Source organism: Takifugu rubripes, chromosome 22, assembly GCF_901000725.2.
Source record: "Takifugu rubripes chromosome 22, fTakRub1.2, whole genome shotgun sequence".
Lineage (NCBI taxonomy): Eukaryota > Metazoa > Chordata > Actinopteri > Tetraodontiformes > Tetraodontidae > Takifugu > Takifugu rubripes.
The window spans coordinates 6,493,897-6,632,781 of record NC_042306.1 but is presented as its reverse complement, the minus strand read 5'-3'; the positions used below and the strand labels follow the sequence as shown (position 1 = coordinate 6,632,781).

The 138,885-nt window shown below is 42.1% G+C and overlaps 5 protein-coding genes across 8 annotated transcripts; 3 read left to right on the top strand and 2 right to left on the bottom strand.

Annotated features, from left to right (window-relative positions):
* The first annotated feature begins 8,423 nt into the window (after positions 1-8,423).
* lrrc53 (leucine rich repeat containing 53) lies at positions 8,424-11,321 on the top strand. Its single transcript, XM_029831703.1, has 2 exons — positions 8,424-8,583; positions 8,896-11,321. The coding sequence occupies exons 1-2, from the start codon at positions 8,499-8,501 to the stop codon at positions 10,908-10,910; spliced, it is 2,100 nt and encodes a 699-aa protein (XP_029687563.1). The 5' UTR covers positions 8,424-8,498; the 3' UTR covers positions 10,911-11,321.
* Positions 11,322-22,507: 11,186 nt separating this feature from the next.
* dusp12 (dual specificity phosphatase 12) lies at positions 22,508-31,418 on the top strand. Its single transcript, XM_011616309.2, has 8 exons — positions 22,508-23,054; positions 23,388-23,652; positions 24,629-24,742; positions 25,105-25,226; positions 26,955-27,042; positions 27,149-27,240; positions 30,624-30,703; positions 30,833-31,418. Exons 2-8 carry the CDS (start codon positions 23,390-23,392, stop codon positions 30,974-30,976), a joined length of 903 nt encoding a protein of 300 aa, XP_011614611.1. The 5' UTR covers positions 22,508-23,054; positions 23,388-23,389; the 3' UTR covers positions 30,977-31,418.
* A 1,945-nt stretch (positions 31,419-33,363) lies between these two features.
* odr4 (odr-4 GPCR localization factor homolog) lies at positions 33,364-48,399 on the bottom strand. 4 transcript variants are annotated; one of them, XM_011616313.2, is made up of 14 exons: positions 48,295-48,399; positions 47,742-47,841; positions 47,398-47,505; positions 47,177-47,269; positions 45,902-46,008; positions 45,781-45,817; positions 45,521-45,664; positions 45,327-45,422; positions 44,337-44,384; positions 43,155-43,274; positions 35,195-35,303; positions 33,957-34,160; positions 33,582-33,641; positions 33,364-33,485 (listed from the first exon to the last, which is right to left on the bottom strand). In XM_011616313.2, the coding sequence occupies exons 2-14, from the start codon at positions 47,838-47,840 to the stop codon at positions 33,415-33,417; spliced, it is 1,296 nt and encodes a 431-aa protein (XP_011614615.1). In that variant the 5' UTR covers position 47,841; positions 48,295-48,399; the 3' UTR covers positions 33,364-33,414. The 4 variants fall into 4 exon arrangements, with proteins under 4 accessions (XP_011614615.1, XP_011614614.1, XP_029686293.1 ...); XM_011616312.2 differs by having other exon boundaries at positions 48,239-48,395; XM_029830433.1 differs by lacking the exon at positions 33,957-34,160 and having other exon boundaries at positions 48,239-48,395.
* Positions 48,400-48,605: 206 nt separating this feature from the next.
* LOC115248064 (uncharacterized) lies at positions 48,606-52,221 on the bottom strand. Its single transcript, XM_029831706.1, is given in 1 exon segment — positions 48,606-52,221. A coding segment is annotated over 1 exon segment (3,342 nt). The 5' UTR covers positions 52,126-52,221; the 3' UTR covers positions 48,606-48,783.
* A 2,658-nt stretch (positions 52,222-54,879) lies between these two features.
* tpra (translocated promoter region a, nuclear basket protein) lies at positions 54,880-113,282 on the top strand. Its single transcript, XM_029831116.1, has 55 exons — positions 54,880-55,135; positions 58,201-58,305; positions 58,859-58,917; positions 59,141-59,222; positions 67,338-67,441; positions 71,525-71,689; positions 71,857-71,949; positions 72,095-72,175; positions 72,297-72,384; positions 72,517-72,654; positions 73,230-73,324; positions 74,746-74,943; positions 75,036-75,143; positions 75,443-75,663; positions 75,868-76,031; positions 76,177-76,301; positions 76,399-76,547; positions 76,933-77,095; positions 81,016-81,150; positions 81,567-81,707; positions 82,794-82,965; positions 83,100-83,275; positions 87,000-87,140; positions 87,579-87,695; positions 87,775-87,978; positions 88,480-88,661; positions 88,739-88,886; positions 88,996-89,133; positions 89,676-89,807; positions 89,936-90,066; positions 94,554-94,764; positions 94,841-94,957; positions 95,539-95,652; positions 95,726-95,830; positions 96,005-96,196; positions 97,579-97,617; positions 97,865-98,038; positions 98,267-98,378; positions 98,503-98,699; positions 100,453-100,523; positions 100,597-100,793; positions 100,877-101,044; positions 102,371-102,480; positions 105,946-106,032; positions 106,199-106,405; positions 106,482-106,679; positions 106,747-106,944; positions 107,275-107,346; positions 108,279-108,370; positions 108,490-108,602; positions 108,893-108,991; positions 109,076-109,211; positions 112,059-112,138; positions 112,532-112,636; positions 113,000-113,282. Exons 1-55 carry the CDS (start codon positions 54,985-54,987, stop codon positions 113,053-113,055), a joined length of 7,356 nt encoding a protein of 2,451 aa, XP_029686976.1. The 5' UTR covers positions 54,880-54,984; the 3' UTR covers positions 113,056-113,282.
* The last annotated feature ends 25,603 nt before the right edge of the window (positions 113,283-138,885 follow it).

The following is a 138,885-nucleotide window of genomic DNA, read 5'->3' as shown; positions in this document are numbered from 1 at the left end:
GGTGAAGGGAATGTCGCCGTTCCAGTGTGTTTTTGGATATCAACCCCTTCTGTTCCCGGCACAAGCAGGCGAAGTGTCTTGTCCCTCTGCAGCAGCTTATGCCCGCCGCTGCAGGCGGACGTGGGCCCAGGCTCGGGCCAATCTTCTGAGGGCGGGCGCCCGGTACGAGGCGGCAGCCAACCGGCACCGGACCCCAGCCCCCAGATACAGAGTAGGACGCGTGTGGCTATCTACGGGGGACCTGCCTCTTTGGGGTGAATCCAGGAAAATGGCCCCGCGGTTCGTGGGACCATTTCCCATCGTCAGAGTCATCAGCCCGGTGGCAGTCAGCCCGGCTTCCCCGGTCAATGCGCGTGCACCCTACCTTCCACGTTTCTCGGATTAAGCCTGCCCACGAGAGCCCCTTGGTCCCAGATCGCCCGGCCCCACCTCCCCCGTTGCTAGTGGATGAGGGTCCGGCGTACACCATCAGTCGGCTCCTGCGCTCCAGACCCCGCGGCAGGGGTCTCCAGTACCTGGTCGACTGGGAGGGTTATGGACCTGAGGAGAGGTCCTGGGTATCGGCAGTCACATCCTGGACAAGGAGCTAATTCGTGACTTCCACGCCAGACACCCGGATCACCCTTCACAACCCAGGAGAGTGGGTCATGCCAGACGTGGAGGCGGAGGACGAGGACCGTGGGTTGGAGTCGCCAGGCTCGCAGGAATTCTGACCCCCACCGTTCCCAGGAGGGCGACCCTGGACTTTCTTTGGGGACGTCGGGAGACGCCCCTGAGGGCGGGGGCTCTGTCACAGCTGCGGGCAATCATGCCTGTGAGCCGCTTTGCCCTGCACATCTGTTGTACATCAGGACTCTAATGAGAGCTCATCTTAAACCCTGGAGACACACCTGCTCTCTGCCAGAATGCTATTCATTCCCGATGACTTTCCAGCGTTTTCCTGTTTGCCCGGTTCCGACCTTGACTGTTTCTGACCATTCTGTTTAGCCTGCTCCCCTGTAAACTCTGTCTGCCTTCTGCCCGATCTCGACCTTGCCTGTCCCCGACTATTCTGTTCTGCTCGCTACCCGGTGAATCCTGTCTGTTGTCTGTGTCCGACAATAAAGCGGTGTTCAGCCAAACTCGTGTGTCGCATTTGGGTTCTTATCTGGTCCCTGACACAAAAAGTGTTATTACATTTTTTGATTAATTCGACACATGGTTTCCCCAAACAAATGAGGTCTGATAATGATACTCATTTTAAAAATAAAGATTTACAGGAAGTAGAAAAGGCATTAGGCCTTAAACATGCATTTGGCACCGTCTATCATCCACAATCACAAGGGAAGGTAGAAAGAATGAACCAAACAGTGAAGAGCAAAATTGGCAAGATATGTGCTCACAGTGGAATGAAATGTACACAGGCGCTTCCAATAGCCTTGATGTCAGTAAGAAGCTCTGTTAGCTCCCGGACAGGATTCACCCTCTTTGAGCTCGAGAGAGGTGTCCCCTTTCCAGGACCAGGAGCAGAAAATCCAGAGACCAGCCCAGCACTTTTATGAAATATAAATCTTATTTTGTTCAACTAAAAACGACTCTCTCAGTTTTCTCCCAACAGGCGACCTTTGTAACCACAGTCAGTGAGGATCCAGGAATTCCACACACAGCTGAGTGGGTCCTTCATCAAGCAAAAGTGGTCAGAGCCCAGGTGGACTGGTCCCTTTGAAGTTGCAGAGCGGACCTTACATGCTAACCATAACCCTAACATCTTAACATACTAACACCCTAACACCTTAACCCTAACTCTGGTATCACTGGAATCAATGTACCCCAGCAGATAATCCACAGAGAACGCTTGGACAGATCCAGGAACGTCTAAAGAAGACGGCACCATGATTAAACTTCTATTATTTTTGATTACATCAAAGGGAGCGGTCAATGAATTGTTTGTATTGGCCTAGCTTAGGCTGGGCCAAAAGGGGGATTGAAGAGAATTGTCTTTATCTTGTTATTATGTGTTCTACCATATGTTCCTGTCTTCTCTTAGAAGTACTTTAGAAGTTAGGTATGGCAGAATTTTTAGCAAGTGTAATAAAGATCAGAGACATTCCTTTGACAGGATTGTTGTTTAGACCATTGTGATCTCAGGAGCCAGTCAGGCTGGAGGTGTTAAACACCCATTGTAAAACGGGACAGCATTGTGGTGTTGATAAGCTTATTTGCATGAAGAATGTGAACTTTGATCTGGCCACCTAGGAAGACAATGGAGAAGAAGGACTGTACCAACATCAAATGGGACTGAAAGAGGAGGACGAGGTCATCCAAGCAGAAGGACTGGATTGGACTGTATGAGCATTGATGATTTGAATCTGTGTTTCTATAAAAGACTGGGCCAAGGGATAGTTAAGTTGTCAGACTTCATGCCCTGGCAATGGACTCTGTTATTGTAGGGTTATGAACTGGCCCGGAGCTCTGTAATATTTGTATCTTGAACTGGTTCTGTTGCTAAATACATTTTGAAATTGGCATTTTTCTTCTTGAAGTCTTCATTCAAAGAACACGCGGATTAGCAGCTACACACGAGAGGTATTGCGATCCAAAAGTTTCCATATTCATGGTTTTACAAATGGTATGACACATAATTTGGTAAGCAATTGTGGGCGTCTACGCTTGATAATAAATTATTACGGTACATTTATATGCTCAATACGATTTTTTTATTTAAAAATAGTTTTAAATATGTGCTCTTTTTATTTTATTTGTATGAGAAGGCAAAAGGTACACTCTACCTGGTGGCCTGGAGTGTATCAGTCCTGCGCACCCACAACTGTCTCTCCAGCAGAATACATTTGGTGGATCTGTCAGTTAAGATTGTAATTCAGATTCCAGAACATGTCGGACAGTAGGTTGATGCGAGCCATCCGTGTCAGTGAGTTTGGAGCCCCTTCATTGGTCCAAGTCTATTATGAAGTGGGGATCCCTCAGTCCGGACACAGACAAGTGACTCACGCTGACTACATTGGTCCGAACTCTTTCATATTTCTTTCATACATACAAGAGATTTACTTTACTAAAATGTCTCTTTATGCAAATACTCGCATAAAGCTTATATTAAAATATTCTGGGGCAGTGTTAAAGAGTTTACACTTTAGAGTCTGTTTATCTAAGATTGCATAAATGTGGCGATTTGACCAGTTTTACCCAGTCGTGCACGAAAGGAGTAAAACAATAAAAACACAAGTTCAAAATGTAGTTTTCATTTTAACTTTGGACTGTGTTTTTTTCCCCAGCAGCAGCTAGTGGGCGCATGCACGCCCCTCTCTGTGAGGATTATTGTCCGTACCACCTTGGACCTTTTCGCTACGATTAGCTACGATAAGCCTCTAAGGATAAATGTTGGATCGCAATATTCTCGAGTGTGTCACTTCCAATGCGCGTGTTTTCTGAATGAAGACTAAGGAGAAAAATGCCAATTTCAAAATGTATTTAGCAAATAGAATCAGTTCAAGATACAAATGTTACAGAGCTCCGGGCCAGTTCAAAAACCTACAACAACAAAGTCATTTTTCAGGGCACGAAGTCTGACAGCCTAACTATCCCTAGACCCAGTCTTTTATAGAAGCAAATCGGCAAATCTTTGATGCTAATCCAGTCCGATGTTGTCTTCTGATTGGATGACCTCGTCTTCTTCTTCCAGTCCCATTGGATGCTGGCACAGTCCTTGTTCTCCATTGTTTTTTAATTTCAACCCAACAAGAAGGTACTTTTTTAAGAAAAGAGCCAAATGTTTCCCATATAGCCAGGTCAAAGTTCACATTCTTCTTGCAGAAGAACTATCAACACCACTAAACTATTCTGCCCAGTTTTACAATGGGTCGTTTAACACTTTAAAGCTGACCGTTTCCACTGATTACAGTTATCTAAACAACAGTCATGTCAAGAAAGGGTCAACTGACTGCTTATCTTTATTACACTTGTTCATGATTATATTATCCTTAACATCTTATCTAATTCTAATATAAAACAGAAACATATACAAAAAAAACCCCAGACAATTCTCTTAATATATTACACTTGTATAAAAAAAAAAAATCGTATCCAGACTATAGAAAATCAGGTGTTATAATAAAAGTGTCTGCCAACATCACGGGTTTACCTCAAGGTTGTTTGCCACCTCTGGTTCATCATGTTCACGCATTACTCAGCATAAAAAATTGATTCCCAGTGAAATGTTCCTGATGATTCCATTCTTTCATTGGCTCTACAAAGTTCAAAGCCTGATCCTGGTCCTGTTTTGATAGAATTGATGTGATGGCCTTGACCTTAATATCTGTTGAGGAAAATTTCTTTACTTGCATGTTCTTCAAGCTGTTTATTTTCTGAAGAAATAGAGAAACAATCAATTTTGAACTAAAAAAAATGTGTCATTTTTATTTATAATAGAATATTGCAATTACAGAAGCTTCAAGGGTCTCGCCACAGGTCACTGAGCACTGCATCTCAGTTTATGAGGAAGAGCCCCGATCATCATAGACCCATCATATTTGTACTACTACCTGGGGGTCAGGTCCTTCAATTGATACTATTCTTTGTGTACACCTCTTTTCCATATTTGGTCTTCCCCTCTTCCCCTCAGATGTGCTTCAAAGACTTACAATCTCACATGACTCTTGAAGCCAAAAACCTTTTAAGCAATGTGATAAACAAAGTACACATGATTCTGATTACAACAGTCCTCTCAAAACTAGTACATGGAAATATGAAATTTAAAATGATTAGCATGATTGATTTAACATCTCAACATATCTCAAAAAACTCAGAATTGATCATTTATTTGATCATTTATTTCAGGCAGAACCACGAACACGAGAGCCATTTCATTCACACTGGAAATGTTTAGACTTTTTAAGCTAGATTTTTGCTCTACTGGCTGTTACAGGTGCTGATCCGTGTTCACGCTTGTGGAGTAAATCCTGTGGAAACCTACATCCGGGCAGGTTGGTACTCCCGTAAACCCACCCCACCCTATACTCCGGGTACAGATGCAGCTGGAGCAGTTGAAAGTATTGGAGAAGGAGTCACTGCAGTGAAGGTCTGAAATATTTTGTGGCATTTATTATCATGTTTCTATCACCAACACAAAATATATGGGCTACTGTTGGCATGTCATGTCATCTGACTTTGGAAGGCTTTAATTATGCATTACAGGCAGATGGACCAAAGCAGCATGAGGTCCTGGTTTTGACCACACACTGTCATCACGGCCATCGATTAGATCTTTAGCAAGCTGGAGTCTTACTGTCATGAAAAACAGTTAACTCTGCTAACTGCTGGGGCTGTTTTTTCTTTCAGCCTAAATCAGAAACTTACTGTAGTTCAAAGGGAGGAAATTCTGAACAATTTCACCAATCATTAGCTAAAAACAGAATTTTTTTTTTCACCATTCAGCACAAGAACGACCCATAACAAACATCCAAATCGACAAAAGGTCCACCAACATAAGATTGTAGTTGAACATCTCTTGAATGATCTGATCAGGGCTGTGCACACAAATTCCTCAAAATCATTTGGAGCAGTTATGTAGGCAAATACTGATCAATCAAGATGCACCATGCTGCTTATATAGCTCCCCAAACAGAATGAGCGCTCAGAATGCTTCAACAAAGTAGTAGTTTAGAGTTGTGTATGTATGCAACCATGTTATTTAGGTAGTTCTCTCAGGCTTTTCCCCTGAGAAATTTTAATTTCTTATTTACTTGAATTGTTCACCTCCTTAGCCTCTTTTTTAATATCACAAATATCTGCCATTTTAACAGAGGTGTGTCAACATTTTAAACCTACAGTGGTAGCCATTCAAAAGCTTTCCTTCCAGGCTCCTTGTATAGTTTCAGCTGACTGTCAGACAGTCCTAACCCATCCTGCCCCATTTTAATTCAGAACTCTCTCATTCATTCAGTTCCATGGTATGACATGAGATGCCACTACTGTCAGAATAAAAACATGTCTGCTGTCATTCAGTTTAGAAAGGAAACTGTTGGGAACATTGCTGTGTAAGGTGACCCAACTTGTTGGACTTGATATAATTTAAAACAGTGTAAATAAACATACATTAAGTACACATTTTCTGAAATCCGGTTGAATTAAATGTATAAATAAATTAAATTTAGAATGTTTCTAAGGGACAATCAACTAGACCAAGGGGGGAAAGAGCTTTTTTAACTAGCAGTGTCAAGTGAGACATCTGTGCTTCTCATGTGACAGTCAGCTTTACTGAGCATGCTCCGTATGGTAACAGAAAACTGTTAGAACAGTTGGGGCATAATGGTTCACCATTCCACAAAGCTACAGTTGATTCTTGTTGATTGACGTTAGTGGGATAACTAAGTGGACATTGTTGAGGTTTGAGTTTCTTTTTAACAGGTCAGTTGTAATTTTTGTAAAGCTACACTTTTGTTTGCTGTGACAAACTGCATATTGTGTTACAGGTCAATTGCTATATGTCCCTCTTCACACATTTGCTGGTTAAGATGAAGCTGGACAGAGTGTAATAGGACATCTCTGCACATTCTGAGTGAATCCTTAAAAGGAATCATTTTAGGTTGTAAGTTTTCAATTATTTTCTAACCACTCAAACCTTAACCCTAGAATTATACCACCTGGTATGTGGAAATAATGTGGGTATTTATTCTTTTGATGATCATATATGGTGTGGACATTATCATAAGCCTGACTTATGGCGGGGTGCAATTGGGTTTACATGATTTAAATTTAAACATTATTGTTATAATATATATTGGCTTTGCACTGAATATTTCTTCCTCCACCAGTTGGTAGTGACACGGCTTCTACTGTACAGTCGGACAAGCCTGGCTTTTGTGTCTGTTTAGCTATTAGCTGTTTCTTGACTGTTGGCTGTGTCACTGTGTCTGGCACAACATGGTAGAACCAACTGCATACAGATGAAGTTGTCAAACCCATGAAAAAATACACTCCTTGTAAAGATATTGTGAAAGGATTAAGTGCTAAAAGATTCTCAATTAAAAGTGAATTTTCACCAAAAATGAAAAGGAGGGAGAATTGACTTATTTTGATATGAAACAGATTATAAACAGAAGGCATAAATGATTGCTTAAACATGCCTAATTTAAATGAATGACATTAATAGTGGTTCAACTACATTAAGTTAGATGGGGTGATAGTTGTTAGGCACTGCAAACATGAAACAAGACCCCCAAATGCAGACACACGACTGGGTGAGGTTGGAATTAAGATTTACTGAAAGTTGGTTCAGGGCAAAACCAAGTGGTGCTGGAAGTAGACAAACACGATCAAACTGGAGCAGGCTGGGCAGTGCAAACAGGTGAAAAGGCAATCTGTGGGACAGACTAACAATCAGTTCAGAACTGGAAATAGGAAGAATGAAACAAACTAGCAATCAGCGTTTCAGGAGCCAGACTGTACCACGGGAGGTAAACAACAAATTGGCAATGATTGGAAAGTGGACCAGGCTTTTAAAGCAGGAGGCAGGTGTGGGTGATTAGCTGGAGATGGGTTCCAGGTGTGTAGATCGCCAGACAGGAGAGAACATGGAAGCAGTCCTGCCCAGTCTGGAAGTAAACAGACAGGGAAAACACAGACAAGAAACAGAAGGGGAGGGGGAGAGGGAAACACTCGGGAACTCCTAACAATAGTAATATAAAAACATCTTTGTTTGAAAGTTTACTTATTGGCATTTATTCTAATATCACAATAAGTTACATAGCCACAATCCTCTGTGGGTTTTCTGATAGAATATAGCATTTTAAAATAGGCCACTTTTAAGTGAAAGTGACGGGTTTTGGACTAGTATTGTGGCTTGAATAGGAGGGTGGATCTTGCAGTAGAAGATGTTTAATTAATAGATGGTGGATACGACTATATGTTCAAGACATCTTTTTTCTAATTGCGCCAGTGGATTAACCTTTTCATTTAGGCCAATATTGTTGGTGGTTCCCAGTTTAGCTTTTCAGCAGCATCTGCACAAATATGACCTTTGTTGAAGAGTCATCAGACCCCCCATCTTGAGAAGCTGGATTTATTTTGAAAATAAATTATTCTACAGTGATGCTCAGCTTCCAAACTGTTTAATCAGGTGGTGCATTTTCCTCCTAGCTTTCACAGGTTGGTGAGCTTGCAGGCTCTCTTAAGGAATGTTGACACTCTGCTTCTGATGAAACTTTGTCTTCCTTACCTGGTTGCTAAACACAGACCTTCTAAAAATGTTAAAATGGTTTGCCTTCCTGTCCTCACTGCTACTCCAATTTTGATGACTTTTAAGAGTCTGGTGAATGGTTCTTGGTTACAAAAGTGACAAATGTAAATAATTCTAACTCATCTGTTCTCCGCCCCGCACCCCCCTACCCCACCCCCCTGTCTTTTTTAAACACAGCATGATCATTGGATGATTCTGTATGTTTGAGTGCTACTAAACTAGCTTTGACAACGCTGGAGCTGACTATGTGACATCCAGCCTGAATATCATGGAGGTCTTAGAGAAAAAGAACAGTGTGACACATCAACTGTATGCTCAAGATTTAGTCATCACTGCAGTTATCTGCTTTATCGGTGAGAAATTACAGAATACTAACAAATAAACTATTACTAGAGAAAATTAGGTTTTCAGTAACGTGCTCTTGAAGCAACATGCCAGTATAACATTGTAGCTAACACGGAGTTATCCTGAGTGATCTATATAAACTTCATAAAAAAAGGAAATATTTGGATGGTCTGGACACAGGACGTATACTTGCTGTCACAATAAGCAATATTCCATTTAAATTCATATTTAAAAGATACTATTGTACACAGTACCTTTATGAAGATTATGAAGTGTGATGATATCACTGTACACATCTGACTTATTCTGTTGTTCTTTAGGTGGCATTGGCTTTACCCTACTGATAGGTCTGATCTACTATAAAGTATCTCTGAGGAAGAACCTGACAGAAGGTACAATGGAGAAGGCTGGAGAAGAAAACAGCACAATGGCAAATCTGCCAGATATAAGTGAATGGAGGAACCACACCCACATGGACAACAGCCTGGTCTTTGACCAGGAGGTCATGACATTGGATCCCAGGACATATGACCCTGTTTATCAGCTTGATTCAAGTGATAAAAATAATCAGTTCTGGTACTCGAACTGTTGCAGTAAAGACCACAGAGGGATCAGACAGAATCTTATGAGGTGGGACAATAGGACAATTACACAATTAAAGACAGATGAGGAAACACAGAGGAGGAGGGTGAGGGTGATAACAGAGCATGATTTAAGGATGCTTGCAACTCAACAGGGGATTCTAGAATTTACAAACAAACTTTCTCATGGCAGAACCTCTTCTCATCCAAGAAAAGAAGCTGTTGGTAGAAGAGTTGAGGTTTTGGTTAATAGTCAAGAGGAGGGACATTGTTACAAGGCTGAAGGAGGAGAGTGCAGCAAAATAAACAAGTCTTTGTACTCTAACAGCTGTCACAGGCTATACAGACCATCAGAGCCAAACTTGAGGAAAGGAAGGGTCGATGCCAAAATAGAAAACTCTGGTCTTTTTAGTGATTTTCCTTGTCAGCACAGAGAGATTGACATAGATTTAAATATTGGCGACAAATCTGACACGAGTAAAGATATACATATTAGAAGAAAGGCAAGAAATGTAACATTTAACCTGGAAAGGTTGAGAAACTCTTCACAACAAAGTGAGGATGAAAGAAAATTCAGGGATGAGGAGAGAGAAGGAAACAATCCCAAAGTCCAGCTGAGACGATTGAAGGGGAAAGTAAATCTAAACCAGAAAAGTAAAGTCCATCCTAAGAGGAAAAGTGAGCAGGGCCATTTGTGTAGAAGCAGGTCAAAGAAGAGTAAAGGCAAAAGGGTGACTCGAGAAGACAGAGGGAAAACAAAGGAGAGCCATCAGAAAAGGAAGAAATCTGCCAAATTAAAAGGATTAGCTGAAGATGGTAATGAACAGAATGAACGAATGGGAGAGAAAACTGAAAAGACTTCCATGATGGGACCTAGTGTACCTGAGAGTACAGCTACTGATCAGTGTGCTAAAGAGACAGCACAATCTGTAGATAATACCAATTCTGTTGACCAGTTACCCTCAGATTATCAACATCTGCAGAATGGATGCATTCAGAATTACAGTGCCCCACCAAACCTGCCAACTTCAGCTGATAACGGTCTCTCTCTCCAGAGGGGCAGCTTTTTACATAATATTGTGACCACAGAATCAAGTTCATTGTTTGCTGGATCGACAAATACAATACTTCCTAGTAAAGCGATCAATGTATCCAGCATAACTCCAATTGGTGCTCCTGGCACCTTTAATGGGCAAGAACACGTCTTGCCTTCTACTGGTTTTCTTCCAGCTAGCATTCTGCAACAATATTCAGTATATACCTGTCCTCTTCTTGATACTCAAGAAAAAGATTTTATGATACCAACCGTGGATTCAAATGCATTTCAGCAGTCCCTCCCACCACCACCCGCAGGCAGCTCTCCCATTGTGGAAAAATTACAGTCTGATTCAACTACAGTGCCTGGACCTCAGCCTCAGAGTGGGAAATGGGAAGCTTTATGCAGGGCTCCTGCTATAAGACAAAGTGTGGAGTCAGAGAATGGAGATAGACCTGACCTAACTGAAAGCCTTCCACTCCGAGGTTCAGGAGGCATTATGCAGCAAGGAGAAGGAAAGAGTGATTCATCAAACACTATGTCCATGCATACTGTCCTCAGTGAAGACACAGATGATGAAGCTGCTAAAGTGCTGTTGCAGCAGCAGGTGTGCCTGTCAGAAGAAGGGAGCTCTACCCTCAAGCGGAAACTGAGGCTGGTGCTTCCAGAGAAGACATCCAGCCGACCATTCACTGCATTGGAGAAGAAAATACGCTAGTTCTTTGCATTTCAGGTTGGATGTGCTTTATCCAAATATAAAATAAGTCTTTTAATCAAGTTTTACATGAAATTGAGAATTTCTTAAAATTAAATCACAATATCCCTTGTCAAAATGACAAATTTAATTGAAAACATGAGCAAACAAGCAACACTTGAATCTTACTGGTGGTACTGTGGTGGATACATACCGCTATTGTCCCTCCATAAACAATTTTAGTCATTATTTTAGTATTTCATTTTTTTAGTTACCTTTTATATTTGTTGTTTTGTAGTGTATTTATTATTACTGCCATTATTATTGTTTTTTAGAAATGTATTTATCTTAATAGCTTTCCTTTTCCATCATTTTATAGTGTATTTAAATGCTAACATTTGTTGCCCAGTCTTAAATTACAATTTATGTGGGAAGTTAATCTGCTTCAGGTGGAAAAGAGGGCAGTGGTATGAGAACGACATCTTGTAAATACTATCGTCCTGCTGATGAATAAAGAAATGATGTGCAAAAAAACCCACATGACAGAGGAATTTAAAATACTGAAATTCAAAAGAGGACAAGATATATCTTTAGTAAGTCCAATTGCACTGACAAATGGTTTGAGTAAAGCTCGTGGAGACGAGGAAGTAGATAAAGCGCTGAGAGGCATTTAGAAATGGTAGAAAAGTAGACAGCATGATAGAATTTCGTCGCCGATGATAGAATTTAAAAATCAGATGCTCCCTGATGAGATCATAAGATACATGAGTTTTAGGGTAAAAGCACACATTCAACCTACTATTAGGTGTTCCAAATGCCAAAGGAATGGCCATATCCCTGAAGTGTGTATGGGGAAGCAATAGCATGGCAGATGTGTATGTGTGGGGGGGTGCATCTGTATGGAGACTGTGGCCCAGTTAAATGTTGAGGAAACCATACAGTAGACTATGGGTTAGTGTTAGGCCATGGTTCTCAACTGGAAAAGGGTGATTTGCCCTCTCCAGGTTGGTGGAGAGGTCCTGCCTCTGGAGGAGTTGAAGTATCCTGGGGTCTTGTTCACGAGTGAGGGAAAGATGGAGCGTGAGATTGACAGGCAGATGGTGCAGCCTCTGCAGTTATGTGGTCAGTGTACTGGACCGTTATGGTGAAGAGAGGATACAAGCACCTGAAATGAGTTTCGTCCACAGTGTGAGTGGGTGCTTCTTTTAAGAGAGGGCAATAAGCTCAATCACACAAGAGTCGCATTGTCCCACTGGGAGGAGGTCCCAAGGGAGACCCACGACACGCTTGAGAGACTATATCTCTTGGCTGGCTGGGAGCACCTTGGAATACTCCGGGAAGAGCTGGAGGAAGAGTCTGTGGTGAGAGAAGCCTGGACATCATTGCTTAAGCAGCTGCCTCCGCGACCCGATTACAGATAAACGGAAGAAGACAAGTCTAGGCTAAATGTACTATTTGTTGTAGGAAAGTTGCAGGAGGCTATTGGAAACCTAGAAGTTAGGGCACTGAAATGGGACTTTAGGTTTACAGTTGGAAAAACAAAACTGGTTGTCATAACAAACAATGAAAAACTAAATTAAATCCACCTTAGGTTTTATGAGAAAAAATTACAAATTGTGGACTGGTTTGAGTATTTAGGGATTTGTTTTCACAAAAGGATTCTTTGGAAAGTATATATTTAGAATGTAGTGGTGAAATGTAAGAGTCTGAATAATATTCAAAATCTTTTATAATTAGGTGTTTAAAAGGTAGACATTGGGGAGCACAGAGAGCATTATTAAGATACGTATAGACTTAATTTGGTCTATTAGATTACAGTTGTAAGATATATGAATTTGCATCAAAGACAATGTAAAAAAAAAAATCTGGACCTCAAACAATATCATATACTAAGAGTGCGCTGTGGTGCAAAGAAAACCACACCAGTGTCAGCTTTACAAGTGGAGATGGGTGAAATGCCCCTGGAAATAAGATGAGAGCAAACATCAGTGGCACATGGAGAAAAACCTTCCAGTGTAGATTATTTTAAAATCATGCAAAAAGAAAAGAAAGGCACACAGTTTTGGATGGACAATTGAAAGCTGGTTTAAAGATAATTGGATTGGAAACATACATGCAAGTGTAAGTAAGACAGCCCCTCTTGGATGCCATCCCACCTTGGATACTGGAAGAGCCAAGTATTGATTTAAGTTTATTGGAAAAAGATAAAGGGAATTTGAATTAAGTTAACAATTATACAAGTTAAATTACAGCCAGTTTAATAAAGTATATACACATGCATCCAAATCTTATACAGGTGTGATAGGATCCACACAGCAGTTCGGTACAGTTTAAGCAAAAGCTTTATTGAAAACTTGCAGGGGCTAGCACAGAAGGAATCACAAATCTCTGTGGCATGCAAAAAACATCACAAGACCATAAGAGGGCAAAGTCCAAATAAACACAATTCAAAAACTCTTAAACAGGAACATACAAACAATCTTTATTTATATAGCGTTTCTAAGCACTTTACAGAATTCCAGGGGCCTGACCCCCAACAAGCAACAGTGGCAAGGAAAAACTCCCCTTTAATGGGAAGAAATCTTGAGCGGGACCAGGCTTGTGGAGAGGGACCCTCCTGCTGATTGCCAGCTAGGTATAGAGGGAGGAGAAGGGGGAGGACAGGTAGAGGAGAGAATAGACAGAGATCAGGAAAACACAATAATTAGAACAAAGTGCTGGTGTAGGAGTTGAGTCAGCAGGTCAGCATACAGTTATAATGGCGGCGATACCTGTAGATGGATACAGAGAGAAACTACACAAGAAATAACATCATCACTGATCGAGTCGAGGAGTGGAGAGGAGAGGCAGCCATGACCCAGTGGGGTGTGTGATGGATGTATAAAAACTGTTTATAATATTCCCCATTTGTTGTACGGGTGGGGTTCATGAGGGAGAAGTTCCCGCGAACTGCAGGTGCCCAGCTGGGACGGGAGGTTGTTTTTTTCAACTATATGGCCGATTGGCAGCAACCTGATGGACACCTTTCCGCCCAGATTGGATTATTATTCAACGTTTTAATCGTAGACGCCGTCCTCGGATTATACTTTTTTTTCCTTTTGAACTTTTCACTCGTGGGCCTCTGGACACACCACTGCGCTTTCGGTTGACATTTATGAACCGCAAACATTACAACGGTGGGAAACCTACGAATGGTATGCGCTCACACAGCACGGAGGCATCAAGGAACTGTGGTACAGACCTATAATTGAGTGGAGTGTTTTACGGGGGGGGAGGAATATGGTGTTGTAATCTGGGTGAAGAATTAATACATTATAACTTTTCACGAATCGAATGGTTGTGTTGGGCGTTTTTAATATATGACATAACAGGTGACAGAGACCTGTCAGGTGATCATCAGGTTGTCAGGTTTACCAGGGCAGCAACAGAGAAGTAAGTGCTAGAGAGTCTGACATGAAGTAAGAACAATCAGGCAAGGCATTAATGCAGTAATGGCTTGAATAGGCCAAAGAGGGAGCAACAGGTGATAATGATGAAGATTGATCAGATAGGTGTGGAGGAGGGGCGTGGCAGAGTGAGTGGAATTTTCCACCTCAGCACAGAGCAGAAGAGTAGGCAGTGACAAAATGATAGCAAAACAGAGTAGGCATTTGTAGCATTTATAGTTAGAGTTTGTAGCTCCAGAGTTTCAAATCGTGTTAAATAAAAGAATCAATAATAATTAAGCGGTAAATACATGTGTGCTGTTGGTCATTTATATGGCATTGAACTGGCTACAAGACATCAGAGCACGTAAAGAACTCATATCATCAGATGCGAGTAGTGCATTGGTCAGAATTTAACATAAGCAGTCAGAATCAAGACAAGATATAATATAAGAGATAGCACATATGCTTCAAGGAATAAAGAGAACAGGAATAGAGGCCAAGTTCATTTGGGTCCCAGCATATAGAGAAAATGTAAGCAATGAAATAGCGGATCAATCTGCCATGAGTGCGATTGGGAAAACACAAATATCAATGACTGTAACATACAGTAAGGCAGATTAAAAGTATAGTTATGTCAGAGATGAGGAGTGTGAGGGTGATGTTTTGGTCACCCGCGCTGTTCGTTCACCAGACTCAGATCAACCACGCAAACAACAGGAGTTCCTTGCAAGGGAGAGCTGAGCAGCAGTTCAAGCTTCCTCTCTCAACTCCGTTCGTCTGCTGCTCGCTCACCTCTTTTATTTGGTGCACACAAGATTCATGTCAATCTGACCTCACGATTCCTTCTCTTCCTATTTTTACGACTTCCTCGTGTCCTTGAACACGGTACCTCTCAGTGCTGGGTACCTAACAGCTTCAATACTTGATCCAAACACTCATACATTCCTTTTCTTAAACATTCCTTAAACACTCTAAATCTACTCACTATAGCATTTAAACCAGGGGTGGGGAACCCCCGGCCTCCGGGCCGTATACGGCCTACGAGACCATTTCTACCGGCCCGCAACGCAATAAGATTTTTATATTTTATATGTGCACTTATACAGTGGGACCGTTCGCTAAACTCCGCGAGCTGCGAGTAGCAGCGGTAGCGTATTTTAGCCTTTCGTATCCTGAAATTTCTTTCGTAACAAGAGGAAATATTTTCCCGTTTTCTGAGATAAAACGGACGGTTATGTTACGTCCGAGTCAATGTCAGGGTCAGTGAACACAGCATGTGATGTACGTAGTGGGCTGGACTGATTGACACGGACGAAAAATGCATAGCGAAACACGCTAAACTCGACGAGTTGAAAGGACAGATGAGTTTGGATAAAATGAACGCTCTTCGTCGGAGTTTGGAGGCTCAACAAGCAGCTTTCACACGACCATGTACCGACAGAGAGAATATTACGCGTGCAAGGTTTGTGGTGAGTGAATTAATAGCCACGAAGCTGAAACTTCACGCCGAAGGAGAGTTCGTGAACGTGCCTCGTAGCCCCGGCTGAGGCATCCCTAGGTTTTTTTTTGCATCCCTAGGTATGTGTTCATAATAGTATGGCCCTCGGAGGACTTTATAAAAATTGAAATGGCCCTTGATATGAAAAAGGTTACCCACCCCTGATTTAAACGATAACAATAATTCTTCTCACAGGAGGAAATGGCAGGAGTATTGGGACAGAGAGTGTAAAGGTCAACAGTTTTATAACATACAAAAGAATGTAGGAGAAATGAAGAAAATCCATAGAAGCCATAAGGAAGAACACATAATTTCACAAATGAGATTTGAGCATATGGGATTAATTGACACTTGGACCAATCCTTTTCACTTTGTATATGCTTCCCTTAGGAAAGATTATTTGGCAGCATGGAATAAATTTTCATTGTTATGCTGACAACACTCAGCTATATCTATCCATGAATCCAGAGGAGACAGAGCAATTAGTGAAGCTTCAGACCTGTCTTAAAGACATAAAGTCTTGGATGTCCTCTAATTTCCTTCTCCTTAATTCAGGAAAAACTGAGGTCATGGTGTCTGGTTCTGAACCTCGAAGGGATAGATTAGATCACATTATCACTCTGGAGGGTATCTCCTTAGCCTCTAGTCTCTCTGTGAGGGATCTTGGAGTAACTTTTGAACAAAATCTGTCCTTTAACTAACACATCAAAATAGTCTCTAGAAGTGCCTTTCTTCACCTGATAAACATCGCAAAGATCAGGAAACTACTGAAGTGGCATGATGCTGAAAAGTTAGTCCATGCATTTGTTACTTCCAGGCTGGACAATTGTAATTCTTTATTATTTATTAACTCTTTAAGAAGCCTCCAGGTGATCCAAAATGCTGCAGCTAGAGTTCTGACAGGTATTGACAAAAGAGATCACATAACTCCTGTACTGGCGTCTCTTCATTGGCTGCCCATTAAATTTAGAATAATTTTTTAAAATTCTTCTTCTGACCTATAAGGTCCTCAGAGGCCTAGCTCCATCCTACCTGGAGGAGCTAGTGACACCTTATCATCAAAATAGATTGCTCCGCTCTCAGAATGCTGGTCTACTTGTGGTTCTCATAGTCTCTAGGGGTAGAAAGGGGGGCCGAGCATTTAGCTACCAGGCCCCCCTGCTGTGGAACCAGCTCCCTCTCCTGGTACAGGAGGCTGACTCCATCTCTACTTTAGATTAGACTTAAAACCTACCTCTTTTAAAAAGCTTATTGTCACTAATTCTGTAGTTCCAGTTACTATGATAGACAGAAAAATTATCATACTTAGGGGGTCGTCTAATCGTTAGGTCACATCTTAGTTATGCTGCTATAGGCTGAGGCTGCCGGGGTCCAGAACCATGATCACCTGACAGGCCTCTGTCACCCCACTGGGTCATGGTCTCCTCTCCTCCTCACCAAGTAGATTAGTGATGTTGTTTCTTGTCTAGTTTTTCTGCCCCCCCCCCCCCCCCCGTAATCATCTACAGGTATCGCTGCCTTCATAAGCCGTTTACTGACCTACTGACCTCCGACCCCGCTGACCCACCCACCCTGACTCTACTGGCAGCTTATTTGCTCAAGGTTTCTTCCTGTTAAAGCGGAGTTTTTCCTTGCCACTGTTGCTTGTTTAGGGTCAGGCCCTGGGATTCTGTAAAGCACCTAAAAACAATTTTGATTGTAACAGACACTATATAAATAAAGACTGATTGATTGATTGTTTGATTGATTCAATCGATTGACACAGATTGATTCAATCGATTGACACAGTTTTTATGATACAGGAAACATGACATGGGAAATTGTGAACAGTGCGAGGTGTGGGAAATTGGGGAACATGTCTAGTGTGCTTACATTTGCTCAAAAAGCAACAAGTTGGAAGGAGAGCACAGGGGTGGCCATTTAGGATTATTAGTGAACAGAAATGGGGAAAATTAATGGAGAAGATGATATCGATAGGTTACTGTGCAGGTATGCTAGAGTGCAGGTATGCTAGGAGTGTCTGTGCCGGTATGCTAGAAGCTCCAAGGAAAGCTATTAAGGAAAAGGAGTTTTGCAAATCAATAGGAAGGGAGACAGAAATCTCAAGAGTCTGGGGAATGATAAGAAGAATGAATGGAGTTTGAAAGGATTTTTTTTTATCGTGTTAAAAGATGGGTAAGTAACAGCAATAAAGGATAGAAAGAATAGGAAATAAAATTTCTTGGAGTGTAACAATTGAGAATGGAACACCACGGGGTAGTATTGTGAGCCCATTTTTATTTTCTGTAATGATAAATGATGTGTTTGCAGAGATGGGGATGGGGTGCTCTTTATTTGTGGATGATGGAACACGCTGGTAGAGGGGTGGAATTTGCAGTTCATTTTAGATAAAATGCAAGAGGCTATTCTAAAAATAGAGAAGTGGGCAAACAATGGGGTTTTGGGTTTTCAGCCCATAAGACAAAAACAATGCTTTCTTTGCGAATGAAAGCTAGTAGGGAAATTAAGTTAAAATGATATCATCTTGAACTAGAAAAGGTTAAGCATTTTAAGAATTTAGGGGTATGGTTCGATGAAAAGGGCAGTTCATATTCAGAAAATTGTTGATAAGTATAAAAAACAGTTTCGGATGGACAGTGACAGAAAAGGCAAAACAACTACAAATATGTCAACTACACATAAGTACAACAGTGCCATTGCCAGTTATTCAACCCTGGCTACTTCCTCTTGCTACAATAGACCAGCACATCAAAGAACTCACAAAATAAGACGGGGTTAGGTGTATTTGTACCAGAGTTTGGTGGTTTAATGGGCAAGAGAACTGATGTCAATTTGTCAGTTTTCACAGGAGAAATGAAAAAACAAAAAAACAGTAAGATCTAAGACCGATGAGGGTGGTTATGTTCAGATTCAAGCTCAGCTCTTGCAAATTTACCTAACAATCGTTCAGATATAGACCAGATATTCTATTAGAAATACAGCTGACACTTTACAGAATTCAGATGTTTTATATCATTTTTGATTGGGTACCAGCTGCACATTAGGGTGACAGAAAATGAAATGGCAGACAAAATAGCTAGAAAAAAATGGTAATATAGATTTAAAAGTTAGTAGTCGTAGGAAAGAAGTCATAAGTACAAATTAATGGAGAAGTGGCAACAATAGTGGGAGGAAGAAAGGAAAGGAAGGTGGTATTATGGAATCTAGAGAAAGGTGGGGTAATGAGGTGTACAGGGAGAGACAGGAGGGAGGAGGTGGCCATCACGGGACTAAGATTTGGGCACTGTGGAAATTTACTGTGAAATCTACTGTGAAACTTACTATGTAGCACAAGCTTATCACGTAACCTTGAATCACTAGAACTGACTTTTGCATGTGCTGAAGAATGTGCGGGCATTTAATCACACTTCCTGGTGCCACCTTGTGACTGGCTCATGAGGTACCGGAACTTATGTAGAACATAATCATATAAGGTAATATGATGTAAATCACATGATAATCTGACCACTGTTGCTAACTTTAATGCTGGATATAAACCAATGCCCAAAAAGGTCCAGCGCGCTTTTACCTGTTGGTAGATTGAGAATGTTTCTCTCGTATTGTGAAAAGGCCCACAATTGTGTTAGTTAGTTGTGTTAATAAAATTTTAGAAGATCACCGACTCTGGTCGTTTCACAGTCCGAACCTACCAAGCAGATTTGCAAAAGAAAATTGGGACTACAAAGGGACTGCTCCTTTTACGAGTAGTCCGTGGACCTAGACCATTATTGGGATGAACGAGACTTGTCTTCACCACAACTCCTAGTTTCAGCGCCTGAACATCATAGAGAAAGGTAAGCACTGCCTGTTTTATCAAAACGCGGCTTTGTAGTGAAGTCAGGTTTTGTGCTAAATATTGTGACCAACAGAGAGTTACTGACCTGTCAGAAATTTTGTGTGCCTTCAGGCGTTCTAGGCGCTTCCTAGGAAAAAAGTGTGTTTTGTGTGCCCTCTGGTGTTCTGGGTGTTCCTGGAACTTAAGTGTGTGCTTTTGGGCGTTTTAGGTGTTCCTAGAATAAGAGTGTGTGCCTTCGGGTGTTTTGGGTGTTCTTCAAAACAAGGGAAAGTTGTGGGGGGGTGTTTCGAGTGTCTCTTAAACAGTTGTAAAAGTTTTTAAAAGTTGGACAATGAGTGGAGAAAAGGGTGCGCCCGGTGGAGAAAAATCGAACTACACCCTAGGCTCCTCAACCACATTCCAATTCGACTTATGCAGCATCATACATTGCGGCGCAGATCCTTGGAAGTGGAGGGGCTATGACGTATATCTCTGTCCCTTTGTGTGGGGAGGCCCATCCGCAGCAAAATGGTGCCCCAAATGCAGCGATGCATGGTTATCCACAGATCCTCGTGGAGCTACCTGGTTGACTAAGCAATACAATGAACCTTGGTGTTCAACCCAAAGTGGCATGTCCCTAGCAAGAGGGCTAGTGAATACTGGAGGTCAGAAGAACCCGGTCCTATTATCACTTACTGCTATTTCAAGAAACCTATGGAGTACTAAGGCCATAGCCAGGTCCTATTGTGGGCCTGACAACACCTCTATGTATTTCATCATAGGCGTAGACGTATCTGGAAATGATCCCATGGGCTTGCTTAGAATTAGTTTACGTTCACATAAAAAAGCTAAAGCTAAATACTGATGCCACACCTGCGCCACTCCCAACACATGCCTCTCGCTAAAATGGGGACAGTCCTTTTGTAATCACGACTGACTACACACAAATCACTCCAGTCGAGTTGTTGTCTTTAAACACAGGTTATACTGATTTCAATCTGTGGCTAGATTGGCTGATGAACGAAGCAAGAACCCACATGAATGGTAGTTGCATCACCTGTGCATCAGCCAGACCACACCTATTCACTGAACCAGCACCCTTACACCTGGACGACAGCTGGAGCTACAACTGTATGCTAGCCCTAACGAGAGAAGTCACGCCTACAACCTGTGTTACCCATGCCTCAGTATTCCTACCAATTACCAATAAGACTACAACGGGGCCATTCCGGTCCTACAGGGGGCCTCCAAATAGCTACATATATTTTAATTTTACAGGATCCATGGTGGCATTTCCCCAAATTGGTACAATATGTCTCAACCCGGTGACGCCTCACTAATCAGCCCCTTACCACACGCAGGTCTATTTTGGTATTGCGGCAATCATTTACGCACATTCATTCCCACTGGAAGTACAGGCAACTGCGCTATGGTTCGAATGGCAGCCCCATTAACACTCTTAGGCAATAAAACTGTCCACAGGGTCAGCACAACTTCTAGCGCTCTCACTGCAAGACACCGGTGATACATTCTTACTAGGCGAACAGCTGAGGAACAGGGCTACTCCTCTCATTTTGATCTTTCTCTAAATTCCCCCACCTATATTGAAGCAATAGGGGTAGCATGTGGTATTCCAGATGAATACAAATTGGCTGATCAAGTGGCAGCAGGCTTCGAAAACATCCCTCTTGTCTCCGCAATATTTCCTGTTACACCAAACAAAAATGTAGACAGAATCAATTATGCGCATTACAATGTTCAAAGATTGGCAAATCTGACCAGAGACGCCGTAGAAAGACTCTCTGAACAATTGGCAGCCATCTCCCTCATGGCAGTTCAAAACCGTATGGCCCTCGACGTGCTCCTGGCTGAAAAAGGCGGAGTATGCTCAATGTTTGGAAACATGTGTTGTACTTTTATTCCAAATAACACAGCTCTGTAACCATAGCGTTGGAAGGCTTGTGTACCCTGTCTAATGAAATGGCAGAACATTCTGGCATAGAGAATCCTCTGGATAAGTGGTTCACTGGGATTTTTGGTAAGTGGAAAAATCTTATTTTAGCCTTGTGTACTTCGTTAGCTACATTTTGGCTGTTATTTTGGCATATGGCTGTTACTGTGTACCATGTATTCGCATGCTTTGTGTTCGTTTCATTTCAGCTACTCTAGAAAAGGGCAGTGGACCCCCCACTGCCGATGCACTAATGCCCCTGCTATCCGCAGACCCTGGAGGTCATCAGTCAGAGGGCGTTGAAGAAGCGGCTGTTACCTTAATGTATATGTCCTCTTTCAGAGGCCAACAGGGGGAAATGTGAAAATTTACTGTGAAATTTGCTGTGAAACTTACTATGTAGCTTATTGTGTAACCTTGAATCACTAGAACTGACTTATGCATGTGCTTAAGAATGTGCGTATGTGCCGGCATTTAATCACACTTCCTGGTGCCACCTTGTGACTGGCTCATGAGGTACCGGAACTTACGTAGAACATAATCATATAAGGTGATAAAATGGCGTCGTCCGTAAATCACATGATCATCCGACCACTGTTGCTAACTTTTCTGCTGGATATAAACCAGCGCCCCAAAAGGTCCAGCGCGCTCTTTACCTGTTGGTAGATGGAGAATGTTTCTCTCTCCTAACCCTAACCCACAATTGTGTTTAGTAAAAAAAGAAAAAGTTTATTAAAGATCACCAACTCTCATTTCACGGTCCGAAACTACGAAACAGATTTGCAACAGCACACAGGATTAAATAACACATTGTATAAAATACGAAAACACAGCACGAGTGGATGTCACTACTGTGTTGAGGAAAAGTCATCAGAGCATATCTTAGTACGCTGTAGAAAATACAAATTGCATAAAAAGCGAATGATCCAGGAATTTAATAAACAGTACAGTTGAATGTAAGGGATATTTCTGATGGAGCAGTTCAGAGAGTAAGGGCGTTAGAATTGTGCTAAGGTTTTTGAGAGGGACTAAGTTGAAAGTGAGAATATAGGGTTTGTGGGTTTTATTTTGTGGGTCTCATTTATTTTTTTAACCGGTATCATGTATTATTTAACCAGTCGGTGCCGGTAATGCACTCGAACATTGCCAACCGCCATGTCCAAACCAAACACTGGTCCCCTATTCACTACTAACTAGCTGCACTAGTGCACTATTTGTATACATTGAAATTATTGTCGTATAACAAGAGCAACAATTAGTGGAACTAAATAGTGATTCCGCCTGTTTCTGCCCGGACGATAATAAAGGCGTTCCATGTGTACTGAACCGTTTCACGTGTATTTTTTATACCCATCGCTTTAGTTTTGAAACAATATTCTCTGTTAATCTATGATACTGTTATTCGGTAGCGACTACATCCCTTCACGTGAATCACCAGGTTTTTGTTTTTTTTGAAGCAACAACATCTCACAAGAAGGTGAGGGTCTATGTTTTTGTTTTGGTCTCTCATTAATGCGATTTAAAAAACAAAACAACAATCAACTATTGGGGATTACATGTTTATCCTTGTGGTTGCTTGAAGACGTTAAACGCTAAATCCAAGAGCCTCTCGGAACAAGAGGATTCTTCAAGAAACCAAAAGGAAGTCTGGCTGAGTTATGTAAAAAATCCACAAGTATTGGTGTGAGAATAATCGATTATTTACTAAATCCCCTTAAAACCTGTCACCAACAAGTAGCACAAAAACATAACACAGCCAGGCATCTTAACCATTCAACAAAATTTAGTATTGCATTATCTCTCTTTGCAGTCATGCTACTGGTGGACCAGGGTCTGTATATCGGTACTGTGGCTGACCTCAATGACAGTCAGGCGTTGACTGATGCAGCTGTAACTCATGTCCTTTCTGTGGACTCCGTTGACCCTACCCCTCTGCTTCCTCCCAGTGCAAAAATCTGTAATAAATGGATTAATGTTTTAGATGTAGAAACATCTGACCTCCTTAGTTACATGGACATCTGCTTCCTCTTCCTTCGGGAGGCTGTGGACATGGGTGGGGCTGCACTTGTTCATTGGTAAGTTAGACATAAATGAAAATGTTTCCATTACTGTAAGGAAATAATCATTATTAACATATCTGTGATACAACCTTCAATAACTACAGTAGTAGTTATGTTTCAGTGGTAGGTCAGTTTGTAGGGAACTGGGCTGAGAAGTGAAGGGTTCTTGTTTGAAGCCCCGATGTAGACACAACATGAAGATTGTCCTGGTAATAGGGGGAGGTACCTTCAGAACCCTGCCAAGGTAACCTTGAGCAAGGTACTGAACCCCGAAATGCTCACATAGGGCCCTGCCATCGCCCTTATGCAGCGTGACCCTGAATAGGATATACAGTAGACAAGAGTAGCATTTAACAAATAAAGCGCAGAAAATATACCTTTGCAATGAGTATTTCAATAAACAAAGTAAAACAAATACACTACATTCACCTATATAATGTATAGTTGATGTATACTGACTGCCTGTTAAAGTCACAGTGCGGGTACAAATTACATCCAAGCCTTTGTCAGATCTTGGCTGCAAAAAGAAAATGAATGAAACTGAATAGGATTCAAAAATTAATGATTAAAGAATAATAATTCAAAGCAAGCTTGAATATTTTATATATTTTGGTCTAGGTAATTTATACTACTAAATATTATGAACTTGTTTTACTATTAGCATTTATTAGTTAAATTCAAACTATTTTCTTCAATTAAACAGGCATGTCAACACATGTTTTACCATTTATCCCTTCATTTAACATCCCTTGATTTATTATAAACTGGCAAGTTGAATATGTCCAAATTTCAGTATGTTGTGACTACATTTATAAAAAATGCTCTCACCAAGAAATGAGGAAGTCACACCTTTTTCCCCCTCTTACGAAGATTAAAAACTGTCCCTGGTGTACTGCATCTCTACGTGACCATTTGTGTAGCTTGTGTTGCAGTGTGCTTTTTCCGTTCCAATTTATAACCCCTGCGCTTTGCTTTACTTTGTGTGTCCCAGCCAAGCTGGTCGTAGCCGCAGTGCAACCATCGTTACTGCTTATCTAATGAAGAAATACCAGCTAAGCTTCCCCGAGGCCTACCACAGACTTATGGTGGTGAAAAAAGATGTTGCGTAAGTGGTTTGTGAATGTTAGATGAACAAATTCAACAAATTGCACTCAATACACTGTCTCTCTGGATGGATGGATGGATGGATGGATGGATGGATGGATGGATGGATGGATGGATGGATGGATGGATGGATGGATGGATGGATGGATGGATGGATGGATGGATGGATGGATGGATGGATGGATGGATGGATGGATGGATGGATGGATGGATGGATGGATGCTTTCCTAAGTTGCGAGGCTAGCAAAAGTTGCTGGACAGTATATTATGAAAGTTATATACAAGTGTATTTTTAAAAACCATTAATTATTTTTCTTACATTCTTATAAAATACTTACAACAAGGAGGGGAAATATGTTTCAGGGTCAACAGGGGGTTTGAGGAGCAGTTGTGCCTGTATGAAGCAATGCAGTGTCAAGTGGACACCTGCGATCCTCTATACAAACAGTATAGGCTGACCAAGATTGCAGAGAAGTACCCTAATGGTACACACACTCACACACACAAAAATTTATGTTTATATATGTTATAAAATACAAATACCTGTCATAAATATATATGACATAAAACTGTCAACATTGAAACTGTACATTAAATATGTACAAGCAGCGTAGTAAGAACTATTGGATTTTTATGAGTTTTCCTTAATGTTGTATGTTTTCTATCTGGGGAACCTAATGTGGCCAAAACTGCATTAGGTTAAAGATCTATATTAAATGCTTTTGACAGCATTTTTAAGTTGGTAGAGGAATAGTTTGCCAGGGCTGGATATGACCAAAACAAACATCATAAAACAGCTGGAGTCTTTTGACACCTGCTGCAGCTTGCATGCTTTGTTTGGCTATACCGTATTTTCACGACTATAAGGCGCACCTAAAACACTGAGATTTTCTCCAAAATTTGCTGTGTGCCTTTGGTGGGTGCACTACGGTAAACGCTCCGCCAATCGATTAGCGGCACACCTACGCGTAAGGATCCCCTAAAATGGCGCCGGTCAAGCGAGACGCGTCTGAATGAGGCTTACTTTAAACTGCAGGCCATCGAATATGCGGCTGAAAATGGCAATCGAGCAATCTTAGTGTTTTCGCTTTATGAGGAGGCGGCATCTCTCCATACGCGCAAGGACAACTGTTGCGCATATGAGTCTGATTCAGATGATTAAGAAGAGGAATTCGGGATGTTGGACATTGAAATAGTGCAGCTGTTTAATTCAGATACAGAAGATGAAAACGTTGATGGTTTTGTGGTGGAAGAATGAGTATTTTGTTCAATAAATGTGTCGAAACTCACTGTTTTACTTCTGTTGTCATTTTTTTACTGTATGTTTCAGCATGCGCCTAATAATACGGTGCGCCTTATGTATGTTTTAAATACAAAAATAGCACCCATAACTGAGACTGCGCCTTTTAATACAGTGCGCCTTATGGTCGTGAAAATACGGTATTTTAGTCAGTCTTGATTTGGAGTAGTGAATGTGATGTAGGATACTGAATTGTATATTGTCTCATTTTGCACAGTAAGCACTGTCATTCACTCTTAACAGAGCACTCTATCAGATGTCCTCTTCCAAGTCCTTGCCTGATTCCTCCACCCAGACCATATTCTGAAAAGAGATTATACAATCACTAATTCTCGAGATAAGTCTTAGAGTTGAAAGGAGATTTTAACAGTTCATCTAAACCAGAAGGTGATGTGTACTAAAAGTTGGAGTCATAATGTTTAAGAAAGTGGCAGACTTCGAGATATCACAATAAGCTAGATAAGGGGTCGGCAACCCAAAATGTTGGAAGAGCCATATTGGACCAAAAAAACAAGAAACAAATCTGTCTGGAGCCGCAAAAAATTAAAAGCCTTATATAGGGCTTATAATAAAGGCAACACATGCTGTAAGTGTCTATATTAGCTGTATTAGCCTACTTTCCAAATAATAAGTAGGCTACAAATACATTATGAGCATTCATGATGAAATGTTTATTTTCCCTGTTTGTCACGTTTTCCTCTTACAGAAATTATATTAAAACAATTTCCATTTTCATATTTTTGAAAAAGCTCCAGGGAGCCACTAGAACGGCACCAAAGAGCCGCATGCGGCTCCAGAGCCGCGGGTTGCCGACCCTTGAGCTAGATCAAGGGAGGCCAGTTTTTTGTGATAAATCATTAATGCTAGGAAATCTAGACTTTATGTTGGTCTTCTGTTTTTTGTGGGAGAGCAGATCTGCACTGTGTACTCAGTGACATTTTTGCTGTTGACCCTGCCCAGTCAAACTCTTCTGATGTGTCCTATCGTTGCAGGAAATGCAGGTAATATTATTATAATATTCATTTAATAATAATATTAAAACTCTTCAGTACTTATTTTGTTATTCATCTGTTGTTTTGACACAATTTCTGGATTTTTCTTCTGTAGAACAACTCTCTTCTGTAGTTCTAATATTCTTAGTCACCTGGTGGGAAATGGATCTTTGTCTTTTGGCCATAAGAAGTCCAGTAATCTGACTGGTAAGAACTAAAACTTGCTTTGTGTCAGTTTGTGTAAGTAAAATTAAGTACGGTAACTCTTTGTTTCCTGGCAAAGTTCCTCCGTACCATTGCAATTCTCCTCTGCCTATTTCTGTTCCATTCTACTGCAATGTTGCTCCCAATCTGTGTATGGTCACCTGTTGGAATACCATGTAATCAGACTTTATCTTTTATCTTTTATATTTAAAAAAAAAATCTTGATCAACTCTAAGATGTTTCTACACCTTGATTGGAATCTAGCTATAGTAAGTTCAAACACCTGTCTATACAGTAAAAGATATTTCAGCTGACATTGTATATTGTCCAACCAAGCCATGAGGTCAAAAGAACTGCCCCTCAACAGACAGGATTGCAAAAAATAATTGCATTGAAGGTTCTTGAGAGCACAGTAACTTCCATTCTTCTGAAACTGAAGATATTTGGAAAAACAAGGACTCTTCTTGCTGGTCAATCAGACAGTGCTCCATATATCCTGTGTGCAGAAGGCAGGAAGTCCCAGAAGGTCAACTGTCACTGCACTCCACCAATTTTGGCTGTATGGCCCACATGAAAGTCCACCTGATGTTTGTAAAATCATCACCCAAAGGACTCTGACAGGGAGAAAGACAATGCTTTGGTTTGATGAAACTAAGAGTGAACTGACTTGATACCAGTCAAACCTCTGGTGACAGACTCCCATCCAGTCTAATGGAGTTTGAGAGGACCTGTAAAGAGCAAAAGCAGAATTCTGAATTATATTTTGTTCTCTTTCCTGACTTATAATTTTATATATGAAGAACCTGATTATTACCGGTATTAAGATAAATGACTTTAGCAGAAGCAACATGGAAAATTTAACATTAATGATCCAGAATTGAACTATTCACTGGCTCTTCGCAAGGCTGGAATATAAGACAAATAGCCCTAGTTTGTAGTTGGAATATACAGTTATCAAATTAGTATAAATATCCCATTGAGTCCCAGACAATTAAAAACATAATGTTTCAAAGCTGTTTTTCATCTGGCAAAATTAAAGGCAGATTACAGGGTCCCTGAGTAGTTGTTGGTTACTATCTGCAATTGTTAAGAAGTTGCAGTGATCACCAGCAGATCATTTTCCTTTTGTAAATATGATTTTTTTGCACTTGGACTTGAAATGAAAATGGGTGATATCTTGAAATTTGTATGACTTTAAATTATATTAACTACTTTGCATATACGTAACACCTGATTAAAAGCCTGCATAATCTAATTTAGAAAGAAATTAATTTTGTACCTATACAAGCCGCACCTGTCTCGCATTGAAACATAGGTCGCGGAAGGACTCAGACGCAGTCTTCTGACAGCTTATTCTGCAGTTTGACTGCAGAAAGAGCAACTTTATTAAACACTGAACAGAAGATACATCAACGAAGGGAGGGCTTCAATCACACACATAACCTGGCTTATGGTGTGCAGGTGCAAACAGTAATTAAAACAGTAATTAAATACATCAACAACCAGAACTCAATAAACAGAACAACATTGAAAGTTGCGAAAGATAACATTTACAACGAACAAAAACAGGGTTAACACCAACCTGAACCCACAGACACACTGCCACAAAGCATGCTTTGCTTTTCTTTTCAAACAGTGCCTGTGACGCGGCAGTAACACAGCAGCAATACAGCAGTAACACAGCACTAACAGGGCTGGTTAAAAAAACATACCGGTAAAAGTCACTCAGATGCGGCAGTAACATAACATAACAGCAACACGGTAGCACAGCACCAACAGGGCTGGTTAAAAAAACATACCGGTAAAAGTCACCAAGAGCTGTCTTCATCTTCCTCCTGTGTACTGAAACCATGGAAGTCTTCCTCCTCAGTGTCAGTTTGGAATAGCGTCAGACATTCTTCGCCACACACTCTCTCAGTCTCTCTTTCGTTGTCGCTATCAGTGTCACTCTCATCCTGAGGTAAATTCACTCCTGAGCTTGTGCTGTCCTCTCCGTCACGCAGCAGAACGGCTTTTCGAAACCCGTTGGTGATGGTGGATTTTTTCACACCACTCCACGCTGTCAGGATCCACTGGCAGACTTGTGCAAAAGTTGCTCTTCGCATGCGGCCAGTTTTGGTAAACGATTTCTCGCCGCTGGTCATCCAAGCCTCCCATTCAACTTGGAGGGTCACTTTGACACTAATGTCAAGTGGCTGCAAATACTTTGTTGTACCCCCAGGAATCACAGCTGGAATGGAGTTTGTCCCCTTGATGGCTGCTTTCACAGAATCTGTAATATGGGCCCTCATGCTGTCCAAAACGACTAACACTTTTTTTGTATGAAAAAATCCTCCCGGTCGCTTGCCATAACACTCGGTCAACCATTCTTTCATTAGGCTCTCTACCATCCACCCTTTCGTGTTAACTTTCACGACATTGTCTTTCGGGAGTTTTTCTTTTGGCAGTAATCCACTTAAAAATTACCATTGGTGGAAGCTTCATTCCGGATGCAGTGCAGCCCAAAACACAGGTGAAATGCGTCCTCTCATGGCCGCTTGTTTTCAGTGTGACAGATGCTTCACCTTTCTTGTTGACGGTCCTGGTGAGGGGCAGGTCAAACGTCAGAGGTACCTCATCCATATTTATGTTGTCGTCTGGTCCGATGGAATTCTCTGCTCTCTTTGTTTGAATGAATTTCTGAAAATTTGCGACTTGTTCCTTGTATTCGGGATGGAGTTGCTGACACAGAGTTGTCCGTGTCCTGATGGACAGACCTTTTCGTTTCATAAATCTTAGACACCACGATGGTCCTCCTTTGAAATCCTGAATTTTCTTTTCGGTGGCGATTGTTTTTGCTTTCAGTCTTATCTGCACAGTAGAAACACCTCGGCCATCTGCTCTTTGTGTGCTCACCCAGTCCTCAGGAATGTTTTCCAGTTCGGGCCACCTGCTTTTATTACCTCTGAAAGCTTTTTTCATCTTTTTACATTGCTCCGGTTCTTCCCGCTGCCGTTTCCAGCGTCTCACCATCGATTCATTTACATTAAGTTTACGTGCAGCAGCTCTGTTGCCTTCTTTATCGGCCAGTTTGATTGCTTTTAACTTGAAAGCTGCGTCATATGCATTTCTTCTTGCATTTTCCATAATGAGGGTCTGTTTATGCTAATTTTATTCATACACAAAGCGCGAAGTTACATTAAACTTGCGTCTTCCTCGACACATATATTCCACCTGTCTCAGTCTTACCTTTTCTGCTTGAGCGCCCCTAGCGGCCGATAGAAAAAATACATAAATAAGCCACACCGTAGAATAAGCCGCAGTGTTTAAAGTGTAGGAAAAAAGTAGCGGCTTATAGTCCGGAAATTACAGTACCTAACTTATTTATTTAAACTGTTGTGACCTAGGAGATGCTGTGTGTACATCTTACTTTATTGAACCGGTTCAGTGGATGGAACAAGCAATGCTAGGAGTGATGGATGGTCAGGTAACACAATCTCCTGTTTTTCTAAAATACAACTGTAGTCAGAAAGTTTTCAGACAGAACAGATTCTTCAGAGGTACATTACTTCATAAGCATAATTAAGTGTTACTCTCTTGTGTGTACTTCTTTTAGCTGTTGTGTCCCAAGTGTAGGTCAAAGCTGGGCTCTTTCCGCTGGTATGGTGATCAGTGTTCCTGTGGTCGTTGGGTTACTCCTGCTTTCCAGTTGCATCGCAACAGAGTGGATGAGATCCGACAACTAAAGATCCAAAAATAGCACACTTGTGCATGTGCACGCACACAACACACACAGTGGTCTATGAATAAAATCTTATTACAATGAGTATGAGAATAAGTCATTGAGGGCATACCCCATTGGAGACATGTTGTTGCATAGTTCTGTGTGCTTCCTACCTGCACAGGTTACAATACGAGAAACTTGGCCACAATAACTCAAACTACTTGAACGCCATAAAGCATGGTGTGTGGTTTCAACACCGTGACTCTCCAACAATCATGGAAAAACTAAGTCTCCATTCTCGCTCCAACAAAAGTGGATTTCAGTGGCTTTAATTAGTGATTCCCTCCATGTGTCCATAATTCCCAGTTCCTGCATCATTGTTATAATTCTGTAACTATTGTTCTTTGCATAGGGTTTTGCATTTTAAGTACTTTACCTGTAATTATAAAAATAAATCTACCTTTCTTTTGCTCTGAAATATGTTCATAATTTAAAGCACTGAATATCAAAATTGCAATTTCTCTCCTCCCAGACCCCTAAAGAAATGAAAACATGTTTCCTGCAACAATGCTACCGTATTTTCACAATCATAAGGCGCACTGTATTATAGGGCGCACCTTCAATTAACGACATATTTTAGAACTATTTTCATACACAGGGCGCACCGTGTTATAAGGCGCATAGCATAGAAACTGCGTAGTGCCTGTGGTTTCATGACGCATTAACTAGCTCGAGCTGCGCTAAAAGGAATGTCAATAAAACAGTCAGATAAGTCAGTCAAACTTTATTAATAGAATACAAACCGGCGTTCTCACAACTCCATTCACTCCCAAAATGAATAAACAGAATGAATAAATATTATTTTTCCCGAGTGACGTAGTGTTTTCGCGTAACACAGTTCGTTTAATAACAGCGAGTTATAACAGGCAGTGCAACATTTTTACCACAAGTGGATAGTCTAGTTTGATAAATCTTCGATTTAGTGCAACACTTTTATCACGTAGTACCGTTGCGGTAAATTAAACGTTAGTGCAAACACAATATACGGTAACTCGACCTCTCGAAGTAGTGCAAAGCAATAGCAATATAACAATAGCAATATAACAACGTTGTTCAAACGGTTATGTCCATATTCACAGTATGACCAGCCTTGTTAAGTTGTAAACACACAAAAACACGTAAAGCTCACTTTATCAGTTCATTCCTCATCCAGGAATCCCTCGAATTCCTCTTCTTCGGTGTCCGAATTGAACAGTTGTGCGAATACGGCGTCCAACATGGCCAGCTCCGTCTCGTCAAAGTCGTCATCAGGGTCAGTGTTGCTGGTGTTGTCTGGCATTTCAGTGACAATCCCTGCCTTCCTGAAAGCTCGGACCACGGTCGAGACTGATATATCAGCCCAGGCGTTTACGATCCACTGGCAGATAGTGACGTATGTCGCTCGGCGCTGTCTTCCCGTCTTGGTGAACGTGTGTTCGCCTTCCGTCATCCACCGCTCCCACGCAGTTCGCAGTCTAGCTTCGAATGCCCTGTTGACACCAATATCTAGCGGCTGGAGTTCCTTTGTTAATCCACTTCTTGCTTTGTTTCCTCGGAAGCTCCGTTGAGTCTTCTTTACCTGGCGCAGGTCGTCTTGTTGCTTCCTCCACTTCCGCACCATTGATTCGTTCACGTTAAATTCTCTTGCCGCTGCTCTATTTCCGTGTTCAACTGCGTGACTGATAGCCTTCAGTTTGAACTCTGCGTCATAAGCGTGTTTCTTGCAAGGAGCCATTTTGGGGTCTTTACAGACAGAAATGGTTTGGGACTGAATTCCTATTTATCGCTCTTACTGCTGTTACTTCGGCCACGCCCACTGACTACGGTAGCAGCGATTAACCAATATTACCGTAATCCATACAAAAGGCGCACCGGGTTAAAAGGCGCACCGTCGATTTTTTTAGAAAATTCTAGGCTTTTAGGTGCGCCTTATAGTCGTGAAAATATGGTATTTGGATTTTCTTTTTCAATTTTGACAAGATCATCTGCCTCTTGATTGGATTGAGTGCTCCATTTACATGATGCAAATCCAATTTAACAGCTCTGTTTTACATCTAAGTCATGTAAAACCTACCTGAAAGGGAAGAGAGCAAAATCCTATATTCTAATATTATTATTATTATTTCCACCTGTGGAAATGAGAGCATTCCCATTTTGGCGATGCTGCTTTAGATCTGAACTTTGTAGGGTCAAATTACAGATATGCTTTTCCCGTTATATGATGCATCTTTGTCATTGCTTCTCTATCCTGTCCCGACTTGTTGCATAAAATGGCCTGTTCAGGTCTCTGCAACGTGCCAGGAGACAAATGAACTACAAAAGATGTTATTTGAATAAAAATGAAATGAATGATATATTCACTCAAATGAAACTCCAGATTTGTATGCATTTTCACCTGAAAACACTTTATTGAGCAGATTTATGTGATATTACATTTATATGTCACTAAGATAAACCATTGAGACAGCAGTGGCAAGAAGGACAACAGTAGTAGCCATGGCAAAACCTAAAAAGAGATATTAGAAGAGTGCTCAGACAAACGGGCACTAGTTGTGACTTTTTTTTTTTAATAGAATCAATACATTTTATAATACATATTTACCAATATAGGTACTGATCTGGCTTCCTGGTTCTTCAACATTTTCCACTGGAGGCTCTAAAACTATAATTTCATAAATTAGTACTCAGTGTCAGTTGCACAACTATAACACAGGTCATGACACTAATCAGCACAATGATTTAAGGTTCAGCGTCTTCAATGACAATTCAATAGGTAGGACAAAAGACCCAAGATAAAAACATGTATCTTTCAAGTGACTTATCACTTTATAGTAATATGTCAGTAAAACAAATACCAAATATTATTTAATATATTTAAGACACTGGAAATACTATGAAACACAATATGGCTGCATTAATTTGTAAATCATAAATGCAATAATTTGAGTACACCAAAGTAATACTTTATAAATCCTACCTGTCGGAACACTTTTTTCTCCATTTTCAGCTAGAAGTTCCTGTTTAGTGTCTAATTTATCGATGGTAGCATCAATATCCAGCATCTCCTTTAGCCTCTCAATTAGATCAGCCAGCTCTTCATCAATAAACTGGTACTCACATACCATTGCTGGCCATGTCACTTTCATTGGACAGAAGATACGACGAGGGAGACTGAAATTCTCTTGAAGAATGACATAAGTGTAAGTAAACTTTCTAATTAAAGAGTTTGAAACAACATCATTGCAATAAGTCTCTCTCTCTCTCTCTGAGCATGAGGGTGGTGAGTGTGTCGGCTCCGGGAGTGAGAGACAGATTTCAGCGGTTTTTCCAAACTTTTCCTATATTTGAATCTTTATTGTTACACTGGGTGGTGTTTAATCACATCGGGGAGCACTATTCTGAAATTTCGACCGTTTATTCGCTGCTTTTGGTGAAATTAAGAATGATAGAGACCGTCCTGGACAATGAGGATGTTGGAGTGGAGGAGAGCAGCCTCAGTGTGGCCACGAAAAGGAAGAGCACGGATACAAAGGTCAACAACGACAAAGTAAAGAAACTGTCCACAACAGAACCTCACGCACATAGCTTACAGGACGCACGCAGCTTACAAGACGCACACAGCTCACCACACACACGTACCCCACAGGACACACACAGCTCACAGGACACACATAGCTCACACGACAGACCACAGGACACACACAGCTCACAGGAGATGCACGGCACCCCAATGGACACACAAAGTACACAAAGCTCTTTGGTGGGCATACAGGAGGCATCAGCTCATGATGATGACGTAAAGGTGGAGGTACACCCTGGTTACCACTTGGAGAAGATCAAGTGGTTCCTCAGGGTCACGAAGGGGCAGAGGTCTGTACAAGTGGAGGACCTATTTCCAGACCTCCAGCTCTTCCAGGATCATGTTAAGATGTACATGAAGATGGAGGGGTACGGCGAGCCCTGTTTCACCAACCGGGAGACGTACCGCCTAAAAAAAATGCGTTCCCTCTGTCTCTCCGATTGATTTCTTGCCGAACAATATTGAAGGTTTCAAGAGTACATGGTGCCTGAATGACGAACTATGTTTGGTGGAACTATGTTTGTGTTAGATCATGGTTGTTATAATGACAAATAAAATTGAGTTTTGAAAAATCAAATCTCTCTCTCTCTCTCACTCACTCTCTCACTCACACACACGGTAGCATGTATGTGTACCTTTTTTGTCTTTTCCGGTCCCCTTGCAATCCACATCTGATGTCAGCAGCTCATCCAGTATTATTGAAACTCTAGTGGCCAACGTAGAAACTACATCCCTCTTCAGCAACTGTTCAGAGAATGATATATATAAAAAAAATTCTCTTCCTTGCCCTCCTGGGTGGTGCCTCCTTCCTTCAGACTCGGGTCCTCTACCAGAGGCCTTGGAGTCTGAGGGTTCTGCGCAGGATCTTAGCTGTTCCTAGGACTGCGCTCTTTTGGACAGAGATCTCTGATGTGGTTCCTGGTATCTGTTGGAGCCATCTACTCAGCTTGGGTGTTACTACGCCTAGTGTCCCAATCATGACTGGGACCACCGTTGCCTTCATGCCCCACATTCTCTCCATCTCCTCCTTCAGCCCTTGGTACTTCTCCAGCTTCTCGTGTTCCTTCTTCCTGATGTTGCTATCACTTGGGATTGCTACATCTATCACCACCACTGTCTTCCGGTGTTTATCCACCACCACTATGTCAGGCTGGTTGGCCACCACCATCTTGTCAGTCTGGATCTGGAAGTCCCACAGGATCTTGGCCTGCTTGTTCTCCAGCACTTTCGGGGGTGTCTCCCACCTGGACCCTGGGACCTCCAGTCCATACTTAGTGCACTATGCCAGCCACCTGGTTATGCCGCTCCATGTATGCCTTGCCTGCTAGCATCTTGCACCCTGCTGTGATGCGTAAACATGCTTGTAGCTGCTCTGCCATTGGCTATTGCCTAGCATCTTCCTGTCATCCCATTGGCTAGGAGGGACGTCAATATGTACAGGTATGTGTGTATCCCAGCGTCGTCTTCGTTTAACTTTTATTCGCTATGGACCCCAGGAAAGTGATGGACCGGGATTTATTGTGGGTGTTCGGAAGTTTGTCCATTAGATGGCGGTGTTACCACAAGTGTTAACGTTCGTTGCTAGTAATGACGGCTAATGTAAGATAAGCCTGTACTAAGTTCATTTTGTTCCTGGAGAAGCCTTGCACTGAATTCCTATATTTATTGTGCATTAATCTAATTGTAACATGTTTTGATGCATTTTTCTGATTTATATAAAAAAAAAAAATGTCCGAATTTTTGGGGGCATGGAACGGATTAGGGTATTTACATGGAAAAAGCGTCTCTACTTACGTAATTTTCAGGTTATGAAAGAACTTCCGGAACCAATTAATTTCGTAAGTAGAGGTCCCACGGTATATATATACCCCATCGCAACTGATGGGGTTGAACTACATGAAGGAAACATCACAGATGTGCAGGACAGCTACAAATACCTGGGAATCCCACAGGCAATGGTAACCATGAAGAGGCAGCTAGGAGGTCAACCACAGCTAAATACCTCCAGATGTTAAGGCAGATCCTGAAAAGTCAGCTAAATGGTAAGCATAAGATCCAACTGTGATGGATGTATAAAAACTGTTTATAATATTCCCCATTTGTTGTACGGGTGGGGTTCATGAGGGAGGAGTTCCCGCGAACTGCAGGTGCCCAGCTGATGTTAATTGGCAATCAACATGGAGAACTCCCGCGGAGACATAAGGAGCGACACACAGCGGGACGGGAGGTTGTTTTTTTCAACTATATGGCCGATTGGCAGCAACCTGATGGACACCTTTCCGCCCAGATTGGATTATTATTCAACGTTTTAATCGTGGACGCCGTCCTCGGATTATACTTTTTTTTCCCTTTTGAACTTTTCACTCGTGGAGGCCTCTGGACACACCACTGCGCTTTCGGTTGACATTTATGAACCGCAAACATTCCAACGGTGGGAAACCTACGAATGGCATGCGCTCACACAGCACGGAGGCATCAAGGAACTGTGGTACAGACCTATAATTGAGTGGAGTGTTTTACGGGGGGGGGAATGTGGTGTTGTAATCTGGGTGAAGAATTAATACATTATAACTTTTCACGAATCGAATGGTTGTGTTGGGCGTTTTTAATATATGACATAACATAATGGGGGCTCGTCCGGGATCTAAGCCGCAGAAAATGAGTCATTTGTAGCCTGTTAATATTGTAAAAAGACAACGTTATTGTGTAAGCTGTATTTTGTTTCTCCATCATGACGAAAGTGATTGATTTTCTCGAAAGCCCAACTGTTGCCGGTTTGAGGGACTTGAAAAAGGCTGAGTTGTTAGAGGTCGTCAAGTCTCTAAATCTAGCTGACGTGACTCCTACCTTGACTAAAGCTAAGATAGCTCTTGCTGTTGCTCGGCATTATTGTGATGAAGACATTTTTACACGAGCTGATTTAGCTCAGTTTGCCGAACCTGAAGTTTCCGTGAAACCTGACGGTAGCTCCGCCTCCGACATGGAGAGTAAAATCGCGCTCCTCCAGCTAGAGTTTGAACGAGAGAAAGAGCGTGCAAAAGAACAAGAAAAAGAGAGACAGTTTGAGCTGAAAAAATTAAGATTGGAAAGTGAAGAAGAGAAAGAGAGAGAGAGGCAGGAGAGGATGGAGAGAGAACGATTGCAAATGGAAAGAGAAAAATTAGAGAAGCAAATTGAATTGGCAAAGCTGGGAAAACCAGATAAGGAAAATACAGGTCACTTTATTGCAAGCAGAGAAGTAAGATTGGTCCCACCATTTGCTGAGCTGGAGGTAGATAAATACTTTCAGCATTTTGAAAAGGTGGCTGAGAGTTTGAAATGGCCCAAAGATTTATTGGCCTTTGATGCTACAGAGTGTTTTACGGGGGAAGGCACAGCAAGCATATTCCGCTTTGTCTATTGATGACGCTGCAAAATATGATGTGGTCAAGAAAGCCATATTGACTGCCTATGAATTAGTGCCAGAGGCATACAGGCAGAAATTTAGAGGCCTAAGAAGAAATGATAATCAAACTCATGTTGAATTTGCACATGATAAGGAAGTGTACTTTGAACGTTGGTGCACATCTCGGTCTGTTGGTGATGACTTCAAACTCTTGAAAGACTTGATGCTGGTCAAAGAATTTAAACGGTGTGTTAAGGATGACATTAAGTCATATCTTGATGGAAAAGATGTCAAGACACTCCATGAAGCAGCAAAGCTAGCTGATGAGTATTCACTAACGCATAAGTCAAAGTATGGGGCCCAGGATAGGCAGTCCACTTCCAAGAAGAATGGTGGTAACCCTGTTGCAGCACACACCACAGATGTAAAAGTCAAAACGACTGAGAACAAAACAAAGCGAGATGATGCTAAGAAAGAAGCGTTTTCAACTCTTACATGTTACTATTGCAAGAAACCAGGCCATGTCTTGTCCGAGTGCCTACACCTTAAGAAGAAGAGGGAAAGAGAGGCGTCTGCTAGTGGCAATGCTCTAGTGGCGTCTTTGAGGGAAAAGCCTGTTAATGTTGGTTCAATGGAGCCATCTTGTCCTTTTGATATTATAAACTGTGAGTCGTCTGATCTTCTCAGGAAAGATTTCCTTCCTTTTGTGTCAGAGGGATTTGTTTCTCTAAGTGAAAATTCCACTCCTCAGCCCATTCGAATTCTTCGTGATACTGGGGCTTCCCAGTCACTTTTGTTGAGATGTGCATTGTCCTCCTGTAATGGTGATGACACCGCTACGGGTGACTTCACTCTTGTTCAGGGTATTGAGGGTAGAATTGTGACCGTACCTCTGCATTCTGTGTTCTTGAAGTCAGACTTGGTTACAGGACGAGTGAAGGTGGGCCTCATGGCCAATCTTCCTATTAAAGGTATCTGCTTATTGCTAGGCAATGACTTGGCTGGTGGAAAAGTGGTCCCCTCCATGTGTTTGACTGCTAAGCCGAGTATGGAAGAAGAGTCTAATGTAGATTCTAATGTGTTTCCCTCGTGTGCAGTTACTCGAGCTATGGCCAGAAAGGCTGAAGAAAAGGAGGGCCAGGTGCAATCTAGCACTGTGCTAAATCAGGACGTTGAAAAGTTGGGTCGTCAAATAGACACTGATGAGAATGACTGTCCTGATGAAGTGTCAGACACTTTGCTTGAAACGTTGTTTGAACAGGATCGTGACAGTTCACCAGTCAAAGTAACTGAAGATCCCCATGTGTCTGATGCACTTTCTTTGTCAAGACAACTAATTATGGAGCAAAGCAATGATGCAGAAATTGCTAAATTGAGAGAGGACGCTCTCTCTGAGGATGAAATTGCCAGGGTGCCCGTTGGTTATTACCTGAAAGACAAGGTGTTGATGAGAAAATGGCACCCTCCTGATATTCCTGCTAGTGAGGACTGGGCAGTTGTCCATCAAGTTATTGTTCCCAAAGCCTACAGGAATGACATTCTCAGTATGGGCCATTGCTTACCACTAGGTGGTCATCTTGGTGTTAACAAGACTGTAAATAAAATTATAAAGCAGTTTTTCTGGTCAGGATTACGTAAGGATGTGGCTAACTTTTGCAGGACATGTCATAGTTGTCAAATGGTTGGCAAGCACCAGTCAGATCCTCCTGTGGCTCCTCTGAAACCTATCCCAAGCTTTGGGGAGCCGTTCTCTAAAGTGATCGTGGATTGTGTGGGACCCTTGCCGAGAACTCGGTCTGGAAATGAGTATATGCTAACTATCATGTGTGCCGCTACAAGGTTCCCTGAAGCAATTCCACTTCGTAATATCAAGGCGGCTACTGTGTCGAAGGCCTTAATAAAATGTTTTACTGTGTTTGGTCTGCCAAAAGAGATCCAGTCAGATCAAGGTAGCAATTTTACCTCTGGGCTCTTCCAGCAAGTTGTGTATGAGCTGGGGATCAAACAGATCACTTCAAGTGCCTACCACCCTGAAAGTCAGGGATCTCTTGAAAGATTTCACTCTACTCTAAAAACCATGATTCGAGCATACTGCTTTGAGAATGAGAAGGACTGGGATGAAGGAGTTCATTTGTTGCTTTTTGCTGCAAGAGAGTCAGTCCAAGAGTCCCTTGGGATTAGCCCATTTGAATTGGTGTTCGGGCATCAAGTGAGAGGACCGTTAGCCCTATTGTGTGAGCAGTGGACATACAAAGACAAGCATGTGAATCTGTTAGATTACGTTTTGAACTTCAAAGAGAGACTTTACGGGGCCTGCGCCTTAGCTCGGGAGAAGCTCAAGTCAACCCAAAGAAAAATGAAAACTTGGTATGATCGAAAGGCCAGAGAAAGGACATTCAGTCCTGGGGACAAAGTTCTTGTGGTGTTCCCGATGCAGTCAAATCCCTTGCAAGCTCGATTTCATGGTCCATATGTTATCCATTCAAAGGTCAGTGACCTCAACTACCTCGTGTCCACTCTAGACAGAAGGAAGACTAGGCAACTATGCCATATCAATATGTTAAAGCCTTACCATAATAGGCCTATGAAGGTTGTGTCAGTGGTCCATCAGCCAATTGTTGAGAGCTCCGGGGAGGATAAGGATTGGCAAGATGAGGAACCCCGTTAAACCTGACATTATTCCTTGTAAACTGTCTAATTCGGACATACTGCAGAGCCTTTACTTTAAACTGTCTGACTTAGAACCTGCTCAACGAGACCAAATGACTGAATTGATACTCAAGTATAAAAATCTATTTCCAGATGTTCCAAAGAGAACTCACATGGCCACTCATGATGTTGATGTAGGCGATGCTCCACCCATCAAGCAGCACCCATATAGAATGAGTCCTGAGAAATGCAAACTTGCTGAAAATGAAGTACGGTACATGTTGGAGCATAACATTATTAGACCATCTCATTCTGATTGGAGCTCACCGTGTGTACTAGTGCCCAAGCCTGATGGTAGCACACGATTTTGTACTGACTATAGGAAAGTAAATGCTGTCAGTAAAACAGATGCTTTTCCCATTCCAAGAGTAGACGATTGTGTAGATAAAGTTGGCCAAGCAAAGTCTCTCACTAAAGTTGACCTATTGAAAGGATATTGGTGTGTCCCACTGACGGATAGAGGAAGAGAAATCTCTGCATTTGTCACACCATCTGGGTTGTATGAATACAATGTTCTTCCTTTTGGAATGAAAAATTCCCCCGCCACATTTCAAAGAATGATCCATTCTGTGGTTCAGGGCTTACCCAACACTAGTGCCTACATTGATGATTTGGTTACGGGCAGCAACACATGGGAATCTCACATCGCTGATGTGGAAAAACTATTCCAGAAACTATCAGAAGCCAATCTTACAGTTAATTTAGCGAAAAGTGAATTTGGCTGTGCTAGTGTCACTTATCTGGGGCATGTGATTGGCCAAGGGAAGGTGGCTCCTGTTGATGCTAAGATCCAGATTATAGCCTCCTATCCTGTTCCCACAACAAAGAGAGCCTTACGCCGATTCTTAGGTATGGTAGGATATTATCGTAAGTTCTGCAAGAACTTTGCCGAGGTAGCCCTGCCTCTGACAAATTTGCTGAAGAAATGTGAGAAATTTGACTGGAATGATGCCCGTCGGAAGGCCTTTGAGGAATTGAAGTTCTTATTATGTCATTAACCTGTTCTCAGTTCCCCTGATTTTGGCAAACCATTTGCCTTAGCTGTAGATGCAAGTGATGATGCAGTAGGTGCCGTGCTATTTCAAAACAACGAAAGTAATGGTATTGACCATCCGGTAGCCTATTTCTCCAGAAAGTTGAACCGGTACCAGAAAAATTATTTGACTATTGAAAAAGAACTCTTAGCCCTGATTCTGGCCCTTCAACATTTTGATGTCTATGTTTGTACGTGCCAGAAACCTTTTGATTGTATATACAGATCATAATCCTTTAGTGTTCTTGAGTAAAATGAAAAACAAGAATAGAAGGTTGTTAAGCTGGAGTTTAATTCTTCAAGAGTATGACATGGTAATCAAGCACATCAAGGGTAGAGATAATGTTATTGCTGATTGTCTATCCCGCTGTTGAAAAGTATGAAAATGGGGTGAATGGATGTACTGGAAATTTTGAGTATTAAAATCAAAATTTCCCCTTTAAGGGGGAAGGTGTGATGGATGTATTACGAATCGCATGCGCTCACACAGCACGGAGGCATCAAGGAACTGTGGTACAGACCTATAATTGAGTGGAGTGTTTTACGGGGGGGGGGAAATATGGTGTTGTAATCTGGGTGAAGAATTAATACATTATAACTTTTCACGTATCGAATGGTTGTGTTGGGCGTTTTTAATATATGACATAACACAACCCATAGACACCTACGCCCTGCCAGTACTCAGATACCCTGCTGGCATAATACCCTGGCCACTGGAGATAAAAGCCACTGACATCAAGACAAGGAAGCTCCTCACCATGCATGGAGTGTTTCACCCTAAGTCCAGTGTCCTGGGACTGTACATGAAGCCAAAGGAAGGGGGCTGAGGAAGTGTCTGAACTGTCCAGGAGGAACCAACAAGCCTCTGAGAGTACAGCCCCCACTGACCGGCTGCTGAGTGAATGCCTCAGGCAACAAAAGCCCACCAAGGAGGAGCAGCCCGAGGGGCTATCATGGAAGGATAAGCCCCTGCAAGGTATGTATCACCGACAAATTAAGCAAGTGGCTAATATCGAGAAAACCTACCAGTGCCTGGAAAAGGCCGGACTGAAAGACAGCAGAGTCAATACTCATGGCCAGGGTCTACCATACCAGACAAGACCCCAGGTGTAGGCTGTGCGGAGACCACCCTGAGACAGTCCAGCATATCACAGCAGGGAGCAAGATGTTGGCAGGCAAGGCATATATGGAGCGGCATAACCAGGTGAAGGCAAAAGTGGTCCCAGCATTGCTTGGGACACTAGGGGCAGTAACACCAAAGCTGAGTAGATGGCGCCAGCAGATACCAGGAACCACATCAAACATCCCTGTCCAGAAGACCGCAGTCCTAGGAACAGCTAAGAACCTGTGCAGAACCATCAGACTCCCAGGCCTCTGGTAGAGGACCCGAGTCTGAAGGAGGCACTGCCCAGGAGGGCGAGGAAAAAAAACAGACAAACATATATATAGATAGATTTAAAAATGTTACCTTTTCAGCAAACTTGGACTTCGTTTTGCTGCCAAGTAAAAAGACTCTGCTGTGTATGGCTCCTCTGATTGACATGCTGCCTCCACACTGCTGCACCAGATTGGTCAATCTTTGGTTTTCCTTTCAAAAAATAAAGGCTTACGTTTACTCTTGCAACAAAGTGGATACACACTGGACACAACAAAGGTGAAAAGATACATTTACAATCAACAAATAAAAATATGTAATAAAAAAAAACTTTGCAAGTGAGCGCCACATAAGAATCCATTCTTAATCATTTTCAAAGACATACAAACTATATGGAGGGATGCAAGATAAAGATGGTGTTTTCCAGTGCAAAACTTAAAAGTATCCTCTCAGTTGTGCAATAATAAGAGGAGAACAGACTCACACAGGGTTCAGACTGAAGAGTACAGCAAGGACTGTCAAGGACTGGAAGCATCAGAGTAGTGCTCCATCTGAGAGCAAACGACTTCAATCTCTTCGTAAAAAGGCTGTTAATAACCCAACCACTTAAGAATGTCAACATATAGTGATCTGGACAACTCCAGACCCTGACATATTCCAGAGAGCTGAAGAAAATAGGAGAACTCCAAGAGTATAATGAAAGGATAGGCCACAGTATGGCTGATACCGCTGATATGAATAAAAGAAGGGGCTGTCAACAAGAACATTTACAAGTGGTTGGGAAAAAGTGGATGTTAGCACTGACAGCATATCGGGAAAAATAACATCCGTGCTAAGTGTTAGCTGTACTTTACTTGATCAACCTCATCTTAGGCTTATTACCAAACATAGGTCCCATGGAATCTAGACTGGTAGAATGGTTGTGAACATCCATATCCAACATTGTGATGATAGATGTAGCAATTCCAAATAATATCAAAATTGGTAAGAACAAAAATATTTAAAAAATTGAAAGGAAGGTGACTTCAGTAAGACTAGAGACTGCACAGAACCCCTAAGGTTACAGGCCTCTGATTGAGAACCTGGATAGATGGACTGATGAGTGGACAAAAAGACAGAGCAGACAGAGTGACATTGAACACTAGTATTTTAAAATGTACATATTGCAATATGAACATTTAAATATACTAGGGTTCAATGTCACTCTGTCATTGAACACTAGTATATTTAAATGTACATATTGCAATATGAACACATTGTTATGGCATAGCTTACCAGTGGAATAAGGAGCTGAGCGTTGACTGTTTGTCTTTCATTCCTTTTCTGAAATATCAAACATATATTTTTATCAACTCATTTTTTAATAAAAAGAAAACAGTATTTTTCCAGCCATGTGCAAAATAATTTCAATGACATTTTGTGTTATCTCATATATTAAGGATCAATTTGCTGAAAATTAAAATAAAACCACCAAACTGTCAATCTGGATTAGACGTTATAAAATGTAAATCCCTGTCTAGAGACTGCCCCCAAAACGGGTTATATTATAAGTTGTATCGTGGCGTATTAAAACACAATGGATGGAGCTTAGGTAGCACTAGAGGAATTTATTAGAGAACATTGGTGAAGAAAAATTCTCTTTACACAATCAAATGTAGACTAAGCTAGTGGTGGAGCTTGCACATATACAGTTATCCATCCAACTTTGATAATTTGGGAGCACAATCATTACCTCCATCAAAAGAGGTTATGTGATAAGAGTGTTTTTGGTTTCTCTTTCATTTAACAAAATAACAAATAAGTTATAAATGGATTGTAATGACATTTTAAGGAAATGTTGATAATGAGTGAAGGAAGGGCTCATTAAATTTTGGCCAAAGCCAAAGGACTTTGATAATAAAGCAAGTTTGTGAGAGGTCTTTGAGTGCTTTTTTCTGGTTGGACATCCCAACTTAGACTAAAACTTAGTCAACGAATCAGTGTTAATCTTTTATTAATCAATAAAAAAACAAAATTATGCTCATATTTCTTGCTGAGATTGAATTAAATGCAAATTGCAATTGTTATGTAACAAGTCCCTGAGGCTTTTTCCTAAGCAGAAGAGCGTCAGTCACCATAACTGTTTGAATGTGAATGGTTAATTTTAACTTTCCCTGTATATGCTAATGGTAAAAAGCTCTCTATGAACATCCAAAACACCCACAAAGCTGCACAAGCAGTTAATAATGCAAACTAGTTTTTCTGTGTGGTAAAGATTAAAACCACCTGTCCGCTTGTCAGTTCCATGTCCTCCGGTATCCTTTTACAATCGAACAAACAAAATCCTTCCTGAATCTGGTGTGCCCACACTTTCAGTCCCTCCTGAATAAGAAGAACAAATACGCAAAAGCACACTTTCCTAAGAACACTTTCAATGACATTCTTTACAAAATTTTACATGTGAGTGTTGGTGCAACTACCTTAAGGCATGGATCCATGTTTTCAATGCCTGCTCTACTTCCCGACAACGGGAGCAATATGTCCACATTTAGACAACATGTAATCATACTCCAGGCTGAACACACACTTGATTGGTACTTCCAGTCTGCAGACTTCAATGGGCTCTATAATTTAAACTGATATTAAAATGACTGACAGAATGATGCTGATTTTTTCTGTTAAAAGATCTTGTTAAATTTGTGTACACAAAGCCACAACAAAATGATTGCCAATAACTCACCTTGGGATCTTTGATATTGAAAGTTCTGCAGGTTGTTCTGGTGATGTGGAATTCAAGAATAGCTACACATAATATTTGATAGTTCTATGTTCTAAATGAGAAGAATTGCACAAAAGGATACGTTGTGTCCTTGGGGTTGACATGCAGTATGACGTACTCTATGACATCATCATCCGTGGGGACCCAGAGATACTCAGAGGAGATAGTTTTATCCAATTCACAAACTGTCTGCACAGTTCAGATTATGATAATTAGAAAACAACATTCACTGTCTCCTGAATATTAGTAAACTATATTGTTCACTATGCAGATTATTCTCTTATTATTCAATTTTACCTCTCATCTGGAATTTATAATGAATTAGTACACTAAATAAACACATCAAGTGTTTCAATTTCGTCAGACTTACTTTCTCAAAAATAGACAAATGGTGTCAAACATCATAATGTGTGAAAATAACACCATAACAAAACAAGACAAATGAAACTACAGACAAGTTGTCAGCCAAAAAGACGTTGATCCAGTTTGATTTAACACTCTCATGGGCTTCTCCAGCCGAAATGCAAATATTTCATACTGCCCTGCTACTTCGCATAACGACTGAATTACACATAACAAAAAGCTCAGAAACAGCTAGGAAGTGACACTGGCTATAGATATACTTTAGATGACTGTTGTTATTATTGTAACAAATACATTTTTTTTTTTTTACCATATGTTGAATTCACAATGTAGCATTAGTGAGCAATATTAACGAGATTAGTATAGTTTAATATTTATATACTATTTGAAAAAACATTCAATGTAAATTTTGGATTGGATAAAAGTGCCATTCTCAACATCATTGAGAGTTGGAGGCCTGAAAAGCCAGATGCATTTCTTAACGTAGGTTCTCAACCATCAAGGTATAACTGAGTCAACCAGACTAATGAAAGCTCTTTCACCTCTTGTCCGAGATGGTTGTTCAGTTCTGACTAGTTATTCAGTTCTGACTGGTTATTCAGTCCCTTAATCAATAGTAGCACAAACAATTTCATCTCCCACCAAAGCAGACAGAACCGGAGATATCTCTCAGATTAAACGGGGAAATGCCTTACAGTGTCTCTCTGATAGGTCCTAATAGGTTCTATTTGTTGTTGCATAGTTTCAGTCACGCTCTTAATCTTGTTCAGATTCAGGGAAATTATGTTTAACATGTGACAAGAGTTTCTTTATATCCCACTGCTGATAGATCATTTTTTAAATAGCATCTGAATTGAAGATTATGATTTCAACATGCAGGAAACCATTCTACATTTGCTTTCTCTTTTCCTAACCCTATGTGCCAGTCTGTACTGTATTCTTGTAATATTTCAACAACTACAGTAACTGTTTTGTATGTAGGTGTTTGACTTACTAGTTGCAAAGGGGCTAGTATGTCAATGGTACTGGAATCTGTAATAATAAAGACTCCCAGCACAGACAGACCTCCTGGCAGCATTCTTGACACCTAAATGACAAATTACAAGAAAGAGAAGAAGACTTAATCTGAAACCGCTGCTATTACTTCTAAAATATAAGATGTCATGTCAAACAAGACATTTTAAAAAAGGAATGTGATTTAGGATAGAGGCATACCTGTCGACCATGTTCACATACCCACTCCTTGTCCACAAAACCTCTACCTGACTCCTGCCTTTGAGGTGTCTGAGTTGCCATGACTACAAAATCCCTCTGTGCTGAGTTCTGAAATCATTATTCCTTGTTATTATCAATGCCTTTTCACTTCATCTATCAAAATAAAAAAATGAGGACTGGAATAAAAGCATGTAGAAATTAGTAATGTGTTTTGCTTTTATTGGGATGGTGTTGATCTAATTATATACGTTTGCTTTAATCGTTAACTGATACCTGTAGTTTGATATTCATACTACGGTAACAGCAGAATAAAACTGCCAGTAAAAAGTACATTTGTACTGTACCTGTCCAATAAGCAGGCCAGTGATTGGACTTGTTGATTGTTCACAGAGTCTAGACAGATATCCCTCCACAACATCTTCTACTATGAATCCACGGCCCATTCTGAAACATGTAGACAAACAATATAAATGCATATAAAGAGCTTCACAAGCACAGTGTATCTCGGTAAATGAGTAGGAAATTTCCTGTAAATTAGTATTAGTCCAAGATCCATCCAGCCATTTTATCTCACCGCCAAATGGATTAATTCTCATCTTGCGTCATTATTGACGACTTGTGAAAACAATCGATTTAGCAGTATGTACGAAAGGAAATTAGGAACAAAACAAAGAAGAGGCAAGGAAAAAAGCCTCAGAAAACGTCTGTATTGACGAGAGAGAGTGCTTCGTCATCACAGAAAATCTAACCACTTCGTTCTATAGAAAATCTTCTGACGCGGCCTTCATGACATATGGAAACGGCTGAGGTGACGGTTGAGTTCACAAAACATGAAACTTACATTCTACCCCGTTCTGGTATGTCGCCGTATTGAAAAAACAAAGTAAATAAAAACACCTTTTTTTTCCTCAATATTATTTCTGTCACCGTTGTCAGTACATAATGCGACGTTTGAGCCAGACCCCGCCTTCTTCCTGGAAAAGTTCTACCTGCTATCTACGGGGGCCGAGCTTGGACAATAATCATAGCAATGAGTTTTAAATAGTTTTCCTGCTGGGAATTATTTACTCTATTCTTCGTGATTTACGTCATTACACATCTGTCACTACAAGTTATGCGCCAAGATAACAAGAATATTAAAATTATCATGACAATAATTATTGCTCATTGACATTTAGATTCAGATTCAGATCCTTTATTGTCCCACACGGGGAAATTTACAGTGCAACAACAGCAAGAGCACGCATTTAGAATATTTACTTAAACTTAAAAGATACATCTCCTGGATGCACTGGGACACATCATCAGTGATGTATCCTGGGTTCATAGGGTGTTTCGGGTCTCACAACATCATACACCCTCGCCCAGGCGACCCAGCCGGGGTGATCAAGACCCGGCTTGTGTCCCAGTAGCAACCCACGGATCTGCCCTTTTCAGCCACAGCCACCTCGTGGCTCTCTCTGCAGCTTCACTCGCAGCTTTAATGGCCCTCTTTTTGGCTGTCCCTGTGATTCCCAGTCGGCCAAAGGCTTTGCAGAGGGAGCGTCCTGCAAAGCCTCTACAGCCAACTTCTATGGGCTCGTAGAAGGTCCTCCAGCCCCTGCCCCTGCACTCCTCCACCAGCTCCTGATACTTGGCACGTTTCCTTTCGTTGGCTTCCTCAATCCGCTCTTCCCAGGGCACTGTAAGCTCCAGCATGATCAGGTGTTTCGAAGCCTCTGAGGTGATGATCATGTCTGGCCGTAGAGACGTTGTTGCGATGTGCTGGGGGAATAGCAGTTGTTTTCCCAGGTCAACGTGCAGTTGCCAATCAGTAGCTGTGTGGAGGAGTCCCGTTGATATCTGTGGGCCTGCACGAGGTCTCTCTCCAGCTTTTACGAAGGAGATTGCCTTCTTCGGAGCATGATGGTGTTTGCTGGTGCTAATGGACAAGGCTATGCTCTCAGCCACTGCTTTGAGTACCTGGTCGTGGCGCCAGCGATAGTGACCATCAGCCAGGGACTTTGGGCAGCTGCTAAGGAGATGTTCCAGGGAGCCTCTTCCGGAGCAAAGGGAACAGGTGGGTGTCTCACTCTTTTCCCACGCATGGAGGTTTGCTGGGCTGGGGAGGGCATCGTAGACTGCCGCCACAAGGAACCGGACGCGGTGGAAGTCTGCCTGCATGATGTTTGACCAGGTAACTTTGCGCTGTAACGCGCTCTCCCACCTTGTCCATGCCCCCTGCGGCCGGAGTCCCACTGCCCTACCCACTCGCTCTTCCTCCACGCCTGCTTGGACCTCCTCCTGAAGTAGGTGGTTTCTCTCTTTGCCCCGGGCATGGCTGACTTGGGTCTTTGGGAAGTAGCCCAAGCCTGTTCTTCCTATTGCCACGGCCCCAACTAGTGCCTTTTGCCTTAGGCGTGACTCAGCCACATCCACTGCCTTTTCTGCCTTCCACTTCCTTCCTGTCTTCACCTCAATCCCAGCTGATGACACCTTGCAGTCCCTGGAGTCTCTGTACTGTAGGGCTTCTTTTGTGCGTGCCACCTTAAATTCTTCAGTAAGCCCACTGAAGGGTAGCTGCAGGGTGTTACTTGTCCCGTACAGTGCAGCGCTGTTGAGGCTGCGAGGAAGACCCAGCCATCTGCGCAGAAAGCTGCTGATCTTCCTTTCCAAGGATTCCACTGTTGTTACTGGGACTGCATACACGAGGAGAGGCCACAGGACTCTGGGAAGGATGGAGTACTGGTAGATCCAGGCTTTAAATCTACCAGGCAGGCCAGACTTGTCCACCTTAGTGAGCCACCCTCCAAGCTCTTCTGTAGACTTCTGGATAGCAGCAGTGTCCTTCAGGCTGGAGTCAAAGAGCTTTCCCAGGCTCTTGACTGGTTGCTCCGTGATTGATGGAATTACGGTTCCTGAGATTGAGAATCGGAATCTGTCCACCACTTTCCCCTTCTTCAGTACCATGGACCTTGACTTGGTGGGCTTAAAACTCATCCTAGCCCATAGGATGAGTCTCTCCAAACCCTGCAAGATCCACCTACACCCTGGGACTGATGTTGTTGTGACGGTAAGGCCGTCCATGTAGGCTCTTATGGGGGGCTGTCGAACACCTGATCTGGATAGAGGCCCTCTGCACTCCACCTCAGCCGCCTTTACCACCATATTCATCGCCAGTACGAAGAGAACGACGGAGATGGTACAGCCTGTTATTATTCCTTTCTCAAGGCGATGCCAGTCTGAGGTTACTGACCCTGAAGTGACCCTGAGACTGAAGTTATTATAGTAATCCAGAATCAGGTCCTTGATCTTACTGGGAACATGGTGTAGGTGTAGCGCAAGCTCAACTAGCTTGTGTGGGATGGACCCGTAGGCGTTAGTCAGGTCCAACCACAAAACTGCTAGTTCTCCTTTGCTCTCATGGCCCTCTCTGATGAGCTGTGTGACTACACCATTGTGCTCTAGACAGCCGGGGACTCCAGGGATCCCACCCTTCTGCACTGAAGTGTCGATGTAGTTGTTCTTGAGGAGAAACTCGGTCAGTCTTCGGGAGACGATGCTAAAAAACACCTTCCCTTCCACACTCAGTAGTGAGATAGTCCGAAACTGGTTGATGTTTTTCGAGTCCTCCTCCTTGGGTATCCAAAGTCCCTCAGCACTCCTCCATTGGTCGGCTACTCTCCCCCTTCGCCAGATCACTTTCAAGGCCTTCCACAGATGCCGGAGAATTTCTGGACAGCGCTTGTAGACAAAGTAAGGTACACCACTGGGGCCCGGGGAAGATGCAGAACGGGCTGCCTTGATGACTTCTTCAACCTCCTTCAAACTAGGCTCTGCCAGCTTGAACTCTGCCGATGGTGGGGCAGGGCTGATGAGCGCTCTGTTGGGTCCTAGGTCTTGACCCCTTAGTGGGTCACTCATGGTGTTTTGGAGGAAGCGATTCATTTCCTCCCTTGAGCACTCAAGTCAGCCACTCCGCTTGTCCCCGAGCAGCTGTTTAGAAAACCGGAAGGGATTGGCAATGAAGGCTGCCCGCTTCCTGGCTCTCTCTCTCCCACGCCTCCTGTGCCACTCTGCTCTGCGGAGAGTTTTCAACTTCTTCCGCAGGATGATATACAGCTCTTTTAAAGCTTGCTTGTCCCCATCAGAAGCTCTCTTGAACTGTTTCTTGAGGGTTTGCAGCTCCTTGCGCAGTTGATGTATCTTAAAGGACCTGCGGTTCATGGTGTAAGAGGTGGTCTCAGTGTTGCCCTTCTCGATCCGTCCAAATCTTTCTGAGCCATAGCTAACGATGATAGTACTCATCGCCTGGAGTCTGCTGTCGACATCTCCTTTGGCTGTGGCTTGGATGATGTTGGACACATCCTCATCAAACTGCAGCCACTCACTCCGTCTATTTGCTGGGGGCCACTTAATCCGCTGCTGTTGAACTACTCTGTTAGGGTTGGGAGGCTCCGGTACGTGGAGGGACTGGGATCTGTGGGTTGCCTCCTGTCCGGGCTCCTCCTGCGTCTCACCAGGTCCAGGACCTGTGCGTTGCACCTCAACCTCCCGCTCCAGACATTTCATTCTGGCCTGATGGATCTTTAAGCCACGCTGGTTCTTGCACAGCTTGCTGCAGATACACGTTACTGTCGTCGTCATTTCCATTGCAGGGGTCATTAACGTTAGGTCCGTCCGATTGGAGATCTCATCCTCCCCCCCTCTCGGGATCTCCTGGGGGTGTTTCTCTGTAGGGCTTTCCATAGCTTGTTTGGTTTCCTTCTTGCGAAAGATACAGGCTGGGGTGTTAACCCATACTGTCCCGGGTGCCGTCTTTCCGAGCTGCCAACTGTCTTTCCAGTAGTCGACCTAACTGTTCTTGGTTGTCACCTAGTCTATAGAATATACAAAGAGGATGTATATTTACAATAATCCAGATAAATGGATACTCGGCCTCTGTATACCTGTACATAGTACAGAGGGTGAATACAATATACATATCAGAATATATAATATTCAGATTGTGCTAGCGGGTGTTATGTTTATTGTGCAGTCTGACAGCAGCCGGCAGGAAAGATCTGCGATACCTCTCCTTCACACAGCGAGGGTGGAGCAGCTGCTCACTGAAGGAGCTGCCCAGTGCTGAAAGGTGTCCTGTAGGGGGTGGGACGTGTTGTTCAACATGGATGACAGCTTAGCCATCATCCTCCCGTTTCCCACCACCTCCACCGAGTCCACGGGACATCCCATGACACAGCTGGCCCTTCTCACCAGTCTGTCCATCCTCTTCCTGTCCCTGTCCGTGATGCTACTGGACCAGCAGACTATCCCGTAGAAGATGGCTGATCCCACCACAGAGTCATAGAAAGTCCTCAGGGGGGTCCCTGCGCCCCAAAAGACCTCAGCCTCCTGAGCAGGAACAGTCTGCTATTGCCCTTCTTGACAAGGGCGTCTGTGTTGTGTGACCAGTCCAGGTTATTGTTTAGGTGAACACCCAGGTATTTGTAGGACTCCACCACATCAACATCCATTCCCAGGATGTTCACTGGTGCAGGCGGGGGGTTGTTACGCCTGTGGAAATCCACCACCAGCTCCTTGGTTTTGCCAGCGTTGATCTGGAGGTTGTTCCGCAGGCTCCAGTCCACAAAGCCCTGAATAAGTTCCCTGTACTCTGTATCGTCCCCATCAGTGATGAGGCCAACAGCAGAAGAGTCATCAGAGAACATTTGGAGGTGACATGAAGATGTATTGTATGAGAAGTCCGCGGTGTAGAGGGTGAACAGGAAAGGAGCCAGAACTGTTCCCTGTGGGACACCAGTGCTGCAGAGAAGCCGATCTGACTGGGAGCCCTTCACCCTCACAAACTGTGGTCTTTGTGTGAGGTAGTCCAGAATCCATGTTGTGAGGTGGTGATCCACCCCAGCTACCTGCAGCTTGTCCCCCAGCAACCTGGGCTGGATGGTGTTGAATGCACTGGAGAAATCAAAAAACATGATCCTCACAGTGCTTCCAGCCTTCTCCAGGTGAGTGAGGGCGGTGTGGAGGAGGTAGATGACGGCATCGTCCACCCCGATGCTCGGCTGGTAGGCGAACTGCAACGGGTCCATGAAGGAGCTCACCAGTGGGCGCAGGTGGGCGAGGATGAGTCTTCATCAGATGAGACGTCAGAGCTACCGGCCTGTAGCTGTTGAGCTCCTTGGGGTGCGGTGTTTTCGGCACTGGGACGATGCAGGACGTCTCCCACAGCTGTGGCACTCTCCCCAGCTTCAGGCTCAGGTTGAACATGTGACTGAAGATCCCACACAGCTGGTCTGCGCAGGACTTCAGGAGCCTGGAGCTGATGCTGTCCGGACCTGTCGCTTTCCTGGCCCTGTTCTTCTTCAGGGCCTTCCTCACCTGGTGTGGTGTGAGGGACAGGCTGGAGCAGGGAGGTGTTGGTGGGGGGGATTGGCATGGGCCAGGGTGTGAAGTGTCGGGAATGTATGGGCTGAAGTTCATGAGAGAGGGGGAGGGGGGACAGGAGGAACAATGGATTGCAGGCACAGACAGTGGCGGGGGTAGCAGCAGAGGAGACTGGGCTTATTGTTTTATTAAAATGATCTAAATGGAGTCAGTGTGTGAATAATGAAAAATACACATCTTCACACGGCGGGGTTCATACTGACAATAATTTTGATGTTAACTGAAATCTATCTATACCGGTGAAACTCATTTTATTAATTTTTCCCCATTCAGTTTTGAATTATAGTTAAAAAAACCTTTAAATTGTCATATCATCCAATCACAGCGTATATTAAATATTGCATTATATTTATTAACCCCTTTATGGTGTTCAGATCCATGTTGGAAATATGTTGTGCTTCTCCCACATATAATAATTGCTTTTTGTTTGTATTATTATTAGAAACTAAAAAAAAAAATGAGTAGGACATTAATTCATAAATGTGAAATGTGAACTGGCCAAGGATATTATTGCCTATATGATTGTGATTCTTGCAACCCATAGCCGCTTGTCCCTATTTGGGTGTTGGACCATGGATCTATTAAGAGAGCTGGATACAGAAAGCGACCCTTTGAAAGAAAAAACCCTAAAATACTGGCCAAACCTTACTACTGCAAACAGATCCGAGCCTGGCCGCACGTTCATGTATGACCATCCAGTAGTGAATCGAGGCTCGCGACAATATGCTATTATATATTACAAATGTTAACGAAGTCATTTCTCTTAGCCAACTAGCGTTTTATTTAGCTTGCTAGTAAGAGTATAATCACATAAAACTAAATTGGATATATTTTTACATTACAAAACATATAAATATTTTCCCACTTTCACGTCTATTAACACACATGTAGGCAACGCAAGAGAGCATTTTTGACTTATTGTGGGAATCTTTCTGCAGACGATGAGATCTAGAGCTGAAGGCTGGTGGAAAGGGACGAGAACATAAGTGTACCGTAGCTAACAAAGCGGCTGAAGTCCACCTCCACTCATTTAGTTCTTCTTCTACGTCGATGACTGTAGCGGTACAAGCATCGACGTAGAAGAAGAGTAGAAAGCGAAGAAGAAAAAGAAGCTGCAGCGTCATTCGCCGCTTGTAGCTTCTTGGTGGGAATTTGTAAAAAATGACTTCTATTCTGCTACATTTCCTAGAAAGGGCTGAGTTTAACAAATTATCGAAAGGCGTCCAGAGTAAGCTGGAGAAGATTGTAACAACGCTTCAGAATTCTAATGAGTCACTGAAGAATCAGCATGAACGCTTAAAAGCCGACGGTGGTGGGTAGCTGTTTCCCCTACAATTTGCAATTCTTGAGAAATCGTGGCGCATGGCATACTGTGGTGCCAAGATGTCTACTCTGAAAACGATGCCGGGATCCCAAAGTGTTTGGTAGTGGTAGGCTAAAATAGTGGTATGTACCGATCGCTAATGCTGACGTCCATCGTTATTTTAGCGACACGTACCTGTCTGTAGCTCACACGTCTCTGTTTTTAAGCTACTATGGGGATATTTTGATTTAATTTAATGGACATTTTGGAATTTATAATGTGGACAGTAAGCCACAATACACATGGCTACCTCATTATACCACCGTTTGACCTATTAACATATTTTGTTTTTATAATAAAGGATTCTTGGTCTAAATCCGGATCCCCTTTCTTCTAGGCGTAGTATTTGACAACTTGTTTTGATATATGTGTATATATATATATATTCTAATTATAGTCAGGCTTTTAAAGCAGTTTCTCAAAGACCGCTGCTGATTTTCCTCTAGAGACTGTACTTAACACTTTACAGGGCTCGGTCTTCTTTTTCTCCGCCAAACTACTGAGGGACGACATATTGAGACTGAGTTGCCGCGTTTTTCGTATTTGGTATACTGTTGTCGCGGCAAAGGCATACCAAATAATTGTTCACATTAAGTCTAAATTGTACATGAAATTGTAACAAAACTGGTCCGCAGTGGCGCCATGCCGCTTAAAAATAGGGGCCTGTGAGACACGGGCAGGTGCGTGCCGGTAAAATAACGAGAGACGACTGTGAGATCGGTATATACCACTGTTTTGGGTGCAACTTTGGGATCTCGGTGCTGCTTTCATGCGACGCTAACTGACCGGTATAGTTAAGGCAATCAGCAAGGAATGCCACGTCCATTGGCTCTACGCAACAGGCCAATAGATCTCTGTAAATGCTTCTTTCTTGTGGAAGTGACTTTATCCACCAACCTTCTCGGTACTGACGTTTTGCACGTGTTATTGTTAACTTATGTACACATGTCCGTGGTCCATTGATTCTGGTAGTTGAATCATAGCAACTGGACTGTTTGAGTTACATGAAGAAGTTTCACCTCTCATCCAAGAGGTTTCATCAGTTCTAACTGACTACTGGGGAGTTCCAGACACTTATACTCTTCAGGAGTCATTAACGCATTTGGTGCTTAGTCACCTAGTTGTTGGTTGCTCTGCCCCTCATCATGCAGGTCGTTGGAACTTCCTCTGACGCAATAGGGTTGTTAGTAGCCATGTGTAAATGGCCTCTTCTCCACCTAGGGCAATGTCTCAGACCCCCACCTCTGTTAAATGATGGTCTTTCCAGTTTGACAAGATGGCTTCTTTCAATCCTCTCTCGATCCATCTATCTTCCCTGGTCAGAACCTGTACATCACTGTCCTCTGGCACTTGTGAATCGGTTGTTTTGTCTCCCCATTGTACAGGTCTGGGCATTCCTCGCTACACTGACTGGACTGCATAGGCTATGTTACTTTGTGTCTTGGTGTTTTGTCCTCTGGGTGGACAAGCTTCTGTCTCAGGGTGTTGGAGTGCTTGAAGTGCACTGGGATGTTTTGTTTATTGAAAATCCTCCTGAAGTTCTCAGAAAGCCCTGCAACATATGGACTGACAATGTTGTTCCATTTTTTTGGCCAATTCTTCTGTGTCTCCTCTGGGGTTTCTAGAGGATTTGATGAAGGACCAGCCAGAGTATCCCCAAGTTTTGAGGGCTGTCTTGATGTCCCCTTCTTCCTCCTTTCCCTTTGTTCTGCAGGGCACATTCTGGGCCCGGTGGTGTAAGGTTCTGATTACACCTAGCTTGTGTTCCGGGTGGGTGGTGGGAGTCGAAAAGAAGGTATTGGTCTGTGTGGTTGGGTTTTCTGTAGATCTTGATGTTCAAGCTACTGTCTCTTTCGATGTGCACAGCACAGTCCAGTAGGGCCAGATTTCATCCTCTGACATCTTCATGGGTGAATTTGATGTTTTTGTCAACATTGTTGACATTAATATATTATTTTGATCAATTTTAGTTAAGATTAGTGTTTGATTCATTAACTTGATTTAACATTTTTCGTAAGTTTTATAGAAATGGTTAATATAAAAGCTAGAGTTCGACATTGAACTATGCGAAAATGATTGAGTACAGTTTCATAGTGGTGGAAGATGACATATTAACCTTTACTACTTTACTTTTTCATGTGCGCCAAAACCCATCTTTTGCTCCATTCTCAAATGTTTCTGTTCCACACTCCATCCTGAAAGATGGCGGTAATCTACATAAAAGTTATACATTTATCAACTGCCAGAAACCAATAAAGATTTTTTTTTACACTTTAGATGTAATTTAGGATTACCTTGTAGCTCGCCTCTGAAAAATTTAAAGTTCTATCATTTTACTGGAGTATGAAGGGAGATGGCGCTAGTTTTGCTGCAGGTTGTGGACTGGAAAGAGTGGAGCAAAATACCAAAAGATGTACAGAATAAGCTGAAGATATTTGTAAAAGAGCTTCAGAATGTTAATGAGTCACTGAAGAGACAACATGAGCTCTTATATATAGAATGTGGTGTGTGGCAAACTTTTATGTTCACTCAAAATATGGAGCTTAATTTCAATAAAATTCCTTTATTTGAAAGTCAAACATCAGGGGCGCGAGGGATGCCAGACACTTCTTAGGATTAGCTCGTGTTAGCTAACCTTTCCTCTTTACAGCTGCTTCAGCGTAACATAAACTAGCTTGTGAAATTCCTGTCATTATGAAGGCATGTATAAAGTGACCAGCTGCCGGCTGCTTTATGTTCATAAGTAAATACAAATGTGCACATTTGTTTAGGAAAAAACATGACGTGACTGATCTACTTTCTACAGATTTTAAAGACCACCACCCCCTGTTTAAGGGAGCCTTTTCAATTCCTCAAATTTTTTAATGAATATTAAAGGTGCAAAGGTGAAATAAATGTAGGACAGTCCTAAGATTATTATTTAAAATTGCATATTACGGCATTTGGCCTTGTGCAATTGCCTTGTCCTACTTGTTAACGTACTCTATTAATTATTACGTTTTTTGCTCCCACAGAACAGCAGTATTTTGATGTTGAAAAGAGACTAGCAGTGTGTCAAGAACAGCTTGTCCAAGCCACCAGACACCTGCAGAAAGTGAAGGAGGAGAAAAAAGATCTTGGTGAGTTTTTAAGATAATTTGCAGAACAATGCGACAGGCTTGTTAAACAGTGTCATTTATTATTCCTCGAGCTATGTAGCTGGAAATAAATATGGACATCCCATTACATACTGTATTAAAGTCTTTAAAAATGTGGTCTACTCTTGGGGTGCACTTGCTTGGATGTCCAGATCAGGCCATGTTGGCAGTTATTTTAAATGTCCTCCACCTGTAGACTATTTTTGCACAGGGAAATGACTGTGCAAAAAAAGTGTATTTTTAGATTGTTTTAAAATCCATATCAGACATGTAGGGTGCTTAAATCGTCACTCTAATGGCCTCAAACAACTCTTGATCTAAATATAGTGTGTCCTCTCACTTCACAAGCCAGGAGCATGCCAAACTAAATGTTTGAGTTTTAAATAGGGCAAGCCTCCTTGTGTGATACACACATGCATGATTTTAGCTATTTGTCCTCATTTCTTTCTCACCGCTTCTCCCTCATACAAATCATCAAAGAGCTTTGTGTTTATTCTGTGGGCTCAATCTTTATTTCATTTTTATTTGTCTGTAGAAAATGAGCTGACTTTGCTGAAGCGATTTGGAGAGACCTATGAAAACAAAACACAGCAGGTAACTGTTACACATATGTGCTGTATCAGCAAAATACTCTTGCATGTACACTGAATTTCCTTTTGAGTTATTTCTAAATTATTAAATTGAATTATCCTATCTATCTATCCTAAATATCCTAAACTGTCAACACTTAATATTTTCAATATTTACTCTGACAATGCTCTGAGAGAACAGTCACGCAGTGGCAAAGTTCATGGTGTGTATATATTTGTGATTGCAGCAAAAGTATGATGCTGAAGCAGAGAAAAGAGAGCTATCAAGGCTGCTGGAGAAGAAGACACATGAAGCTGAATACCTCATAGGTGAGCTATCACTCTTCAAATGTTTTAAACCCTTCGTTAATGGGTAATCTATCATATTAAGCATTACTCATTATTGAATTGAATCAGATTTATTGCCATTGTTCATGTAATACACAGTATTACACAAGCTAGGAATTTGTCTTGATGTGACGCTGCGGCATTCAACATAAAGAAGACAACACTAGAATAAGATAAATAAAATAAAATAAGACATATATACAGTATATACATAATAGTAAGAAATAGTGCAGGTCAATGCAGGAGTAATGTGATGTATTGTTCGACTGGCTGCTGTACGTGGTGCTTAAGTGATAAGTCACTTGGTGTTCAGCAGCCTGATGGCAGAGGGGAAGAAGCTGTTCATGTAGCGGGAGGTTTTGGTCCGAATGGACCGTAGTCTCCTGCCTGAGGGGAGGGGGGAAAACAGTCCGTGACCAGGGTGGGAAGGGTCGGCCGTGATCCGACCTGCACACCTCCGGGTCCTGGAGATATACAGGTCCTGGATGGATGGAAGCCTGCAGCCGATCACTTTCTCGGCAGCGCGCACGACGCACTGCAGCCTCAGTCTGTCCCTGACGGTGGCGCCAGCATACCACACGGTGATGGAGGAGGTGAGGATGGACTCGATGATGGCCGTATAAAACTGCGCCAACATCCTGGGAGGCAGTTTGAGCTTCCTCAGCTGCGGTAGGAAGAACATCCTTTGCTGGGCCTTCTTGATGAGGGAGCTGATGGTTGGCTCCCACTTAAGGTCCCGGGTGATGGTGGTGCCCAGGAAGCGGAAGGAGTCCGCGATGGTGATGGGGGAGTCCATGAGGGCAAGGGGGGGCAAAGGGGCTGTGACTTTCCTGAAGTCCACAATCATCTCCACTGTCTTCTGAGCGTTCAGCTGCAGGTTGTTGTGTCCGCACCAGGACACCAGTCAAGCCACCTCCCTCCTGTAGGCAGTCTCTACATGCAGCTCTGTCACTTTGTTTTGACCACAATATGATCCTGTGCGAGTGTGATTTTGTTATCAGACAACACTGAGAGATGATGCGCTTACAAAGTAAATTTATGTTTTCACTTAAGCTGCATCAGTGCGCCCTAGAAATATTATTAGTCGCACTCTTAAAAAAAGGTAGGTACAGGAGGTACAGAACTTATCCCAGTGTTGCCTAAACTTCAGACCTTCAGTCTGAGATGTCAGGTGTTTGACTTGGGAGGACAGTGACCTGAACTGTTTTGCTTTTTGGACCCTTTCAGAGTAGTGGCAAGCCCGGTCTTCTAGTCTACTTAATAATGTATCAATTGCCAGAACACCCAGTGTTTTAGAGGTAACTCTGTTTATAGTGTGGATACTGTGTCTTCTATTTAGTCTTGAGCCTTTGTATGTTGGACATTGGTGTGGTTTTCCTTGGTTAATAAAACAGAGGAAAAAGACAGCAGCTGCTATGTTATAAAAGGTTTAGATATTTTTGAATTAGTTGCAAATTTTTTTTAGAGGCTGAAATTCAAGACAGTATTTTCATGCCGACCTCAGAGTAGAAGCAGGTTTACATTCTGCTGCTCTTGAGAGCCCTCAACCTAATTTTTGTGAAATCGTAACACATGCTTAACACCAAACATCTTAATTTGTATGTGGTAAATATAACATTCTGCCCATCATATAGTTCACACCAAAAGACACATCAAATGAATTCTGAGTATCAGCAGATTTTAGAAATGATTCTGACAACTCCCTGAAAAGCCATAATGTATTTGTTTCAGTTCAATTCAACTTTATATACATAATTGGTCTGTTTTAGTTGAGATTATAGGCAGTTTACAGAAACCTAGATTTTGACACCCAAGCAAGATACAGTGCCAAGGTAAACCTCACTTTTAAATACCTTATGCTGGCACAGGGTCACATGAGGTATATATTTTGCTAATGGTTAGTCCAGTCACGTAAAGGAAGAGGGGAAGGGCAGAAGAGGTGTATTTAACTGTTATGACGAGTTTTTATACTGAAAATGTAGGTATAAAACAGTGTCAGTGTGCAGTTTCAGAGAAAACCAAAGCTGAATGTTGGTTGAGAGAAAAGCACCAAACTAGAGAAGTCATGACCTTGGCTCAGAGAGAGCCAACCTAAAGGATCTAAACAAATTGTACTTTCAGAACAAAAAAAAAACAAACGAGAATTTAGCACTGGAGGGGGAAGGCGGGGCTTTTGTAGGTTGAGGGCCGACAGGGCCAGATGCATTGTTAAGGACACAACAGTGCCTACTACCCATGGATCTATTAAGAGAAATGGATAACGTGTTGGAGCAGTCATTCATTCATTCCTCTGAAAGTTGCTGGGTCGCACATGAAACAAGAAAACGCTCGACCTCTGCACAGGCTCCGTAGCGTCACAGGGGCTGAAATTGCGAAGTAGCGTTTTCTACAAACACGTCAAATTGCCATTTGGACTCTACTGGGTTCAATTGACATTTTCCGTGGTTGCTGCTGCGTGTTCATGAGGTATTTTTTAGGTGTTTATTGTGGCCAAGCCACAGCAAACAGTGACTGTTGCGAAGAGGCAGCGTTTAAGTAAATTGTAATGTAATTTATAATGTATAATTTAACCAAATTGTGTTTCTGTTAGAGGTGTTAATCTGTGAAATAGCTCTATTGATGAATTCAAATCAGGTTGTAGTTGATAGTTTACATGCGACAGTTAAGATGAGGTCTTTAAAATGAATGTTTCTGTGAGTTAAGCCATTAATGCCAAAAATGTCAATATCTTTCTAACTTTACTCAAATGTGTACAGTATTAACCATACTGCTGATATTGAGATAATTAAATGTTTATTTAATAATATTGAACAGATACTACGGATGTATTAAAGATAAGTCCACATCTCGACTAGCCATGAACAATTAATGTAATTATTGATTACTCTTGTTAGTTATGCTGACAATGACTAATAAGTCAGCAGACAGTAAATATGTTGGTTATACTAAATAGTAGTCCTAGTTTTGTGAGCAATGGAACGTGTTTGATCTCATCACATTCCTCCAGCCTTCTGTTGTACATCTCATCATCTACAGCAAGATTTTCACAATAAGTCAAAATGTCCTCTTGTGTTGCCTACAGGTGTGTCAATGGAATTGAGCGTTTTAAAATGTTTCACGTTTTGGTATGCAAAAATATGTTTAATTTACATTGATATAATATATTCTAATTTTGCTAGCAGGCTAAATAAAATGCTAGTTGGCTAAGACAAATCACTTAGTTAACAATTGTAATAATACCACTGCGTTGGGAGCCTTGATCCACTACTGGACGTCACACATGAATGTGCAACCAGGCTCGGTCTGTGATGCGAGTTGACAATGTAACTTCTCTATAGGACTAGGTGTTAGAGTCCCGACCTATTCATGGCAAGTGAAGAAGACTTGGATGGAGCAGGATTGGCACTCATGATTCTGTGGTGTCACCAGCTCGACACATCATCAGTTGTGTGCCTTGGCATCATTAGGTGTTTCAGCCATTTAAACACAAGACACCCTCCACCAAGGTTGGCCCATCACAGGCTGATCAAACCTGGGTGTGTGTGTTGCACAATGGCACCACATGATCACTTGGCCGCCCACAATATGTCCCTCCGTTTCAACCACAGCCAGTGACTGCTTTGCTCTGCTGTGGCAGCGAGCTCTTTTACTGCCCTCCGTTGGGCCTGCCCTCTTATGCCCATTTCCTTCAGGAGCTTTGTGGTGGTTCTGGAAACAAAGCCTCTGCAGTCTACCTCCACAGGCCACACTTTTACACTCCAGCCCCGCCCCTCTGCTTCAGCTGCTAGGTTCGCATAACGTAGTCTCTTCCGTTCGTATGCCTCACCGATCGCCTCCTCCCATGGGACGGTGAGCTCCACGATGAAAACGCGCCGACAGGATTTGGACCATAGGACCAGGTCTGGGTGCAAGTTGGTAACTGCGACTTCAGATGGAAAAATAAGCCTCTGGCTGAGGTCCACCCACATTTCTCAGTCTCGGGCAACGGTGAGTGCGCTGGCCTCCGGAGGAGCTGGCTTACTCCCTCGTTTCTCCCCTCCCTGAACGAAGGACATTTTCCATGGGGCAACAGGTTGGGAATTTGGAGGCATGGAATTGATCTTTACCCTCCTTAAGTTCAGCCGCCAAGCACTTCAATACTTGATTGTGGCGCCAGGTGTACCTTCCTTGAGTCAGGCTGATCTTACAACCCACCAAGACGTGCTTGAGGCTTGCAGGCGCTGCACACGGTGGACAGGCTGGTTCTTCTCCATACCAGAGATGTAAGTTGGTTGGAGAGGGAAGGACATCGTACATTCAGTAAGAGTCATTTCCAGTCTTGCTTTGGCACATTTATACTCCTCCACCAGGTTCAAGACTGGGAGGGAGAGGACTCCACTGCCGTACAAGCCTATGCTGCTAAGACATCTTGGCAGTCCGAGCCACTTCCTCACCTGCACATTCACCAGTCTCTCCAGCCGGTTGGCATGAGATAAAGTGACCTCGTAGATGGAAATTGGCCACATGAGCCGAGGTAGCAGCCCAAACTGAAAGCACCACAGTTTCAGTTTTCCAGGGAGAGCAGTACTGTTGATCTGCCTGAGGCCACTGATGGTGTCCTGCTTGAGTTGCTCCACCTGCTTTGAGTCTTTGAGTTCTGCACTGTACCAGCGGCCAAGACTTTTAATAGGCTTCTCCAAAATTGTTGGTACAGGTTCGTTGTTAATGTGGAATCTGTCATTAGCAAGCTGTCCTTTGACAATAGAGATGCTGCCAGATTTGCTTGGTTTAATCTCCATCCGTGCCCATTGAATGTTTTTCTGGAGTTTCTCCAGTAGGCGTTTGGTGCATGCCCTTGTTGTTGTTATTGTTGTCATGTCATCCATGTACGCCCTAATTGGAGGAAGACGCAGTCCATTCTTCAACCGTTCCCCTCTAACCACCCAACAAAATGCACGAATGATTAGCTCCATTGCCATGGTAAACGCTAGTGGGGAAATGGTGCAGCCCGCCATAATGCAAACCTCGAGATGCTGCCAAGCAATCGTGCTAGCTTGTGCTGTCACACAAAACTGAAGGTCCTGGAAGTAGGCTTTGACGAGCCTTGTGATGCCCTCTGGGACTTGGAAGAAGGTGAAGGCTGTCCACAACACCTCATGAGGCACAGACCCGAAAGCATTGGCCAGATCCAGCAAAACCACATGCAGGTCTTTCTTATCCTTCCTCGCCATCTGTATCTGATGCCAGATGATATTTGTGTGTTCCAGACAGCCTGAGAATCCACTTTTACCTGCTTTCTGCACAGAGGTGTCGACAAAGTTGTTCTGCTGCAAAAAAGCTGAAAGCCTCTGAGCCACAACACTGAAGAATATCTTTCCTTCCACATTCAGAAGATTGATCTGGTGAAACTTATCGATGGTTGAAGAATTTTTCTCTTTGGGAATCAGGATCCCTCCTGCCCTTCTCCATGCCTTTGGTATTATCCCTTTTTCCCATGCCATTTTTATCACCTTCCAGAGGTGCCTTAAGACATCTGGCGTGTTCTTATAAAGCCTATAAGGGACGCCATTGGGCCCAGGGGCTGATGCTGCTCTCGCCCGCTTTACTGTGCCCTCAATTTCACTCCATGTCAGAGGCCTTGTTTCCATCTGGTGCTCAACTGGTTGGATGGGTGGCATGTCATCCGGGATGCAGGCTGGTACATGCCTTTGATTGTCTGAGTAGGTCTTCCTCAGGTGCTCCTCTAGTTCCCTTATGGGTGCTTTGAGGGTCCCAAATTTCTCCTTGACAAAGAGGGCTTTCACAAACTTGTAGGGATATCTGTAGAAGGAAGCCTTCGCTCGCTCCTTCTTCTTGTGTTGCTTTCTCAAGCACTCAGCTCTTCTCAGTGTTGCCAGACGTTGCTTGAGGTCGCCTTGTAGTGCCTCAAGTCCTTTCCTCTCTGCTTCGGCGGCCTTCTTCCACTGTTTTCTCAGACATCTTTCCTTCACAAGCCTTTCAATCTCTCGCTGCCTCCTGGACTTGAGATGAGCTGGTTCCTTCTGCAACTTAAGGTTCCCGCTTTTCACCCCAAATCTCTCTGCCCCATAGCTGTAGATGATTTCCCCAATCTTGTCGAGCTTCTTCTCCACGCCTCCTTTCAGGCCTTCCAGGAGGTGCACAAGGTCTATATTGGCTAAGACAAATCACTTAGTTAACAATTGTAATAATACCACTTCGTTGGGAGCCTTGATCCACTACTGGACGTCACACATGAATGTGCAACCAGGCTCGGTCTGTGATGCGAGTTGACAATGTAGAGTATAATACACCAGAAATCAGTCCAAAAAAACTTAATTGAAGAAGGGAACATACAATTTTAATATAAAGGTAATTAAAAGTCTTTATTACCGTATTTTCTGGACTATATGTCACTCCGGAGTTTAAGTCGCACTAGCCAAAAAATGCACAATAAAGAAGAAAAATAGATATATAAGTCACACTGGCCTATAAGTCGCATTTTGGGGGAAAATTTATTTGATAAAATCCGAGACCAAGAACATACATTTCATCTTGAAAGGCAATTAGCATGGATTAGCAATAGGGTTACAGTATGCTAACGTAACAAATTCAGCTACATGACCCACAACGAACTGAGTACGTGTCTGCTTTGTTAACGTAACATATTAAGTTATTCAGATATCTATAGCATAAAGAACATCCGAGCAAGTTTACCCAACAATCAAGCCTAACTCCATAGACGAAGCACGGCTTGTTCGCTAAAGGAACTCATTCCTCAGGTACACATGCCTAGAGCGCCCTCTTGTGGTTGTCAGTGTGAAAATAACGAACATGTGAAATTCTGTAATAATGTATTTATTTAAGTCTCTCCGGAGTACAAGTCGCACCCTCTGACAAACTATGAAAAAAAGTGTGACTTATAGTCCGGAAAATACGGTAGTTCATTTCTGTAGCTACAACCCATTGGCTGAGTTATAGATCTCTTTCACCATGTTATCCTATGGAAGAAAGTGTTTTTAGGCCCAATGGAAGCAAGTGACCGGTGCCATATTTGCAGTACCAAGATTGGGCCAGCATGCTTTTTTGCTTCAAACTCGGGGTGCTTCCTATATGCAGTTCTCTTCATGGATCCATGCTATTACCGGAGCCAACTAGATGACAAACCAGCAGACTAGACACACCAAAGGCCCTCACAAGCTGTAGTTAATTGACCTTTAAAATTTAAAACATTGCTATAATCTGACCGCCGTGTTAAAGTTAACACAAGCCCAGTTTTATCTATGAGAATTAGCACAGCTATAATCATGACAAAAAAGGAACAATCACTATTATGTTTCGTAGTGCATTTGATAGTGCTTACCGGTAGTTTGTATTTTGTTTTCAACAGCAGCTGGACTTATTTTTAGTCTCTATTGGTTGGTCAATAAAAGGTTTACAGAGTTTCATATTTACCCCCTCACTCCAACACTGGTTTCTTAATCTACAAGTTCAAAGGTTTTGTCTTGAGGAACTCTAAAAGTGTAGTTGTTATGCAGTTCCCTTGGAAGCCAAAATCCATTCACCTTTAGTCGAGCCATTTGGCTACTGTGACCTAAATGATTGAGAATCAACATTACCATATCAGTAGTAGTGTTCTAATCAGTAGGACACAGTGGTTATTTCTAATGTATCTCCAACATACATGCACTGGACATAGATGAGGAGTTCCAAGCAGATGTTTGCCTTTAATCAAATGTTGTTGTTTTTCATACAGGCTTTACAGGTGTCAAGAGCACAGTGTTTTCCCTAGCTTTTTGAAGCTGTGGTGGTCTGCATGGACTGTAGACTGCTGCCGCTATGTCACTAAAGCCCGCTTTAACTGCAATGCTGCAGTTTATTTTTAATACAACAAATGAAAATTTTAATGAATAATTTATTTACCTTTTTTCCCTAGCTGAACATGAACAGAAAATATTGCATAATGCAGAGCCATTAGCAGAGCCCTTATAGGGAACCTGAATGTCTTTTGTTAAGAGAATAGAATTTGGAGGGTGGCTTTTACCTTGTCCAGCATGATACTCCATTTACATTTGACTTGCACAGTTTTCATTTTAATATTTGGTGCGTATTCCATTGCAGCGGAGCTGAACCGTCTGAATGAGAAGTTGACAGAAACCGAGAAAGTAAAGATGGAGCTGCAGTTAAAACTAGATGATGTGCAGTCTTCTGAAGCATCGGCACAGGTATTTCTAAGGAATATTTTAAAACCATTCATTGAAAAATGTTGGTAGTGGTCCCCCTCCATTAAGCAACATGTGTTTCCTTCGTGATGTTATTTTTTTCCCTTTCCACAGTAGGTCCAGTTTATTTGCCCCATGTGAGTCAATCTTTAACAATGTTGGAAAGCCAAAATTGAGAACTAGAAATGATGTGCAGGACATAAAGCATGGGTTGGATGTGTACTGTTGCGTGTAAAAGGTTTACTCGCACTAGACAACCGAACAGTGCCCAAGCATGTTCGCCCCCAAAAGTCCATGGGGCTCATTTACAGTGTGTGCACAAAAACTTCCACACTCATGTTCAGATTTAGATTGAAATGACTGTGGAATATGTGGCTGGCGTACACACATCTCTAGTTTAGTCTTGTTTCGTTTTCTCCTGCTTATCCGGATCTGGGTCGCGGGGGTAGCATCTTCAGGAGGGATGCCCAGACAGCCCTCTCCTGCCACTTCCATCAGCTCCTCCGGGGGGACCCCCAGCCACTCCCAAACCAGGCGAGAGATGTAATCTCTCCACCTAGTCCTGGGCCGGCCACAAGGCCTCTTCCCGGTGCGACATGTCCGGAACACCTCTTAAAGGGAGGCGTCCGGAAGGCATCCTAGCCAGATGCCTGAGCCACCCCAGCTGACTCCTTTCGATGTGGAGAAGCAGCAGTTCTACTCCGAGCTTCTCACCTTATCTCTAAGGTTGAGACCTGGTCATAAGCCTTTTCCACGTCCACAAAGCACATGTGGACTGGTTGGGCAAACTCCCAACTCCCCTCAAGCACCCCAGCAAGGGTAAAGAGCTGATCCGTGGTTCCACGACCGGGGCGAAACCCGCATTGTTCCTTCTCGATCAGAGGTTCGACTATCGGTCTAATCCTCTTTTCCACCACCCTGACATAGACTTTCCCAGGGAGGCTGAGGAGTGTGATCCCCCAGTAGTTGGAACACACCCTCTGGTCCCCACTCTTGAAAATAGGGACCACCACCCCGGTCTGCCGATGTCCATGCAGTGTTGCAGAGGCGTGTCAACCAAGACAGCCCTACAACATCCAGAGCCTTAAGATACCCCGGAGCTCTGCTGCCAGGCAGCTGTTTCACTACCTCAGCAACTTGTGCTCCGGAAATTGAATGCTCCACCTCCTGGTCTTCTGACTCTGTTCCTCCTTGAGGATATGTGTTGGTAGGATTGAGGAGCTCCTTGAAGTATTCCTTCCACCGCTGGATAATTGCCCCAGGAGATGTCAGCAGCTTCCTTTTTTTTTTCCTGAGTTTTTCCTTGCCACTGTTGCTTGTTGGGGGTTAGGCCCTGGGATTCTGGAAAGCGCCTTGAAACAATTTTGATTGTATAAGACGCTATATAAATAAAGATTGATTTAATTTGATTCCCACGCACACCTAACACAGTGTGGGCGAGTTGTCACCTGCCGCCCCTAAGGCACCGGACAGTTTGCCAGAATTTTCTCGGAGGCGACCGAAAGTCTTCCTCCATAGCCTCACCGTACTCCTCCCATGCCCGAGTTTTTGCCTCCGCGACTGTTGCGGCCACTGCACGCTTAGCCAACCTATACCGGTCACCTGCTTCCGGAGACCCACAGACCAGCCATGACCTGTAGGCCTCTTTCTTCAGCCTGACGGCTCCCCTCACCTCTGGCGTCCACCATTGGGTACAGGGATTACCGCCACGACCAGCACCAGCGGCCTTGCCGCCACAGCTTGCGACACCTGCCTCAACAATGGCGGAGCGGAACATGGCCCATTCCGACTCAATGTCCCCTACCGTCCTCGGAATGCGATTAAAGCTCTGTTGGAGGTGGGAGTTGAAGACCAGCCTGACGGGTTCCTCCACCAAGCGTTTCCAACAGACCCTCACTAAGCGTTTCGGCCTGCCAGGTCCACGCGGTGGCTTCCCCTGCACCTGATCCAACTCACCACCAGGTAGTGACCACTTGACAGCTCTGCTTCCCTCTTTACCTGAGTGTCCAAAACATATGGCCACAGATCAGCTGACACGACTATGAAGTCAATCATTGACCTACGGCCCAGGCTGTCATGGTGCCAAGAGCACCGATGAACAACCATATGCTCGAACATAGTGTTAGTTATGGCCAAACTGCGACTAGCACAGAAGTCCAATAACTGAACACCACTCTGGTTCGGACCGGGCAGACCGTTCCTCCCAATCACACCTTTCCAGGTCACGCTGTCGTTGCCCACGTGAGTGTTGAAGTCTCCGAGCAGCACGATCGAGTCCCCAGTTGGGACACTGTCCAGCGTCCGTCCTAGATCCTCAAAAAAGGGCGGGTACTCTGAACTATTGTTTGGTGCATACGCACAAACAACCGTCAGAACCTGTTCCCCGACCCGAAGGCGCAGGGAAGCAACCCTTTCGCTCGACCGCAAGAACCCCAACGTCAAACTAGAGAGTCTGGGGGCAAGCAAAAAGCCCACCCCCCACTCTCTGTTTCTCACCCTGAGCAACTCCAGCGTAGAAGATTGTCCAACTCACCTCAAAGACTTGGGTTCCTGAGCCGACGCTATGTGTGGAGGTGAGGCCGACCATATCTAGTCGGTAGTGCTCAACATCCCCCACAAGCTCCAGCTCTTTCCCCGCCAGAGAGATGATGTTCCATGTTCCAAAAGCCAATTTCCATAACCGAGGGTCGGACCGCCAAGGCCCCTGCCTTGGTCTGCCGCTCAATCCACAATGCACCGGACCCTTCATGCTCCTCCTGCGGGTGGTGGGTCCACTGGAGACGGGAGTATTCGCGTAGCTGGTTCGGCCTGGACCCGGCCGGGCCCCATGGACATAGGCTCGCCATCTAGCCCCAGCCCCAGGCCTGGCTCCAGGGTGGGGCCCCGGTAATCCTCCGGGCTGGGTACGCGGCTTCCCTTTTGGATGCACCATGCTGGGTCTTGTGAACCATTCTTTGTCTGACCCTGACCCCACCTAGGACCAATCTGCCTTGGGAGACCCTACAGGGGACAAACTGCCCCAGACAGCATAGCTCCCAGGCTTATTAGGGTATGCAAACTCCTCCACCACGATAAGGTGATGGTTCATGGAGGAGAACACATTTCTAGTATCTACTATTAATATCATAGGTTGAACTGTGAGCTTTACATGCCCAGGAGCCATGCCCTGCCTGTGTCCATACAGGTGCCTACAACACTGGACTTCCTAGTTACAGGGTGATTTCAGCGAGAGCTGCCTGACCAATCGGGAACTGAGCCATTTGACTAATTGCTATAAAGGCATGATTGGTTTATATATGCAACAAAGTCATCATAACAAGCTAAATTTGTGACTTGATCAGCCTCAAGTTTTCTCCGGCACACAACCCAAATGGTTTCCCAATGGAAAAGTGATGTCATTTTGTATATATAACTAAATATAACTCATCTTTTGTTTAATTAATGCCAGAGGACAGCATGCCAAGAACAATAGTTTTTTTGTGCCCCATTGTCAGTTTCACATTTTGTTACCCTGACTCAATTTTTGGACAGAGGTTCCATCTATGTTGAGCCCAAATCAACCTCTTACATGAAAATTTTGGTTTGTTCATTTATTATTAGCACATCTATGAAATAACAGAGTTATAGATTTCTAATTAAGGAGGTTAACATTATTTTAATGTTTTTATTCAAATCTTTTCAAATTAAGCTAGTCAGGGGTTTGACAATTTTTTTAATGATTTGACATCTGGTTAATTAAATTCATTACACCCCCCCACACATCTTCATATTGTATGCCTGTAAGCAAGAAAGAGCAGGAAGGAGTTGGAATGTTTATTTCTATCTAGGTTGCATTTAAAAGTTAGTACAAAACATAATTTAAGCCGCTTCCACTTTATAGTGCAACTGTATTGCACAAGCTGTATCCCTTGTGTTTTCAAAGTGAATCTTCATCGGCCATGTCTGTCTTGTATGTGATCACCTTGGATCTTTTAAAGTGAAGCCGTTCAAATTATACTACAATCTTCATGTATATTGTTCCTTACTATTACTCAAATGACAAAAAATGTTTGCATTTGTTTGATGTATATTCTGCTGTTGTTATAGCACTGTCAGAGGCGTATTAAGCAGGAGAAAGAACTGTTAGAGAAAAAAGTTGAGTGGTTAACAGAAGAGTTGGAGACCAAAACTGAAGAATTATTGAACACCCACAGAGAGAAAGGCAGCGAAATACTTGAACTACAGAGCAATCTGAAAAACTGCAAAGAGCAGGTTAGTTCAATTCAACCAGAGTTTTGGTGAATTTCAGTAGTTGTAGTGAATACATATTTGATGAATGGCTAATACTTTTGTACCCTTAAAAATACATTTATTTGGCCCATATGGTCACATAAAATGTTTAAAAAATGTCAAAATTGTGTGCTTTCTTTTTTCAACAGTCTAGCAGTCTTGAGATCCAACTAATTTCTCTGAAAGAAACCAGTGAAAGCAATAGTAAAAGAGTCGAAGACCTCAGTAACAAACTGAAACAGGTGATGTCTCGCCTTTTGATTGTGGTCCCAAGAAACTGACTATTTCATGCGTTTTCTGCATCTGTGCTCCTAGAAATTCATTTGTGTTCGGAATATGCAACTGTAACATATATTCCCTGTTCTATTTTGCATGTGCATTTTGCAGTCTAAAGAAGAGCAGAACACCATTGAGTTGAAATACCAAAATGAGCTCACTGCCCATGTTAAGCTTTCTTCACTCTATAAGGTGAATTATATAATTTGCTTTTTTTTTTTTTTCTTAAAAAGTAAGGATGTACAAATTATATATACACCAGATTTTTAATAAATTAACAACATTTAAGTGTTTTTCTTGGTACTTTTTAAAGGAAGCAGCATCAGACTTGGAGACCAAAAATCAAGAGCTAAGCAGAGCAGTGGAGGAGCTAAGCATTGTTGTAAAAAACGCGAAAGAAGGTTTCAAATATTTTTCAGTTTTTTGGCAAATACAATTTTTTTTAATCTGTACTCTGAAGCAACCATTATTATGATTTTATTTTTGTAGCTTATTATCTAATAAGAATTAACTTTGCGACTATGATTTTACAGCCAATGATGCTTTGGAAAAGAAGGTGTTGGAGAGCAAGGACCTGAAGGCTCAGTTTGAAGCTGAACTTCAAGAAAGGCTCAAGAAAATGGAGAAAGAGCTTGAAAACAGCATTGTAAAGGCTGCTGGGAAGCACTGCTGTAAGACCATGAATCATTTATTGTTTTCATTTTTGCAAAGCATGAACAGTAAACAAAGTCAAATATAGCTTAAAGATATTGCTTATTACATCCTTACTCTCTGCCCGGCAAAGCTGCAATCATTTATATATTGCATTTTCCCATAATTTACCAAAACAAGTTTAAGAAACTTAGCAAAAGAAAATGTAGATTAATGAATTACCTCCTTTACATTTGTGCTGTCTACATAGGTCTTACATATTTTTTCAATTGGAACAATAAATCAACTATAATTTCCAAATAATAAGTTAGCAGCAATAAGTTAAACCATTTTGTTATGATCTTAAAAGTGTAACAATCATATTAACTTATTTATAATGCATAGTTAGGTCTGCAAGCATTGAGAAAAGAAATATGGAATTTATTTGCTACAATGGCCTAACCCTAAAGCTTCCTATCAGTTCAGTAATACTTGGCTAAATGGGATTGTAAGAATCATTAGTTTATGAACTATTTTCCACATAAATATTTTCTATGTTGATGTTCTACACTTTAACATTTTAAACTTACACTTTCCTTTTTCTGTTCTACTAAAGGTCTGCCCTCGGTGACCGAAGAGCAGTTGGAGTCAATGTGTCCATCAGCAGCTTCCATTGCGGCCATTGTTAAACCTGGAATGAAATTTTTTGACGTAGGCCGTGCTAGTTTGGTTACAACTGTCATGTTTCAGACAAATGCCACCCCTGAACATTTGCCCACATTATATATTTTAACACTTCAGTTTGAATATTTTCCAAAATATACTGTAAATCAAACAACCACAAAGGAAAATATATAGAACATATTAATAAAATAGTAATTTACATATTTAATTGATTTACTGCAGTTTACAGGCATGGAACTTTTTAGATTAGGCCAGCTTCAACATTTGTAAAATCAGTAAAATGAAGGCTATGTGGAAATGCGATGAGTACCGTAAATTCTGGACTACAGAGTGCACCTGATTAAAAGCCGCATAATCTAATTTTAGAAAGAAAATCAATTTTGTACTTATACAAGCTGCACCGGATTTTAAGCCGCAGGTATCCCACGTAGTAATATGAAAAATTAGCTCAAAAACATTCATTACCGGTATATGTTTTTATTACCGCAAGAAACGAGTCACTGACAACGAGCGACAAACAGACAGTTTAGAAACAACATCCACTCTTTTCACTTATATGTTTATACAGAGAACTTAAGTCCAATTTTTATCACGTCAGGATTGTTTAACTTTTCTTTTAATTTAATCCGCTTAGCAACATAAATATATTGTACTGGTAAATGCTTTTTTTTTCAAACGGTGTCTGTAATGCAGCTACCTTAAAATATACGTTTGTATCAGCTACACACAAATTACGTTGTTTATGCTTTCTTACTCAAACAATGAACAATCTAAAACTCCCCGATGGCCCACCTCTAAAATCTTCTATTTTCATCGCGGTGGCAATTGCTTTTGCCTTCAGTCTGATTTGTACAGCGGAAACACCATGGTGGCCTGCTCTCTGTGTGTTGACCCAGTCTTCCAGAAAGTTTTCATGCTTGGGCCACCTGCTATATTTACATCTAAAAGCTTTTGTCGTCTTTTTGCTTTCGATCAGTTCTTCAGGCGGGCGTCTCCACCTTCTCGCCATTGATTACCGTAATGTATTCCAAGATTACGTGCGCCAGCTTGATTTCCTTCTTCAACCGCCAGAGTGATCGCTGTTAACTTAAAAGCCGCATCATATGCTTTTCTTCTAGTATTTTCCATGTTGATGAGGGTTGGTAAAAATGACTGATTCACAGTAGTTGTGATAGTGCACTTGACTGATCATACAATTTCATTGGACCTCTGTGGACCTCTCATCAATTTTATTGGTCTACTGTTGCCAGGCAAAATGTTTTTGGCGCCACGAAAAAAAAACATGAATAAGCCGCACCGTAGAATAAGCCGCAGTGTTTAAAGTGTAGGAAAAAAAGTAGCGGTTTATAGTCCGGAATTTACAGTACTTGTATGCATTAAAATTTTTCACTATATTGCCATATGTTTTTGATAATGTTTTAAAATTATCTATTTGTGTGTATGTTTAGTTGTACAATGCCTATATGGATTGCCAGACACAGCTTCAGCTTGAAAAGCAGAAGACTAGAAGGATGCACCAAGTGGTGGATGAAATTGTCCAAGAAGTAGAATCGAAGGCTCCTGTTTTCAAGCATCAGAAGGAGGAATATGAGAGCATGCAGAAGTCTGTGTCCTCACTATGGAACAAGTTGGAACAAGCTCGGATGGTCCGCCGTTATTGCCATTTATTTTGAAACTGTTATTCACATTTTAATTACAGATTTAAGATCTTAAAAAAAGAAAACTTTTTTGTCATTAGGAAATCTACAGTTTGCAGAAGGAGAAACACGAGGCCATGCAACATTGTGAAAGGATGGAAAATGACAAAGTAAAGACGGAGAGACAACTGCAGGAGACATCAGCACAGGTTTGCACACCCAATTATTAAAAATTACCCACCCCCCCAGTTTTTGTCATTGCCTTGATAAAGGGACTGTAATATGCAGTCATACCATGCTATGGGTGTGTATACAGAGAGAAAGCTAATTCTATTGAGAGCCAACTATTGTTCTGACCAGAGGTCACATATTGTCTAAAATTTTGAAATGAATTTTTTTTTTTTTTTTAGAAAAAATGAAAGTGGTTACTTTCTGAAGGCACTGAAACAATGTTTATGAATTGGATGATTCATGAGGCATTGTGATATGTGGTGCCATCTCTTTTCAGTTTTGTGCTGTCTTGCTGGAGTTGGAGGAAAGTAGGGGTAATTGCCTGACAAAAGCTGAAGGCTGTGTTGCTAACACTTCTGTGTCTGGGGTCATCGATACAACCCAGCTTTCCCTCCACAGTGTGGAGGAGCTACACAAGGAGAACCAATGTCTGATCCAAAGACTTCGGGACATTGAGGAAGAAAAGGATAGATGGCAAAGCCAAGAGACTTTAGCACGGTAGTAGTCCCTGCTGATTTAGTTGCTATTTTATACAGTTATGTATGACTGAACATATTGGCATTGCAATAGTGTTTTTTCCTAAAACAATAACATTAGTGTAAAATATATTTAATTTTTGATCCATAAAATCACTGACAAAATCCATCTTAATTATTGTAATTTTCTTTACTTTTTTGCTCATGCTGTTGCTTTTGATTTTAGAGTGTCAGAATTAAAGGCTGATGTGGATAAGCTTCAAAAAGAGGCAGAGTATCTGAGAGAGCAAATGACCCAGCAGAAAAGGCTAGCTGACTCCAGTGCAAGGCAGAGAGACATGTACAGAGCTTTGCTATTACAAGGCACTGGATTCAGTCTGCCTCCTGAAGGTTGTATATCCTTTTAATCTGTACTAAATATATATCTGCTGCTATGTACTTGCAATGGGAATGCATCAATAGTGAGAAATGCAAAGTTAAGTTCAGAAGGCACATGCCACATAACAGGAAAAAAACATTTGATTTTTTTCTTCAGGTCTGGATTATTCAGTACAGCCTTTACATGTTAAACCTTCATCACCACCAACTCAGCCATTGTCTCAGAGAAGCAAAGCTGCTGATTTGGCACAAAAGTCCCAGGTTAAAGCTGCATTAAAACAGGTAAAAAAAAAAAAAATGTATATCCCTATTTAAATTAGTGCCTTTGTCTGATATAAAATCTCTAACTGTTTTCATTCTTCTCTGTTTGCATTCCCAGTTGAATGATGCTTTTACATTGTACAAGACAGAAAAGGCAGAAAATGATAGAATGTTGAATGAAACCAATGACAAGCTTCAAAAGCAATTGACAGAATTGCAATCCAGCCATGCCAAGTGTCCTGCCGAGCTGGAGTTTGTCAATAAAAGGTTGGTTGGATTACAGGTCCCTTGTAAGTCCAGATGTGTTAGAAAAGAAACTCGTCAGGTAATGAAATAGACCTGAATGCTCGATTTGAAAATGGATGGTATGATGACAATGGGCATTGAGAAAGATCTATGTATCCAATTCTAATGCCCATCCAGTCCTTCCTCTTGTTTCAGTCTGTGAAATAGCTAAGGTAAGTTGAAATGGCCATGTTGACTCTTCTGAAGTCAGTAATTTAAGAAAGTATTTAGAGGCTGTTACCAATATTGAAACTGAAACAAAAATTTAGTTAACAATTACAAGAACCTTACCTCAAATATAAATGTGCATTACTTTTACAGTGTTATTATTTTAAATTTCAAAGTGTTTCCTCTGTGTTCCTTTAAGGTATGAAATGCTCCAGGAAACTCTGTCAGCTTATCGCAGAGAGATTGCTATGCTACAGGACAAAAGCAGGAAAATGTCTGCAATGACCCAACAATATGAGCTCAGCATTCACACAATGAACCAAGATCTACGACAGGCTAATGAGAAGCTGGCTCTGGAACAAGTGAGTTAGAACCTATTACCATGGTTTTAGGAGCTCATACCTCAGTTCTTATAATTGTTTTGCATGAATTTCTTTATAATCTTGCCCTTACAGACTGTTTTAACAGGTCTGTGACAGATGTGGAAAAGCTATGAATAGGAGGCAGAGAGAGAGGAGTAAATTGTATACTTTGTTAAATCTATTGAAAGCAACTTGCTATATGGTATTCAATACAATTTTGAGGTGTGCATTTTACAGAAGAAGGGAAGGGATTCTTCAGGAGAGATGATCTCCACACACACACACAAGCAAGAAGGAATTGAATGTTATGTGGAAGAACCTATTTTTGTATAGTTATTTTATATATAATATTTTAACTTCCAATACTGAAAGTATACTTTTCTGATCATCTGCACAAAATAGTCATCGGTCACTTTACTGGGTACACCTTGCTGTTAAGGTTGGAATCCCCTTTTGCCTTCAGAACTGACATAATTCTTTGTTATATACTTTTAACAAGGTGATGGAAATGTTCCTCAGAGTTTAGTGGTTAACATGGGTTACCGTATTTTCACAACCATAAGGCGCGCCGTATTATAGGGCGCACCTTCAATTAACAGCCTATTTTAGAAATATTTTCATACACAGGGCACACCGTGTTATAAGGCGCATAGCATAGAAACTGCGTAGTGCCTGTGGTTTCATGATGCATTAACTAGCTCGAGCTGCGCTAAAAGGAATGTCAATAAAACAGATAAGTCAGTCAAACTTTATTAATAGAATACAAACCGGCGTTCTCAGAACTCCATTCACTCCCAAAATGAATAAACAGCTGTTTTATTATTTTTCCCCGAGTGATGTAGTGTTTTCACGTAACACAGTTCGTTTAATAACAGCGAGTTATAACAGGCAGTGCAACAATTTTATCACAAGTGGATAGTGGAGTTTAATAAATCTTCGATTTAGTGCAACATTTTTATCACGTAGTACCGTTGCGGTAAATCAAACGTTAGTGCAAACACAATATACGGTAACTCGAACTCTCGAAGTAGTGCAAAGCGATAGCAATAGCAATATAACAATAGCAATATAACAACGTTGTTCAAACGGTAATTTCCATATTCACAGTATGACCAGCCTTGTTAAGTTGTAAACACACAAAAGAAACACGTAAAGATCACTTTATCAGTTCATTCCTCATCCAGGAATCCCTCGAATTCTTCTTCTTCGGTGTCCGAATTGAACAGTTGTGCGAATACGGCGTCCAACATGGCCGGCTCTGTCTCGTCAAAGTCGTCATCAGGGTCGGTGTCGCTGGTGTTGTCTGGCATTTCAGTGACAATCCCTGCCTTCCTGAAAGCTCGGACCACGGTCGATGCCCAGGCATTTACGATCCACTGGCAGATAGTGACGTATGACGCTCGGCGCCGTCTCCCCGTCTTGGTGAACGTGTGTTCGCCGTTCGTCATCCACCGCTCCCACGCAGTTCGCAGTCTAGTTTTGAATGCCCCGTTGACACCAATATCTAGCGGCTGGAGTTCCTTTGTTAATCCACTTCTTGCTTTGTTTCCTCGGAAGCTCCGTTGAGTCTTCTTTACCTGGCGCAGGTCGTCTTGTTGCTTCCTCCACTTCCGCACCATTGATTCGTTCACGTTAAATTCTCTTGCCGCTGCTCTATTTCCGTGTTCAACTGCGTGACTGATAGCCTTCAGTTTGAACTCTACGTCAAAAGCGCGTCTCTTGCAAGGAGCCATTTTGGGGTCTTTACAGACAGAAATGGTTTGGGACTGAATTTACTGCTGTTACCTCGGCCACGCCTACTGACTACGGTAGCCGCGATTAACCAATATTACCGTAATCCATACAAAAGGCGCTCCGGGTTAAAAGGCGCACCGTAGATTTTTTAGAAAATTCTAGGCTTTTAGGTGCGCCTTATAGTCGTGAAAATACGGTAAATGCTCCTGTACATGACCACACCATCCAAATGTACAAATCCAAATATGCAGATACCACTATGTTCATGAACCACTGAGAAGTCACCGTGGCATTTCTTAATCCCAAACGCCTCCCTGTTTAAGCAAATGAACCTGAAGGTGTAAGGAACACAGAGATCTCATTCGCTCTGTAAGTCAGCAAGATCTGCCAGTATCCTTTTTGGAGATCAAACATACTGACAAAATATGCCGCGCTAACATGGTCAGGGGTGCTCACATTTTTTCAGCATGCAAGCTACTTACAAAATGACCAAGTCAAAATGATCTACCCACCACAAAAATGCAAAACATCTAATTATTTTCAAATGTACCGGTATTGAGGATTCTTTGTATGTACAATGTACGGTATGTTGATGTACCTTGCATAACCGAATGAGCCAATATTGCAAAACACACATAATAATTAACTATTAACATTTTTTTGTAATTGCCTGAGTTTACTTTGATGACTTGCACTGAATTGAATCAGCCAGGGATGCATAGTCCGGACAGTAGCTGCTGACAGCCAGCCTCAAGCACACTTCCAGATGTTCATCAGTAATGGTGGAACGGTATTTGGATTTAATAATCGTCATGTACTTAATAATCTTCAACGCACTCCGAAAATGACATCGTGAAAAAAAAGTCCACCTCCCATTCCGTATGAAAGTGATATGTTTTTGTCTTCTTACTTGGTCCCGCTCACTAATTCATTTTGATGACCATAAGCTTTAGCGATGGCTTAAAATCAGACATAACACCTTATGAGGACCACCAAATCTAGCCTGAAAAGGTAATCAAATCATTATCAGTAAAGCTAGAACCTGGTTGCCAGGAATTAAACGCTTGCCTTTCTGCTCTGGGAATTAATATGTTCACCAATGTGTAGCACATTTACCAACGGATGGTTCCACCTCTGTTGCAACTGGAAAACAGAGCATACCTATCAGTAATTTGCCAACAACACATGCCACATTGTAGAGAGAGTGGCCGTCATGGAATTGGCTGATTCACTATGTGTTGAAAAGCATTAGTACTGAAACACAACTAGGCAAAAACTAGGAAGAGGAGAGGGAAATGGTCTGTGGCCACCACATATAAAACAATTTCCTAAGACCTAATAGATTAGATAAGGACACAATATTTGGATAGGCTCCAGCTCCCCCTGTAAAATATGTGCCTGTGAATTTTAGTGAAATGACACTTGATGATGTTGGAGGAAAAATGAGTTTGAACTGTAGCAGACACAGAAATGAGTGATGGCACGCAGCGGCTGTGAGCTCATTAACTGAACAGGTCTGCGAGAGGCAGATACTGCTGAGGAGAAGCCAGAACCCACCCACATTTAAATGTGAATTTAAAGCACTTAATGGCTGATTTTGTTGATGTTTGGGTTTGTTAGACCCAGAAGAGTTTCATATATATGCCTGTCAAATATCATTAAATTAGCTTAAATTGTGTTGGAGAAACAAGTTCAAAATGCTTTATTTCAGTTATGAACGATTTTCCCTGCTGCATTTAACATGGGAGGTACTGGCAGAAGTGTGTGAGGTATCAGAGAGATGTAGATACTAAAGGATGTATTTTTTATGTTATTAGGACCTTCAGAGACAGTTATAGTGATTTGTTTGGTAAAGTTTTAAAGCAATTTTTTTAGCCTGCTACACTCAAGGTAATGTAGTCCTCCATTCTAGTGTCTCACATAGATACAGTGTTAAATGAGCCTCAAACAAATGTCCTCTGAGGGGGCATCTTGAGGTCCAGGACTCTTGCTTAGTTGAGGTCAATTTGGACTGTCCTTTTTGCATAACTAGTGTGACACGCATATGCTGTGACCTACATTTAATTAACACAAACACTATATTATCATTTTTAAATTATATTGAAGATGTTTAGAAAAATGTATATTATGTGGAATTGAACTCATCTTTTTTTTTTTTTCTACCTTCTCTGTATTCTGGTCTATAGGTCCGTAGTGAGAACTTGATGAAAGAGCGAGAAATATTGAGACAAGCCGAGCATCGACTCGGTCGAGAGAAGGAAGTCATGCTGGTAGAACAACGTAACCAGAACCTGCTGCTTTCCAATCTTAAGACCATACAAGTATGACATTACACTAATGACATTTATTCTTCTGTGGGCAAAAAGGTAATTTCTGTTTTTCTGTATTACCACACCCACTCAAATTTGTGACCAATTACACACAACAGGTGAGTATAAAATCAGGGAGGCCAAAACAAAATTACTTTTTTTCCCCTGGCATTTCTAGCAACAAGAACAGATTTCTCCATGGAACAATGAAGTGGAATAATTGGAAGCACTACACGACTATACACTACTATGCCACCTTCCTTTAATATTCAGACAAAAATGTGACTTAAACCTAGAACAAGTTTGAAGTGTAAAGATATTTTGAATTGTCTTATTTTAATAGCTAATTCTTTTACAAATTTACCTTGCTTGTGTATCTGTAAAAATAATGATTTAATCTACATTCAGTCCCTTTTTGTCTTGCCTAGATGACTATGGAACGTTCAGAACTTGAAACCTGCCACCGGCTGAATACCAAAATAGACCATCTGGAGGCAGAACTTGTTTCAGTAAACACAAAGCTGGAGCAAGAAGTAGCACAGAAACACAAGCTTGGCCATTGTATGGATGTACGTAGTGTAAAGTACAGTCGCTGAATGCGCGTATATTTATGTGTACCAAATGCTCACGCTGTATATACAGTGCAGTTGATCTTTTTTTTCCCGTATTGCAGCATAAAGTGAAAAAAGAAATCAAATTCTCTGTCATCAAACTCAATACCTAAAAATGACAGCGAAAAACGACGTATTAATAAATTAAGCTATAGGGACAAAAGTTCCAAGAGGTCACTGCAGGCCCCACTCACTGATTTGGATCGTATGGCAGAAGTGGCCAGACAGGGCCTCTTCAAAAAACATAGTAAACTCCTTCAGGCATTTGCAAAATGAACACATGAAAAATTTTCTGGTTTGAAGATTTAAATGTTTGGCCTTCACTTCAAGCATCATGTTTTGATGATACCAGGTACACTTAACCACCTTCAAATTATTATATCTACAGTGAAATGTTATTCCACAAAGCTTTTTTTCAGTTGTTACAAATGGCAGCTTGGTCAGAGTTGAGGGAAAGCTGTACGGATTGAAGTACTAAATGAAAATGTTATCCTCATTGCTCAGAACCTCAAGCTGGGCTCAAGGTCCACCTTTCAACAAAACAATGACCCTAAGCACCTAGTCAGTGTAGGAAGTGAGTTCTCGCATTCAACAACAGTGTATACCATTGAGTGTCCCAGATAGAGACCTGGCATAATTCAACATCTCTAGAAAATAATGATGACTGCTGTTCATGGAGGATCACCATCTAATCAGATGAAATTTACAGAGTATCTGCAGAGAACTGCCAAGAAAATTCCTAAAGTATATCTAGCTGTGCAAAGGTTTTGGAATCATGCACAAGATGACTGCAGGCTGTAATTTCTACCTGCAAGTACTTAAGGTACTTCAGTTAAAAATACCTAAAATTCTGTTTTTGCTGTTATTCAGGATATTGTATGTATGTAGGTTGATACAAGTGCATTTGATTTTTGTTTGCTTTAATACAATCCTACAACATAAAACAATGTTGATCAAGTGACAGTGTTTGAAAACTTCCTCCACTACACAGTATTGTTTGGCCCAGCATGTAACCATTTGTCTTCCTGTATATATGCTTGCCAGGCTCAATTACTGGAAGCCCAGAAACAGATAGAGACCCTGAACAAATTGTATCTGAAAACCAAGGAGTTGCTGCTTGCCTCTGAACAGCAAGTTGCCACCCTTCAGTCAAAGTTGACTGCAGCCTCATCGTCTGAGGCTGTTGGAGCTACATGCCTCAAATTGCAGTTGAGAGGTAAACTGATGCATGCAATATGATCTCATCTTTCAAAAGAGAATTATTATCGAGAGTATGTATTCGGTGTTTCGTTGGAAATGTTAGGGTATCACAAAAACAGAAGTACAAACGTGTGTATTTGTGTCCTACAGCACCCTCCCAGGAGTCCAACCAGGCAGACGAGCTTCAAGAATTGAAAGGTCAACTTCATACCACTGAGCAGAAAAATGCTGAGCTAACGGAGCAGTTAAAAAACACTAATGCCAACTTGGAGCGTTACAGAGTGGTGGTACTGACTCTGGAAGAAACCGTGAAAAAGGAAAAGGAGGTATTGCTGCAATATAAAAATGTGTGTGTACAGTTTGACTCTTATTTATGATGACTATAATTTAAAGGCCTTAAAGGTATTTGGATAATTGCTATATGCATGCAGTTATGTGTAATCTGTCTCTGTCTTGTCATCTTAACCAAAAGGCGCAGTCTCAGTTATGGGTGCTTTTTCTGTATTTATGTTTTTAGCAATGTACTCATGTACATCATCTTTTGTATCCAAAATGAATCCGAAATGCCTTTTGCGAAAGCCGAAAAAAGCTTTTAAAGATTTTGGAACTCGGTGCACACATGAGGCGCACCACATTATAAGGTGCCCTGTCCATTTTGGAGAAAATGTAAGACTTTTAAGTTTTCTTTATGGTCGCGAAAATATGGTACTGTCTGCACTGAGGCTTGAACCAAGAACCCTCCACTTCTCAGCCCAGTCCCCATGGGTCTGAGCTACCACCGGCCACTGTAATTTGTTTGTATTTTAGGAAAAGGAATCTAAAGCTTGCACACTTTAAACTACAAAAATCCCACGTTGATGATTGGTCTTTTTGGCTTAGGGAAAGGGGTGCTGTGACATTTCATACCAGGTTGCTTGCAGGGTCATTCGACTGAAATAAACTGCTCGGCTTGCCTGCTATGAAGGCATCCGGCATTGTCCTGCTAAATTACCCGAAGATGTTGATGTACAGTCCGTCACGTTCTGGTTTTGTCACTGGGCAGCTTGTCCTGGGGTAAAAAAAATCCTGTGGTAGAGGGGCCCATGCCAATATTCCTTTAGGAGGTCCTGAATTCCTAGCAACTGCCCTGGTGATAAGGCACACTTTTTTGTGAAAGGTGAGCGCACTGGCAAGATCCACACACATATGCGGAGGAGAGATTCATCGGCAGATTTTTGGGCACTGTGCAGGATAATTATTTATGGCCCGGGATGCATTGAGTGGTCTTATTATGAACTTAGTAAATTAATAGCTATATGGCCTCTCAGCACTGTTTTCCAGCACGCTAGTTGTACCCCCAATGCCCTCCACAGCCTTTTCTGTGTTATCAAAACCCTCTGACTCTGCCCAATGAGCCATGGCACATTTTTGTTCCGCTGAACTTTAAGTGACTTAAAATATTACAAGATGACTGGTGTCTAATAATGACTATAGCCTTGTCGAACTATTGTCCGGATGAACACATAGCTGCTATCTTGGTAGAAATTTAAGACATATGCAGACAAATTATTTTACAAACAAAAATGTATTTTCAAAACTTATTTTTAGATAATTTTTGGGGACTTACTCCCTTGCTTTGTAGCCAAATAGCCGGGGTAAGAAATTCAATAAAATAGTCAAATATCGTCCCTTTCAATCATTTCAGAATTGCCACAAATTCCTTCCTCCTTCACTGCATTAGCATCGAACATTGTTCCATCTCCACCGAGCTTGTATACTTTGCAGAGTGGACAAAATTGCAGAGTACACAATAACAATGCTGACCATCGATTTGCTGACGTCTGTGCTGTCCATTGTTTACCCCATAGCGTTCCGGTGGATAAAAAAAGGTGTAACGAAGTCTACGTGATAACATACGCGTAACATACACTGCTCAAAAAAATTAGAGGAACACTTTTTAATCAGTGCATCGCAGCCTAACAGTTGTTAATCAGTTTCTGTTGCTTTGTTGTTAATGAAATCAACAACAGGTGTATCAGAGGGGCAACAATGAGACGGCCCCAAAACAGGAATGGCTTTCCAGGTTGAGGCCACTGATACTTTTTTTTTCCTCCCCATCTCTTTTGGCTGATTTTTTACTGACTGACTTTCTACTGCTGTAGTTCTTCATTTGGCTTGGATCAACATCTCTGTTGATAGCATGGTGCGGTACCTGGACGCTTCAGAGGTTGCACAAGTAGTCTAACTCCTCCAGGATGGCACATCAATACGTGCCATTGCAAGAAGGTTTGATGTGTCTCCCAGCACAGTCTCAAGAGCATGGAGGAGATTCCAGGAGACAGGTAGTTACTCCAGGAGAGCTGGACAGGGCCGTAGAAGGTCCTTAAACCCTCAGCAGGATCGGTATCTGCTCCTTTGTGCAAGGAGGAACAGGATGAGCACTGCCAGAGCCCTACAAAATGACCTCCAGCAGGCCACTGGTGTGAATGTTTCTGACCAAACAATCAGAAACAGGCTCCATGAGGGTGGCCTGAGGGCCCGGCGTCCTGCAGTGGACCCTGTGCTCAATGCCCGGCCCCGTAGAGCTTGATTGGCATTTGCCATAGACCACCAGAATTGCCAACTACACCACTGGCGCCCTGTGCTCTCCACCGATGAGAGCAGGTTCAACCTGAGCACATGCGACAGACGTGAAAGGGTCTGGAGATGCCGTGGAGAACGTTATGCTGCCTGCAACATCATTCAGCATGACCGGTTTGGTGGTGGGCCAGTGATGGTCTGGGGAGGCATATCCCTGGAAGGACGCACAGACCTCTACAGGTTAGATAATGGCACCCTAACTGCTATTAGGTATCGGGATGAAATCCTGGGCCAATGCACTACGCTGGTGCAGTGGGACCTGGGTTCCTCCTGGTCCACGACAATGCCTGACCTCATGTGGCTAGAGTATGCAGGCAGTTCCTGGAGGATGAAGGAATTGATACCATTGAATGCCCCCCATGTTCACCTGACCTAAACCCAATATAACACCTCCGGGATATTATGTTTAGGTCCATCCGGCGCCGCCAGGTTGATCCTCAGACTGTCCAGGAGCTCAGTGATGCCCTGGTCCAGATCTGGGAGGAGATCCCCCAGGACACCATTCGTTGTCTCATTAGAAGCATACCCCGACGTTGTCAGGCATGTGTACAAGCATGTGGGGGCCATACAAACTACTGAGAATCATTTTGAGTTGCTACAATGACATTTTGTCAAAATGGACCAGTCTGCTGCATCATTTTTTCACTTTCATTTTTGGGGTGTCTTTGATTTCCCCCCTGTATAGGGTGATCATTTTCATTTCTATCAAATTATGTGGCATCATCACCTACTTTTTATCAGGAAAGATAACATTCAAGATCATTTCTCCCCCGTTTAGATCTGATGTGTTTTCGAAGTGATCCTCTAATTTTGTTGAGCAGTATATAAGAGGGAAGAGAGAAAAATGCCACGCACCTCTTGCCAACTGCTGGCAATGTGACCCAAATGTCGGGTCGATTGGCGTTATAATATGCCACATTTACATTCTGTTTTCAGTACGAAAGCAATATAAAGATTGCATTGTTGTTGACTCTTTTTGCAGGGCTTTTCACATTAATTCCCAATAATTGCTCTCTGCCAACCAACAACTATGTAATAGCTTCTATAATCAGTTCCGTATTGTGCACTAATTTCCTCAGCGGTATAGACTACCACATACAACATGACCCATTCAATATCATTCACTATTTACATTCACTACAATGTGTCCAAAGATAAGCAACTTTTTTCCCCATCACATTAAAAGTGTATTCATGCTAGTTTGTCCAGATAATTTTAAGTCCTTTAAAATGGACCATTGCTAGAATGGCAGAAATCTCTATATTCTAACTGTATTCTAAAATAATTGTAACCTTTAAATAAAGATTGTTGTATATTCATACAGGGACTGAATTTTGGAATCTAGAATTACATAAATGTAATTGTATTGGAACTGATAACATTTTCAAAGACTGCTGTACAGCCTGCCTTCATTTTCTGTTTTTTTTGTAGTCTCGCGGTCCTCTGGAGATCCAGGTGAAGGAGTCAGAGGAGGTGCAGAAAAAGTTGGAGAAGAGAATTTTAGAACTGGAAAAAATGAAACGACAGGAACAACAAACAAGAAGACGTGCCATTGATGAATTAGAAAAACATGTAATGCACAGATTTATGAAATAACTATTTAAGTTATATTTTTCACTCGTATTTATAGTGTCTTTGGCAAAATAATACATGCATTTTGTCTTTATTGGTTTTTGAAGTTATTTTTAAGGGATGCCAACACTAAATGGACAAAGATCACTTATTTTACCCCTTTTTAAAAAAATTAACTGTCTTCTCCAGTTTAAACTTTCATGTCGCTATTGTCAAATGAGTAACCTTTGTCTATTCAGGGCGCAGGCAGCTAGCGGATCATGGGGAGATGCCAATGAGTTGAGAAAGATGAGATCATGCTGAAGCCATACTAGCTCAGATATTGCACCTTTAATATCAGCTATAAGCATCTCCCTAGGAAAACTCGGGACCTGCGCACTCCTTGAGGCACTTATTTTGAGCATTTAAGGGGTTTGAGTGCTTTTCTTTTTTGTCTAGGTCTCTGATCTGCAACATAGCTTGAGGGCTAGCCAGAACAAGGAGCATGAAGCACTGGAGAGAGCTGCTGCTGCTGTTACTCAGGAGCAAAAGGCCATACAGGACAGTTTGCTACAGGTCTTCATACACATACATTGACTTATGTAATGAATTTTAATCTGACTACATTGCCTAAAGTCTCTATATCCTGATGTAGACAACTGTAGCAGCTGAGGCGCAGGCTAAATATGAAAGGGAACTAATGCTTCATGCTGCTGATGTTGAAGCCATTCAGAAGCTAAAGAAGAAAGCTGAAGAGGAAGCAGTAAAGCGGAGCGAGCTTGAGAAACAAGGGTCCAAGACCTTATCCCTTCTACAGGACAAAATGGCAGCTTGGAACATAGTGGAGAAACAGCTGAAGGTAGGAAGGCTGTAGTACCGTACTAGATTGGGGGGAAAATCAAGGGTTGGCAAATAATTTAATCAGATTCATCACAGGGCCATTGTGGATTAATTTACATTCTACACAACTATAAAACAGGTGAATCCAAGCAATCTGATTGGTCCTTAGCCATGGTACAAGTGTATATCACAGTTGTGCTTGATATTACTCGGCACTTAAGCAAAGACTGCAAACTCCTAGCAAGTATTGCTAACCTAACTGATGGTCTTTACATCACGAGATAAAATAAAAATGAAGTCTTGTAGATGAGGATAACAGTGCTGATGGACGTTAAGACGATGTCTAATCAGGACTTCAGTGCCGTTTTACCGGATTAATCTGTAACCTGAAATTAATCTGCATTAAAGTCCTAAAATTGACAGCCCTAGAAATAGATGTACATCATGTTTTTGAAATCCAGATACATTTAAAATATTTCACTGAGCCAACTAAGGTAAACAATATTTCTCTGTCCTTAAGGAGGATCTATTGAATAAATGTAGGCAGTATGCAGAGATGGAGAAGCAGAATGCAATGTTGCACCAGCAAATGGATGAAATGGCCTCCAGGAATACCCAGATAGAGGAGCATCAGCTGCTGCAGCTTCACCAGACCTTCGGCGAGGAAGGGAAAACAGCTGAGCAGCTGCTAGAAATACTCAGGTATTATTGCCTCAGGTGACTGTGTCTGCAATGAATATGATGTAAATCATTAATGTTATAATTCCTGGGCATTTTAGATTTGTGCGACAGCAGAAAGACATAGTCCTGGCTCAATGTGAGGTGTCAAAGAGAGAAGCCCTTCGCTACAGAGGGCGAATGGAACAACAAAACAGAGAAATTAAGGAGCTGCAGGAAGCGCTAAATGCTGAGAGGATGAAAGTGCAGGTTGGACATATTTTTATTTTGCATTGTTTTTTTTAAAATGTATTTGCTATTTAGTGATTAACCTGTTCCAGAAGATAAAAATGGTTAATATGTATTTACCATGGATAAGGTTACATCAAGAACACTGGCAGTGCAGGAACAACAGCTGAAGAAAATTGAAGATGACGGTGTCCTCCAAGAAACAAACAGGATGTTAAAAATGGACAAAGAGAAAGTGGAACAGGAATTACTCCAAGCTCAATCTAGAGTAAGACTCATTTTATTGATGTCCAAAAGGCAAATTTGCAGTGAAATGTACATTTATAAAATATTGTCCTTGATTTCTATAGATGGCATTGTTGGATATATACATATGTTTGACCTGAAGTGATATTGGGTTTAAGTAGTGATGGAATGTTGCTAAATCAATTTTTTTTTGTCTTTTGTCTCATTATGTCGTCTCTGGATGAGACAACTTTGCTTCCACCGACCTGTCTGTGATGACTTCTACAGTTGATAATCTTAACAACCGTTGTCTGTTAGACAATGGGACACTTTGCCTTTTTGTCAGTTCCATTATAGCTTAGATTCTTTTTAGCTTAATAGTTTCTGTACCGTTTTTTGCTTTCTGTGATTTTACCACTGTTGAAAATGTTTTTATCTCTATGAAAAGAAGTGTATGGTTGATGACGAAACACAGTTATCAAGATAATTTAGAAAGTACATTCATCCATTTAAGCTTCAACTATATAACACTTGTTAATGCTTAATTGCCAATGTAAATGATCTCATATCTTATTTTTCCATCAGGTTACAAAACTCCAATCTGACATCAACCCATTACATCACTCGTTGTCTGTGCTATCAGAGAAAAATGGCTCGCTTCAGGCTGAGAAGAGGTTGCTTGAGGAAGATCTCAAACGCTGGAAAATAAAAACTCAAGTAAGGACAGTTTGTTCAAATTCATAATGATTTATAAATGTGAACGATTAAATGGTTCCTGTCAAGTCTCTCATATTACTCATTTTTCAATTCTCAAGCTAATGTTATTGAATTCTTGTGTTCTTTAGCAGCTGATTAGTCAACAGAAAGACAATGATACTGAGGAGAGACAGAAAATTGCCTCTGAGAGACGAGACCAGCAGAGGCACATTTCACAGTTAATTGAGGAAACCACCAACCTGAAGAATGAGCTGTCAAGGTACACATACCTACAGTAAGATTAAATTTCATGTGAAGACAGTTATGCACAGGTATTTGCATGCATTATTTGTCTTTTGACCTCTATGTTGTTGTGTATGAATGTGCTGTTATGGTTATTTGTAAATCCCTAAAAGCCATTCTGCTATTGGGTATGTGAGTGAAAGCGTGAATGAACACTAGTAATTTGAATGGTCAATAAGGACTAGACTAGTGTTCTATAAGCAATGTTCCCTCTAAGCTGCGCGCTTGTGCAATCGCGCACTGCTTGCACATACTCAGCGCACAAGAAAATCTGTGCAGCGCACAAAATAAAATTAAAAAGAAACATATTCATTAATATCTAATTTTAGAACTGATATAATCTAGTTAATTAGACCAGTAATATTGTTTTCTGTACTATTGCGCAACGTAACTCAATGAGCGACAGGTGTCCAGCCAATAATACATACGATACAGTTCACTTACGCTACGCAGCCAATCATAGCATTGACAGTGTTTGCGTATGTGCCCTGCCTTTACTCACCGTGCAGGTTAGCTAGCTAACAACAGTGCAGCGGAGTTAAGAGACGCAAATGCTAATCCCTTATCATGGCGAAACGAACAGGCAGAGACACATCCACTCATCAAGTAAAAAAGAAATGCGGTTCTTTTAAAATGGAACCGCTGTCGGAGTATGTGCAAATAGAACAAATCAAATCAATCTTTATTTATATAGCGTCTTATACAATCAAAATTGTTTCAAGGCGCTTTCCAGAAACCCAGGGCCTAACCCCAGACAAGCAACAGTGGCAAGGAAAAACTCCCCTTTAACAGGAAGAAACCTTGAGCAGGACCAGGCTCATGTAGGGGGACCCTCCTGCTGATGGCCGGCTGAGTAAAGAGAGAGGAGAAGGAGAAGGAGAGGAGAGGAGAGGCACAGAGCACAGAAACACACACAAAAATACACTATACAATGGGTCAGCGGGGCCGGAGGTCATCATGCAGCTCCGAAGGCGGCAATACCTGTAAATAAATAGAGAGGGGGGGGGGAAGCAGAAAAACTACACAAGAATCAGCATAACTAGTCTGCTTGATGAGGAGGAGGAAAGGAGAGGAGAGGAAACCATGACCCAGTGGGGTGACAGATGCCTGTCAGGTGATCATGTTTCCGGACCCCAGCAGCCTTGGCCTATAACAGCACAGCTAAGATGTGACCTAACGATTAGACGACCCCCTAAATATGATAATTTGTCTGTCTATGATAGTAACTCCATCGCTACTTAAAAGTAGCGATGGAGTCAGCCTCCCGTACCTGGACAGGGAGCTGGTTCCATAGCAGGGGGGCCTGGTAGCTAAATGCTCGGCCCCCCATTCTACTCCTAGAAACTGTGGGAACCACAAGTAGACCAGCATTCTGAGAGCGGAACGGTCTGTTGGGCTGATAAGGTATCACTAGCTCCTCCAGGTAGGATGGAGCTAGGCCTCTGAGGACCTTGTAGGTCAAAAGAAGGGTTTTAAAAATTATTCTAAATTTAACGGGCAGCCAATGAAGCGACGCCATTACAGGAGTTATGTGATCTCTTTTGTCAATATCTGTCAGAACTCTGGCTGCAGCATTTTGGATCAACTGGAGGCTTCTTAAAGAGTTCTTTGGACACCCTGATAATAAAGAATTACAGTAGTCCAGCCTGGAAGTAACAAATGCATGGACTAACTTTTCAGCATCATGCCACGTCAGTAGCTTCCTAATCTTTGTGATGTTCCTCAGGTGAAAAAAGGCACTTCGAGTGACTAATTTAATGTGTGAGTTGAAGGAGAGATTTTGATCAAAAGTTACTCTTAGATTCCTCACAGAGAGACTAGATGTTACCATGAGATACCATCTAGAGTGATCATATGATCTAATCTATCCCTGAGAGGTTCAGGACCAAACACCATGACCTCAGTTTTTCCTGAGTTAAGGAGGAGGAAATTTGAAGACATCCAGGACTTTATGTCTTTAAGACAGGTCTGAAGCTTCACTAACTTCTCTGTCTCCTCTGGTTTCATGGATAAATAAAGCTGAGCGTCATCAGCATAACAATGAAAATTTATCCCATGCTGTCGAATAATGTTCCCTAAGGGAAGCATGTACGAGGTTAAGAGGATTGGTCCAAGTACAGAACCTTGAGGAACCCCATGGCTAACCCTACTGTATGAGGAGGGAACACCATGGACATGAGCAAACTGGTATCTATCAGATAAATATGATCTAAACCAGTCTAGTGCTGTCCCTTTAATCCCAATCACATGTTCCAGTCTCTGTAACAGGATGCTGTGATCAACTGTATCAAAAGCAGCACTGAGGTCCAGCAGAACCAGCATAGAGACCAGTCCATGATCTGAAGCCATGAGAAGATCATTAGTAACTTTAAGAAATGCTGTTTCTGTGCTGTGATGAGCTCTAAAGCCTGACTGAAACATCTCAAAAAGGCTGTTCCTCTGCAGGTGCTCCAGTAACTGAGTCACCACCACCTTCTCAAGAACTTTAGAGATAAAAGGAAGGTTGGATATTGGCCTATAATTTGCTAATATGTCAGGATCCAGTGATGTTTTTTTAATCAACGGCTTAATCACTGCCACCTTGTAGGACCGGGGTACATAACCTGACACTAAAGAACCATTGATCTGGTCCAGGATAGAACTGCCTATCAATGGTAAAACATCCTTCAACAAGTGTGTTGGGATGGGATCTAAAAGACACGTGGTGGACTTGGATTTCTGAATTAGCGATGACGCCTCAGAAAAATATATAGGGGTGAAGGAGTTTAAGGGCTCATTGGAGAACCTGTATGTTCCCACAGTCAGCACATCTGGTGATGGTCCAGTTGTTGGGATGGCCTGGTTAGCTTTCTCTCTGATAGCTAGAACTTTATCAGTGAAGAAGCTCATGAAGTCTTCACCACTAAGGGAAGAAGGGATACGCGGATCTAAAACACTGTGACTCATAGTTAATTTGGCCACAGTGCTAAAAAGAAACCTGGGGTTGCTCTTATTTTCCTCAATCAAAGAAGAAAAATAAGCTGTTCTAGCCTTACGGAGGGCCTTTTTATAAACTAATAGTCTTTCCAGGCTACATGATAGCTGTCTATTTTACAAGAATGCCACTTCCTTTCCAGTCTTCGCACTTTCTGCTTGAGGGTCCTGATGTGTGAATTATACCAGGGGGCACACCTCCTCTGATTTACTATTTTCTTTTTCAGGGGGGCAACAGAATCAAGCGTGATTCTCAGTGAGGTTGTTGCACCTTCCGCAATAGAGTCAACCTCAGCAGGGCTAAGATATAATGATTTACCCCTGAGGAAACACACGGTGGTCCTGGGATTAGCACAGGGATCACTTCCTTAAACTTAGCTACAGCATTATCTGAAAGACATCTGCTATAGTAAGACTTTGTTCTGAGGATAGAAGAATCCTTAATCATAAATGTAAAAGTGATCAAAGAATGGTCTGACAGGACTGGGTTCTGAGGGAACACTGACACATGTTCTACCTCAACACCATAAGTCAGAACTAAATCTAGGGTGTGGTTGAAGTTATGAGTTGGTTGGTTTATCTGCTGGAGGAAACCAACTGACTCAAGTAATGAGATGAAGCCATTTCTAAAGCTGTCATTTACAACGTCTACATGGATTTTAAAGTCTCCAATGATAATGACTTTGTCCGTTCTAAGGACCAAGTCAGATAAGAAATCAGAGAACTCAGACAGGAACTCTGAATGTGGCCCAGCAGGGGGCCGATATACAACTACAAACAGAAGTGGCTTTTCTGCCTTCCAGTTCAGATCGGTGATGCCAAGAGTCAGGCTTTCAAATGAACTGGAGCCATATTTTGGTCTAGGATTAATTAATAACTTGGAGTGATAGATTGCTGCTACTCCCCCTCCTCGACCAGTAACACGAGGAATATGATAATTAAGATGGGTAGGAGGAGTAGCTTCATTTAAGCTAACATACTCCTCCTCCTGAAGCCAGGTCTCAGTAAGACCCAACCTGCAGGCTATCATATTGGGCTATCGTTAGGCCAGTCTTGACCACGGTTTTATAGTCAGGACCAAAGATGCCCCTACATTTCTTCTATATCGGCCATACATGGAATCAAATAGAATCCTTCAAAAGAACAAATGAATTCCACAACTTTTGCGCACACTATAACTACTTCTGATTCACCGTTGCATTGGATATATTGAATTTAGTGATTATATTTCTAGTTTTATGCCTCATCACAAATGATCAATAATTGATGTCTGGGAACAATGCTTTCAATTCTTTGCAGCTGTTGCCATACTGTATGAATGCATCTTACATACCCTGCAATACAGACAGGCCCAAAGTGTATAGGAACATACTGAACTGTTCGGTGGAAAAGCAGTTCAGGTTTTTTATTTCAACCATCTTGCAGTTGTTCTCAGTTGCAGAGTGATCAGTGAATCTCTGAATATAATATAATTTAATTGGTGTGCCTTAGATCTACTGCCAGCTGTAACTCTGCTCAGGCCCAGTTGCAAAGCCTCAGAGACTCAATAACCCATCTGACAGCAGAGAGAGACACTCTCAAGAAGGACTTGGAAATCAAAAACAATGACATTATAGAGAAGAGTAAGACCATCACACAAGTGAAGAAGATTGGACGACGGTACAAAAGCCAGTATGAGGCACTCAAGTCCCAGCATGACAAGGTACACCTGTCATGAAAATACATTTGAGTGTGGGGGGAAAAAAAGTCAGATAATCTTGTAATTCTATTTTTCACAGTTGGTTGAGGAAATGTCTGCCAAAACAAAAAGTGTTGTGGGCCTGGACCAGGAGGAGAATAAAGCAGATAAGGAGCTCCTTAGGGTTAAAGAAGAGCTAAACTCACTCAAAGAAGAGGTGATCAAAAAGCCACATATTAAGTAATCACGGGATATTTCAAAAATAATAAAATAGAGGTATAACGCTGTAAAAATAAGCAGTCATGTTTTTAATTACATACTGTTGTAATGCCATCTTTATGTATTGTGTATATTCGCCCAGTAGAATGACAAAAATAAAACTGCCCATGACTGGAAGTCGACAAATTCGGTTGATTTATAGAATCCCAATCAAGAATTTTATGGATGGCTATCAAATTACTTAAAGTACAGGGGCCATTTAACCAAAATGTAGTATTGATGTTATAACAATATTTATTCTTGATCCAAAGATTATTGTATTATTTTTCATCACACTTTGATGTTTAACTGCAAAGCCCAATTTAAATAACATTGGGAAATTTTGTGATATGCAATAGTTGCAAGTTAAAACTCTACTGTATTGTCCTCTGTGCTGAAGAAGAAAATGTATGTCCGGATTATTAGTGCAGTCACTTTATTTTACACAATGGGATTTGGGTTTTATGTTTTACTTATTCCAGGGAAAAAAAGATCAGATTCTTACTTGACAATGTTAATGAAAACATTTCTTTCATTTAGGCCAAAAAAACCCTTCAAGCACTGGAAGAAGCACTGAAGGAAACCCAAGAATTGAAGGAAAAGTGTAAAGACATCCAAAATCAGTTAATCCAAAAACAGAACCAGCTGGCAGAGGTGACTCCAAAAATAGTAAAGATTATAAAAACTAGTTTCACTCCCAGGATCATAACCCCATGTGCATCTACAGGTTCAATCTAATTTGTCTGAGGCACGGAACCAATTGCGGCAGAGTCAGGACGAACTGGCTCAGAGCCAGAAAGACCTTCATCAGGCAAATAACAACAGCCAGCAAGTAGGAGCACTGCCTCTCAGACATCATTACAATTAGCAATCTGTAGAGCCCAAGAGCTACAGTCAGTGGAGGCTCTGGACTCTATAGTTCATATAGATTTAAAGTTTGTCTTAAGGTTTTACATGTGAATGTGGAAATACAGTCCAGCAGCTAACCACCTCCTCTTTTCTGTAGACACATAACCAGTTAAAATCAATCCAGTCACAAGAACTGGAAAGTCAAAGCCAGATTCAGCAGCTCCAGAGGGAGCTCCAACAGGCTAAGGAAGCACTTCAGCTCAATCTTGATAATCAGAAAGAGCTCCAACAGGGTCACACTGATGAAGTCACCAACTTTAAGACTGCTGTCAACCAAGCTGAGATTAAAGTAAGGCGTGATCTTTACTCTGCCGCTCTTTCAGCAGTCATGTTTAAATTGTGTTACGTCTGTGGATGACTTTTGTTTCAGATTTATTTGATGTCAAGTAAAGTATAATACCGTAATTTCTGGACTACAGAGCGCACCTGATTAAAGCCGCATAATCTAATTTTAGAAAGAAAATAATTTTTGTACTTATACAAGCCGCACCGGATTTTAAGCCGCAGGTACCCCACGTAGTAATATGAAAAATTTGATCGAAACATTCAGTACCGTTATTTGTTTTTATTACCGTAAGAGACGAGTGACAGACAGGTAAGAAACAACAGCCACTCTTTTCACTTGTATGTTTATACAGAGACCTTAAATCCAATTTTCATCACGGCAGGATTTTTTTAACTTTTCTTTTAATTTAATCCGCTTAGCAACATAAATACTGTATATTGTACCAGTAAATGCTTTTTTTTCAAACGGTGTCTGTAATGCAGCTACCTTAAAATATACGTTTGTATCAGCTACACACAAATTACGTTGTTTATGCTTTCTTACTCAAACAATGAACAATCTAAAACTCCCCGATGGCCCACCTCTAAAATCTTCTATTTTCATTGCGGTGGCGATTGCTTTTGCCTTCAGTCTGATTTGTACAGCGGAAACACCGTGGTGGCCTGCTCTGTGTGTTGACCCAGTCTTCCAGAAAGTTTTCATGCTTGGGCCACCTGCTATATTTACATCTAAAAGCTTTTGTCGTCTTTTTGCTTTCGATCAGTTCTTCAGGCAGGCGTCTCCACCTTCTCACCATTGATTACCGTAATGTATTCCAAGATTACGTGCGCCAGCTCGATTTCCTTCTTCAACCACCAGAGTGATCGCTTTTAACTTAAAAGCCGCATCATATGCTTTTCTTCTAGTATTTTCCATGTTGATGAGGGTTAGTAAAAATGACTGATTCACAATAGTTGTGATAGTGTGCCACAAAAAAAACATAAATAAGCCGCACCGTAGAATAAGTTTAAAGTGTAGAAAAAAAGTAGCGGCTTATAGTCCGGAAATTACGGTAATTGTATTTTTGTAAAGCCTTGTTCACACTGTCATCTGGTTGGTATCTGGAGGTTGGTATGGCGTTTCCAATACATGACTCGTCAGCAATGAGAGTGATCACATGGCACAACTAGCCATCATTGACTGCTCTCCTTGGTGTTGAAACACCTTTTGTATCAAAACTCCTGAGAAGTAATAGAGGAATTGCTTGAAAGCAATGCATGCAAAGCGTACAACTGCCTCACCCAGATTAGGGGGAGGTGACCTTATGACTAGGCTAAAATCATGTAGTGCAAAAGGGCTTAAGCCGTTAAAGTAAGCAAAAATAATCTATGGTTAACTTCTACCAGGTGAAAGAGCTTCAAGAAAATCTGGACAGCTTACAGAAGGTTGGATTTCTCCCTGTTTTTTCTGCCCATAAGTTGTATCGAGCATGCACAGAGAGTAATTGAACTCCTGCCAATGACAGAGCAACTTTGTGTTTGTAAACTCTTAATTAATAGGAGGACTACTGGTCTCTGACAAGTTCTGATTTGTAATTTCATTGTTTTCATACAAATTCTTATGCATATATTATTTGCTTTTTTGACTTTGTCTTCTTAAATGCCTAACTTGACTCACACAACTGATTTTTAGATCGTTGATGAGCGTGAAACGGATGTCAAGTGTCTTCAGGAGCAACTAGGAGAAGCAAAGCAGGCTACTGAAGATTGTAAAGCCACAGCAGTCAACCAGAGCCAGAGTTATCAGTTCCATCATGCCAGTGATATTTCACAGGCTGAAGACAAACTCATCAAACTTAAACAAGAGGTGGTTTGGAGTCCTTAATAATTACTTTTTGGTTTTGATGAGCCTACTATAGTAGTTGGTATCTTTAAATTTATTTCACAAGAACATCATCTTAACATTATCAATCAATGTTTACTAATTCTGCTGTCCAAAAATTGTAAACAGTTCATAATTTGTACAACATTTAAAACATACTATGTCTTAGTTTTGCTATACCAGTATGTAAAGTGCAGTGTTTTTTTTCTGTAGCTCTCTGAGGCCAAGAACAGGGAAGAGCAGCTCAGACAGCAGATTGCTGAAAAAGAAGAAAAAACAAAGAGAGTCTTCTTGGGAGCAAAAACCAAAATCTCTCAGCTTAATAGTAAGTTCAGCAACAATCTACAGCTTGACTCTTTGGAAATGGATGTATACAGAACCTAAACATAGAGAAACCTTTCAAAATTTACTATGGATCAGATACTTCTACCAGTGTTGTTTACCTACAGACTCCAAGGTACAACTCGGTCAGGAAATGGAAGAGCTGAAACAGAGCAAGAAGGAGCTGGAGGTGAGAATGAATGCCCTCAAATGTCAGTATGAAGGTCGTCTTCATCGACTCGACAGAGAACTTAGAGAACTGAGGGATGTCCGGTCTCATCATTCCGAGTTCAGTGAGGAACCACAGGACCACATTGGAGTAAAGGTACTGTAATCATGCTTGCCATTGATATGATCCTCATTGTCATCATCAATAACCATTGGGTTATCGACTTTCTTTCAGTGTAACTAAGCATGACAAACAGAGAACTCTAATGTGGTGCCTAAAACACATTAAGGCCCTTTAGTAACAGATAAACAACTGCGGAAGTATTAGTGCTTATCCAATCTTTATCAAGGAGCTCCCACATCAATAAGAGGGTTATTGTTGAGATGCAAGTGACCTAGTTTTTTGCTCACAGCCAAGAAAGAAAGTCAGGGCCTTATTGTACCAGGCTTCTGCGCTGGCAGTATGTTTGGTGTTTGCCTTCTTCTAAATTTGGATTTGGCTATCAGAAATGATTATTGATTAGCGAAGATGATTAGTTATTAAATGATTGGATCTAAGTGTATTAGATCACCTCAGGGGCACCACCCTTCTGAGAAGGGAAAGATAAATGATTTGTAAAATCAGTCTCATAAAATATACTAGGTCATTTTAGCACTCTGATTTATAATTAGCTTAACTAGAACATAAATTACCACACTAACAGCTAGTTAATTCTGTGCAACATTAAACTGACAGCATGTATGGTTACAAGATGTCTATTAACAATAAAGATAAAAACATATACTCTAATATATACACTCTAATAATATACGTCTATACAGGTGTATGCCAAAAGGGACTGCTGAGGCTTTGAGGCCAGGAACACAGAAGGTCTAGGGTGGTTGACTGTGTGGGATGCTAAGACCATTTTCTGGCTGATGTGACCTGTGATAAGGAATGTGTTTCATGAGGTACCAGGTTAGAGGAAGGATGGTTATTTTAGCATGCAAGACACCCTGAGTCTATTTACTGCAACTTGGCTAACACCAACCTTCCAATGTGGCATAACCAACTAAACCATAACCTGAGTATCAAACTGAGCACCACAACTCACTACAACACAAATACATTAGTGTGAAGTTTTTGCTGAGCTCGACTAGGCCCAGTAGGTAAGACTGCAGGACTGATAACACCAGCAGTCCTACTGTCTTGCAGTATCTTGGTAATTCCGTTGCAGGCTCTTGCGTTGCTTTGGTGAGGAAGGGAAAAACAGCTATTTTTGTTGGCAGGCTGTCTGAGACAGTTAGCCGCATCTCCACAGCTAGGGTTCCTTGGAAGTACTGAAGAGAGTGGAGGAGGTGGGAGAGGTAAGAGCTGAGAGACCAACGACCGAGCAGAGCCTTCGTATGCCTTGATGACCTCGGAGTTACATACCACTGGCGACTGTTGGGTCAGGTTTTCACATCTGAAGGGTTGTGGGACATTTGGGGTTCCAGTGATTTGCTTTGTTTTCAAGACAAAGAAAGCCATGTGGCCAACTTGGTTACACATGGCGAGCCTCCATTGCTCAGCCACTGGTCCCAACAACCTCTTTTACATTTTGATACCTTTGCTTTTAATAAAAGGCTTTGGAAAAGGCTTGAAATTACAGTATTTGCCTTTGCACTTTCTGTGGTTGTTTTCTTAATCTTCTGACTTTGTTTTCACATCACTAGTCTGATAACTTTGTCGTGTAGTTGTAGTGCACTAGTCATATGGAGGCAGTTATGAAAAGTTGTTTTACAGATGATAGCACCCTGAATCATGAGGTGGGCTCCTTTTGGACAATCACCCAGTAAATTATTAATTATACTTTTATGATGTTGTGGCCTGAGAATACCCCTCACTCAAGTTTTTCACTCAATATCTTAATGTTTTTTTTATTTTGTAGACTGGTGAGCAGATTAGGTCTTCAGAGCAGAGAAAGATATCTTTGAAAAGTCCTGCCCATGACAGGGGGAGGTAAATATAGCCTGTGCAAACTATTCTGAATCAATTCAAATATACATTTTTCCAAGCTTGGTTTTCTAATTAGCTCCAGTTTATCTGAACCTCCTACTGCTAACATCCGACCCACCCCAAGTACTCAATCTCCGGGCAGTAAGTCCAGCCCCACTCCTGGCAGTAAGGCCACACCCCGTGCAAGCATCCGACCAATGGTTACTCCAACAGTTCCAATCCCAACTCCTACTGCCACTGTCATGCCAACCACACAGACTGAAAACCAGGAGGGTAAGAATAATGATAGGTTAAGTTAAAAACATCAAACCTATAACTTGTAATACCTTAGCTTGTAATCCTTTTTGTCTTTGCAGTTGCAATGAATTCTGGACCCTCTGCACAACCCTCCAGCTCCACTCAGCTCACGGCTATAACTGCACCAGCTAGCATCCAGACCACAGCCTTTGTTCAGCCAACACAGCAGCAAATGGGCTTCAGTATGGACATGGAGCAACCCTCTACTTCATCTTTTATAAGCCCAGGCAAGCAGAATCCTGTTTAACTACCGTATTTTCACGACCATAAGGCGCACTGTATTAAAAGGCGCAGTCTCAGTTATGGGTGCTATTTCTGTATTTAAAACATACATAAGGCGCACCGTATTATTAGGCGCATGCTGAAACATACAGTAAAAATGACAACGGAAGTAAAACGGTGAGTTTCGACACATTTATTGAACAAAATATTCATTCTTCCGCCACAAAACCATCAAAGTTTTCATCTTCTGTATCTGAATTAAACAGCTGCGTTATTTCAATGTCCCAACATCCCGAATTCCTCTTCTTAATCATCTGAATCGGACTCACCGACCGGTTCCGGTTCAGCATTGATTTTGTGAAAGCTCTTACAATACATGAAGACGGTATCATAGCCCATGCATCTACATTCCACCTGCATATGGTGACATAACCTGCACGCCGCTGCCTCATAGTCTTTGTGAAGGAGTGTTCGCCTTCAGTCATCCAACGCTCTGTCTGTTTCTGTGGCAGCCGAGAACCACGGTGAATGCCGACTTCTCGTGCCCCGTTGTGCATATCGCAACCGTGCTGGTCCCCTTTTCTCCACTGTGTGGGTCAAAGGGATGTTAAAAGTCAGAGAGATCTCATCCATGTTGGTGATGTGGCTGGGCACGGTTATCTTGTCGCGGCAGTAGGTGCGGAAGATGGCCGCCCTCTCCTGGCAATCTGCGGGCAGCCGCTGCGCAACAGTTTTCCTCGCGCGTATGAAGAGATGCCGCCTCCTCATAAAGCAAAAACACTAAGATTGCTCGATTGCCATTTTCAGCCGCATATTCGATGGCCTGCAGTTTAAAGTAAGCCTCATTCATAAGCGTCTCGCTTGACCGGCGCCAATTTAGGGGATCCTTATGCCGCTAAGCGTTTACCGTAGTGCACCCACCAAAGGCGCACAGCAGATTTTGGAACTCAGTCCACACATAAGGTGCACCATATTATAAGGCGCACCATCGATTTTTGAGAAAATCTCAGTGTTTTAGGTGTACCTTATAGTCGTGAAAATACGGTAGTAGTGATGAGCAAGACAGGCTTGTCAACACATAAGCATAAGCAATTTTATGATTTACATGTTTTTAATATAATCCTAACTAAATAATTCCAATTATGATTTAAAACCGATCAATAGAAGCCAACCATGAAATTACTAAATGTTCTTATTATAGGCTGTTCCTTACCATTGTATGCCACATCTTGATTGATTAGTTTCAGATCCAACAAAGGATATTTGTTAAACTATATTTAAACACTGATTTTACACTCTGATTGTGTGTGACTTGATTTCATGATTTTTAGCAGGTTCAAAGCGAGGAAGAGAAGAGGACAATGAGGAGAACAGATCAGAGAGTTTACATACAACCACAACTATTAAAAAATCACGACTCAATCCAACACCCTCACTGCAGGTAAATATGCTATAGGTAGGTGTTTAAAAGTGTTAAACAATGAACAATGTCTAACTCTAAAATGTCTATGTATAAGGTGTGAGGTTAGTTGTTATAGTTAAAACAATTTTAACTCTGCTCTTTGACACAAACATGTTTGCTTTTGGGTCTTTTGCTATACATGTTGTGGCTGTGTTGCAGGTAATTTTTCATCATATTCATTTTGTAAGGTCTCAAAATCCCTTGGCATTAATGGCACAATCTATTTTAAACATGCTTTGCTTTAGCTTTAAAGATGTATCCTATATTTTTGACTTCTATTAGTATCTCTTCATATACCACATGAAAATGCATGTATTATGTACCATTTAACATGATTTATGTCATACATTTCTGGATCTTTAGATTGAATTTACCATTATATTCGTGACTTTTTGAACAGAACATAATTTTCTGATCATAGACAAGGATCTGACATTGCTCACAAGATGTACACTTTTTTTTTTTTTTAAAGTTCTTTAGAGCAATTTGTTGGGACAAAATTTTCAAGAACAAAGTAACTAATAAATCCTAGCCTAGATTTGAGTATTTAGTTGCAATTTGGCTTTTTTTTACCCAATATAATCAGGATTCACATTTAGTCATATTAAAGCATTTTCTTATATTGCAGTTTTAATAGTTTACACATTAACATCTATGCTGCTTTTGAAGGGGTGTCAGGCAGTAGGCTATGGAGGCTACTATCAAACAAAATTCCCACTGTGATAAGTCTAAAGGTAGCTAAAGTACGGCATAGAAAGGATGACAAAGACAAGGCACAATAATGGTAGGGAAACAAAGCAAAACTACAGATGAGCCCAGAGAAATGGGTCAGTTGTTTCTGAAAATAAAGCTAGCTGAGATCCATCACCTGAGCTTAAATGTGGAAACCAAATTCATGTCTATCTCAGACACTGTGTGCATCATACGCATCCCTCTTGCTGCTGTGACAGGGAAGTTACAAGCATAAATGAACATGATGACAACTAACTTCATTGGAGAATCTGTGCAAAAATCTGAACGCTGGCTTGAATGAACAATGCAAGAAACTAGCAGAGCTAGAAACCTGTTCAAGATGCCAGAACGTTGGAATCATCAGTATCCCTGAACGAGCTGACAAATAGATGTTTGGAATTCATCAGCAAGTTGATCCTAGCTCTGCTTGTACAACACTGTACAATTCCGTACTCGTAGATGGAGTGCACCATTCCCTGCGTCTGAATGGAGCTTGCCAAAAGCCGCTCATAGTCGGACTCCACTACTACCAGACCTGCGAGCCTATCCTCAAACTCGCTGGACAGAAATCCACATTGAAATACAAGTGGATGAATTTTTTCCTCTATCGAAATCTGACAACAGAGGTTCTTAACCATTGCAGTGTGTGTAATGAAAATTAGTTGGCCTCTGCTACTGTTTTTCCTTCACTCGGCTAGATTTTGTGACCATGGATGTGTCACCAGGATCTTTAATAACCCAGATGAAACGGAACACTTTCCCCATGATAAATCAATCAGCGTTTTTATCTGAAGTCGACGGCGGCAAGAACAGGCTCACAGGACCTTGCCACACAGATCATGGACCTAATGAACTTCCTGACCCATTGTTGCCAACTTCTTGAAATTTACCACCCAGGAACTGATACTAGGGGATGCTTGGGGAAAAAAAGAAGAAAATTTAAGTGAGTGAGACTTTAGTTCTACTAATTCTTTGATAATGCATCAAAGATAGTGAAAAAAGGCAAGGCATATAACGCAATAAAATAAGGTCTAAAAGGCAAGTGGATTTGCTTCCAAACATCATACAGTACACAAGCATACAAAATGGCCCACAGGATTATGCACAAACAACACAGAGACACTTGAAGCTGCTTGCCTTTCCACTGGAAGAACCAGAGTCAACCAACGGAGAGAGTTTCAGAGACATGGCTTTTAGAGTGGATGGGATGCCGCAGCCCGGAGGGCGAGTGAAAAACTTCAGGTATTCTGTTAAAGACAGACTGAGGAATCATGGATGTGGACTTATACCGCCCGGTATAAAAACTTTAAATTCGAGACTGTGGTGTGAATGTTTATTTTCTTTCTAAGCTCTATACAGAGCATCAAATCCCTGGGGGGATGGGGGCAGCTTTATATTTTTATTGTAAGAATTGGACTAGTAGGATGGTGGGGATGGGTTTGATTCAACTTTTACATTGGGCCTTTTTGGAGTGAAAACAACTCCAAGGCCAAGGCCATGGTTCTCCACCAGAAAAGGGTAGTTTGCCCACTCCAGGTTGGTGGAGGAGTTCAAGTATCTCAGGGTCTTGTTCATAAATGAGAGAAGGAACACAAATGCATGATTACAACAGATAAGAGAATCCAAATAAACCTTGGGTGCTTTCATGACTTCATACCTCATATCAGCCCTGAAAGCACCCAAGTTTTATTTGGATTTTCCTATCTGTGGTAATCATGCATTTTACACCTATTGTATTGAACAATGCAATTTTTTTTCAAGCTGGAGAGAAAGGGGTTTTATTGCTTTGATAAATGTTTATATTGAGGGTCATTTGGCCTTACAGTAGGCTCTTGGTCTTACAATTAATATAGCTTCCAGGTTCCCATATTTTCTGTTAAATACATTTGAGACGCTCTGTGATAGCTTATATTCAAAAATAAGAATGTAAACCTCAGCATGTAGCATTAAATGTTTTTTTCCCCACATCAAACCATATATGAGAACATAGTGTGAATAAGGCTTCACCTGAAAAATTTAAAGAGGCTTGGGAGAGAGAGTTAGATAGTGAACCCCCAGATGAGATGTGGGAAAATTGTAGAGACCATTCATGATAGTTTAATTAATGCAAAACACAAATTAATACAATTCATGATAGTACATAGACTACACTATTCTCCCCCCAGATTGCAGAAAATATTCCCATATATGTCATCCCAGTGCATTAAGTTTCAAAGTGAAGAAGGAACTCTATCCCTATCTATTCTTGTCCTCCCATAGACTACAATCATTTTGAGTTCTTTGAGTTTTTCACAAGGCGTTTAATCACCGATGTAACCCAGCCTTAATGAGTGTTTGCTGTGGCCAGTTTGGATGATATGAAACTCTGTTTCCCTCTCAACCTTTTGGGCCAGAAATCTAGTTTTACAATTCTGGAAATCAATCAGATGTTTTGCAAGAGCCTTGGAATGTATTGAATTTAAAGAAAATGAGGTGCATCATGTCTGCCAAAGAGCAGCCTTTTCTTGATTAAATGTCTAAAAGCGTGTAATACCAATCTGACGAGATTGCAGTTACATATGTCCTATGTTCTGTACTCTTCTGTGTAGCACCACCAACTGTTAATCTGTATCTTTCTTTATGAAAATAAGAAAAATACCTACATTTAGGTTATTTGCTATATTTTCTTGTCAATTATTGCAAACATAACTGTAATCTGTATATTTCTTGAAGGAATGTGAAGAGAGTGAGGAGGAGATTGAAGATAACCAAGAAAAAACAATGGTATTGGATGACAGTCAGGTCATTTTTTCTGCACAGGTACATCCAGCCCACTGATTTACTAATCAGCTGTCTTTTATGAACCTTTAATATATTGGTTTTCTTGCGATTCGTTTTTTTTTTTTTTTTATTGCAATTACAGGCACATTAAAGAAATTGGCATAAAATCCAGTAGTTAATAAAAGCATGTCTTATTTGTAATTAGGAGCTTTCTGAGGAGAATTATTCCAGCCAAAATGAAGAAAAAGAGATCCTTGAGCAAGATGGAGCCTCACAATCTGTTCCCTCTGATCCCTTGTCACAAAACATTGCAATTGTGGACATGGACAGCAAGAGTTGTGAAAGCAAACAAAGGGAGAAGCATCAGGACGTTATTGAAGAGGCACAACAGAAGGAAGACCAGGAAGGGGAGGTGCTGTTGGTTTGTTAAAAAAAATTCTAGCATTGGTATTTTGTCTGAAAATATTAACTTGTATGTCTGTTTTCAGGGTAAGGTAGAAGGGATCTTTGAAGATGACAACACTGGCGATGTCGAAATTAGGCAAAGTGAAGATGGTAACAGAGCTATCATGCAAACAGAAGAAGGAGGGGAGGGCAAGAATGCAGACACACAAAATATTGAGGAAAACATCTGTGGAAAGTCAGACCCACGGCATCCTTCGGAGGAGTTGCATGGAGGCAAGTCCCATCTGCAGTCTCTGAAAACTGGTCATCAGGGGTGATCATGGGTTATGACTTGTTTATTGATTCCAGGTGAAGGCACCAGCACTGCAGCCATGTCAGAGTCCAGCTTCCGTAAAGACCCAATGCACCTACTGCTATCCTCATCCCCATCCACCATCGCCCCCCCCCTCACTTTCCACTCCTCATCCACGTAGGACATCCCATCACCTACCCCCAAGGCTCTACATACAGCCCCCAGCACCAGAGATGGGATCCCTACTCTTCCAGGTACACACAAGCTCCCCTTTAAAAGCCGTTTTTTAGGGGTAAGCAAGGCAACCACCCATGCAAATACACTGAACATGGTATGTGGTGTATTGGCACTTTCCATGTTCACACTGCAAGAGTATTTAGGGACAGGTTTAAGTGCATGGTGATTTGTGAGAGAACATCAACATATGCTCGTTCGTCATCTTTGCCCAGTTCAGATGAGAGCAGATTTCTCAAACAATAATAATCAAACAAATTCATGATATATAACTTGTTTTACTGTGATTCAGAGGATTAGCAAGTAGAAGTATAGAAAGTACTGCTAAATATTGTTCCTATTTTAATCAGAGACAGCCCTTGCCGCTACACAGACCCTCAGTTGGACGTGGACTTCAGCTCACCCCTGGGATTGGGAGCATGGTAGGAAGACAATGTGTTATTTGTATTAGACATATCCTGTTTAGTTTCTGTACCTCAAGTCATACATACAGTCATTTTATTGTGTATTATTAAAGGTATATTATACTTTATTATATTTGAAATTTTGCTAATTCTGTGTGCCTCCTTGGCACACGTTACAATTCTAGAAACTTGTCCACAAAAACTAGAACTACTCAGGCACAGTAGGTCGCACGCTAATAAAAATGCACCAAAACGTGCAGCTTGGTGAATAGTTTTCCATAATCTCATTAACAACATAATTCAGAATTCCCAGTTCCTCCATCATAAATTCATCACCAATTTATACTTGTAGTCATATTTTCCTACATGATCGGTGGTGCTTGTTTCCTTTTCTTTTCTTAGCGGTTGACAGCCTTAACTTCATTATTATTCACTTTTGTAAATGGTGACATTGGTTTAGCTAAAAGTTATCAAGACTTTAACTCGAATAATGATACTGTATCTTAGCGAACGTCCTCAGATAAATGTATTGCTGTACTTAAATTCTTAAATGCAAAAAATTACTGTGAATACAGCCAGATCTGTAAATTGGTCAGTGTAACAGTTTTTATTATTTGCCTTCTTAGACCACCAGTTACAATTCAAAAATCAAGCTCTGACTTAAATTCAGACTTCTATTTTAAATCTAAGGGGATTCAGAAAGTAAATGATAGCATTTGCCAGATAATTTTCAGTTGTTTAGAAACAAATTTACATAATTGTACACATGTGCAAAGTCTTCTTTCAAAAAGGGTGACTCTTGTCAATTTTTAAATGTAAGAATAAGAACTGCAACAGTTCTATAAACATGGTTGTGCATGGATGCTATATAAATAAAATGAAATTCCTGGTTTGAATTGGAAATCTTAGATTATCATCACTGATGCTTTGTTTTTTTTGTTATTATGCAGCAACACTTCTTTGACGATGAAGACAGAATGGTTCCCAGCACTCCCACATTAGTGGTTCCACACCGTACGGATGGCTTTGCTGAAGCCATACAGTAAGCTCTACACACATGCAATTTCAATTTCAGATTTGTTTATGATCATTTTATAGATGTGGTGAATCTTTCGGAAGAATATGAACCCCAGTGGTCTTAATTTATTGCAACCTTCCCAGCTCCCCTCAGGTAGCAGGGCTGTCTACCAGGTTCAGGTTTGGACCTCCAGAAGATGTGCTTACTCAGGCATCATCCTTGCACTCTGACTTGGGTCAGCTGGCCTCTCAAGGAGGTACCACATACACATGTATGCACACATAGACACTTGTACTTCAGCCTTTGCCATGACTTTCATTGAAGATGCATTCACCCACTTACTATGACATTACAACCAGTTCGCCATCTCTTACCTCAACTTAAACCCAATTCTACCTTAGAACCCAGTCTTTAATCTCCAACAGCCCTCTGCACTTGTAATGGCCAGCATAATTGTCCTTATTCTTTTAGTAAAATGTGTTTTCTGACACACATAAGTTCATAGTTCAAAGGATTCTAAGGCTAACCTATACATTTGGGGCTTAGGTTTAGGGATGTATGAGTCCCCTCTGTTTCTCACAGCTCATGATGAAGCTGGAGGAGGAAGAAGCGTCCCCACTACCCCTTTACAGGTGGCTGCTCCAGGTAATGCAGTCTTTATTTTCACACGGCCATAAGTGTCTAAGATGCGTACTGTGTTCAAACATGCTATTCGACTGGCTCTGTCAGTCACTGTCTTTACAGAGTCCTCAGATAGTGTTGAGAACATTACATCCCAATCAGTACCTATGGCAAGCGCCTCCACTGTGATGGCCACTGCTGCAGATGAGGGAGATGAGGTATTTGTGGACCAGGAAGAAGAAAAGTAAGCATCTTACAAGGATCTCTTTTGAGAATTTTTTTTGCCTTTGCCTCTATATTGTTTGTTATGTCAATGTATGCTGGAATTTGAATTCATTTTCATGATATCAGTATTTAGAAAATGGGTACTTTGTTGGTGGGTTGGTCCTGATTTATTGTGGATCTACATAATCCTCTCTTGTCTGTACCCTCACCCTCATTTTATCACAAAATAGATATTGAGGGCCACTGAAAGTGCTTTGGTCGAGCCCCAATTGATTCACACCCCTTAATTTAGTAACCCTTCACTTTCATTGACAGACATTACTTTTTGCTCTCAGCTCTCAGTATTTAGCTGTGTGATGGTGCTTTTTTTTTTTTTTTTTTTTAAATAATGGCTCCTGGTCTGTTTAACTAGGGGGGCTCTTCAGGCTCTCTAAGTGATACATCCAACTTTGGGTGCAAACCTTTGAAACCAGGCTGCAGGGTAAAAAAGTTTTAAAAACATTACTGTGAAGCATGCACGTTAATCTTTCAGATAGCCCGCACACCTTGGAACAGCAGCAAATTACCAAGTACTGAGCAACATTTGTGTTGCTGACTGTGCTAGGTTTGTTATCACTCCTCCAACAAAATGTTGATTTGCTGCATCAACTCATGGAGGATGATTTGATAAAAGGACTTTGTCAATCGTTAATCTTCTGTCAAGCATTGCTGACTACTGGCCTGGCATGCTCGCTACTGTGGTTTGTCATCATCGCAGATCTGTGTAAATGCACATTGTTTTCTCACTTTCGATTCCAGGTTCAGGCCTTGCGCCTGCCCCTTGTCTACTCTTAGGTGGCTCACCATTACCTCAAATGGGACGCACAGTTTAGTATTCTGCTTTCATTGTTCTCTTGCAGCAGGGGTTCACTTGCTAACATGACCAGGACACACATGACTCAGTCTGTGTCTGTAAAAAAATATATATTAGAAGATACATTTTCCTGCAAATTATTTCCAATAAATAGATATTTTTGTCAACATTTTGAGACCAAATTAACCCACTAATGTAATGATGGTGTATTTTAAAAATGCAAGTAAAAGTGCGATGCAAAACCTTTATTTCTATTTTTTTTTTTACCATTGTAAGTAGATTGTCAAAGACATTTAAATACCCTTAATAAATAAAACTAAAAATAAAATGGACTTGGTCTCTTCCAGCAAAAACTGCATGTAAAATTCACAACCAAAACAATAAAGTAGACCCTGTCGTCTGAAATCACACGATCATTCCCTATTCACTACTCAATACAAAGGTAGTTGGATTCATTGAACTACCGGTACTTGTTCACTTGATAACCTGAAGCGCCACGGCTGAATGTCTGAAAGAGGGATTTCAAACTGCATCATATCATCGCATAATAAATATGTACCAGCTTGATGTCAGTTGAATAATTTTAATTTTTGTCATGTATAGGTTTTTGCTTGTGTCTTCAAAGGATGACAAGATATGTTGCTTGCTTGGTTAGGGTGCATTACTTATCCACTAATTTTCGCAATGCATTATGGGAGACATTGGGTGCATGTCATAGGGTACAGCGAACCTTACTCAACACCCAGACAGCCCTACATAATGGTGTACACAATATTGAGTACAGTATAAAGGCAATAGGGAGTGGTTTCTGACACACTGAATGTCTTTGTTAAGAAAAAAACACTATATATATATATGTATGTATATGTGTATATATATATATATATATATATATATATATATATATATATATATATATATATACACACACACACACAGTATATATCTCAAATCTCTTCCTCGCCCTCCTGGGCGGTGCCTCCTTCCTTCAGACTCAGGACCTCTACCAGAGGCCTGGGAGTCTGAGGGTTCTGCGCAGGATCTTACCTGTTCCTTGGACTGCGCTCTTCTGGACAGAGATCTCTGATGTGGTTCCTGGTATCTGTTGGAGCCAACTACTCAGCTTGGGTGTTACTGCCCCTAGTGTCTCAATCACTACTGGGACCACTGTTGCCTTCATGCCCCACATTCTCTCCATCTCCTCCTTCAGCCCTTGGTACTTCTCCAGCTTCTCGTGTTGCTTCTTCTTGATGTTGCTATCACTTGGGATTGCTACATCTATCACCACCAATGTCTTCTGGTGTTTATCCACCACCACTATGTCAGGCTGGTTGGCCACCACCATCTTGTCAGTCTGGATCTGGAAGTCCCACAGGATCTTGGCCTGCTTGTTCTCCAGCACTTTTGGGGTTGTCTCCCACCTGGACCCTGGGACCTCCAGTCCATACTCAGTGCAGATGTTTCTGTACACTATGCCAGCCACCTGATTATGCCACTCCATGTATGCCTTGCCTGCTAACATCTTGCACCCTGCTGTGATGTGCTGGACTGTCTCAGGGGCATCTCCACACAGTCTGCACCTGGGGTCTTCTGTGGTATGGTAGACCCTGGCCTCTATTGCTTTTGTGCTCAGGGCCTGTTCTTGTGGAGCCATGAGTAGTGCCTCTGTGCTGTCTTTCAGTCCGGCCTTTGCCAGCCACTGGTATGTTTTCTCTATCAGCCACTTCCTCAATTTGTCGGGGGTACATTCCATGCAGGGGCTTGTCCTTCCATGATAGCCCCTCAGGTTCCTCCTCCTTGGTGGGCTTTTGTTGCCTGAGGCATTCACTCAGTAGTTGGTGTGTGTGTATATATATATATATATATATATATATATACACAGTATATAGTATTGTGTATATATACTGTACTTGTTTTTGCTGACATTGCACCTTTAATTAAACCTTGATGTAATATACTTGTACTTTAATATACTTTTTTTTTTTACCCCCCCATCCCACCTTTCCCGTCAAGTCCTGGTCTGGTGTCATCTGCAGAGACAGCTGCCGAACCTGAATCGGAGGTAGCTTCAGCTCAACAAGATGAGGATCCTGGTAATTTATTCATTTTATTAATGGCAGTGGATTCTTCAGGAGTTTAGTGATGTACAAACATGATTGGCCCAATCATATATTGCTGCACTCTATTATTGCCTGTTCATTTGGGAAAACCTTATTACTTTTTCAATTTAAAGGCATATTTTGATATTAATGCTTTAGATAATGAACATTACAAAACTCAGAAGAAGGACATTTTAAGTTCAACTTGCTGTTCACTGCAGCAAGCACATACATTGTACCAAAAGGCGCACCATTACAACCATTGGTACAACCATTATACCAAAACGGGAATGGAACATGAATCGTTGGTGCTGTAAATTATAACATGGTATTGGTTTCTGTCCCTTTGTTGAAAATTAGAAATGTAATTACTGGGTTCATTCTCAGAAAATGGCAACATTCCTCAACAAGCTGGGAACAGTCTGCCTCTGGTCAACCGCCTCTCTGCCAGAGGAGGGAGTGGGGAGCGCAGAACCCCCCTCAGTCGCAGAGGTATTCATTTATTTGCGCGCTCATTTATTCACACAGTCACACATTACTCCAATTTCCAATGATGGAGCTTCTGAGACTTTTTAAAATTTTACATTTTTAAATGACTTTTCAGTTAACATTGTTTGTCAGAATATGTCATCTAATGTTCAACACTGATTTGTTGGTTGGATTTTTAAATTTTAAATTTGAACTTGCTGTAAGGAAATATGAGAAATCACATTAGTTACTTAAAATTTAATGAATTTATACTTGTATTCATATAAAGGCTCAGTTACATTGCTTAGGTTCATTACAAAGCAGTTCTCAGAAGTTTTGTAGACAAATATGTCTTTAACACTAATTCACCTAATTTCAAATTTTTAGGAGCTTATACCAGAGGAGGAAGAGGAGGGACCCGAGGCAGAGGAGGGTTGGTGTAATGGTGGCTGCTTTGACCAAAAAAGCCCAGAAAATATCGATCTGAATTGATTTTTAAATTCCAAGGTGTTCACTATATAGTCTCCTATAAGCCTCAGTAGTTACACTGTTATGGTTGTGAGGTCACACTAATTTTTAGTTTTATGTGAGAGTAAACAATTATTTTGATATTGTGCAAATGTTGGCCCTTTTTGCTAATAAATTAGAAATAACACAACCAGAAACGTTATCTCTGCTTATCCTTGTGTGTGTGTGTGTGTGTGTGTGTGTGTGTGTGTGTGTGTGTGTGTGTGTGTGTGTGTGTGTGTGTGTGTGTGTATGTGTGTATGTGTGTATGTGTGTATGTGTGTGCACAGCATACAGCTGTTTTGATTGCCTAGTCAATTTTTAAATATACGTAGTATCTTGCCACCACTGCCCCTTTAATTTTGAGATGTCTCTACAGTACTGGTTTTCTTTCACTTTTTTTGTAATTCAGTACTATCTACCTGGGAGTTTTTTGGTACTTGCACACATGTACAGAATTTTGTTATCTGTCCACCCAGTACAGCCAGTTTTGTACTGTATTTTCATGACCATAAACAGCTGCTTTCAAAAGTTAAGTGGCTTTTTCAACATAACTATACTTCTTTCATCTGCTTTAAAAATATGTGCACAGGTGAACAGTTAAAGTACGGTAAATTGAAATGCTCATTTTGAAAAATCTTTATGCAAAACTCATTTCCAAGTCCTTAAAATGATTAAATTGGACGTCTTTATAGATGCAGTTTTATTGGTAAATCTTCTCATTCTGTAACTAAAACTATAACTGATTCTAAAAAGGAAAAAGTATTTTGTACCTGTTGCATTTGAAGGATTTGTTGATTGAATTTTGAAATGTAAACTTGTGGTAAGGAATATTTTTAAATTGGAGCAATCACATGGGCACAAACCAAGGGTACTTAAAATTTAATGAACTTACAGTTGTATTTACATAAAGGCTGAGTTACATCACTTTAGTTCATGACAAAGCAATTTTCAGAAGTTTGTAGACAAATGTCTTTAACACTGATTACGGCTGTTTTTAGAAGCTTATTCCATAGGAAGGATGCAAGGCAGAGGGGGGTTGATGCAATGGTGGCTGCTCTGACCAAAAAAAGATCTATAGGCTTCACATTTCTTTCCATAGTTTTACCAAATAGGAGAGCAGTCTTTCAATTGAAATAGGGATGGGGTCCTAAATACCTGGCTCCATACTTATCTCCAAATCCAGAGATCAACCTCCATTTCTGCCTGTACACAAGTGGATTGGATTCTGTCTAAATTTAACTCCAAAAGTTTCCTAGTTTCCCAAAGACAAAGGCAAGTTACAATTCATCGCATTATATGAATAATATGACCACAAAATCAATCTATATATTTATTGCAGTGAATAATATGATTGTTCAATAAAAATCTTGGTCATTCATTATACGATCAGAATACCATTATCATTTTGACATTTCCAAGCAAGGAGTTATTCATAGGGTCTAATATATTCACTCTCTAAGGTTCCACTAATATCTATGTGCAATCATGTGTTTTGTAAATTTGCCTCAACATTCCCTTAAATCTTTTCCACACTAAAAAATGTTTTATCCATTTTTAATTCCAAAGAACAACCTCTATGTCTTTTTCCCTTAAAACATTTAATTTTTTTTAGATTAATTCAGTCTTGTGTAACAAGGCTTTATGATGGTCAGTTGGTAAACCAACTCATATATATTTATTTGGAATTTTGTGTCAACTCACAAGTGATAAAATATCCTATTATTTCTTGTATGATCCATCACATTCTTTAGATTTTATTGCGACATTTGATCTTTCTATGAGTCAAGCCATTTGTAGACGATTAGCACATCTATGATCTAAATCAGTCTAGTGCTGTCCCTTTAATTCCAATCACATGTCCCAGTCTCTGTAACAGGATGCTGTGATCAAGTGTATCAAAAGCAGCACTGAGATCCAGCAGAACTAGCATAAAAACCAGTCCATGATCTGAAACTATGAGATCATTTACTGAATAGTTAGATTATTCATTAACTTTAATAAGTGCTGTTTCTGTGCTGTGAGCTCTAAAGCCTGAATGAAACATCTCAAACAGGCTGTTCCTCTGCAGGTGCTCCAGTAACTGCGTCACCATCACCTTCTCCCGAATTTTAGAGGTAAAAGGAAGGTTGGATATAGGCCTATAATTTGCTAACAGATCAGGATCCAGTGATTTTTTTTTTTCTTAATCACTGCCACCTACTGTATATAACCTAAGAACAATTGATCTGGTGAAAAATAGAGCTGCATATTATTGGTAAAACATCCTTCAAGAAGTGTGTTGGGATGGGATCTAAAAGACACGGGGGAATTGAATATCTGAATTACCAAAGATGGCTCAAAAAAATATATAGGGGTGAAGAAGTTTAAGGACTCGTTGGAGAACCTGTATGTTCCCACAGTCAGCACATCTGATGATAGTCTAGTGCAGTCAATAGAAACCATCCATCCATCCATCCATCTATTCCCGGGGGCCTCCTACCGGAGGGACATGCCCTGAACACCTCACCAGGGAGGCGTCCAGGTGGCATCCTAACTAGATGCCCAAGCCACCTCATCTGGCTCCTCTCAACGCGGAGGAGCAGCGGCTCTACTGCGAGCTCCTCCCGGATGGCAGAGCTTCTCACCCTATCTCTAAGGGAGAGCCCAGCCACCCTACGGAGGAAGCTCATTTCGGCCGCTTGTACCCGTGATCTTGTTCTTTTGGTCATTACCCAAAGCTCATGACCATAGGTGAGGGTAGGAATGAAGATCGACAGGTAAATCGAGAGCTTCGCCTTTTGGCTCAGCTCTCTCTTCACCACTACGGACCAGTGCAGAGTCCTCATTACTGCGGACGCCGCACCGATCCGCCTGTCAATCTTTTGCTCCATTCTTCCCTCACTCGTGAACAAGACCCCAAGGTATTTGAACTCCTCCACTTGGGGTAGGATCTCCTCCTTGACCCGGAGAAGGCACTCCACCTATTTCCAGTTGAGAACCATGGCCTCGGATTTGGAGGTGCTGATTTTCATCCCAGCCGCTTCACACGCGGCGGCGAACCGATCCAGTGATCGTTGGAGGTCACAGGCCGATGACGCCAACAGGACCACATCATCTGCAAAGAGCAGAGACCCGATCCTGAGGTCACCAAACCGGACCCCCTCAACACCATGACTGCACCTGAAAATTCTGTCCATAAAAGTTATGAACAGAATCGGTGACAAAGGGCAGCCCTGGCGGAGACCAACCCCCACTGGAAACGAGTTCGACTTACTGCCAGCAATGCGGACCAAACTCTGACACCGATCGTACAGGGAGCGGACGGCCCGTATGGGGGGTCCTGTGGGGGGTCCATACTCTCGGAGGACCCCCCACAGGACCCTCCAAGGGACACGGTCGAATGCCTTCTCCAAGTCCACAAAACATGTGGACTGGTTGGGCAAACTCCCATGCACCCTCGAAGACCCTGCTGAGGGTGTAGAGCTGGTCCACCATTCCACACCCAGGACAAAAACCACATTGCTCCTCCTGAAGTTCGACTATCCAGCGGACCCTCCTCTCCAGTACCCCCGAATAGACCTTACCAGGGAGGCTGAGGAGTGTGATCCCCCTATAGTTGGAACACACCCTCCGCCCCCTTCTTGATGCACAACATGGGTCTAAAGCAGTGCTTCTCAATTATTTTCTGTTACGCCCCCCCCTAGGAAGAAGAAAACATTTAGCGCCCCCCGCCATGACTATAATTAGTATCATTTGCCTATGAAATTGTTATAAGTACACCTCTGCATAACATTGTATCCTTATTAATATTATAGAAAACAAAAAAAGAAAGAAATATAGACCAAAGCGGGATGATTGTTGCCAATATTCGGCACGTTTTTGCCGAAAAAACTCAAGTGGATTATCAGCGTGACTGGGGTGTAATGTCTTTAAGTGACGCCTTCATTTATTTGGCTTCATGCTGTCCGCTGCCAACATTTTTAGACACAGTAAACACACCGGTCTTTCCTCGTCTCCCACCGTAGTCGCAGTGAAGCCAAGCGCTATACTGTATATGCTTCGTCATATTTCCTCGTCTTAGCTTTCGTTTGTCTCATTATCTCCGTCTCTCTTGATGGTTTGTTCACTGCACTTCCTATCTCTTGCTCTGTGGTGTGTGCGCGCGGGATGTGCAATTACACTTTATTCTAGTACGGCAAAAAAAAAAAAAAAGTTCTCCTGGCATCGCACCGCGCCCCACTATTTGAGAAGCGCTGCTCGACTGAGTTTTTATTTGCTTTATCTTTGCAATTAATTAATTTTATTACTCAGCATTCCAGGTATTCCTCAATTAACTTGTTTTTGATCAAAATTCATCCTTCTTGTATATTTTTCTTTTTTATATTTTGAATAAAAACACTTTTTATATCACTACCCCTCTAATGCGCAACATGGGTCTAAAATGGCCATATCCATATTATTTCATGTATGGCTGAGTGTTTCTATGCTGAATGTTAATCTACCATATTTTCACGACTATAAGGCGCACCTAAAACACTGAGATTTTCTCAAAAATCGACGATGCGCCTTATAATATGGTGCGTCTTGTGTGTGGACTGAGTTCCAAAATCTGCTGTGTGCCTTTGGTGGGTGCACTACGGTAAATGCTCCGCCCATCGATTAGTGGCACACTTATGCGTAAGGACCCCCTAAAATGGCGCCGGTCAAGCAACACGTGTATGAGGCTTACTTTAAACTGCAGGCTTTAAACATGCAGCTGAAAATGGCAATCGAGCAGCTGCAAGACATTTTAACCCTATAAAGCCTGACACATCAAAAAATAGCCAGAAAATTCTAATTTTTTGGAAATGAGATGTTTATTGAACCTTTTAACAAAATCCTTTTTTTTTTTATTTTGTTTATGACATTTTCTTTGTATCAAATATGATACATTAGGCGATTTCGGCAACTTTTAGCTCACGACTATGTTAACTTTAGACACAAAAACAAAGTTTGCCCTTAACATTTTGACAATATAGAACATGAACAACAACATTTTTCTCTTTGGTTTTTTTGCATAGCACTTTTTAGCACAAGAGGCACACTGCAGCCTCTTTTACGGGGTGGTGTTGGAGTTGTTTCTGGAGAGGACAGTGGTCTGCCACACTTGATTTTGGTTTAGAAAAAAGAGACGTCTCAGAATCTCGCGTATCAAATATGATACAAACGGCTTTAAAGGGTTAATGTAAATGAGTCCATGGTCAGAAAGTGGAGAAAACAAGAAAGTGAACTGCGCCAAGTGAGGAAGACGAAGCTGAGTTTCCGCGGGAACAAAGCAAGGTGGCCTGAGCTGGAAGACCGAGAAGAACAGTTGGTTGTGGGACAGTGAACAACTGGAAGGGGCGTCTCTACTGTCACCATTCGACAAAAGGCCAAAGCGATTGCTGAAGAAATGGACATCCTTCAATTCAGATAAAGAAGATGAAAACTTTGATGGTTTTGTGGCAGAAGAATGAATATTTTGTTCAATAAATGTGTCAAAACTCACTGTTTTACGTCTGTTGTCATTTTTTACTGTATGTTTTACCATGCGCCTAAAAATACGGTGCGCCTTATGTATGTGTTAAATACAGATATAGCACCCATAACTGAGACTTTTATTACAGTGCGCCTTATGGTTGTGAAAATACGGTATATATTTCATCATTTATTAATCTAACTATTCAGTAAATTTTAATTGTTTTATTCAGCACAAATCATCATATTAAGTGTTCTGTTCTTCCTTTATGAATAAGCAAAGCTTTTGTCAGTCTTCATGATGTTTTCACACAGTAAATATAACTGATAAGGTTTAAGTTACATTGAGAAAAAGTACATTACTTGTCAGAGAGGAAAATATATTCAATAAATAAATAATAAACCCTAGCTGCCCCACTATCAAGCGTGTCTCTGTATACTGATGATAATATTTTGTGAATTTGCTTTTCTAGATTCAGATCATGGCTGTTCATAGATTCACTGCTGAAATGGTTGTGGAGATGCGGCAGAAGGGACTAGATCAGGAAGATGAGGATGGAATTGGTCCTGATTCTGAGAAATCTCAGATGATGATAATGAACCAGCATATGTGCCTCGGGGTCAAGCTGGAGTTATGGGTGTGTCTCTCCTGAATGAAGACTCTTCTGATGACAAAAAGGGTTCATCTGATGAGTCTTCTGAAGAGGAAATTCCGACCCAGTAAAATAGATTTAATAAAAAAAGGGTCTTACTGAAATGAGAATCCCTGGATCAGTCGCTGTTTCACCAAAGGGTGACTGGTATAAATTCATCAGTGACAACATCATTGAAGATGCACCAACTTAGAGGGACACAGAGCAGCCACAGCAAAAGGGGGAGTGGAAAAGCATCGACAAGGAAAAGAACATTCTACAGAATGTTCATGTTTGTGTACAACAAATAAACACATTTCAAATATAAAATGTATGATTATTTGGCCCAAAGCATTGCTAAAGTGATTATTTGAAGCAAATTATTGTTATAGTTTGAAGTTATTTAATTCAAAATCACACCTAGATAAATGTGTCATTTTTGACACATGTGGTGTAGTAATCCAAAATCTATTTTTATTCCTAAAACAATAAACAAACAATGGAAGCATTGACCTTCTACTAATCAAAAACCAGATATTAAAATTATAATTGGGACATTTAATAATAAAATAAATTGATTTTAGAAAAATACAGCAAAGAAACACTCACCCAGCCTGAAATCACATGGAAAATGAATGCAGGTAATTTTTGACCCATGTTGCGCATTAGAAGGGGTGTTCATATGTTGTGCATCAAGGGGTTAAAAATAGTTAAATATGTTATTGTTGGTGGATGAGGGTTCTAAGGAAGCAGCAGAGAGGTGTGTAAGACTACAACTCTGCATCCAGGTCTGGACCCTGGATTGTCAGGTCACTTTGGGTCTAATAAAATTAGCCAAATTACTAGAAATGAGAGAAGCACCATCCCGTGTGGGATGGACACCGTCTCTCCTAATCAGACCAGGTTTTCCCCAAAAAGTGCTCCAATTGTCTAGAAAGGCTACCTGGTTTTCGGGGCACCACCGTGACAGCCAGCAACGAAGCGATGACATGCGGCTAAACATCTCATCGCTGGCCAGATTGGGGAGGGGACCAGAGAATGCTACGGAGTCCGACATCGTTTTTGCGTAGTTACAATACGTAGTTATTTGTGAAAATATGGTTGGAATTTCACAGTAACCTTGTGGCAATCTAGTCCAAGTATCTTGTTTACCTTGGAAAGTAAATGCAAACCAAAACTGACTGGGTGCACTGGAATTGGAAAGAATGCATTGCTAATGTCTATTACAGAAAATAACTTTCCATCTGATCTTATATCATTTAAAAGTGTAGATGGATGTGGAACTGTGGGTGCTCTCTGAATTACATTTACTGCTTGCAGATCTTGCACTGTTAGCCATCTATTAGACGGTGGAACTTTCTTAACTGGAAACAATGGTGTATTTACAGGTGAGTCATTGCTTTCTCTGATGACTCCAGCTTTCAGTCGTGACTGTAAGACCGGTTTTATCCCCTCTTGTGCATCAGGTTTCAGGGGATATTGTCTCTGATGAGGCCTATAATCACTCTTTGGTCTGATTTAAACTGGTTCTGCTCCTTTAATCAATCCTATCTGCAGGTCCTTCTGACCACAATTTAAGAGAGAGAACTTAGCTTCTCTTCCTCTTTTTCTGTTAACATAAACAAACCTCATGTCTGTTCATCCTCAACACTGAGATGTTACGAGGGAGTGAAAGCCGGCACTCTTTGGTTCAACGTGACCTTCCACACTCTGTATTTGCTGTTGTACCATCTATCTGGACCCTCCTGTTTCTAATCAATCAAGGCTGACCACATTCTTGCTTAACATCCTAAATGCTTCCACATAGCATCCTTTGGCTTAGATACTGATATGTGAGTGACTGAGCCTGGAACGTGATACAAAGCTGTTGCCGATTATGGCAGGCAGCTTACCGTTATCACTGCAGTTTCTTCATGAACATAGACATCTTTTGCCATGCCCGTAATTGTCTTTGGCAGCTGAGCAAACTTCTTGTCAAACTTTGGATCTGGTGGTCCACCATAATGCATGGTTACATGCAGTGTATGTGGATTGTGCCATTCAGCTGTGTCTAACATAAGCTCACATATTTTCTTTTACAAATCTGACGAAATTTGCTGAACCGGCATTTTCTACGACATCTAAGGTCCAATAGGGTACTGGCTAATCCAGGCATTCCAACAGTAGTCATGCGCTGGATTTTAATTTGTCCTTTCTTCCCTGGTAACAATGCAGTTCTCAACTGAGAGATTAAGTCACATCCTAATAGACTGACTGGACATTGTGGTGACAGAATCACTTGAGTCTTAGCACGTAACCCTGACACTGGGTCTATAATATTTACATCTTCTGACAGTCTTGCTTTATTTACAGCTCCATTTGCTGATCTCACTCCCATTGTGTTTGTTGATTTCCTAATGTGTGGAACGGCATCTTTTACAACTGTCTTTCCTGCCCCAGTATCCACAAGAAACTATAACAAAACTTCTTCAACTTCCAACTGAATTTCTGGTCTTTTAATATTTACACTAAAAATCTTCTCAACATTCACTTCTACCTCCTCTTCATCTAGTCATGTGTCCCATGGATGAGATTTATCCTCCCCCTTATTCTTTCTTCCCTGTCTTTCCTCATCCACCTTCCTTTTCCTGCAATCTCTTGCCCAGTGGCCTGGCTTGCGACAATAATGACAACTATCATCTTTACTCTGTCCACTTAGACCTCTTCCTCTGCCTCTGCCGTGGCCTCTGCCGCAACCTCTTCCTCTTTGTTCATAGTAACGTTTTGACTTCATCTTCTAGAAATATTTCACTACTTTTCTTTCCCTTTTTTATTCATATGCCTTTCTGCGTGCATGGCATGGTTTTCACATTCATTTACAGATTCTCTACGAAGACTTTTTTTTCTTTATGTGTACCAATATGGAGTGCTACTTTTAATTGCTGTTGATATGGCCCGTTGTCATTATCAGAGAACAGAATGCCACATCTCTCATTCTATGACAATATTCTTCATATGATTCATTTTCTCTCTTCTTGCACCTTCCTATGGCACTATAATCAGCACGGTGTGTGAATTTACCTCTCATTCTCCCAACTACACCATCAATTTGAGTCCTGAGATCATTTGTCTCATGGGCCCAGGGCTGTCCTGTTACTTGATCTATGGGAGTCCAATTTCCTCTGACTGTTGACCATTTACGGCCTAAGACAGTCATCAAGATTTCTGCCCCATTTGTGTGGTAACTTCTCATTAACTCATTTATTCCCTCTACACAAGCTTCAATGTCTACGTCGGGCTTAGGAATTTCAGCACAAGCTTTTTTACAATCCTCTGGTGTCCAGGTCCTGTAGACCAGCATTGTGGGGGGTTGAAGCTCTACACCACTATTTGGATTAGCGACTTCTATCGTTGGAAAAACATCTTCGACATCAGGTTTTGCTTCTGCTACTGCGATGAATTAATCGCCATAGCCTATGGGGGTCCTGGACTGAACACCCCAGGAATATGTCTACTCCAATTCATATTATTCCTGTCATATTGTGAACGTGTATTGGGTCCTAATTGAGGTGTGTTATGCCCTTCTTGGAGGAACAGATTATGACTGATTCCTCCTTCTGCCCCTTGAGGGGTGTTAATCGTAGAACTAGGTGGTGTGGGTGCAGGTGGTTCCCGCGCAGGTACTTTTGCCATTCTGTGCATTTTCCCGGAGACGCCCGTCTTGTCATCTTCAGGTCTTACATCGGCGGTTAACGATGGGTATATAGATTGAGGAGGACTAAAATAAGGTGGTGGTCCTTCCTCCACTTTTTCTTTTAATTTCTTGCCTTTATTGTGACCTTCTCATCTTTTAACAGACTCGTCGTACCAGACTTTGGCACAATGGAGGCCATATTTATCCTCTTTTTTGGGATCAGACTCTGCCTTTTCTTTAATTTCTCTCATCAGGGCCCTTAAATTCTCTGGTTTATCCTATTGTCCACCAAATCCAAATTTATCATGCCATATTTTGACAAAATTTGTTGACTTTGGATACCTTTGTTCCATGTATCTACAACATGGAGGAATTTTGAACTGGTCTTTTGCCTGTCCTTGTCCCATTCTGAGTTATGTGAGTCCATACAGGACGTATAATCTCAGATTTCCATACTTCCTTTTAAATCCTTCTTTGGTACTTGTCAGGCTTCTACTGTTGGAAATGTTGGATTGCAATACCTCTCGTGTGTCACTGCCAATCCGCGTGTTCTTTATATGAAGACTTCAAGTAAACAAATGCCAATTTCAAAATGTATTTAGCAAATAGAATCAATTCAAGATACAAATATACAGAGCTCTGGGCCAGTTCATAACCCTACAAACAACAGAGTCAATTGTCAGGGCATGAAGTCTGACGACCTAACTATCCCTTGACCCAGTCTTTTATAGAAAGACATATGTAAATTATTGATGCTAATTCAGTCCAATCCAGTCCTTCTTCTTGGATGACCTCATCTTCTTCTTCCAGCCTCCTTTGGTGTTGGTGCGGTCCTTCTTCTCCATTATCTTCCCAGATAGCCAGGTCAGAGGTCATTTTCCTGCCGAGGAACTTTATCAACACCAGTAAACTATGCTGTCACGTTTTACGATGGGGGTCTACCACTTTCCGTCTGACTGTCTCCTCCTGGCTCCAACTGTCTAAACAACATTCATGTCAAGGAAGGGTCAACTGACTTGCTTATGCTTATTCCTACTAAAGATTATATACTATCCCTAACTTCTAAACTAGCTGTAACAGAAAACAGAAACATATAGTATAACACATGCTAATGAGATAAAAGATGCTAACAAGATAAAATAATTCTCTTCAGAAATTAGCTGTACTTTTACCAATATATGGCACTAATGTTCCATCGAAGTGCTAACTCTGCTTATAAGTGTCAGACGAAGAAGAAGAGTGCGCGTTGCTGTGTGATTTGTAAACATTGCTTTTCAATAAAACCTTGTTCTAAAAACAACAGGTTATGGGCCCAGAGCGTCGCTAAAAAGCTGGATTACATTGAACACTGTGTGAGATAAACAGTATTGTGGCAATTCACAATGGAGGACAAGCTGTTTATTGACAAGCTGAGCGGACCAGAGAATTGGGCGACATGGAAGTTCCAGATGGAACATTTGCTAAAGGCTAAAGGACTGTGGCGTATGCTAACAGAGGAAGAAACGCTAGCCCCGGATGCGAACGCAGCAGCACAGAGTGAGTTCGCTAGACGGAGAGAAAGCATTCTCTATGCTAGTGCTAAATGTAAGTTCACCCCAGTTGTATCTGATAACGAGCTGCCAGACTCCCAAAGAAGTGTGGACTATGCTGAGAGGCCATTTTGAGAGAGATACTCTTGCAAATCTTGCAAGTCGACGACAACGCCACCTGGGGAATTTCACCCCAGGAATTAACCGGAAAACAGGCACACGCAGATAAGGTTCTATTCCCGAGGCAGAGACAAGATTGAGGGTTAAGCACTACGATTTTATTAAATCCAATACACAACAAAAATAACTCGGCGGTCTAAAAGTCAAACAAAAGGGGTGGACAGGGCTGGGGCCCCACCGGCAGGTAAAACGCAATTAGGGGAGATAACCAAACTAAAGACACCCGTGCTACTGCAAACAAAACTACACACGAGGGGTGAGGAAAACACCCTCCACCAGGGGTTGGGTCACCGCCGTGGCCCACAGCACCTGTCCACAAAGAAAAGAGAACAATTAAATTTCCAGCGGTAACAATTGACGCGACGAGCACACACGCACACACACCTCACACAGACAGGCAAATAAATTGTGACCAACAAGAACACCACATCAAACAAGAAACGAACAGAAACAAAACCTAAAAAAGTAAATGCCAGTTGATACGATTTACACACACTGTTAAGAATCTAAAATGAAAGCAATAGCTCCGTGGTCGCCTCGGCGGCACCACTACGTCTCAGCGCCGTCCCCCGAGCGAAGGGGGGGCGAGAGAGAGAGAGCGCGAGAGCGAACAGGAGAGAGTCCCGAAAACGGGACTGAGCCAAAGCAGCAGTGGGTCCAGTATGCGAGGAAGTCCGTGCCGACTGTGGTTGGTGGCGCCACCACTCCGTGAAGGATTCCCGCTGGGGCAACGCGACCCACTGACGCCAGCCGGCAGCCAACTGCCCAGTGCAGACTAGCGCGCGTGCCCTTACGGCAAAGCATTGTAAAACAGTTTCTGTTGGTCGAACCGCCCAGATCAGCCGCAACCCTGCCGTCCCGTCGAAGGGGGAAAACAACTAAAGCCAGCTGGAGGCAGTGCCTTATATAAACCTTTTCTCCCCACCCACCAATTAAGGCACTAACTCCATATGGCACCTGTTCGAAGGGCAGGCCACGCCCTGCCACAATAGTTTAACTGAGCATCTTAAACAAATGAAAGAGCTAACTGATCAGTTATCAGCAATAGGAGCTGTAATTGAAGAGGAAGACCAAGTTGTAACACTATTGGGAAGTTTGCCACCAAGTTATGCTACAATTGTCACTGCACTGGAAACAAAGATTGACAACCTGACACTGAAATTTGTTCAGCAAGCATTAATCAATGAAGAACAAAAGCGAGTCAAGGCTAATGAGAACAGTGGTGGTACGTCAGGTGGTGCAGCAGCAATGTCATCACAATTGCATGGCAATGTGCAGGATGGCTCCAAAGCAGTGGGAGCAGGACAAAGCACATGGAGATGCTATAAGTGTGGGAAGGAAGGCCACATTAAATGTGACTTTCCAAGCTTGAAGAATAAATCTAAAAGGAAAATCCACAAGGCTAAAAATGTGAGGTGTGAGAATGAAGATGACTCATTTGAAAGTGTTTTTGTGTCTAGAAGGGAAAGCTCTGAACAAACGCAACAAGTTGAATGGTTAATTGATTCCGGAGCAACAAAGCACATGACGTGTAATCAAGAAATTCTTCAGGAATACCAACAGTACTCCAAAGCAGTCAGTCGGTGACGGCAGGGTGGTTGATGCCCTAGGAATTGGAAATGTCTACATGACAATGATGAGAATTGTCTTTATCTTGTTGCATGTGTTTTACCATATGTTCCTGTCTTCTCTTAGAAGTTAGGCATGGTAGATTCATTGGCAACTATAACAAGGATCAGAGACATTCCTTTCACAGGATTGTTGTTTGTTGTTCCATTGTAATCTCAGGAGCCAGTCAGGCAGGGGGTGTTAAACACCCATCATAAACGGGACATCATTGTGGGGTTGGTGATCTTATTTGCATAAAGAATGGGAACTTTGATCTGGCCACCTGGGAAGATAATGGACAAGAAGGACTGTATCAACACCAAAGGAGGCTGGAAGAAGAGGACGAGGTCATCCCAGCAGAACTGGATTGGATTGCATGAACATTGAGAATTTGCATGTGTGTTTCTATAAAAGACTGCGCCAAGGGATAGTTAGGTTGTCAGACTTCGTGCCCTGGCAATTGACTCTGTTGTTGCTAGGGTTATGAACTGGCCCGGAGCTCTGTAATATTTGTATCTCGAATTGGTTCTATTGTTAAATACATTTTGAAATTGGCATTTTTCTTCTTGAAGTCTTCATTCAAAGAACACGCGGATTAGCAGCTACATACGAGAGGTATTGTGATCCAACAACAATGACCTTCAAGTCAAGTGATGTAAAAAATGTCACAATGTATGATGTGCTGTATGTCCCAAAACTTTCTGGGAATTTATTCTCGGTGGGAGCTGCTACCAAATAAGGAAATACAGTTCATTTCAAGAGATCTCGCTGCTACATTCGTGGAAAAGATGGAACTCTCAAAGGAATGGGAACACAAAGAGCTGATGGACTATATCAGCTGGATGTGGAAGGAGGTGAATCTGTCTTTCACAATGCGACAGTAGCTGCCGGCTTGTGGCACCAGCGTCTCGGTCACACTACCAAGCTGAAGGAACTAAAAGATCTTGTGAAAGGAATGGACTTCTCTGCAGAAGAAGAAAAGGTTCCCTTCTGTGAAGGATGTGTGGCGGGCAAACTGGCTAAAAAAACGTTCAAGTCAATTGGAGGAATATGTTCTAAGCGCAAAATGCAGTTGATTCACAGTGATGTCTGTGGTCCCATGCAGACTGAGTCTATTTAGTGGAGCAAAATATTTTGTGACTTTCATAGATGACTACTCCAGATGCTGCAAGGTATACTTCATGAAACAGAAGAATGAAGTACTGTCCAAATTCAAAGAATTTGAGAAGACCTTCACAAACGAGTGTGGACTGAACATCTCGAAACTGAGAACAGACAATGGTGGTGAGTACGCCTCAACGGAGTTTCTAGAATATTTGAAGGCTCAAGGCATCCACCATGAACTGACAGTACCTCACTCACCACAGCAAAATGGTGTTGCAGAGAGAAAAAATAGAACACTAGTTGAAGCAGCAAGGTGCATGTTGTCTCATGCTAAGTTACCAAAGAAGTTCTGGGCAGAGGCTGTAGCCACAGCAGCTTACATACAGAACAGACTGCCAACTTCTGTCCTGAAGGGAGAGACACCATATCAGAGATGGTGTGAAAAAAAACCTGATGTGAGTCACATGAAGGTATTTGGCTGTATTGCCTATGCATATGTCCCAGATGAAGAGAGAAGGAAGCTGGACAAAAAAACTGTGAAGCTTCGCTTCATGGGATTTGCAAACAATGCCAAAGGTTATCGCCTGTATGATGAAGAGAAAAGGAGGATTCTGATCCGTCGTGGTGTCGTCTTTGATGAATCAAACTTCAACATGGAGAAGGAAGTGAAAGGACACTGCACAGAGAACAAGATAATTGTAAAAACAGATGTGAGTGAAACAAAAGATGATGAGATCACTGTCGAAAGCGCTGTCAGAAAAAGTGGCAGAATCAGAATGGCTCCAAGCAGATTTGGATATGATGAGTTTGCTGATGTAGTGACTGTTGATCATCATGCAAACAGGTGTCGTGTAACAGAGCCACTCTCACTGAAAGAGGCAATGGAGAGTTCTAATGCAAAAAACTGGCAGGAGGCGGCTGACTTAGAATATGAGTCACTGCTAGAAAATGAGACATGGGACTTAGTTGACTTGCCAAAAGACAGAAAGGCAGTAGGATCAAGATGGGTGTTCAAAGTCAAGCATCATAGTGATGAAAGAGTGGAACGATACAAGCGTAGACTCGTTGCCAAGGGCTACGCTCAGTTGTATGGTGCTGACTATGATGAAACGTTTTCACCAGTGGTACGATTTAGCTCTATTCGTACATTACTGTCCTTTGCTGTTCAAAACAATCGAGCTCAAAGCGGCTCTCAAGGAGCGCTACAAAATGAAAGACATGGGTGAGCTGTCCTACATCCTGGGCATCTCTGTGTTCCAAAATAAAGAAAGAAACTGTGTCGTTCTTCAATAGAAGCATTACATCGAAGCCATACTTCGGAAATATGGAATTGATAATGCAAATCCTGTAGCAACCCCCGCAGATGTCAACGTCAATTTGAGAAAAAATGATGGTGTTAGTAAATCACTGGACCAGCATATCTATCAATCAATGGTTGGAAGTCTGCTGTATGCTGCCATGGCGACAAGACCAGACATAGCTCAGGCTGTGAGTGCTGTGTCAAAGTTCAACGCCAATCCGGATGCTTCACATCTGACTGCTGTAAAGAGGATACTTCGATACTTGAAAGGGACAGTGAATCTTGCTCTGAAGTATGAGAAGTCAGTCAACATACAGTAAAAAATGACAACGGAAGTAAAACAGTGAGTTTTGACACATTTATTGAACAAAATATTCATTCTTCCGCCACAAAACCATCAAAGTTTTCATCTTCTGTATCTGAATTAAACAGCTGCACTATTTCAATGTCCAACATCCCGAATTCCTCTTCTTAATCATCTGAATCGGACTCACCGACTGGTTCCGGTTCAATGTTGATTTTGTGAAAGCTCTTCCAATACATGAAGACGGTATCATAGCCCATGCGTCTACAATCCACCCGCATATGGTGGCATAACCTGCCCACCGCTGCCTCATAGTCTTTGTGAAGGAGTGTTCGCCTTCCGTCATCCAGCGCTCTGTCTGTTTCCGTGGCAGCCGAGAACCACGGTGAACGATGACTTCTCGTGCCCCGTTGTGCATACCGCCACCGTGCTGGTCCCTTTTTCTCCACTTTGTGGGTCAAAGGGAATGTTAAAAGTCAGAAGGATCTCATCCATGTTGGTGATGTGGCTGGGCGCGGTTATCTTGTCGCGGCAGTAGGTGCGGAAGATGGCCACCCTCTCCTGGTAATCCGCGGGCAGCCGCTGCGCAACAGTTGTCCTTGCACGTATGGAGAGATGCCGCCTCCTCATAAAGCGAAAACATTAAGATTGCTCGATTGCCATTTTCAGCCACAGAAAACAGAAACATATAAAAAAAACAGACACAATTCTCTTCAACACCAAGGCCAAACAATACATGCAGAGACAGGGGGCATATGATGGTCAAATGGGACAGTCTTTTGAAAGGCAAAGGGATCAGGCACTTCTTCTAGTTTGGCAATAAGTTTGGTGTCATACCAAACTTATTAACTAATTACTGTGCTGAGTGCACTGTTTTTGAGGTTACAAGGGCTTTGTATTGGCCTGTGAATTCCCAGCTTTGGGAAGCCAGCTGTGGTTCCCAATTGAGTGTCAATCTGAAATGAAACATTGCAATGCCCAGGCTTCCTCATGAGACACATCATCAGTTGTGTGCCTTAGGGTCTTAGAGTGTTTCAAATGCTTACCACAAGACACTCACCTAAAGATGGTCCATCAAAGATGCACCATCTGTGAAGAGAAGAACTGGGAACAAATTTAGGTCCTAGCGCATCCATGGCTCAGTCTCTAATTTTAGGCTGAGTGACAGGCAGGGTTGGGGTTTACGGTTTTGTGTTGTAGAGCATTTGCACTGGTCCACTGACCTGGCAGATGTGGTTGCGTTTGAAGGCTGCAGTCCCTCCCTTGTGTGACCTGTGTTCAAAATCAATCCTGTGCAGCCAGCAGCAATGATATCCTGCTGGCCACATTGTCAAACATTTTCTTTTTGAAATATCTTGTTAAATGAGTACTTGGTTTTACTGAGATTTTGGGTTGCAGGTAGTTTGCAGTGGCGTGTTATCCTGATAGGTATGGTTGAATGGGAATTCTGCAGTTCCTCACAAGGACGGGTTGAAGCCCACGCCTGGACAAGCAGGAGCCACTACAGTCCTGTCAGCCACATCAATCAACATTTTCTTCTTTCAGTAAATCAATACCTTTGAAAATGAGTAGATTAATATATTACATCCAAATCTTGGAAAAAATTAGATTGAGAAGGGTTAGGATAGGATTTTGGGTTGAAGAGCATTGGCACTGGTGGTCTGACTTTGCAGCAAAGGGTGAGTGGGAATGCTGCATTCCTGATGTGAAATCACCACCATCAAAACAAATGCTTGGCAGGCAAAAGTGATGCATTCCAGTCAGCTGCATCATCAACCATTCCCTCTTTTAGCTGGATGTTTCAGACGTTTGCTGATGAAGAAAACGTCAGTTTGGGGATGGATGCAATTTTCTTTTAAACGGAAGTGGATACAACAGAATTATTTTAAAAATGTATGACACAATTACAGTTTGTCATGTTAGAAGTTTGTTCATCAAGAAAGTGTCAGTTTGGGCATGGATGCGCTTTTTATTTTTTTTAAAGTGAATGCAACATGATCATACAAGAGCTAATATCCTAATCACATTTTGACTTTTTTGATTTTTACACGTTGAGGAAATGTCCTTGTAGGCATGAATGAGCTTTTTTCCCCAAAAAACAGAAGTGATCGCATTAGGATAATATGAAAACTAATCTAGCAAAATGCGCTTTCTTGCCAAAACAGAAGTGATTGCAGCAGGATCATATGAAAACTAATGTTGCAATCACATTTTGACTTGACTGACGTTTGCTCATCGAGGAAACGGGAGTTCAAGCATGGACCCATTTTTTTTCAGGATCATATGAAAACTAATTTTGCAATCACATTTTGACAACATTACCGTTTGCGGGTCGAGGAAACGTTAGTTTGGGCGTGGATGCACTTTTTTTAAAACATAAGTGTTTGCATCAGGTTCATGTGAAAACTAATGTTGCAATCACATTATGACTTTATTGACTTTCGGGAAAATGTCAGTTTGGGGGCCTCTAGGAGGGCTAGGATTGCCTTTATTTTGGTTTAACGTTTTGTTGCGGGGGGAGGGATTTGGGGTTGATTTGTGATCATTGTTTGTGTGGGTTATTTTTGCATGTTATTTGGGGGTTTGATTAAGTGTGTTCTTTGTTTGTGTGGGTTACTTTGCATGTTTATTTGGGTTTGACTAAGTGTGCTTTTTGCTCGTGTGGGTTATTTTTGCATGGTATTTGGATTTGATTAATTGTTATTTGTGTGCTGTGTGGGTTATTTTTGTATGTTTATTTGGGTTCTATTATTGTGTACGTTTTCTGTTATTTTCTAACCCTGTGGGGTGCAGGTGTTTTAAAGATAACTGTTAAATCTTGAATATGAATTTAATATCTGCACGTTGAGTGTGTGTGAATGGGTGTGTGAGAGTATTTTAGCAATTGTTGTTAGCGGATATCCGGAAATAGCCCGCGTCGATTTAGAGAGGATATACTGAGCCCCGTTAGGCGTCCGCCACATTCTGGCGTTGTCGGCAGGATCTGTTTTTTGGAGGGTGGAGACTTGTGGTCCAGTGTCTTCTTTTTTCTCTTTTGTTTTACCTTTTGATAAATGTTTTAATTGGTTGATTTGACCTCAGAATTAATATCGTTTGGTGACTATTTTGTGCGGAGGCAAAACAGCAGCTGGGCCTTCTGTAGTTGTAGTAGAACACATAATCCGGTTTTAGTTTCCTATCTGTCCTTTAATCTGCGGTATCATTTTGGTGTATTACAGTTTCAGATATGGAGGCGGAGCTTCAGGAGTTAAGGGAGTTGGTGGCTCAGCTGCGAGTAGACAATGAGAGGTTGCGTCAGGGACAGGCCGCAGCTGTGCCAGGTCCTAGTGACCAGCCCTCTGATTCCTCGGTACCATCAACAGCCCCCCGTGCTACTGGCAGTAATCCTGTTGTTGAAAGGTTGGTTTTAGTACCAAGGGATAGGAAGTGTCCTACGTTTTAGGGAAAATCAGGAATCGGGTTGCTGGAGTGGCTAAAGGAGGTTCAAGCTTGTATGAGAGCACGTCATTTGTCTACATCCGACCAAGCATTTTTTTTTGTTTGATCACCTCGAAGGTGAGGCCCATGAAGAAATTAAGTATCGGCCTAGTTCGGAGAGAGAGGACCCTGATAAAATTGTTTCGGTGTTAAAAGAACTCTACGGGTGTCACACTCTGCTCCAGCCCATTGACTCAGTTCTTTTCCACTCCCCTGCTCACACCACACCCTCTGATCACACACCTGCTCTCAGTCACTGATCACACACCTGCCCTCACTCATCAATCAGCTCACCTACCGGTATATATTCTTCAGCCTCACACTCACTCGGTGCCAGATTGTCTCTGCTATGCATGACCTTCCAGCGTTTACCTGCCTGTCTTCCTGGAATCGACCCTGCCTGTTTATGACCTGCCTGTTCTGCCTGACCCCCGGTAAATTAACCCTGTCTTCTGTTTTGACCACGAGCTCAGCCAGTCTCCCTCTGGATTGTTTGCCTGATTTTGCCTGCCTCCCGGTTACTGACTTTTTGCCTGCCTCGACCAAGTCCACTGCCCCGCTCTCGAACTGTCCGTTGTTTGCCAGATTGCAGTTAATAAACCTGTTAACTGATCATCAGTTCTTTGCCTGTTGTGTACTGCACTTGGGTCCATACCATACCCGTCACAACGGGTGTTCAAAGACTTATGTGGCCCTACAGGAAGCGTTTTTTTCCAGGCGACAACAAGACGGGGAGACATTGCATGAGTTTTCCCTCGCGCTTATGAGCCTCATGGCTCCGGTGAGGGAGCGTGCTCCCTATGGGATGGCTAATGCGGAGGACTTGCTACGTGATCAATTTGTCGAACACGTCCAGGATGGTGCATTGCGGCGCGAGCTGATGCAGTATGTTTGGAGGCAGCCCACGGCCACAGGAGGGTCTCCCTGGGGGTAGTAGGGGTCGAAGTCAGTCTGTACCATCGGCATTCGGTCTCCAGTATGGGGTCCAAGGCTCTCGGGGGTCAACCACCCCCCTTATGGGGTCCGAATTGGTAGACATAAGGGAAATGTTGAGACTACAACAGGAGCAGTTAGATCAACTTACCCAGTGCCTTTCCTCCTTGCACAGTGTTCAACCGCGCCAACCTCTATCCCGTCGTGGCCCTGTCATATGCCGGCGTTGTCAACAGCCAGGGCATTATGCAAGTGAATGTGATGGGGTGCGTGTCCCCTCTCGTGCTCAGTCATCGTCTGCTCGTCAATCCTCCAATAGGCAGTCTCGCCCTGCCCAGGAGTCGGAAAACTAGTGCCCACCGGACTGCAGAGCCACAGTCCGGGGGGGTAAATCCTGGCTCGGTGGGAGTTTTGGAACTAATGTCTGCTCTAATGGGAGTTCAGGTCCCTTGTCTAGTGGACACGGGTTCAATGGTGTCTACTGTGACGGAGAGTTGGTTCTTTCAGAATTTATAGTCCTGGGGCCATGATCGGCTGAAATCTTGGAATTGGCTGAAGCTTAAGGCAGCTAATGGGCTAGCCATCCCTTATGTTGGCTACCTTGAGTTGGATGTGGAAATCTGTGGTACTTTTGTGCCACGGTGTGGGGTCTTGGTTGTTCGAGACCACCTTGGAGAGGTGTCTTCTGAGGTCCCTGGTATTCTGGGGATGAATATCATCCGCAGATGTTATCATGATCTTTTTGGACATCATGGGCAGGCCTTGTTTAATTTACCTTCTGTAACTGAGGCACCAAGGTCAGTTACACTGGCACTCCAGATGTGCAGCCAGCAATCATCCTCACGCCTCACCGGGAAGGTTAAAGTTAGAGGTAAGAAGGCATGTTGTATTCCTGGTGGCACAATGAAGATTGTGGCTGCAACGTGTTCTGAGCAGTTCTCGGGTAGGAGTGTGCTGATTGAGCCTTCCGAGAATGGCCTGCCGCCCGGGCTGCTGGCTTCGCCTGCTTTGGTTCGGGTCGTACGAGGCACTGCTTACATCCCGATTGTAAATGTTGGCACCACTAGTGTTTTGTTGTATCCTCGCACCATTGCAGGCACTTTAGACGAAGGGTGTATTGTCAGCATGCCTGCAGGTGTCATCGAGGTGCCGACTAGTGTCGCTACCAGCGCTTCTCAGGCTGTTTCGGATGTCACTCCTGATCTGGTTGAGGCCATTGATTTATCAGCCCTGCCAGTCGAAGATCAGGGGAAGGTGCAATCTCTCCTTCGACAATACGCTTCTGTCTTTTCCTCTGATGAGGGGGATCTGGGATGTACGAGCCTGATCAGCCACGACATTCCCCTCTTGGACGATGTTCGTGTTAGGCAGCGTCATAGGAGGATCCCACCATCTGAGTATGAGGTTGTCAAGAAGCATATCAATCAGCTGCTTGAAGCTCAGATTATCAGGGAGAGCAGCAGTCCTTATGGTTCTCCGATTGTACTGGTTAAGAAAAAAGATGGGAGCCTCCGCATGTGTGTGGACTATCGGCAGCTTAATAATAAGACAAGGAAGGACGCGTTTCCTCTTCCTCGTATCGAGGAATCCTTGGACGCCTTGACCGGGGCTCGGTGGTTTTCGACCCTTGACTTGGCCAGCGGTTACAATCAGGTTCCCGTTACAGAGGCCGATAGGCCCAAGACCGCTTTCTGTACACCATTTGGCCTTTTTGAATGGAATCGGATGCCATTTGGCCTTTGTAATGCCCCCAGCACCTTCCAGAGGCTTATTCAGCGACTGTTTGGTGACCAACAATGTCAGTGCCTGCTTCTCTATTTGGATGACATCGTGGTGTTTTCATCCATGGTAGAACAACACCTGGAGAGGCTAAAGGTGATGTTGGGGAGGCTGCAGGAGCAAGGTCTGAAGGCCAGGCTTGAGAAATATGCATTCTTCCGGCGAGAGGTGCGGTACTTGGGTCACTTAGTTTCCGATCAAGGGGTCTCCACCGACCCTAGTAAAATAGAGGTGGCCGCCAATTGGCCGACCCCCACCATTGTCACTGAGTTGCGCTCATTTTTGGGTTTGGTAAGCTATTATCGCCGTTTTGTGGAGGGTTTTGCCAAGCTGGCAGCCCCCTTGCATCAGCTGGTAGCCAACCTGACTGGTAGGAAGCCTAAGGGCTCTGAAGAAGCAGTGGCAGGGAACTGGTGTAGTATCTGACCCGTTCTATGCAGGCTTTACATCTGTAAGGCCGTAATGTGTTTAGCACCCAGCCTAAGCACCATATTAGGACATGCTCCACATGTGTGTCCGGTGTCTTCCTCCTTTATGTAAAAGGAGCTCCTAAAAGATGACACTGGAGCCTGTGGGCCCCTGGTTGTTCTCCATATGAGGATGTGTAGCATGAAGCATCTTCAAGTATTCCCTTTTTTGGTAATGACTGAACGCTATACCATTGGGTTGGCCATATTGTATAGCGTGAGGTCATCAGTAAAGAATGTGTTTACTCGACTGTATAAGAAGGAGGTGACGATGAAGACACCTCGGAGTTCTTCACCATCGGGACCGCGAAACCTCCCTCGGACAATCTGCAGTGTTCGATTGATACCTGACTGTTCTCTCCAATAAACATCTTTGATAACCAAGTCGGTGTCTGCGAAGATTCCTTCCTCATCAACACATCTCGGCAACCACCAGGAGAAGATTCACAACACTGGTCTGAAGAGTATAATCAAAATTTTGAGGCTCTTAGAACTAAACTCACAACCACACCAGTGCTCGCTTATGCTGACTTCACCTTACCTTTTATTCTGGAGGTTGATGCAAGTCATAGTGGCCTTGGAGCTGTCCTCTCGCAGGAGCAAAATGGGAAGGTCAGACCCATAGCGTATGCCAGCAGAGGACTACGGCCCACAGAGCGCAATATGGCAAACTATAGCTCCATGAAATTGGAGTTTGTTGCACTCAAGTGGGCTATGACTGAAAAGTTCAGGGAATACCTGCTGGGTCACAAATGTATTGTTTTTACTGATAACAATCCGCTCAGTCACTTGTTCACTGCCAAGCTTGGTGCTACTGAGCAACAATAGGCGGCCCAACCGGCAGCTTTTGATTTCGATATCAAATATCGCTCTGGGAGGAACAACAAGAATACTGCTGCATTGTCCCGGAAGCACCCAGTTGGGCCCCAAGACCTAGAGGTGATGGTGTCGGGTACCTTGATTCCTGAACCCTTACGGCAGGCATTGCAGGGTCAAAGTCCATCTGCCAGCCAAGCTGCCATCACTGCCTTGCCCCATCATGCACCTGCTGACCTTCAGGCCCTTCAACAGGCCAATCCCATCATTCAGGAGGTTTTGACCTTGTGGGGGCGGAAGCAGCGTCCCAATACCCAGGAGAGGAGGCTCATAGCCTCCTCTGCCTGGGCTATCCTACACCAATGGGGCCGGCTAGTGGAGCGGGATGGTATTCTTTTCCGGAAGATATTCCGTCCTGATGGTAAGGAGGCTGTATTGCAGCTGCTGGTGCCCTCTGTATTAAAACGTGAGGTGATGGCCCAGGTTCACCAAGGGCATGGGCACCAAGGAGTGGAGAGAACATTAGAGATCTTACGGGAGAGGTGTTATTGGCCTGATATGTCTCCCGATGTGACCCAGTGGTGCAGGGAGTGTCAAAGGTGTCAGGTTGCCAAGGACACACACCTGACCACCCGTAGTTTTATGGGGCATTTTTTGGCCTCTCAGCCTGAGATTGTGGCCATTGATTTTACATTGCTGGAGCCTAGTCGTAACGGTCTTGAAAATGTACTTGTTATTACTGACGTTTTCAGTAAATATACATTGGCTGTTCCTACCCGGGACCAACGAGCCACCACGGTGGCCCAGGCATTGGTCTCCGAGTGGTTCTTTAAATTCGGTGTCCCTGCTCGCATACACTCCGATCAGGGCCGCAATTTTGAAAGCCTCCTCCTTCAGCAACTTTGCACCCTTTATGGTGTTGAAAAATCTTGCACCACCCCGTATCATCATGGGCAGTGCGAAAGGTTCAATCGCACCCTTCACAGCTTGTTGCGAGCTTTTCCTGCCTCCCGGAAGCGAGATTGGCACTCATGCCTTCCGCAGGTACTCTACTCTGTGAGAAGAATTATTGTTGTTGTTATCGTTTCAATGCTATAGTAAGTATAGTAAGTAGATTTAGAATGTTTAATCAAAAGGAATGTATGAGTGTTTGAACCAAGTGTTGATGCTGTTAGGTACCCAGCACTGAGAGGTACCATGTTCAAGGACACGGAGAAGTCGGAGAAGGAATCATGAGGTCAGATTGACATAAATGTTGTGTGCACCAAATAAAAGAGGAGAGCGAGCAGCAGACGGGCGGAGTTGAGAGAGAAAGCTTGAACTGCTCGTCAGCTCTCCCTTGCAAGGCCACCTGTTGTCTGTGTGGTTGATCTGAGTCTAGTAAACGAACAGCGCGGGTGACCAAACATCACCCTCACAAAAATTGGTCCTTCGAGCCGGATCCCAAGACCTGGAGAGGAGCGCCGTGGGACGACCGAACGCCGAAGTCTGTGCACAGCCGGAGTCAAAAGGACGTCCGAAGTGAAAGACCTTTCATCACGAGTTGACGGAAGGCCGGTCTTCGTCCCTCCCAGGGCGACCATCTCCAGTGACGGGAAGAAGGCACTAAAACAACTCAGAGAGAAACCATAGCGAGTGAGTATAAGACACAAAAAGCGCTACACAGAAAATACCGCGGTATTGCCTGCCTGGTCATCGGGAGAGAAGCAGAGGCAAGATACACCCGCCTCCTCGGAGGTAGAAGCCTGGTGTATACTCTCCTGATCGAGAACGATTGACTATAAGGCCACGGCAGGGGGGCTGAACTAGATATCCTGTATGGATTGAGGGTTGTTCAGTCGGGAGATCAGGCGTCTCCACTCAAATACATAAAAACTGATGAAATAAAGTGCAAACATGGGCAACCAACATTCCACAAAAGGTGCTGAATTCAAAAACCCAGCATCATGTAAACACATGGAAGACAAATATCCAGGTTCATGCTCATATGTTCAGCTGTGGATGACTAAGTTCGATTGGGATGGTAACTTAGACAGGCCAGGCAATATTATAAAATTAAAAGAAGATTTAATAGAATATGGAAAGAAACATCCAAAAGTAAATGTGGGGTTGACACAATGTCATCTCTGGCTCACTGAATCAAAATATAGAAGAGAGAAACAAAATCAAGAAAAAGAGAAACGGAAAAGAGAGAAAGAAGAGAAAAATGAGAACCCCTTTTACCCATCACTGAGTGCGTACGTGAGGGCGGAGGACAACGAAACAGGATGCAGGAGTCGACAGATGAATGTGCCTCCTCCGTATGTTCCTCCACCTCTTGCTCCACCAGCTCCCCCTCAGGCGGTCCCATTGGACCCACCCGGAGCCTTAGATCCCCTGGCTCTGAACACTAATCCCTTTTTGGGTCCCTTTCCATCGGGAGCCCAGTACAGAAATTATCACATGCAGGACAACACTGTGCAGATGTACCCACTGATCCAGGTTGC

Bases quoted from the DNA above. Each gene is read 5' to 3' on its own strand.
- lrrc53 (XM_029831703.1), top strand. From the start codon at position 8,499: ATGGAGGTCTTAGAGAAAAAGAACAGTGTGACACATCAACTGTATGCT. The intron at 8,584-8,895 runs GTGAGAAATTAC...GTTGTTCTTTAG, and splicing joins TGCAGTTATCTGCTTTATCG to GTGGCATTGGCTTTACCCTA.
- odr4 (XM_011616313.2), bottom strand. From the start codon at position 47,840: ATGGGCCGTGGATTCATAGTAGAAGATGTTGTGGAGGGATATCTGTCT. The intron at 33,642-33,956 runs GTAGGATTTATA...ATGAAATTATAG, and splicing joins AGAAAAAAGTGTTCCGACAG to TTTTAGAGCCTCCAGTGGAA. The intron at 33,486-33,581 runs GTAAATATGTAT...ATCTCTTTTTAG, and splicing joins CCAGATCAGTACCTATATTG to GTTTTGCCATGGCTACTACT.
- tpra (XM_029831116.1), top strand. From the start codon at position 54,985: ATGACTTCTATTCTGCTACATTTCCTAGAAAGGGCTGAGTTTAACAAA. The intron at 58,918-59,140 runs GTAACTGTTACA...TTGTGATTGCAG, and splicing joins ATGAAAACAAAACACAGCAG to CAAAAGTATGATGCTGAAGC. The intron at 112,637-112,999 runs GTATTCATTTAT...TCAAATTTTTAG, and splicing joins AACCCCCCTCAGTCGCAGAG to GAGCTTATACCAGAGGAGGA.
- dusp12 (XM_011616309.2), top strand. From the start codon at position 23,390: ATGCTACTGGTGGACCAGGGTCTGTATATCGGTACTGTGGCTGACCTC. The intron at 23,653-24,628 runs GTAAGTTAGACA...TGTGTGTCCCAG, and splicing joins GGGGCTGCACTTGTTCATTG to CCAAGCTGGTCGTAGCCGCA. The intron at 24,743-25,104 runs GTAAGTGGTTTG...AATATGTTTCAG, and splicing joins GTGGTGAAAAAAGATGTTGC to GGTCAACAGGGGGTTTGAGG.